The sequence below is a fragment of the Ochotona curzoniae genome, unplaced genomic scaffold (genome assembly GCF_017591425.1).
Source record: "Ochotona curzoniae isolate NIBS_2020 unplaced genomic scaffold, NIBS_Ocur_1.0 patch227, whole genome shotgun sequence".
In the NCBI taxonomy this organism is placed as follows: domain Eukaryota; kingdom Metazoa; phylum Chordata; class Mammalia; order Lagomorpha; family Ochotonidae; genus Ochotona; species Ochotona curzoniae.
The window spans coordinates 1-144,179 of NW_024466781.1; the positions used below are offsets into that span (position 1 = coordinate 1).

Consider the following 144,179-nt stretch of genomic DNA (forward strand, 5'->3'; position numbering starts at 1 on the left):
TGATCATAGTGATTCATTTCAATTTGAATATTTTATGAATTGGCATCTTTTCCTTTTTTGCTCAACATATTCCCTTTCTTCTTACCTCATAGAATACTGTCATGTTTTCATTCTGCTGCACACACAGAAGCCTATGCAGTATCTGTGATAGTGTCCTGGGGTGTTTGTGACTGAGGGTATTGGAAAAAATGTTGCTGTATTGTTTCCATTGTGACCAACCTCACACCAGAAACAAAAGTGCTACATAAGGAGGAGTCTGTTGCTCCCTAGGCAGCCTGGGTCTGTGCCCTTTGCTCCTTCTCTCCTATTCTTTTCTGAGCTGTAGTGGTTAGCTTGGTGCTTTTGAGTTTGAATGGAAGACAACTGAAAATGGTTTATCTGCAGGAAGAGATTGGGGGGGGACTCTAGACAAAGCAGATTTCTTGGGTGTTGTCATATGCCACCATGTGTCACAATATTTGTTTTGCGGAAATGCTTAAGGGTCATTAGAAAGCCAGAGCACTTCCACTTGATGTCATTTGGGCCTTTTCCATAAAACTACTTTGAAATCTATGACATTTCTCACCTGATTTAGTGACAGTTTCAAGAAAAAAACAGGGAAGTTTTAAGGAAGAAAAAAGCTAGAACAGCAGAGGATTCAGTGATGCAGATCATGAGTGATGGGAAGGAGAGAGGGACAAGAAGAGAACATAGGCTGTGTTCTGAAAACCACAAACCAGGGCCCACACCATTGGTGCAGATTGCCAAAAATAACCTTGCAATCATTTCCTCAAGAATCAAGATGGCGGAATAGGGTAAGGACATGTTTAAACAGATGGAGAAATATTAGCCAGTGTGAAGCAGAGAAGGCACATTCTGTGAAACAGAAGAGGACAGAACAACAGCGGAGAGGTACCTGGAGACTGACAGACACAGGAAAGCAGTGGACACAATGGTGTGGTGTTGCAGTGACTAATACCCCAATAGCATTCAGCAAACAGCGATCTGAACTCCGCCGGCAGCTAGAACTGTTGGAGCTGCAGAGGTGAACCCAGACAAAGAACAACCCATCCTGCTGGTCTGTTTGATTTGACCAGGAGCAGGGACAGAGTGGCAGGTCCCAGATGGGCAGTATGGGAACAGGGTGGATTTCATAGCCCAGTCTACCTCCTAGAGCCAAATTGGGCACTATTTTGTTTATGGAGGCAAAGGCTATGGGGCAGGATTGCGCATGCACTGAGCTGGGAGTGAACTCATTTCTGACTCAGTGAACTACAACGTGGAATCCTACAGGTTCCACTCAAGAGAGGTCTGGGTAGCCCTCAGACCTGATGGCAAACAGATCAAGAACTCTAGCAGTGGCACATCAGGTGCCATTTCTTACAGTGTGGCAAAGAATTTAAGACTGCAGGGGACAACACTGAGTTGTACATGCACTGAACTCAGCAAGAACTCACTGGGTTCAGTGCATTGCACTGTTCCCACAGGAAAATAGTACCAACTATGGCTTCATATGGGTCAGAATAGGTCTGTGTGGCCCCCAGACATAATGGCCAACAGGTTCTAGCAAGATCAGCACCACCAACAACTTAGCTATAGAGGACTCCTAGTGTCTCCCTAAGCCTGGGACCTGCTCCAACCAGAAGTGGGAGAAAGGCTGTAAAAACAATGGTGAAGCCTCAGCAGTGTCACAGGAGGTGGAGTGTGGTGAGCCAGCTGGGGCTATGGATACCATGGTGGAAATCTAACATAAGAACCCAGACCTGGAATTCACTGGAGAGAGTAGCACAATTGGCTACAAGCAAAGAGCCATATAAGAAGTGCAATAAGTAAAACCAAGCTGTAGACCTGTGGGTGACACACCTTAGAAATCTGCCCCAAGGAGAAGATTCTGCTAACAAGAAGTATAATGACCAAGAGCAAAAGAAGAGACAAAGGCTAAATGAATATTACTGAAGACTTCCCTGCAAAGGAGCAAAACCCTTTGCCAACCTGAGTTCACTGAGGAAGACATCAAGAAAATGAGGGATACAGAATTCAAAACAGTTGTTATAAAACTTCTTATCAACAATGAGAAGCATGTAAAGCAGGCATTCAAGGAATTCAAGGAATATGTCACACTGGAAATGAATCAAATGAAAGCTGATATATCAGAAATGAAGAATACAGTGGAGCAAATTAGAAGTACAGTGGAGAGTCTCCAAAATAGAATGAAGGAGGTAGAAGAAAGCATCTCAGAATTAGAAGATATTTCCTGCCACAAAGGGGAAACAAATGAAAAGCTGGAAGCAGAGCTGGATCAGGCTAAAAAAAAAGTATTCAAGAATTGAAACACACTATTATGACACGTAATATAAATTATGGAAGTCACTGAAAGTGCAGAAAGAGAAGCTGGGTTTAAAAATGTATTTAATGAAATCCCTACAAGGTTGACCAAAAGTGATCTTCATCATAACATGTGATAATCAAGTTCTCTTCAATCAAACATAAGGAAAAGATCCTTAAATGTGCACGTGAAAAAATCAACTGACATATAAATGAATGCTAATTAAACTCACAGGAGACCTCTCACAGGAAACTCTACAGGACAGAAGAGAATGGAGCCACACATTCCAGATTCTAAAACCAAAAAATTGTCAGCCCAGGATAACGTACCTAGGAAAATTTTCCTTTGTCTTTGAAAATGAAATAAAATTCTTCCACATTAAAGAAAATTTAAAAGAATATGCATCTTCCAAACCTGCCCTAAAAATGATACTTCAAGATGTTCTCTTGACAGAGAAAAGGAGTAGCACCCACCAAAATCAAAGGCAAATGCAAAGAACATCCCAGTAAAATAACAGAATACTAAATCAATGAACAACCCACTGCTAAAATGACAGAACCAAATTACGACCTATTTGTATTAACCCTGAATGTAAACAGCTTAAACTCATCAAGCAAACGTCATAGATTAGTAGACTGGATTAAAAAACAAAACCCCTCTATTTGTTGCCTGCAGGAGACATATCTCACCCACAAAGATCAGCGGAAACTATATCTCATGGATTTTGATATTTTTTGTTAGTTTCATCTCTTCAAAATTCTTCTGATTAAATTCTTGAATGACTCATAGATCATATAGTAGGTTCAAGGAAGTTCTTGATTTTCTTTTTCATTTCTTCAGTGACATATTAATCATTCAGTAGCATGTTATTTATCTCCATGGTCTTGTTAATTTCTCTTTCTTTTTCCCTGTTGTTTATTTTATTTTGTGACTTTTCATTTAAGAGGATGTATAGGAACTGTGTAATGGAGACTATTATATCTAGCAGCATGTAATTTAACTTCATGGCATTGTAAATTTCTATTTCTCTTCCTATTGTTGATTTTTATTGTGGCTTTTCATTTCAGGGGATATATAGTAACTGTGTAATGAAGACTATCATATCCAGATGTGAAGATACAATGCAGTATGCATCTCTACTTCCAGACAAAGATGGACTCCCAATGAAACTGTTTACTATATCTTGACAGTAGGATGCTGGACTCTGCCATTGTCCATGCCTGCAGTGATGGACATATTACTGTGTATGAAAAACTATACTATAGTAACTATATAGTGATGGAGGAGAAAATTGGGGAGAGGCCTATGGAACTGTATCATAAAATAATAATAAAAAGAAGTAAAAATTAAATAAAACAATAACCTTGCATGTTTTAGGGAACTTATCCTGATTCTGGAGTATAATGTACGCATGAATTTAAGCATCATAGGGATGTACTGAGTAATTGCCGTATTCTAGACATCAGGCTAATTACTAAGGGTAAGATGCTGAGAAAGACAGATGATATTTCCTGCCTCACTTGATCTTACATTTGAGTTAGCAGTTGCAGAGTATTATAAAAATCGTTCTGTCACTGTCCTGCAGCGATGGACTTGGGGCATGGAGTCAATAATAACATGCATGGACTACTGACTGGTGGTCAATAGCTGAAGTTTATTAACAGCACCAGACTTTTTAAAGAAGGTTGTCATGTAGGCACCCAGAGAGAAGGAGCTTGAACCATTTACATCTCCACAGCAAGGTAGAGTTGCCATAACACAACTTGTTTATACCTAAACCTGTAAACCAGGTTTCCTGTTCATTCACCTCCATATCAATTGCTCCTGGCACCTTCAGGGGAGATGCAACTGGCTATGTCTCCCACAATAGCAAAGATTCTGAATGTCCTTCTACAGTGCTCCAGTAGGTAAAGTACAAATCACCATAGGGTTCAAGTGTTCATTTATGAAGCAATAAGGGTTTGAGGGTTAGAAGTAGCTTTCAGGATTAGTCATTTGCACCTGCAGATTGGATTTGTAATTTAGGCTTTAACCTTTTGAAGAGCAGTGCTGATGTGTAGTTATTTAATCACAAAAAGGACGTAGTGTGAGGATCTGGTGGCTTTCAATTCCTGCGTATTTGGGGCTGAAATCATCAGACTTGCATCTACACTTGGGGTTGGAATTTTTCCCCCAGTATAGCTTCCTGCCTCCTTAAAAAAGCAATCATCCATGTTATTATTTTTTGCTCCATTCCCATGGGCCTGCACCTGTTAATGTGACTCTATCCAGTGTCACCTCATGCAGCTTCTGGCTCAGGACGTAATCACTATGATAATCTGTGTCCTCTGCTGTGAAATGGCAGCTGACTCACTCTCTTTGACATAGTATAAAGGACCTCTTCCCCTCAGGACTGGGAAAATCCTCTCACCCTGACAAGCAGTAAGAGAAAATCAGTTCAGGGAGAGGCAGCAATACAGAATCATAGACTTTAGGCTTTCCCTCCTATAAACTCTGGATAAATCAGAGAGTGCTAGAGTCAACTGCTATGTAAAAGGGGAGCTGGCAAACAATCCGTCATACCTTTTTCTCCCATTGTGGGATCCATCCTTCCCACCATTTTCATTTCTCTGTGGATGCTCATAAGTCCCCAGGCTGCCTGCAAACTAAAGAACATCCTTTTGTTCTTTGTAAAGTCTGGATCTGGAACTTTTAGGCTTTCTTTTCTCTTCTTTCACTTCTATTTTTGTCCTACTCCCACCAAAAAGGAGCAATGAATAAAACTCACAACACATTGGCTCAAAAGAAAGAATTGTGTCAAGTATTTTGTGAGGAGTCAGACTGGGTATTAGGCAGTTAGGGTATTCTGGGTCTGTGAATCATTTTTCTCAAATATAAAATGATATTTTCTCCACTATGTCTTAAATTCACTAGAGCACATTTCTCCCAAGAGACAAGTGCATAATGAACATATCAAGAACATGCTTCCCCCAAGAGATAAGGATGAAATCAACATATCAGTTCCCCACCTAAAGTGACCACCCAATTCCATCTCAGGGTAGTGTCAGACTGGTCTCTTTATCATTAGAATGAGAGTGAGGAAGTGAATTGGTAACACCTTTTGGGGCCTTTTGTTCCAAAGCCAGGTATCACGGAAACCACGAATTTTCCTTTGTTTTTGGAGAAACTCCTTTGAAGCAAAATTTGAAACGATGCCGACACCCCCTGTGCACAGGTCTCTCCTTTCTTGAAGCTCCTCCCGTTACTAGGATGGGAGCATCTTTTCTCCTTTCTTCTAATAAATCTTGCTTTAAAACTAAACTGTGTCCTCAAGAAAATGATTTTTTCCTGGGAGACAAGAATTGGAGTTGCTGCCGCATTTTGTGTCCAAAAGTCCTACATCAGTATAGGATTTAGAAAAAAAGAAAAAAGAAACTTCGCTCTTAAAAGGCAATACAAAGCTAGGTGATTTTTCTTCATGGATACATCAATACGAATTTATTCATAATATGCCCAAGATTAAGTATTTCCAGCTTTCCTGATCAGCTTTTTCTGTTGGTTCAGAAGTGTGGCAGGTTTGGAGGTTAAGAAAGAGTACCTGTTTTCTGTTCAGTTTGGAGAGCTTCAGGAAACTATAAGGGAAGTCCATGAGCATAAAAGTAAAAAGATGGTTGGGGGAATGAGGAATGAGGAGTGTTAGTGGGAAATGAGCACAGGGCAGTCTTCACAAGGATTCATGGTAAAACAAAAATCAAAAAGCAAACCAAGTGTGACCAGAGAGCTACAAAGAAGGAAAGAGAACCTGAAGGCGAAGATCAGAAGAAAATGGAAAATTAGATCAGATAGACAGAGACCAATAAGGAAAGCTTAGAACAGACAGGAGGCAGTCAGCTTGGACTCCCATATACCTTTATTAGGTAGGACACAAAGATTAGTTACTCCTCATTATGGTACTAAAGATTTCTCTGCACATCCCTCCTAAAATGTTTTGCTCCTCAGTTGTTAACATATGGTATGTTTGATTTATAAGCCTATTTGAACTAACCTAAAATTCATGAAGTTCAGTAGGAATCACACTTGAAAACTATAAGCTGCTAAATATAACAATGAAAATAGACACAAGATAGCTGAACAGTACCCTATATCTTTTATAAGGTGTATAGCAGCCGGTTGTATAAAAACTACAATTGAAATGTCAGTGAAGCAGCCATAGGATTCGGTTAAGAACTTGCATTTTCTAACATATTGGTCACTCTATACCATGTCAATTAACTTCATGATGTTGTAAATTGTTGTTGAAGCTGGATAGTGGCTTTTCATTGGAGGGGATGATATTCCACCAGCTCTACTTTCAGACCAGGGATGGTCTCCCAGTGAAACTGTTAAATTTATCTGGACAATAAGATGCCGGACTCTATGTGGCCCATACCCACAATGAAGGAATCATGATTGGATACAAACTGTAATACTGTAACAATATGGAGGAAATCAATTTGGGGGAGGGCTTTTTGGAGGGGCTGGGGGAACCCCAGAGCCTATGAAACTGTGTCATAAAACAAAATTTAAAAATTTTTAAAAAGGAAGAAAATGGGAAATTTGCAGTGTCTGAAGGAATTCTGAGTATGTCTGACAGTATACACTTGCTGATAAAGAGGTAAGGAAACAGGCTATTGAACTCACATTGGTAAGACTCTAATACCATAAAGTTTCTTTGAGGGTTATTTTGTCACAACTCTCTAAAAAACTCTTTAAATGCAAATGTCCTTTGATGGGATTCAACTGTAGAAATTATCTTGCATATATTTGGTCCTATAGAAACACCAGGTTTCTGTAATATTATGATGGGAATAAAACAGAAACAATCAATCTGTATCAATAGGGAATTGTTAAAATACATGAAGACAAATTTATATAATACTATGTATGCAGTGAGTGAAATACATTTTTAGTGGCAAAGTGGAAAATAAAAAAAAAATGTTGGACAAAGTAATAGAATTATATATTGACTAAGATACTTCAGAAATTTCCTAGAAAATAAAGTTTAAAATGAGTTTATGTGGGCCAATGCCATGGCACATTTTGTTTTTCCAGGTTCATAATTTATTGTACAAATTGAATCACCAGACGTTGAGTTAATTAGCTTCTCCAGGCAGGAGGGCAGATGGGAAATGATTTGTAATCCACTTATGTTGCTTTCACAGCTGGAATTTTTAGACCTTAAGCTGAAGTACATAACCAGCAAAGCAATGCCTCCATATGTGGCTAGTACACAATTCATTCTGCCTGTGAGCCTGTAAGAGTTGAACACTTTTTGATTTTAGTGAGCTGGAATTGGGCATCAGTTTCTGGACCTGCCATGATATCAATCTTCTTAGAGCTACCAACTCCTCAGCTGGTGTCCTTCAAGGCCTACCGAGAGTGAACTGGGCCCAGCCGGAAGCCATGGTACAGATTGAGCTTTCATCTGTCACGCTAGTGTCCCATGTGGGTACTGGTTCCAGTCCTAGCTTCCCCACTGCCAATCCAGCTCTTTGTGTATGGACTAGAAAAGCAGCAGAGGATGGCCCAAATCCTTGGGTCCCTGCAACAACATTGGAAACCTAGAAAAAGTTTCTGGCTGTAGATCTTTCCCTTTCTAGAAATCTGTCATTCAAAAAATAAAATTCTTTTAAACAATGAAGTTATTTTGATGCAAAAATCAAAATTCATTCAATCCTTTTTGTGTAATATGCCTTATACACAAGCTTTTTAAAAGTCCCTAGTATGAATTTCAAGCTTTACTTTTTTACTTTTTGTATATTTTATATTATTATCTTTATGCTACAGTTCCATATGTACAGGGATTCCTCCCTCCACCCCTCCATAGCTTCCCCCAGTTTTCCCTTATATTATCACAATAATACAGTCCTTCAGCTACAACCTTAACCCCTACATTCTGCTATTTCAATATATTGTGGCACTGTAGTTATAGACAATTGTATAGTCTAGTATGTTGTAAAGTTATATATCAAGTTTTCATTGGGATTCCTTTTTTTTAATAAAGGAACAGATATGTATACTGCAATATATCTTCACTTCAGATATGCTAGTCTCCATTATATAGCTCACCTATAAAAATGTTTTTACATTTATTCACTAATGTATTTTGTGAATTTTAAAGTTTATTACAGAAAAACTAATCTTTTAATTCCATTCTCATGGTGTTTTAAAGTAGCTGTATGTGTATGTGTGCATATGGAATTCTTGTAAAGGCCTGTAAGAAACTGTTAGAGACCTTGTTCTGGGAAACATAACAGAGAAAAAGGAGTAAGCAGTGTGGAGATATATTCATTGTGGAGATCTGCCCCTGAAAACCCAGATCACAATGCCTGAGGACTCTGAATCTTAACTCTTTTAGGCAGACTGAGAATGCTGCAGGGAGCAGACTCCCTGCTGAGATTGCAGATAAACCTTGGGCTGGCTAACACATCTGGGGAGGTGTGAGGCATCTTCATTAACTCCCTGTCCCTTCAGTGATTGTGGCCTAAACATATCTGAGTACAAACAGTTCTGTTGGATTGTATTTCTAGTTAGATCTGTTTGTTTACCAGTGTGGATTCCTGTAACTGATGTTTACTTATCCAGCTGCTTGGAGCCTGGTGATTGTTTCCCCTGAGCCCTTGTAACCTATTGGTGGAGTAGTTTGATTACCATTGTTCCATTAACTTGTAACTTTTACCAACCTGCTTGTTCTGCAAAAATTGGTATAAGACCAGAAAAATTCAATAAATTGTGCATTCATTCATCTCGCCTGTGTACCCTGTATCCCAAAGTTCTTCTCGGTGTGGATGTCACACTTTAAGTTCCAGTCCCCATTAGAGGGACCACCAAGAAAGAGGTACTTTTAAGCTCTCCTGCAGGATTTTATACTAAGTTAAACCTTTCCTTTGATAGACAAGGCATGCTATATGGTGGACAGATCAAATCCAATGTGCTCCACTACTAATTCATCTCCCTGTTAATGTGTGTGGGAAAACAGGGGAAGATGTACCAAGTGTTTGCATTGCTGCACTCATTTGGGCCCCTGGGACCAGTGGATAGAGGATTTCTCTCTCCTCACTTTGTAGCTCTGACATACAAATGAAAATATTTTTAAGTGATGTAAGCTTTATAAAAGTCTAAAGAGAGAAAGGGAAAGAAAGAAATTTGCTGGTTCAGTTTCCAGATGGTTCATCCAGAGCTTCATCATGGTTTGCCACAAAGGTCAATCAGTATCTTAACCAATAGGGCAAAGCTTCACTCCTCATTTTTTAGTTGAAAAATAATTTATGTCTTTACATCATTCAAATATTTTCAAGAAGTAGAGTACCTAATTATAAAAAAAAAAACCCAAAAAACAACCTGAAATCAGAAAGTGCTTCCATTTTAGATTTAAAAGTTTGAGTTCAAGAAACAAAAGTATAACTAGTGGAAACATGTATGGGAAAAACTAGCTCACTAAACTGCTACTAGCAAAGCCAAACAAGCTTTTATATCAATTAAAATTACTTAATAAAGCATAAAGTTGCATTCACATTACTCTGTCAACTTAATAAGTACACTTTCTGCAATAAAAACATAATGTTAAAGTTGAAAATATGCCCAATTGTAAGAATATGTGAAAAAACTCTTATTGTATGAATGCATATAATAGCAGATTAATAAAAACCCAATACCTTCACAATCTAGAATAAAATCAAATGCAAAAATATCTCATAAGATTTATGTTTAAATCATCTTTATTTAAAAGTTGCAAGAAGGTTCACAGTGAGCAAAAAAAGACACTTAAGTAAGAGACATTACGAAAAGAGAATAGTTGAGAGATGACAACATTATATGGGCTGAGTGATTAAAATTAGTTTGAGATTTCCTTCTTGGGTTGCAGATGTTCCGGAGCTGGTTAAAGATGGTGTACAGATGAACACACACTGGATTTCAAATTGTGTGGGTGGAAAAAAATCCAGCGAAACCAAGAGACTAACGAGGATAATCCTTTGTGCACACATTTCTCACTGCAGAAAGAAATAGGAAAAAAAGCTTACTGTTGTTGTTGTTGTTTTAATTAGAGATTGTGTAAACCACAGAATAAAAAAATAATTTCTAACAAAATCTAAATAGAATCATACCTTAATGTAAAACCTCAACAATACTAAGAAAAATATAACACCTTCAAGCAAAAAATAACATAATGTATTTGGGAAGATAAAATTTTTATTCACATTAAAACAATGAAAAAGAATTGTTATTAAGCACATAATACAGTAAATTCTATCATCTAGTGCATACGGCATGGCCAAAAAGCACATATTTATACAAAGAAATGATTATTTGAAAATTATTTCCTAATACATGCTAAAAATATTTTCAGGAAAATTGGTGTTAAACAGCAAAATGGAGAACACTAAAATAATTTAAGAAATTCATTATTCATTTTCCCAGTACCTGCAAAACACTTGTTACTACTGCATAGATACTGAACCTCAGGTTTATAATCAAATTAGTTAAAAAAAAAAAAAGTAGGTAAATATCCATATACTGAGGAGATGAAACAAACAGCTAAAGGGTAATAACTCGATGGAATAATTCCTAGAAGTAATTCATAATAGAGCTACACAAAGACTAAGAAAAGTTACAGGAGAAAAACAAAATTCAACAGGAGACAAACAAAATAATTTGATAGCATTTAAAATCAGAAAGTTGAAGAAATAAAAATTTTTTTCATGGATTAAAATGGGATGCAAGAATTATTTTAGTCAATTAATTTGGTCTGTAATTATACCTCTCTCATAAAAATGAATCTTAAAAAACAAAAAACAAAACAAAAATAACCAAACAAAAAACAACCATTACAACCCTGGTGCCTCCTGCCTGTAGCCCTGCCTTTCAGGTACAGAAAAATAAACCTTACCAAAACCCCGGCTTCCTAAACAAAGATTCCATGGCGTGTCCAACGATACAGTGTGTCAACGTGCCCACTGAGATGCCATCACCTCTTAAGCCATGCCATCGCAGCCATGTGCACACAGATCCAAGCGTCCAAGATCACCTCTGACCCTCACGCTCACTCTCATAATGCTTGTCCGTTAAATCGTACAACCCGACAACAACACCATAACCTTATGCTTCTCACGCCAATAGACACGCCAATAGACAGCAACCCACAGAATGGGAGATCTTTGCACACTACATAAGTGATAGGGGGCTAATCTCCAGAATATCCAAAGAACTTCAGAACAACCAAAACACCAAAACAAACAAATTACTCAAGAAATGGGCATATGTTTCACAAAGGAACAAACCCAGATGCCAACAATTTAACAGGCAGTCAATATCAGAAAAATTTCTGTCAAAATTGGGGGATTTGTCATAGTTTGGTTTTCCTGTCTCAATTGAAATCAAAGGGTCCAAGGTATGATCTCAGTTTCTTGAGCCTTAATAAAGGAAAAAATAATAGTAATAAGTGTTTACTTCTCTATTTATATGTACACGTATATATTTTTTAAAAATTTATGTGGGAAAAAATATTTATAATTATGGGAATTATTTTGACATTTTTTATGACCACAGAAAATATTGTGTTTTAATGTCAATCACATATTCAAAAATAAAAGCAACACAATAAATCCATGTTTGAATAAGATATAAAGATTAATATAATTTCAATTAGACAAAATGTATCTCATTTATCAAATTGTATTATCCTGAATATGTGTTTTTTGTTTGTTTTTACAACAGAAGCCTGACATTAAAATGTTCATCTATTTTAACACCTCTTTTAAGAAATCAAAATTAATTTGATCATTTTTTATTAACTTCTACAAAACAATATAAGTGTTCTTTATATAATCTGTATTAATCTGTTCAAAGCAATATATGGTTCCTGTTGTAAAGTTACGTCAATTGACTTGCATGTGAGGAGATCAACTATTCCTCATGGATGTGCTGTATTAAATGAACCACATCGTTTTTGTAAGTCATTCATTTTTTCCAGAAGAAAGCTCAAGGTACAGATTGTTTTAAAGGCACTAGAGCCTTTATAAAGAAGGTAGGAAAGAGAAAAAATAGCATCTACTGCTTACACTCCAGGTAGCTATGAAAATGCAGAGCAGACAATTTTGGTTTCCAAAATATCAAATGATTTGTCTCTAAATCCTGTCTATAAAAGGAATTCATAATTACTTAACTCTAAAAAGGTTAATTTTGTGATTTGCTATAATAAAAATATCATGATTACAATGTGGAAATTGGTTTTCTGAAATTTTATATTCTAATAATGATACATCAAATGATGATTTTATTAGATTGTTTTGATGTTCTATTATGTTTTCTCCTTAAAATTTATTACATAGTATAACAAATTGCTTTCTAATGGCAAAATTATGGATCAAAAGATTAAAAAATGTACTATAGCATAACCTCCAAGAAAACAATATATATATATGAGAAAAATAAATATGTGTATATATTTGATGTCATACAGCTCTTTTTCCAAAGGTAACTAACAAAGAGTAAGTGTAAGGAATCTGTGTTTTCCAGATGTGTATTTTAAAGATCATTTTAAGAATGAGATGAAAATACAAAGTATTCCAGCATGATGGCTCAATTGGCCCACCCTCCCCTTTGATGTGCTGGGATTCCACATAAGCACTAGTTCTTTCATAGCTTCATTTAGCTATACTACAAAGTTGGAATCCCATTTCCACAATTACCATTGAGTTATGCTATTGCCATGTTAAAGGTTAATGTATGTTCTGACCATTAACTAACTTTGTGTTACTACCAGACAGAATTGAATCAAACTTTGTTCAATAAAATAATTATTATACTGAAGTTAACTAGAGGTTAAGCAAAAATATGCTGGATATAGTTCAGAGTGGTAGGAAGTTTTAGGGGACAAGCAATTTGATTTTGTTTAGTTTTTAATGGCAGCATGCTTTTGTATGTTTTGGCATATGTAGGTTGCAACATGGAAGCACAGCCGGGCCATTTATGAAGTGCTTCTGATATGTAAAATAGAAAACACAAAATATACTCTAAGGCAACAGAAACTACTTTTGATTCATCAGTGAATAGTCAATTTATACATACTAATTAAGCAATATTTCTGTAAACAACCAAAAGGTCTACCATTTTGCAAACTACTCTGAAATAATGGTTATCCTTTCAAAGCTAAAATTCAATGATAAAAATCAAACTTAAACACCACAAAAATAACAATTCTTAAACATGCAATATTTCATGAAGTGTGACTGATATAAGTCATTTACAACAGATTGAAACATTATTTATCCCCCCCCAGGACTTTTTCATTAGATTCAGATAAAAATTTATTCAATGCAGTTTTTCCCCTTTCCAATCTTGTTGCTACTTCAAATTTGTAATAATCTGATATTTTTAAAATATAGAAAAAGACCAATTTTAATGAAGCTTGTCTCCCCAAAGTGAATTTTGTAACTTGTTAAGGTTATTAAAATGTGATTCTATATAATTATAAATTTATTTTCAATGCTGCAGAAATTGAGTTAAGTCCCATATTTTAATTACTTACTAAAATAGTCTGAGATAATTAAATATGCTAACTCAACAATGAATGGATAGAGACATAAAATACATCTTACAATAGTAACATAAAATATATCTTATAATAGTCCTCTCTTGCTTTAATTATTGCAGCCATACTCAGATTAAGCTTTTCTACCTTTTAAATAGTTAAAAGCCAACTATTTTAATTCTCATTATTAGGATAAATACTTTATGAAAATTCAAGCATCTAATTCAATATGCATGAAAATTTAATATGCATCTCATATATAAACAATCGGATGCTTTTCCATTTAAGCACTCCTTAATTCATATCCAAAAACTAGTAATACCTAACATGTCAAGCATTTGGCTTTTAAAGGTCAAAGCACTGAACATTTATCATCTTCCAAAGCCCCACTGAGAAAGGAAGGCAGAAATACTTTCCGTTAGTGTGATTGAAATAAAACCTCAAACCTTGTAGTTCTAAGAAGAGCTTAGAACAGATCTTTCATAGTTCCAGAATCTAAAATATTTCTAAATAACCACTTTTATTTCTAGTAACATAAATTGACAATCAGAATATATAAAGATCTAACATGTATTTTGTAACAGGGGTTGAGAAAAATAGTGTACCTCTGTCAAAGGGTTTACCTGGAATTTCAAGCACGTAAGAATCTTTTTGTAACGTTTCCAACTCACCGTCAGATAAACTACAAATAGAAAAAGCAGCTCTCAGTTACTTTTCCAAGAGAAACCACCCACACTTCAAGAAAATTACCACTGCCATAAAGTAGCTACTCTAACTAACTCAATATCGTTGTAGAAGCAGATCTTCTAGGATGATTCTGATCAAAACACTCTTTCATATCTCCCAGTATTTATCCTGGGAATACCAATATTTGTTGCTTAAGAATAGTGTGTTCTACTGAAGCTTGGAATTGCTTTTTCTCCACTTCAAAATGAGACTACCATGAATACTGTGACACAGAGCCAAATGACTGAAATGAAGAGCTTATCAAAGTCAACCGATCCCACTCCATCATTTTGCAACTGAGCAAGGTTTAAATGAAGTATAAAAAATGACAAGTGCCAGGATTAAAACACAAACTTTATGGGTCTGGGAAATGTAAGCTTTTCATTGTAATTTGATCACAATGGTAATTTATCTTTTAAATCAGCAATTCTGCAAAATCTTCCTACTACTTTATTACTTAAACATTTTATATTACAAATGTAACTTTTAAAACAATCTTCTTAGTTCTTGATCATCAGAGCTGAGAGTAGAAAAACAAGCAAGAATGCTGAATACTCAGCACACTATGGTAAGAAATCAATTCTGGGAAGACAAAGACCATTCTCACGGTACACTTATTTCCCCCCTTCTATTGTACATTGCATGTTTATTCTCTCATCCAGCTTAATATTGCAAAACAATGTCAATTTATGCAGAAAATGAGGACTTGAGATAATATGACTGCTCTTCACATATTTATCAAAAGATGTTGATATTTGGAGCATAACTGTGTCAGAGCTTCATCCTTTATATTTCATCCTTCTGACTCCAGCAACTCTTGCTTGAAAACCTAATTTTTTTCTATACATGTCTGTGCTGCATCTCCAGCAAGACAGTGTGAGTTTCTCTGCCACATGGGCTCCAGTGGGGGCTTGGAGGAGAGTGGTATGTGCAACTTCAGCTTCCATGTGCAGAGAGGCATCTCTACAAGGGAGTCACCTGACTGACAAGTGAACAGATCTAATCACGTCAGTGGGGAAAAATGTGGTTTCCACATCAGTAACCCGACACAAGCTGCTGATTCAGGACCACATCAATATGAAAATGTGAAAAACAAAATTTGATACAGATATATCACAAAGTTTCTTCCAAGTAATATGTCACGGAACTAAGCATTTCAGCTGGAAAAACACTAGTAGATACTTCACAATGAAATATGCCAGGTTCACTGGAAAACTTGCTACATGTCCTTATGACAGAATTATCTAATTAGTAAAATAACAATACAATAAACTTTTAAAATGTTAATACTAAAATACTCACATTGGCATATCAGAAGTCATTTCTTTCTTTAAGTCATTCAGGTTTCTGTCAGCAGTATAAGCATCCCACTTAAAAACAACAAAATATTATTAAAACATCTATGCAAATTTAAATGAAAATAAGCAGAAATATCACAGTGACAGCAGAAATATCTCAGCCAATGCACATATAATTCTAAGTAAAACACATTGAATTTAAGAAATCATTGAAAAAATAAATGAGTTTCAGGTAAGCAAATACCTGCCAAGAAATGGTGCTCTCTATGTAAGATCAAGAATAGTTTGGCCAAGTAATAAGCTAAGGGCTATATAAAAGGATGCAAGCTCCAAGCAAAGAAAAAAGACATAGAGTCCTAGAGCTTGGAAAGTTTGGTCAGTTACCTCAAGGCAATCATTTCTAGAGAAAACAAACTGCAATTCAGTGAAATCATAAAGGTCTAAAACACTTTCACAGCTTGCTGGTAAAGAACACACCTTTTTATATAGCTGATATGATCAATGTCTGTTGGACTTCAATGATGCTAACAGAATTCTGTACATCACATTACATTTGTATTGATAAAAGGCTAAAACTCAAAGTATGTTATTCTTAGGAAACTCAGATTACATGCATTTTTGTGGAAGGTAGCAATGTCCAAAAAAAATTTTACTAGCTTTTCATATAAACGTAGGTAATATAACTTGGACTATAATTTTCTACAAGTTAAAAGAACAACATTAGAAAAAGAATAACATAGTATGCAGCTTTTCACAAATTAAAAGAAATATAATATCAAAATATAATACTAAACTGATATTTATCAAAATTTAAGTACATGCTAAAAAGAGCAATGGCCAAAGAATAGGTCACATAAATATTTACAAAAATGATACCTTACTTATTTGTAGGCCTTGCTTTCAAAAAATAATGCATGTGTAAAAACTTTTCCAGTATGTAATGATGTCATCAATTTTTACTAAAAAACTATACCAAAACATATTAAGAAAATACATAATTTATTAAACTATTAACAATGTGGAAACACATTGTTTCAAAATGCTTTACTGTATTTTAACACATTTGCTTGTTAAATAGAAGACAAAATTGAATAACAGGTAATAAGCTAGTAATATTAAGGATATATATGAAAAATAATTCTATACAAACTAATGGCAAATTCTTGAGATTATTTATTTTATTATGAAAGACAAGGAGTCAGAGATTTTTTTCCATAAATTTATTCACTCCTCATCAGCCACACAGCCAGAGACAGGCCAGACTAAAGAAGAACCCAGGATTCAATCTGGGTCTCCCACATGGGTGTCAGGGACCAAGTTCTTCAACCATCAGTTGCTCCAGGAAGCTGGATAAGAAGCAGAGGAGCCTGGACTTAAATCAGGCAGCCCAACTGAGGACCAGGTATCCTAAGCAGCATCTTTACTGCCACATGAACTGCCCACCTACTTCTGAGTCTACAGCTTATTCTCAAAGGTTAAGACAAATTTCAGCCAATGACTATGTTATACTCCAAAACACTGTGTTCAAACACTGAGCACTCACATCTACAAAGCCTTCTAAGAGGTCTGCTAAGGAAACAGTGACATTCACTCACTAATGGAACTTGAAACTCTCTCAGGGTAAAGACACAAAGGATGATCACAGTAAGGGCTGTTGTTGGGCGTTGAAGGCAAGCTGTCAGTAAAGACAGCCATGTCCCACTTTAGAGAACTTGGGTTCAATTCATGGCTCCATCTCCTTGTTCTGGATTCCTGATCATGCACTCTGAAGCAGTGGTAATGGATTAATCATTTGGATCCCCAGCCATCTACATGAGAGATGTGGACTGAATTCCAACTTTCAGCTTCAGCCACAGCCCAGCCACAATCACTGTAGGTTCTAATGCAAAAGCAGTTATGCGCAGGGCTGTTTGTCTCTTTCTCCTTTTTCTTCTCTCCCTGGCAATTCTTACTCAAACAACATTTTTAAGATTCATTTATCTTTTAAAAAAAGATTTATTTATTTTTATTGAAAAGTCAGATATACAGAGAGGAAGAGAGACAGAGAGGAAGATCTTCCATCCAATGATTCACTTCCTGAGAGACCACAATGGCCGGTGCTGTGCCAGTCTGAAGCCAGGAGCCAGGAACTTCCTCCAGGTCTCCCATGTGCGTGCAGGAAGGCAAGGCTTTGGCCCATTCTAGACTTCCTTCCCAGGCCACAAGCAGTGAGCTAGATGGAAAGTAGAGCTGGAGGGATTAGGACCGGCGCACATATGGCATCCTGGCACGTTCAAGGCGAGGACTTTAGCCACTAGGCCACAGCGCCAGGCCCAAGATTCATTTATCTTTATTGGAAGGAGTGAATGAGTGGACAGAAGAGAGAAAGTTCTTCCCCAACTGTCCACACTTGCCTAAGCTGAGCTCATCCAAAGTCAGGAGTCAGGAGTCTCCTTCAGCTCTCCCACATGGGTGTATAATTCTAAGGGTTTTGGACTTATTCCCTTGTTATCCCTGGCCACAAGCAGGGAGCTAGATAAGGAGTATAAGAAGCAGGTCATTAGCCATCACCGTTATGGAATCGTGGTTCATGCAAGATGCGGATTGACTCAATGGTTATATCCCTGGGCCCTCAAATAACTTTAAAACATTTTCTTTCTCTCTCTCTCTCTCTCTCTCTCTCACACACACACACACACACACACACACACACACACATGAATACTACTCAGGCAAAAAAGTCTTAAACATCTTTCACAACAAAATGCATGCAAATGGAGAACATTCAGGTTTAACAATCAGTTTCCAAAAGCCATGTCATCACTTCATGGGGTAACTAATCTCGGGGGTCTTCTGTTCAGTAGGCCCTGAGATCACTGAAGGGTGAAGTCACAGTGATCCTCGGCAGCAGAAACAATGGAGACAAACTGATATTAGGGGATGTCGGTTTATTTGAAAGAAGTCACACGCTTAACAAAGGGTAGGAAAAGGGGCAGGCAGAAAGGTGGTCCTGACAGTACTTCCACCCAACCACGATACTGTGACACGCTGCTAGATATGTCTGTCTCTTTGAACCCTCCAATAAAGTTGAAGGTCAGGAAGCACAAAAAGCTGGCTGTGTCTCAGGGCAAACTCCTTACCTGCTGAAAAGCAGGATGAATGTAACATTTGACTTCCTAGAGTTGTTTATAAAGGAAGTCCTAGCACAGTTCATTAAAGGGGCAGAGAAGAGAGACTGGGATGCAGCTCATCATTCTTGCTGCACGTCCAGTGAACAGGAGAGCTTGGGGTCTCAGCCAAGAACATGGTGTGCCACGTGCCTATGGCCTCCAGCATGCGCTTAGCAGGCAGAGATCCAGAGGCAATATCCCACAAACAGACATAATAACAGAAGTAATAATACATTTGTGAACAAATATTTATTGTCTCTGTCTAAACTCCTCATGAACAGTAATTTTTCTACTTAATATATATTCCATTATTTATTTAAGGATAGGAAAATTTTGCCCTTTCAAAGAAAATGAAGAAAAAGTTGAAAGAAAAATAAGAAAGGGTGAACAATGTAGGAAAGAAGGTAAAGGGCAACTTTATTATGTTCTTAAAATCATATATTTGAAAAATATGAAATATGTTAACTATGTAGAAGGCTAAATTTTTGAAAACATTTTAAAATGATCCACTTCTGCCCACTCATTCAATCCCCAACTGTCCACAATTGATTAAGATGAGCTCATTCAATAAATAAAAATAAATAAATCCTTAGAAAAGGGTACCATCAGATGGAAGGTTAATTGTCTCTCTCCCTCCCTCCACCTGTCAATTTGGTATATAAACATTACAAAGTTTTCAAAAAGTGTGTGTGCATGTATATATGTGTGTATGCACATGTGTTGGTATATGTGTGTATATATGTCTAAGAGTGCTAAAAAAGTCTATCCAATGAAAGTGATATTGAGGATGACTTTATGGCACCTTTCTGCATCATCTGAACATTGGTTATTATAGCTATTTATGTGAGGACATTAAGAAATGAGCTCAAGACCTCTGCTTTATCTCCAAAATCTAACAACTGGTGTAACTGGGTCAGGACAACGTAAACAAATAGATACCACTCTCATGCTATGCTCCACTCAGAGATGCCTAACATCTACAGATCTTCACAGTAACAACAATGGTAACACCAGACTCTACGTATGCCTAATCATGCCGAGCACTTGACAAACATCCATATATTACTTAATCGTCACAATAAACCAAGAAATGAGTACTATTAGTATCTCTACTTCATAGGTAAGAAAAACAGGGGATTGTCATAAAGAGAGCATACAACCAAGACAGGCTGATTTCAGATGCAACACATTTAACTAAAGGGCATGATGCCTCCACCACCCTGTGACAGGCACTCCCAGTGGACAGCTACTGTCAACAGCTCCATCTCTGCTCTTCCTTCTAACTGCTCCAAGTTTACAGCCACTTCACTTCCTCATCATGCAGTTCCTCTGCAGCACAGACAACTAGTTCCCCAGATGACCCTTTCCTTAATTTGTACCAACACTGAGAATCACTTAATAGAACCCTCAATTTTAGAACTAGAAAGGGCTTTAGTTAGCTCCTTTTCCAATCCCATTGTTTTACAAATTAATAAAATGGTCCAGAGACCTTTCTGGCCCTTCTAGATAACAAGGGGCAATCCAATGTCCCAAAATGTAAATGCATAAACATGAGCATATGTAACCAAGTTCCTCTAACCCCCTAGGAGAATACAAGTTCTTTCTGAAGTAGCATTGTGCTGAAAATAGACTGAATGAATAACCATAATGTAACAATGTATTATTTATCAGAGCAACATAATTTTACTACCTTTTTTTTTTTAACATAGCTCTTTTTTCACCAATTTCCATGCCCAGGTTCTTGACAGAAAAGCAAAATTTAATTAAACACAGACAAAATATTTATGGCAGTCTGAAACTTACCCAATTGATATGTGCTTCTTTCTCATAAGAAAGTATCTAAAAAACAAAACAAATTAAATGTTTTTTATAATATAAGAAGATTTATCATAAACATTGGAAATAACTAAAATACTTCAAGCAACTGCGAAGTCATGAACACCTCTAATGTAAAACTCGATGGATATATTATTTATTCTGCTATACATTTAAAGGTAATTAATGATTTTAAATGGTAAACTTCTACTTTATGTATGCTCTTGTGGAATAATTGTCCACAATAACAGATATCTTTTTCACAGACAACTACCCTGCTTTATTATGAGACCCCACTGATGTTTTAAAATCTTTCTTTTGTTGAGTGCAATGTGTTTCATTTCCCAAGAAGATATAACTCTAAGATTTTTTTATCTCACATTATTTGAATCCCTGGAAATGTGAAAACATCTCTAAACAGAAAAGAAAGGCATACAACTGATCAATGTATTCCATTTCTTTTTCAATCCATATAAACACACTGATATAAAAAACCATATGAATGAATGAACGCACACACACACATACATACCAATCTTTGAGAATTACGAATGGTTCTATCTAATTCTTGTTCAAGATCTTCAACTCTCTTTCTATGAAGAAAAAGTAATTATTCTACTATTAATACATAATTATGGGAATATACTATTTTAAAATACTAATTAAAACACCAAGAGGATTTCCTGATAAAATTGAATTCATACAAGCACACTGTAAGAACTAAATGAGAGATCTGATTTATTTTTTCTTTCACTAATGTTAATATTGAGATCATTTAGGCATTCCTTTAAAAATCAAAATGAGTTTTAGACATGTTATAGCCACAACACAAAAGCCATTGAATACCTATAGATCAAGATTTCTTTTCTTCTATAGTTACGATCTTCATCCACAGGTGATACATCAGCCTTTTGATCTAGCTGGCAGTTTTCCTCGACCCTCAGGTACCTTAGCAAAAGTGAAAATTTATAATATATTCAAGGCATGTCATAAAGAATAGACTTCTATGTTTTTAACTGTACCAAAACTGGAGCCTCCCATAAAAATATCCATAATTATCACTGCAAACACAACATGAAAACTAATATGGAAGCATTTCTGATATAGAATTAACATTACACACTCAAATTTCAAAGCAACACCTCTTAAAATAATCTTGCCATTATGAAACTCTCCAGAGTTTTGTGTACAAATTTGGCACAGGAATAAGATTTAAAAGGTAAAAAAATGAAATTACATGTACATATAATATTTATCCAGACTCCTATATAAAGCAGCATTATATCTGTTACACTGGAGTCAGCCACAATAAACTGTGTTCCAGACATTTTAGATTGGTGGTTAATGATGTGGGAATCCCACATGCAGTTCCTCAGCCAGGCACAGCCCTGGCTGTTGTAGCTATCTGAAGAATCAACCAGCAGATGCAAGGTCCCCCTCTCTCTTCCTCTCTCTCTCTAATGCTGATTTTCAAATAAGTAAATGAATAAATCATTTTCAAATCAGTTTTTAAAATCTTGACAAGGCTTCCAGGTCAGACCAGAAAGAAACAAATTTATATTACATCCAAAGTAAATATTGCTAGTAGTATAATCAGTGCTGCCTATTTCTATTAGTGTGCATACTACGTGTAGTGATAAGTACTTATGGAGCCCTTAGACTGTACCAGAAAACATCTTAAAGCCTCATCTTAAGGACTGAACAGGGATACAGAGGGTTCTAAAATTCCTGTTGAGTAAAAATGTAAATGAAACAGAGAAATGAAGTCAAGCCTTGTGTCACTGAAAAACAAGGACAAATTCTGAAAATATACTTAAACTAGTATACTAATCATGTCACCAGGTAATACAAATGTTTGGGACCACCATCACATATACTGTCTGACCCAAACAACAGTATGCAATATGTGACTGTGATTTGATCCAGTTGCAAGGCTCACGGATAGTGGTTCTTTGATACTACACTATCCATCTTGATTGACGTAATATTTGAAATCCCAAACAGATGACTCTGGACCTTTATGACCTTTAGTGAATTAACCATGGAACTCAGGGGCTCAGCAAATGTTTTATGTTCCACATACTATATTAAATGCCACTTAGGAAGCATTTCACTATATCAGGTGTTGTGCAAGCATTAAGGGAAATAAAGCCACCACATTTGGAAGTACATGAAACTATAATGACCATGGACATGGGAGAGGAGAATGTTTTCAAAGACTGCATAAGGTGCAGACAATCACTAATCCTTTGACACCTGCCCTCTAGAGATGAGGCCTGGGTACGCTCTCCTTGGTTTTGAAAGGGCCTACCAAAGTACCAATGCAAAAGAAACCCTGATGATATGATCAATACATGATTGTTTCTTACTGCAAATATTTAAAGCAGCACACCTGACTATTACGTTCTTCCATTTCACTTTCTCCAATATTAAATTTGGAAATGTGTTACTAAAGCACCAAATTGGTAATGAGAAATAGCTAGCCAGCAAACAGAAAATCAATGAAGCTAAAATGTACTATATGTTTTCAAGAATTTAAAATTAACATTTTACCTATTGATTGTATTTGCACACTAAAGAATTACTAGCAGCAACATCCCTTGAATCCCATTAGGAAGCAGTTTATGGGCAAGAATGACACATTAGTATTAGTATCAATTCACAACAATCCAATATTTATTTATTTATATATATATTTATTGTGTGTGTGAAATCACACTGAAAGAACACACACAGTCAGGATCACCTTTTTAAAACAACAAAAAGCACCATTTCCTCCTTGAGATTGCATAACACCAGGATTAAATTCAATAACTTACAATATGCTTTTGCACTCTGTTCCAATGATACATTCAAAAGTATGTAGTGGGGAAACAAGATTGAGGAATGGATTAAGGGATACATTAAGGAGATGGAGAATCATTAACCAGGGTGAGGCATAGAGGCTTGGATCCCAGGAAATAGGAGAGGCCAGACCAATAGTAGAAACACACTGCAGACTTGTGGACATGGGAAAGCAGAGGAAAGACAGTGGAGCAGTGGTGCAGTGACCAGGTACCCCGGTGGCAGTTAGTGTTCAGCAATCAGAGATTCACCAACAGCCTTGTGGGAAGGGGAGTTCACCTCAAGTTCAGGAGTTGAATCCATGTATAGCACTGCCCATGCTGCTGATATGCTTGATTTTACCATGAGCAGAATGTAGTGGCAGAGCCCAATCAGTCAGGTGCAGAAAAAGGGTGGATTGCATGGATCAGACTCCCACCATTGTCACATCACGTGCCTTTCTGTGTACTTGGAAAAAGGATGTGGGGCTGTGATTGAAGATCAATGAGAGCTGCCAATGTGTGACACCTGTCTGGCCTTTGCCCCAAAGCCAGATACCAGGGGGACCAGGAACTTCCTTTTTTCCTTGGAGAGCCCCTTTGAAGTAAACCTTTAAAAGATGCTTTTGCCACCACTGATATGGGTCTCTTTTTCCATTTTTCCTCCTACCACTATGGCAGGGGACTAGGGTCTCTTTTTTCTCCACTTCTCCTGCCACTGTGGCAGGGGGGTAAGGGTCCTTTCTATCTCAGAGCCCCCTCCCGTCACTAGGACGGGAGTCTCCTTTCTCAACTTTTCTAATAAATCTTGCTTTAAAACTGAATTGTGCAGGGAGAATCCCAGTGCCTATAAATCTGTGCCACATAATGCAATGCAATCAATAAAAAAAAAAACAAACAACTAAACTGTGTCTGAATGAATATTCTTCTTTCCTGTGGGACAAGGATTGAGGAGGCTGCTGTACTTGGCATCAAAAACGCGACAACAGCAGGAGCAATCTGCCCAGGAAAGTTGAATCAATGATGTGTGTGTGTCTGTGTGTCTGTGTGTGTGTGTGTGTAATCAGAGATGCATGTAAGGAATAATGCAGTCATGCATGTCCTCCTTATTTCCCTGCCCTGGCCTCACAGTATCATTATATTTAAAGCAAAAATATACTGAATATTCACATAATAGAAATAACACTACCTTAAAAGAATAAATATTAGTTCAACAATTCCCCCCCCCAATATTTTAGGATCAAATAATATCCCAAGAGATGAATGAACAAATTCAATCAGAAACTGAGAATGTCCAGTAATTTCAAAAACTGAATGTGCAATATAGGACTAGAATTTCCAAGCTTTATTTCATTCTATTTATTGGAGTTATCAACATATTTTTTGTTATTTGTGATTTTTCATTTTCTTGATATCACTTAGACAATAATAGAAATATCTTAGAAATTTTACTTTCAAAATGCACAAATTTTAATTGCCTTTTCCACTTGGTTTGGACATTTTTGATGTGCTTTCAAAATAGTGACAATGAACGAGCTACCTAACTTCGTTCATATCAATATCAAAGATGGAAAACTTTAAAATTTTGTAGGAAAGCTGTGTTCTTTCAAATAATATTCCAGTGACCCAAGAACTTAAACAACAGCCACAAAATGAGTAGATGCTTCAAAATGAATTATGCAAGATTCACCGTATCCTTTCCTATTTATCCTTAGAAAATAATTAACTACTTCATAAAAAAGAATAAAGTAGCCAAAGTTTTCAAGAGTTATCACTGATATACTTACATTTTCCTTTTATTTTCTTGCTTCAAATCATTCAGGCTTCTTTCAGCAATACAAGCTGCCAACTTAAAGATAACAAAATATTGGTAAACATATATGCAAAATTTAATTAAAATGAGCAACAGCATCTTAGTGAGAGTGCACAAATATCATAGTCAATGCACATATCACTTTTATTAAAAATCTTATCTAAATAAAAGATTTTAATTTTCGGGATTTATTGAAAAAGGAAATGAGTTAGAGTAAGAAAATAATGTGAACATAAAAATGAAGCCTATTGTGCACTTGTAAATGAATGTTAAGCTCCCCATGTTAGATGAAGGATGTTTGATTAATCAAGAAATATTCCATGAGCTATGGCAATGGAAATAGAGACTTAGAGTCATTATCAATGGCAGCTTTGCTTATTTGCCTCAAGGGTATCATTTTTAGAAAAAAACTCACTATAGTGTAAATATTCACCCATTTATTTCACAAAAGATAAAATTCAGTATGTTACTGGCAAAACAAATTATAAAATATGGTAACTTTCAGCCATATTCAATAACCACGAAAAAATTAACATGGAAATGTTAAATGTATTCTGAGGAATACAGAGGTTAGATGCAGTAGTTACTTAGAAAATTTGACTAACCAAACTATCAAAACCCACCAGTTCATCATATAAAGGTCGATAAAATCACTTCATACATACTTTTGTAATATACAACTGAAAATCACACAGTTCAAATTTTTATGCATATAAGCACACACATGAAATTTGTTAACTTATGATTCATCAAGTTGTTGAAAGCAACTCAGCCAAAGAATAGATCAAATATTCAAATTATTTGTAGTACTTTCCATCCAAAAAGACTACATATAAAAACCTTTCCAAGACAAAATGTCATAATTTTTTCTGAAAAACTATGTCACAATGATCCTGTTATTAAAATCACCCAGTTTTTGAACGAATAATAATGTGGAAACAAAATCGTTTCTGAATGTTTTGTATAATACTGTAACATATCTACGTGATAATTATAAGGCAGAAAACTGTATAGGCAAGACACTAGCCAAAAATAAATAAATACAAAGTCACAGCCAATAGTTAAGACTTCTCTTATTCTTTTATCTGAATGGCAATGGAAGACTTTTTCCAAACACCTGTTGACTCCTCATCTGGCACACAGCCAGGCAGCCCAACTGAGGACCAGGTATCCTAAGCAGCATCTTTACTGCCACATGAACTGCCCACCTACTTCTGAGTCTACAGCTTATTCTCAAAGGTTAAGACAAATTTCAGCCAATGACTATATCAAACACTGAGCACTCACATCTACAAAGCCTTCTAAGAGGTCTGCTAAGGAAACAGTGACATTCGCTCACTAATGGAACTTGAAACTCTCTCAGGGTAAAGACACAGAGAATAATCACAGTAAGGGCTGTTGTTACGCATTGAAGGCAAGCTGCCAGTAAAGACAGCCATGTCCCACTTTAGAGAACTTGGGTTCAGTTTATGGGCCCATCTCCTGGTTCTGGCTTCTTGAACAAGCAAACACTGGAAACTAGTAGCAATGGATTAAGCATCTGGATCCCTTGCCACCTGCATGAAAGACATGGACTGAGTTCCAAACTGAGCTTCAGTAGTCTCAGAAAATTGCACAAGTAGATTAGCTTTCAGAGAACTAAACCAAATAATGACTTCACTTTTGCAAGCCATTTCTCTGTCCCTGCCTCGTTCTTTTTCCACTTCTTTCTCCTTATCTTTCTCCACCTAATTATTTCTCAAGTCTTTATACTCATTTCACACGCATGTATAATGGAACAGTATTCACACATTAAAGTAAACTTTGTCTTTCACAACAATATTATGGAATTGGTGACCATTACGCTTACTTGTTATGTCAGTTGCCAAAAGACATCTATTCTTTCCCTAATTTTGCATAAAAACATACATAGTGCAACAAATATATTAAATATTTCATTATTTCACTATCATTTATGGCTGTGGTCATTTCTGAAGAACATTAATTTTCTAATTATTATAGGTTGAATTATTCAATTAATGAAGGAAAGGTAAAGAGTATGATTGTAAAGAAAATGAAAAGCATATAATTTTAAAAACTAAAACAAAAATAACAAAGTAGGAAGGAGAGAGGGGACAAGAATAATGTAGAAAGCATATTTTAAAAATCATGCATGTGAAATATATGACACTTCTTAACTTTATGTATGTGAATAATACATTTTAAATGACCTCAGTAAAGAACAGTGTATTCACCGCAGAACATGAAAGAGACTATGCAAGTTTAAAGGAAATAAAGTTAATCCAAAAGGATGGAACAAAGAAGTGGTCAATGAAGAAAGTAACAGTTGAAATTATACAGGTAAAAAAGAGGAAACAAAGCAAGCTTCATCAAATGTGTAGATACTTCCAAAGTTTTATTTAATGTTCTAGGAAAGGCAGATTGACAGAAATGAACAGAGAACAAAAGATCTTCTATCCATGGTTTTGCTTCCTAAGAGGTACAATGACCAGAGCTGAGCTGATCTGAAGCTAGCAGCTAGGAGCTTCCTCACAGTCCTCTATGTGGGTGCAGAGTCCCAAGGCACTGGGACAACCTCCACTGCTTTTCTAGGCCACAATTAGGGAACACACTTTCTATATATTTGAACACAAAGTCACACGTACTAAACAAATATTCAGTGCAAACTAACAGAAACCGTAAAAGACGAGAATCTAAATGATCATGTGTCCTTGGGTTGTTTTCTCATCTATAAAATCTGTAATGCTAAAATCCAATTACAATTATTAAATGGATTTCATACCTATATATTCAAAATACTTTCAAGTACTTTGCCTAGCATAACAAGAATTTAAAAAAAAAGCTTCTTCATCTTTAAAAATTAACATGTATAAGTATTTAGAAAGTGGTGAGAAATGGTGAAGAAAACTGAATCTATAATGATCCTAGCTAATTCACTAATGAATCTTCACTTGAACTCTTGAAACCAAAACAAACAGAATGTCAGAAAGGGGAGGGACCTGACATTCAATATACCACTCTCTCATTCTATGCTCCTCTCAGACTGGCCTAACATCTACAAGTCTTCACTATAATAGCAATGGTAACACCAGTTAACACTGACTTCATGCTTGTCAGTGTCAAGCACTTGACAAACATCCCTGAATGCTGTCTCCACCTCCCTGTGACAGGCACTCCCAGTGGACAGCTACTGTCAACAGCTCCATCTCTGCTCTTCCTTCTAACTGCTCAAACTTACAGCCACTTCACTTCCTCATCATGCAGTTCCTCTGCAGCACAGACAACTAGTTCCCCAGATGACCCTTTCCTTAATTTGTACCAACACTGAGAATCACTTAATAGAACCCTCAATTTTAGAACTAGAAAGGGCTTTAGCTAGCTCTTTTTCCAATCCAATTTGTTTGACAATTGAGTAAAATGGTCCAGAGACCTTTCTGGCTCCTCTAGATAACAAGGGGCAATCCAATGTCCCAAAATGTAAATACATAGACATGAGCATATGCACCAAATTCTTCTAACCCTCTTATCCTCTTCTAGGCTATTTGTGAAGAAGAAAAATGCTAAAAGAAGACTGTGGGAACAATCATGATACAACTTAGAATTTAAAGCTCACAATAAACATAATTCCATTATTGATGCAAATAAAATTGGCCAAATCTTTTACACACTACCTTTCATAAACTTAACTCCCCAGTGTTAACTCTCTGAATGAAATACACAATTTAAAGAAAAGATTAAAAAGGGCAATGAAACTTACCCAATTACTGTGGGTTTCTTTCTGAACAGAAGCAATCTAAAACAATATCATTGAAACGTTATTTTCTTAAATAAAAAGCACATCTATTGATAACATAGGAAGTAACTCACATGTTAAGAAACACTCCAAGCACACTTTGTGTCAGTAAACACAATTTTATGCAACTTTCTATGTATACATCATCTATTGTGTAAGTACACTTAAACACAGCTAAAATTTATATGATAAATATCTACTTTATTCTCACTGGTCACTAATCAGCCACAACAGGAACTATCAATTAGCAGATAACAGACCTGGCTGAATATGACACCTTACCAATGATTTAAAATCTATTTTTATGTCTGCAATGTAATTCTGCTTTTCCAAAGAAACAGGAGACATGATGACTCTTAAAATTTCATATCTCATATTCTTTGAATCACTGAAATATGGAAGTGTCTGAAAACAGCATGTAACACCTGAAGAAAGATGTAAAACTAGCAAAGGAATCACTTTTCCCTTTCCATACAACATAAATTCACAGGAACAAGTAAACACGTGTACACACACATACGCACACACTTACCTCTTCCTGGTAATAACGAAATGTTCTTTGAAGTTCTTTTTCAAGATCATTGATTCTATTTCTATGAAGAACAAATAATTACTCCAATATTTATATGTAATCAAAATTATAAGTCTTTATGCCCATTTAAAAAATACTAACATTAATTCTATTATTTATGCTAGCCCAAAACAAAGCTCAAGATTTCTACTATGTGCAGTATAGTGTATGTCTGTTTTAACATGAATGATGCTCACAGATTTACCCGTATATAGATATCTATAATCTTAACATAATCATAGGATAGTAATGAAATCCCCATAAAGTTCTGGTCACCTTACAAATACTAGTAAAATGGAGCAGAACCATGAGCTGTACCTACTGCCTGTATCACAGTAATCCCATATTGGCAACTGTTCTATAGTCCAGCTGCTTCACATAAAATCCAACACCCAGACAATGTTCCTGGGAATGTGGAGGATGATAGCCTGATGCTTGGCACCCTTGTACCCATGAAGGAGAACAAGTGAAAGGTACTGGCTCCAGAATTCATGTTGGCTCAGCCAAGACTCTTACGGCCATTTAGAGAGTGAACCAGCAGATGGAAGCTTCACTGTCTCTCTTATTCTCTGTTATCATTTCGCCTTTTTCTCACACTCTAATTCTGCATTTCAAGTAAATAAATGATTCCAAAAATTTTTTGGTAAAAAGTAATGTTAACCTACCTAATATAAAAAGAAGTAACAAAACTATCCAAGGCAAAAACTAGATTTAATACAAAGAAACTTGAACTGACAAAAGTGCCCCACTTCTTTCTAGATGCTTTACCATTATTTTCTAGAAATGAGCTTTAGATATGCTTCATCCACAAGAGAAAAGGCATTGAATACCTATAGATCAAGATTTCTTTTCTTCTATAGTTACGATCTTCATCCACAGGTGACACATCAGCCTTTTGATCTAGCTGGCAGTTTTCCTCGACCCTCAGGTACCTTAGCAAAAGTGAAAATTTATAATACATTCAAGGCATGTCATAAAGAATAGACTTCTATGTGTTTAACTGTACCAAAACTGGAGCCTCCCATAAAATATCCATAATTATCACTGCAAGTACAACATGAAAACTAATATGGAAGCATTTCTGATATAGAATTAACATTACACACTCAAATTTCAAAGCAACACCTCTTAAAATAATCTTACATATACATACATATAATATTTATCCAGACTCCTATATAAAGCAGCATTATATTTGTTACACTGGAGTCAGCCACAATAAACTGTGTTCCAGACATTTTAGATTGGTGGTTAATGATGTGGGAATCCCACATGTAGCTCCTCAGCCAGGCACAGCCATGGCTGTTGTAGCTATCTGAAGAATCAACCAGCAGATACAAGGTCACTCTATCTCTCTCTCAAACAAAAGGAGAACTTAGTCAATAAACTTATCTGGAGAATAGATACAGATGTCTATATTAAAAAGCAGAATGTTGACTAGCAATTGTTGCCGAAGGACAGTACTACTGTAAAAATATGAGGGAAATTGATGGGAGGAAGACACGGAGCAAGGAAGCACAGGTGGAACAGGAAATCTGTGTCAAGAAAGTTCATAAAAATAAACACACACAGAGAAAAAAAAGAGAAAAATGAGTATAAGAAAGCTTCCAAAATTTAATTACAGAATGAATAAAAAATGCTGTGATTTGTGTCGCTGATTTCATGAAATTATACCTGAAAATTGAAAGTTAATGACCGGAGTCTAGGAAGGTAGCCGACGTTGCTAAGTGCATGCAGAAATACAGACAAAAATTGGAAGCGTAGAGAACAGCAAGAGCAGAATTGCTGGAAAAGGCATCTGAAACTCCCCGGAGCTGGCATGATCAAGGCAGGGGACAAGCAGACATCGAGAATTGCAAAAACAAAAACAAAAACAAAACTCCCAACACACCAAATGGCAACTTGAACTGGTGGAAGCAGGCACCATCTAGAGTAAACACTGTCGCAGACAAAGAAAAAAAAATAAACAGAGGAACTGGTGAGTCACTTTTCAAAGGCTCATGTGGTGGAATCTGAGCCTATCCCCACCTGAAAGCTCTCTTGGACCTAATCACCCAAAACAGAGACTTGAGGCTCCTAGGGAATAAAGTTCTCTCTCAGAGACTAAGGCTTCTCTTGGCAACCCAGAGATGGGAGGGCAGACCCCAGGAGTAAACACGTGTGGTGCTGTAACAAAGTCAACTGCCTGGCTGGTAGCAGTGGGTGTTTGAGAACAAAAGCACAAAGCCTGCTATCACTTGCCCATCACAATTGAGAGAAGACACAGTGCCTTCGGAGCGTAGAAAGGCTAGCTGCTGATTACACACTGTGTGGCAGGAGCTGGACCACTCCCACTCAAGGCACCAGTTTGGCAGGCAGAGGCCACAAAAGCACAAGGCGGTGGGGGACCCTCGCCAGCTAGAACACTCTGAATAGCCACTCCACTGTCAGAACTATCTAATCTATAGGAGCCCCATATCTGCCCCACAGCAGGAAAGGTGAGTACCCAGGAGAGTGAAAGCACCTGTCACCCACAAGGTGGCAGCAGCCAACAAACATCCTGACCACCTAAACAGCTGACAGAAAAATAAGTGTTGTTTGACAGAGAACCACAGAAACAGATTACAGGGGAAAAAAAGGGAGGGAGGGGGTCAGGCAGTTCACATGGGGTACCTGGAGACCCTCAGGACAAAGGGAAGTGGCAGCAATGCTGGAGCAGTGTTGCAGTGAACAGCAATCCCTACCAGTGGCTGGTGAACAGTACAGACCCCAGTGGCAGCCATGGCTTGACTCTTGTGGCAGCCAAGTAATACATCTTAGAAATCTGCACTAAGGAGATGAATCTGCCAACCAGAATTGCAATGTCAAGAGGTAAAAGAAGACACAGAGGCACTATGATTGTTACTGAAGACTCTCCAGCAAAGGAGGAAAAGCCTTGACCACCCTCAGAGTTAACTGAGGAAGGCCCTTTAAAAAATGGGAACATAGAATTCAGAGAACTCATTACAAAATTTCTTTTTGTTTTAAAGATTTATTTATTTTTATTACAAAGTCAGATAAACAGAGAGGAGGAGGAGAGACAGAGAGGAAGATCTTCCGTCCAATGATTCACTCCCCAAGTGACCACAACAGTGGTACTGTGCTGATCCAAAGCCGGGAACCAGGAACTTCTTCCGGGTATCCCACACTGGTGCAGGGTCCCAAAGCTCTGGGCCATCCTCCACTGCTTTCCCAGGCCACAAGCAGGGAGCTGGATGGGAAGTGGAACTGCCAGGATTAGAACCGGCGCTCATATGGGATCCAGTGTGTTCAAGGCGAGGATGTTAGCTGCTAGGCCACGCCCCCAGGCCCCATTATAAACTTTCTAAACAATGAGAAGCACAAGGAATTTAAGGAATATGTTAGAAAGTAAATAATAGCAATGAATCAAATGAAAGCAGATATATCAGAAATTAAGTACACAGTGGAGCAAATTAAAAGTACAATGAAGACTCTCAAAAAGTAGAATGAAGCAGAAGAAAGAACTTCAGAATTGGAAGATATTTCCTGTCAACAGGAGGAAACAATCAAAAAGCTGGAAGCAGAGCAAGGTCAAACTAAAAGAAAAAAAAATAAAAAAAATAAAGTATCCAAGAATTAAAAGATACGGCTAAAAGACCCAACCTAAGAGTTATGGAAGTTCCAGAAGGTGCAGAAAGAGAAGCTGGGATTAAAGATGTATTCAAAGAAATAATAAATGAGAAGTTCCCAAAGCTGGAAAAGAATTGGGAAACAATATACAGGAGGGTCATAAAACTCCCAACAGAGTTGATCAAAAGCGAACCTCACCACGACACATGTAACCAAGCTCTCTTCAGTTGGACATAAGATCCTTAAATGTGCACGTAAAAAAAAATTGAATGATCTATAGAGGAACCCCAGACTCACAGTTGACCTCTCAGAGGAAACACTAAATGCCAGAAGAGAATTGAGTGACTTATTCCAGATTCAAAAAGGGAAACATTTTCAGCCCAGAGTACCGTATCCTGAAAATCTCTCCTTTGTCTTTGAAAATGAAACAAAATTATTCCACAGCAAAGATAAATCCAAGAAACTGCTTTCTAGACTTGCCTTGCAAATGATATGAAAGATGTTCTCGTGAAAGCAAAAAGGAATAGCAACTACCAAAACCAAAGGCAAATGTGGAGAACATCCCACTAAAAGACTAGCAGAAGACTAAATCAAAGAACAACCCATTGCTAAAATGACCCCAAACTGCAACCTATCCATATTAACACTGAATGTAAATGGCTTAAACTTATCAATCAAACATTATAAATCAGAGGACTAGATCAAAAGACAAACTCCATCTATCTGTTGCTTGCAGGAGACACATCTCACCAACAAAGATCAGAGGAAACTGAAAGTGAAAGGATGGAAAAGATATTCCAAGCAAATGGTAAAGAAAAACATGTGGGTGAAGCTATTCTTACTTCAGATGATATAGACTTTTATGTGAAAAGCATTAAAAGAGATGAAGATGGACACTACATAATGATCAAAGGATCCATTCAGCAAGAAGAGATCAATATAATAAATGTACATGCACCAAATGGTAAGGCATCTGGCTATGTGAAACAAATATTGATGGATTTAAAGGGAGAGATAGACTCCGATACATTCATAGTGGAGGACCTTAGTACCCCATTAGCATCACTGGACAATTCGACATGACTGAAACTGAGCAAAGAAACAACAGAATCACCCAAACTCTAGAACAAATGGGTTTACTTGATATCTACCAAAACTTTCATCCTACAGAGAATGCACTTTTTTTTTTCATCAGTACATGGGACCTTCTCCAGAACTGACCATGTTACAGGCCACAAAACAAGCCTCAATGAATTAAAAAAAAAATTGAAATCATACCATGCATCTTCTCAGACCATCATGGAGTGAAGATAGAGACCAAAAGTCAAAACACCCAAGAAGACTTGCAAACACATGGAGACTGAATAATATGTTACTAAATGATTGATGGATTAGAGAAGAAAACAAAGGGAAGTTTTAAAAAATGCTTGAAACAAATGAAGGCATCAACACAACAAACCAAAACTTTTGGGATACAATCAAGACAGTGTTAAGAGGAAAGTTCATCTCAATCAATGCTTATGTTAAGAAACTGGAAAGGAACCAAATAAATGAGTTAACCCTACAATTGAAGGATCCAAACAACAACAGCAAAGAATTCCAAAATAAGTAGGAAAAATGAAATAATCAAAATAAGAAATGAAATTAGCTAAAGAGAGACTGAAAGATCTATATATGAGAACAATAAATTAAAGAGCTGGTTCTTTTAGAAAATCAACAAAATAGACTCCCCACTAGCCCAACTAATTAAAAATGGAATGAGAAGATAAGCATCTATAGCATCAGAGATGAGAAAAATATAACAATACATAGCTCAGACACACAGGAAAATATTAGGAACTATTACAAGCAATTATATGCAAACAAATCAGAAGACGCAGTAAAGATGGACAGATTTTTGGACACATACAGCCACAAAACTAAATCAAGAAGCAATTCACAACCTAAATAGACTTATACATTGGACTGAAATTGAATTCAAAATTAAAACCCTTCTAACCAAGAAAAGTCCTGGACCAGATGGTTTCACTGCTGAGTTCTAAAAACCTTTTCAAGAGGAACTATTCAAGAGGATTTACTCCAATTCTCCACAAGTTTTTCCAAACAACAGAAATGGAGGCAATCCTTCCAAACTCTATGAATCTAATATCACCTTAATACCAAAGCCAGATGGAAAAACAACAGAAAAAGTGAACTGTAGACCAATATCCTTGATGAACAAAGATGCAAAGATCCTCAACAAAATACTAGCCAACAGGATCCAACAGTACATCAGGCAGATCATTCACCCGGACCAGGTGGGATTCAGCCCAAGCATGCAGGAAAGGTTCAATATTCATAAATCAATAAATGTGATACATCATGTCAACAAATTGAAAAAAACTATGATCATCTCAATAGATGCAGAGAAAGCATTTGATAAGATCCACTACCACCACTATAGGATGAAAACCCTAAGCAAGATCAGTATAGAAGGAACATTCTACAGCACAATCAAAGCCAATGCCAGCATCATACTAAATAGAGAAAAACTGGAAGTCTTTCCACTAAAATCTGGAACTAGACAGGGATGTCCGTTGTCACCATTATTATCCAATATATTATTGGATGTCCGTAACAAAGCTATTAGGCAAGAAAACGAAATCAAAGGAATTCAAATTGGAAATGAGGAACTGAAAGTATCTATTTGCAGATGAAATGATCCTCTACATAGGAGAATCAAAAAACTCAGTCAGGACACTACTGGATCTCATAAGAGACTTTGGCAGGGTAGCAGGATACAAATTAATGAACATAAATCAATGGCACTAGTGTACACAAATAATTCCATGCCTGAGAAGGAAATTGTAAATACAGTCCCTAAAGCAGAGAGGAATCTTAAATATCGAGGTATTAAGCTAATCAAATATGTGGAAGACCTCTATGATGAAAAGTATAAAACATTTAAAAGGGAAACAGAAGAAGACATTGAAAAGTGGAGAAATTTACCATATTCCTGGATTGGCAGGATCAACATCATCAAAATGTCCATATTACCAAAAGTAATATATAGATTCAATGCAATCCCAATCAAAATGCCAACAGCATTCTTTCAGAAATAGAAGATACAAAAATTGTCTGGAAACACAAGAGACCACGAATACCCAAAGCTATCCTGAAGAATAAAAATCAAGCAGAGGGAATCACAGTTCCAGACCTCAAGACATACTACAGTGCAATGGTCATCAACACAGTCTGGTACTGGTACAGAAACAGAGGAGAACATCAATGGAATAAGTAGAAACATCAGAAGGGAACCCACACATGAATTACCAACTACTTTTTGACAAGAAAACAGAAAATAATCCAGGAAAAAAAATTCTTGGCAATTCAACAAATGCTGTTGGGACAACTGGATAGCAGCCTGCAGAATCAAGAAACAAGACCTGCACTTGCCACATTGTACAAAAAATCAGCTCTAAATGGTTCAAGGACCTAAATCTACACCCAGAAACCATCAAAGTATTAAAGAAAAATAGAGGGAGCTCTCTCCTAGGAATAGGAATGGAACCAGACTTCTTAGAAAAGACCCCAAAATCATAGGTAGTCAAAGACAAAATAAATAAATGGGACTAAAAATCTTCCATACAGAAAAGGAAATGATTAACAAAATGAAGAGGCAATTAACAGAATAGGAGAAAATTTTTGCAAATTACACAGGTGATAGGGGACTAATGTCCAGGATTTACAAAGAGCTTCAGAAACCCAGGGACAGAAAATAAATAAATAAATAAAGCAACCCTGTGAAAAATGGGCAAAGGATATAAACAGTGGTTTTTTTTACAAAAGAAGAGATCCAATGGCTAACAGACATATTAAAAGATACTAAGGCTCCCTAGCAGTCAGGGAGATACACATTAAAACCATGCTGAGGTACCATCTACCTTCATTCAGATTGGCCTACATTCAGAACTCAACTAACAACACCTGCTTGCAGGGGAGCGGGAAGAAAAATATCCTCCTTCACGGCTGGTGGGAGTACAGGCTAGTACGGCAATTGTGGAAATCAGCACAGATAGTACTTAGAGAATTGCAAATGAACCTGCCTCAGGAACCAGGTATCCCACTACTAGGAATATACCCAAAGGAAATGAATACTGCATATATGACAGGCAGCTATAATCCTATATTCACAGCAACACAATATACACTAGAAAATACATGGAAACAATCTGGATGCAAGTGCAAAGAGGAGTGGTTAAATAAAGAGTGGTACCTCTATTTTATGGAGTACTACTCAGCCAATAAAAAGAAGGAAATCATATCATTTGCAACTAGATGGTCAGAACTAGAGACCATCCTCTTCAGTAAAATAAGTCAAACCCAAAAGGATAAATGCCATATGTTCTCTCTAGTATAAGGAAACCATCATGAAAAGTAGACTTCTGTGTTTTCTTTTCATCACCTATGAATTGGCTATTCAATGGCATATTTGTTCAACTCTATGGTACTGTATTTTTGTTTAGTTTTGTCTTTGCTTTAACATCATATCTGTTATCAAACTTATTTGTGGCTTAAGGGAATGTATAGTGATGGAGTAAGAGACTACTTGGCTGTGTAATGAATGGCTACTCTACTGTACAGGTGCCACAACAGATCTTATCACACAGTTTTTGATGATGTGTCTCCTGTGAGGCAAAATAAATCTACGTTCCTAAGAAGTTCCTCTCAAGTGTTATAACATCACAAAAATCTTACTAATACATGTAACAGAAGAAAAGCATGGCTTTAGCAGTCAACTTGACAATAAGGCAAATGACATTTTTTCATGAAGACCAGGAATAACTGGGCAGTAGCAACTTGCATAGGAAAAAGGGAAGTGGAACCAATTATATAATGCAAAAAGCATTATGAAAGAAAATTAAACACTCAGGTGACCTAAGTATTTAAAACAATGGTCAAAACGAGTAAAATACTTCACAGTGAAAAATGCTGGATTCACTGAAATTTCATTATTTATCCCTATAATATTACCTAATTAAGAAAGTAACCAAAAAAAGAGCTAAAAGTTGTTAAGTGTTACCACTAAGAAACTTACTTTTTGCTTTTATATACATTTTCTTTCTTAAAGTTATGGAGTTCTCTCTCGGCAAACCTAGCTGCCCACTGAAAAATAACAAAAGATGGAGAGACATGAAAATGTTAGATGAAAATGAGCATGAACATCCTAGAGCATACAAATATCACTGTCAATGTATGCATCCACTTCAACGAAATGCAGATAAAACATTTTGAATTGAAGGATCTTTTAGAAAAGGAAATATTTCAGGTAAGCAGATGACATGGGCCTAAAACTGGAGATGACTTGTGCACTTGCCAATGAATGCTGCTCTCTGATGTGAGATGGAGGACTGTTTGATTAATCAAGTAAGAGGCTAAGGGCAATGTGGGAGGATGCTAGCCTCAAGCAACTGCCAACAGAGACTCAGAATCATTACATATGGCAGCTTTGCATAGTTGCCTCAAGGCGATCATCTCTACAGAAAATTCACTATGACTCTGTGAAACCATAAAGGACTAAAACAGTTCAGCAGCATGTGGCTAAATGCTATTTTTTAAAAAAATAGATGAAATTATCAATGCATGTTGCACTTGCTGTAAGTTCATGGCGCTGCATAAATCATATCCCATTTTATTCAGTAAGAGGTAAAGATAAAATCAAATGTCACAGAGAACAAAGCTTGCAAAACCTAGTGAATATCAATAGCATGCAATATTCACAAGACCTTTCTTATTCTTTTATTTGAATAGTAATGAGACATTTTTTTTTCCAACACCAGTTCTCTTCTCATTGGCCACACAGCCAGATACAGGCCAGACTAAAGAAAAACCCAGGATTCAATCTGGATCTCCCACATGGGTGTCAGGCACTATCTAATTATGTGATCTTGGGCTGTTTCTCATCATAAAATCTGAAATGGTATAATCCAATTTATACTTATTAAATGGGTTTAGTAAGGAACATGAGCAAGCTACTTTTAAGTGTCTTGCCTAAAATAGCAAGAATTTAATACACATCATCCTCATAGTTAAAAAAATAAATTCTTGCCTTGCATGCGTCAGGATTTCATATGGGTACCAGATCATGTTTCAACTGCTCCACTTCCCATCCAGCTCCCTGTTTGTGGCCTGGGGAAACCAGTAATGTATGGCACAAAGCCTTGGGAAACCACACACTCTCATGGAAGATTCAAAACAAGCTCCTGGCAACTGGCTTCATATTGGCTCAGCTCCAGCCATTGCGACCACCGGGAGTCAACCAGCTGATGGAAGATCTTTCTCTCTGTATCCCTGTTCTCTGTAAATCTGTCTTTTCATATAAAATGAATAAATTTTGAAAATAATATGCATAAGTATTTAGAAAGTGGGGAGAAATGGTGAAGAAAACTGAATCTATAATGATCCTAGCTAATTCACTAATGAATCTTCACTTGAACTCTTGAAACCAAAACAAACAGAATGTCAGAAAGGGGAGGGACCTGACATTCAATATACCACTCTCTCATTCTATGCTCCTCTCAGACTGCCCTAACATCTACAAGTCTTCACTGTCTTCACTATAATAGCAATGGTAACACCAGTTAACATTGATTTCATGTTTGTCAGTGTCAAGCACTTGACAAACATCCCTGAATGCTGTCTCCACCTCCCTGTGACAGGCACTCCCAGTGGACAGCTACTGCCAACAGCTCCATCTCTGCTCTTCCTTCCAACTGCTCAAACTTACAGCTACTTCACTTCCTCATCATGCAGTTCCTCTGCAGCAGACAACTAGTTCCCCGGATGACCCTTTCCTTAATTCCTACCAACACTGAGAATCACTTAATAGAACCCTCAATTTTAGAACTAGAAAGGGCTTTAGCTAGCTCTTTTTCCAATCCAATTTGTTTGATAATTGAGTAAAATGATCCAGAGACCTTTCTGGCTCCTCTAGATAACAAGGGGCAATCCAATGTCCCAAAATGTAAATACATAGACATGAGCATATGCACCAAGTTTCTCTAACCCTCTTACACTCTTCTAGGCTACTTTTGAGGAAGAAAAATGCTAAAAGAAGTCTGTGGGAAATAACCACCATTTGATAATGTATTATTTCTCCAAATGGAATGTAATACCACTATTGGTTTTTATATACTATCTTTTTCATAAATTTAAATCCCCAGCATTATCTTCCTGAAGGAAAAGCAGAATTTATTTTAAGAAATAGAAAAAACTTTAAGGCAATTTGAAACTTACCCAATTTTGGTGGGCTTTTTTCTTATAATGAATAACCTGAAAAACAGAATGCTTGAAAATTAGTTTTCTTAAACAAAAAGAACATCCTGTCTTTCACATAGGAAGTAACTCACAAGCTAAGAAATATTCCACACACATTTTGTGTCAGTAAAGACAACTTTATGCAAAATTTCATGGACACATCATCAATTGTGTGTAAGTACACTAAAAGCAGCTAAAATTTGTAATTCATACACTTTTAGTTTATGTTCCCTTGTCAGTAATCAGCCACAAAAGGAACTGTCAATGAACAGATAACTAGCCTGGCTGAATATGAGACCCAACTGGTGATTTAGAATCTATTTTTATTTCTGCAATGTAATTCCATTTGCCACATTCTTTGAAACACTGAAAACATGGAAATGACTGAATACCACATGTAACACTTCAAGAAAGATATAAAACTAGTAAAGGAATCACTTTTCCCTTTCCATTCTACATAAAGACACAGGTTCCAATAAATATGTACACACACACCTAAACATGCACAACACACTCACACACTGAACAAACACACACACACACACTTACCCTTCTTTGGTAATAAACAGTGGTTCTTTGCACTCTTTCTTCAGTATATTTGGCTTTTTTACTGTTTAGAAGATATAAATTTTCAATTATTCATATGTAATCACTGTAATAAAATAATATACTCTACTTTAAAATATACATTACAACATCAAGAACACTCTATTTCCTGGAACAAATAACAAAAACTGCACATGCTGAGAAATATCAAATAGAATTCTCATTTTTTCTTCATCTAATGTAAATTCTACTCATTAAACTTTCCTAAAACAATATTTCATACAGTATTGTAAGTACATGATGGAAGATTCATCCAGATATTCATAATGTTTAAGTGGCTATAGGAAATGAATTATTTCCCTCACAAAATTACATATCTTATCAGACTCCCCATATAGGACTGATGCTGTGGCACCGAGGGCAACCTACATCACCTGATAACTATATGGATACCTGATAATCCTAGCTACTACTACACATACAATCCAGCACTGTGATAATGTGCTTGAAAAAGTAAAGGATACTGGCTATCTGCTCATGCCCTTGTATCAACGGGGGAGTTCCAAAGAAAGCTTTTGGCTCCTGGTTTCAGACTGACCTAGCCTGGGGTGTTGTGACCATTTGGAGAGTTCATCAGCAAATGGAAGTGTCATTCTCTCCCATTCTGTGTGCTTGTGTGTGTATTACTCTACCCCTACCTCCAGGTTCTATCTTTGTTCTGTCTTTCAAGTGAATAAATCAAAAAGAAGACAAATCAGCTACTTCCTTCATTAAAATAAGACCCAACCCAACCTTACTCTTCCTGACATATAATGAAGTACTCCAAGTATGCAAATACAGCTGAATCTTACCCTTTGTCTTTAGGCTTTCCAGTATCCCCTTGGCCAAGTAAGGAAAGCTCCAAGGTAAAAGCTAAACTTACTCTCTTATAAACTATACAAATAATACTAAGTATGGCTCATACATTCCTTTATAACATAATTGCTGGATTCCTTCATGTCCTACACATTCTTCTCCATTGGAACTAAAGAGTAAAAACCTTGAAATAAGTGTCTATTCATAAATTCCTTGATGTAATAGGTAAGACTGGTCCATATTCAAACATGAGATTAAAAATCACATGCATAAGGGTATTGTTTTTCCTTTTAAGGTTTTGTATGGAATTTCATAGCAAGAACTTGGAATTAAAAAGTAGCAAAATATGCTACTTATATTTGGCTGCTTAAATATTTTTCTGGCTATTCTCCAGGACACAAAAGAAAAAGCATTAATACCAATATAAGTCAACTCCTCTTGTAGATTTGAAATTTGCATCAACAATTGAGATGGTTTTTTCCTCTATGTGGCAGTGTTCCTCGATCAGCAGGTTCCTTAAAGCAAAAGTGAAAATTTATAATACATTCAAGGCATGTCATAAAGACTTATAGTGTTTTAACTGTATCAAAACTGGAGTCTCCCATAAAAATATCCACAATTACAACTGCAAACACAACATGAAAAACTAATATGCAAGCATTTCTGATGTAGAATTAACATTACACACTCAAATTTCAAAGCAACACCTCTTAAAATAATCCTGCTATCACAACGGTCTCCAGAGTTTTGTGAATGAATTTGGCACAGAAGTAAGATTGAAAAGGTAAAAAAATGAATATAACAGATAACTTATACATAACAGACTCGAATCAGCATTAGACATTAGCAAAACCATAAAGACATACAGGAGGAATCAAGAGTAATCCTGACAACCTCTTAACAGGAGGTAAAATGCTCAAAGCGGGCGGGGGGCCCAAAGTGGAGCAGGTAGACAGGAGGAGGCTTGTATACCAACCCTGGAGACTCTTGGATCCTCACCAAGGACTATCAATACAGGCACCAAGAGCTATATCCCAACTGCCAAAGAGACCACGGGGAATTGGACTGCCTTCGTAGGGCAATAACTCCATCCTCACAGGCCAAGATCTCCCACATGGGATGGAAGATGCCCAGATCCTTCCTCACAGGATCTAATGTCATTGGAACAATAGCCAGGAGCCCTGAGCAGTCCGCAGAAAGAGAAGAATAGTAAATGCCCTTCAAACCTCAAGAAGGGAGCTTTCTCTGCTCCATACTTAGTTCCAGCTTTGGATCCCCATCCTCTCTTGCAATGATCATCAGGGTCGCTCTGGAGCTACTTCCCCCCAAAATTAGATTAGAGAACAACAAGGAAAGCTTAGAACCAGACAGGAAAAGGTCAGCTAGGACTCACATATACCTTACTAGGTAGGACACAAAGATAAGTTACTCCTCACTAAGGTATTGAAGATTTCTCTATACACCCCTCCTAAAACTGTTCTGTACCTCAACTGTTGACATATGCCTTGTTAGTTATAAGCCAGTTTAGACTATCTAAAATCTGCCAAGTTCAGTAAAAATTATGCTTCAACACTATAAACTGCTAAATACTAAAATGAAAATAGACACGAGACAGCTGAATAGTACCCTATAGCCATTTTAAGGTGTATAGCAGCCAGCTGTGTATAAACTAAAATAGAAATGTCAATGAAGTAATCACAGGATGTGGTTAAAAACCTGCATCTTCTAACATATTGGTTACTCAATACCATGTCAATTAACTCCATAATGTTGTAAATTATTGTTGATGTTATGTTGTGTCTTTAATTGATCGGGATGATATTCTGCCAGCTCTGCTTTTAGACCACAGATGTTCCCCCCAAGAAACTGTTGAATTTATATGGACAATAAGATGCTGGACTCTATATGCATGGTACATGCTTGCAATGAAAGAATCTTGACTGGATTTTTCTATTACTGCAACAAGGTGGAGGAATCCACCCTGGGGGGAGGGTGTTGGGGGAATCCCAGAGCCTTTGAAATTGTGTCATAAAATGAAATGCAATTTAAAAAGGTAAAATAAATGAAATAGCTCATATAAATACTATTTACCCAGACTCCTATATAAAGCAGCATTATATTTAATACATAGGAGTCAGCCACAACAAACCATGTTTAAGTCATTTCAGATTGGTGGTTAATGATGTGGGAATCCCACATGCAGATCCTCAGCAAGGCGCAACACTGGTTGCTGCAGGTATGTGCAGTATCAACCAGCAGATGCAAGGTTCCTCTCCCTCTTTCTAATGCTGATTTTCAAATAAGTAAATGAATAAATCATTTTAAATCAGTTTTAAGTCTTGAGTTGGGTTCTGGTTCAAATCAGAAAGAAGCAAAATCATACTGTAACCAAAGTAAATTTTGCTAGTAGTATAATAGGTACTGCCTGTTTCTATTAGTGTGCATACTACTTGCAATAGTATGTACTTATAGAGCCCTGAGATTTTAACATAAGCTGCTCACACACCTTGCAGATACTCATATTAATGACTAAATCAGCTCTGCAAGGAAGGTACCTGATATCTGAGATGCCTAGTACCCAAACGGGAGACCAGGATGAAGCTTGTGTGCTCTGCCCCAGCCCTGACTGTTTCAGCTATCCTAGGAGGAAAACAGTAGACAGATCTCTGTCCGGGAGAAGCTCTGTGGCCTTGCAGACTTTTGCGGAATGAACCAGCAGCTAGTTCATTTTCCTTGCTCTCTTTCGATAAATTTCTTTCTCTTTCTCTCAGTAATTCTGTGTTCCCTGGTGTCTAACTTTAGACCGTAAAAGCAATTAAGAAAATATTTTATCAGTGAAAAAATCCTGAAGTGTTAAATGGTGTATCATTACTTCTAAGGAAAACACAAGGCAACATTTCCGCTAGATTATAACAAAACACTTTCATCAGTCAAACAACACTTACTATATTCTAGGTTTGCTTTAGTTTTGATTCATTTAATATAGTATGATTGACTTATTAACATTAGGCTCAGAGTCAATAGCACTGTAATTAATGCCAAAACAAAATTTATCTGACACAAATACATTCTCTTTAAAAAAGAAAAATCATAGTATCCTGCTTACGCGTAGGACAGTGCAAGACATTTCAGTACTATGCTTGGGCATCACAGTAAGTAGCTAATTAACTAACAATCACCAAAATGTGGCACAGTACATACTGTGTATTAGACACTTGCTTATACAATGAGAACTGACATTTATTTTGCCTTGCTCAATCTCAGCTGGAAATGTATGCTTAATAAATCACTAGTTAGCACTGATGTTATATTACAAATGTTAGCAAGCAGAAATTTTTTTAAAAACAGAAAGTAAAAATTAGCCAGGAATACCCTTCATTAATTTACTAATTAATTTACTAATGAAGCATCAAATTATTGTATTTTATTGCCCTTTATGATAAAAAACATGAGCTACAGGAATATTTGAAATTTCTGAGGCTGGCACTGTGGTATATAGTATGTTAAGCCTCTGCCTCTGACACCAGCATTCCATATGGGTGCTTGTTTAAGACCTGGCTGCTCCCAGGTCTCCAACAATGCTCCCTGCTAATGCAGCCTGGAAAGTAGCACAAGAGTGCTTAGGTAGATGTGGTCCTGCACCCAACTGGGAGCTCTGAAAGCAGCTCTGGGTTTCTGATTTCAGTCTCACATGTATTCAGGCTTGCATAGCTTTAGACACGAACAGGAGAACAACATTCACTCATGATGTTTACCTTAAATGTGAAAATGCTTTTAAAAAACAATCACAGGACAATAAGGACAACAAACAAAAATGATAAGGGCTATGAAAAAATATAAAAGATAGAATAGGGAAAGGGGTTTCACATGAGGTTTTAATTAGGTAGCCAGGGAATGATTCTTTGAAGGCAACAATGAAAACAGGAAGATCTCATGAAGCTATTGGAATGACTCAGGTATAAATGGTAATGGATTACACCAGAATAATAGTGGGGAGTTTGGAGAAAAATAGTCTGTAAATCAAGCAAATGAGAAAAAAAGAAAAAAGATTCTTTGCATGATATACAACAGATAGTGGAATAACATCCAAGATTTACTGAGAGCTTCAGATACTCAAACAACAAACAAACAACTCCATTAAGAAATGGATGAAGGACATGAGCAGGAATTTGTCAAAAGGATAAATTCAAATGGCTGGCAGACATATGAAAAAGCGCTCAGGCTCCATAGCCATCAGAGAAATGCAAATACAAACCACACTGAGGTCCCACCTCACTCCAGTGAGAAAGTCATACACACAGAAATCTACTAATATCACCTCTCATAAGAATGAGGGAAAAGGCACACCTGCTCCACATTGGTGGGAAGAGTACCTTGTCCAGCCACTATGGAAATCAGTATGGAGAGTGCTTTGCCAAGTGGAAACCGATCTGCCACATGATTGAGTATCCCACTTCGGGGAACATATCCACATGAATTGAAATCTGAATATGAGAAAGTGGCCTGCATACCTATATTTACAGCAGCACAATCCACGATAGCAAAGAAATGCAAACAATCCAGATATCCTTTGAAAGTGGAATTGGTTATACAAAACAAAAACAATGTGGTGCTTCTACTTTTTGGAGTATCGCACAACAACTATAACAATGAACTTGAGCCATTTGTACCAATCTGCCATTTGTAAATATTATGATAGGTGCAATAGGCCAGTCTACCCCCAAAATAAATAATATGTTTCCTCTGATGAGAAACACACAAACAAAATACAAAAAAAATAGAAATATGGGTAAAAAGTATATACATATATTCTCATAGATGAATTTTACAATGGAGGAGAGCACACCAGTAATGTAAGATATGTTTTGGTTTGCGTCTCTACTCCCAACTGAAAGGAGGACTCCAAGTAAGGCTGTCAAGTACACCTTGACAGTCTGATACTAGATTCTATATCAATAGTTATAGCTACAATCCCATGATACACTTCAATAACAAACGATGCACTCACGACTGTTGCTAAAGAGTAATACTATTATAATATAGGAAAAAATGGAATGGGGGAGAATAAGGAGAGAGGAAGGAGGGCGGCTCTGGGAATCTCCAAATAAACACATAAAAAGAGGACAGAGACCATAAAAATGGTGAAATACATTTATAAAATGAGTAAAAATGTTATTATTTGTCTCCCTGAATTCAATCAATCTTATTTTCAAAGAAGAAAGGCTAATGATTAATGATAGCTCATTGGTGGTGGAGGCAGGATCAAATCGTATCATCTAGAAGCTAGCTGCACCTAAAGAGAGGTTGTAGGTCATGGAATAGTTGCCAAGAGGAGACAGATCTCTAGAGAGCGCAGGTTTTAGAAGCAGAGTATGTCTCCAGTCTCTCTCTGATTCCTGGCCCACTCCATGATAAATGGTCTCTATACTGTTCTCCACCCTCACCAAGCCAGAACCCATGAGGCCACTCAATTTTGGACAGTGTATTTCCATCCCATTAGGCAAAATAAATCTTCTTTAATAAGAAGTTCCTCTCTAGCATTTTAAATGTCATAAAGCGCTGATGTCAAGTATAGCTTGAGAAGTCACCCTGATCAACTAGACAAATCAATCTTTAAGACACGGAATACCTGAACAGGAGCAATCAGCACAAAGGAGAAGTGTCAGCTTTATACATATTAGAGGTGGATGCACGCAAAATTGAATGGAACTAAATCCCCTGACCCAGTCAGATAGCATCAATTATGATCTAATTTAAGGTGATCTTACACTGAGGAGTCACATGATAATGATACATGATTTGTGTAATAGCTTAGAATGTCTAATATTACTTTCAACACTTTCTTGAGGAAAGTATTTAAGAACAAATAATATTTTATAAATGAATCATGAATTGTGAATATCCAATGATCACAGAGACTGAACATGAAATATATGCTTAGGCTTTGAAGTCTAGCTTTCTTGCCATCCAGTGCAAGAATATAATCCTTGTTACTGGTGACATTTTATTTTATTTTCTTTATACATTTCAGTCATTACTGTAAGTTTTTCCCGAAGCTTCTTAATTTTTGCCTTTTTCACTGCAAAGATACTTGTTCAGTCTGGAGATTTAAGCATGATTCTCAATTAGTAATCCTAGATTAGATGACTAGTTCAGTTCATATTAAATACTGAAAAACATAAAAGCATACATAAAATCTGTGACGTTTCTTTCAAATTATATGTCAGTGGCCTAAGCATTTAAACAATGGTCAAAATGAGTAAATACTTCATAGTGAAAAATGCTGGATTCACTGAATTTTCATTATTTATCCCTATAATATTACCTAATTAAGAAAGTAACAAAAAAAGAGCTAAAAGTTGTTAAGTGTTACCACTAAGAAACTTACTTTTTGCTTTTATATACATTTTCTTTCTTAAAGTTATAGAGTTCTCTCTCGGCAAACCGAGCTGCCCACTGAAAAATAACAAAAGATGGAGAAACATGCAGACAAATGTTAGATGAAAATGAGCATGAACATCCTAGAGCATACAAATATCACTGTCAATGTATGCATCCACTTTAATGAAATGCAGATAAAAAGGAAATATTTCAGGAAAGCAGATGACATGGGCCTAAAACTGGAGATGACTTGTGCACTTGCCAATGAATGCTGCTCTCTGATGTGAGATGCAGGACTGATTAGTCAAGTAAGAGGCTAAGGGCAATGTGGGAGGATGCAAGCCTCAGGCAACTGCAACAGAGACTCAGAATCATTACACATGGCAGCTTTGCATAGTTGCCTCAAGGCGATCATCTCTACAGAAAATTCACTATGACTCTGTGAAACCATAAAGGACTAAAACAGTTCAGCAGCATGTGGCTAAATGCTATTTAAAAAAAAATAGATGAAATTATCAATGCATGTTGCACTTCCAGTAAGTTCATGGCGCTGCATAAATCATATCCCATTTTATTCAGTAAGAGGTAAAGATAAAATCAAATGTTACAGAGAACAAAGCTTGCACAACCTAGTGAATATCAACAGCATGCAATAATCACAACTATTCATGTGGAAAGGTTAACCTCATTCTGAGAGATCTCCAGATCATCTGCAATCATTTTGTGAAACTTTGGACTGGGAAAACCATATGATTCACTAGGCTTATCACATAGGTAAAGTCACTTAATTTATAATTTATTACAAATAAAAAGAAGTTAGTCTGCATTTTTAAAAAATAAAAGTAATTACTCTGATATTTATTAAAAACTGAACTGCATGGTAGAAATAGCTTGGACAAAGAGTAAACCACATAAATATTTACAAAATGAATCACTTATTTGCAAACCTTGCCATCATAAAAAAATTGTGTGTGAATATTATTCCTACATATAACAAATTTTTACTAAGAAATTATGCCAAAGATAATTACTAAAATAAACTATTGAACTATTGATATGTGGAACCAAAATTATTTGAAATTACAAGGGAAAGAATGAAAAAACAAACAGGCTAATTAAACATGACTTTTTAAAATAAATTATAAAATATTTGTTTCAAAAAATACCTGTAACACATTAAGAAATAAGGCTACAAAGTTGGGCTCTTTGCCATGGTCCATGCCCACAATGATGGACATATGGCTGTTTATGTATTATGTATTATGGTAATAATATAGGGGAACCCAGTAGGGAAGGTAACTTGGGGAAGGGGTAAGGAAAATCCCAGGGCCTATTTAATTGTAGCATAAAATGATAATAATAATAATGAAAACGGTTTTAGAAAGGCAAATATAAACCTGTAACACATTAAGAAATAAGGCTACAAAAATAGGATATAATGTACTCCACTTTTTGTGAAATGCTCATATGAGCTTTTGGTAATCTTCATGGCACCACAGGACTAGAGACAACATCCCATATCAGAGTGCTTGGTTCAAGTCACAGTTACTCTAAGTTTCATACAGAGCTTCCTGCCAACATGATCTAGAGGCAAGGAATGATGGCTCATTGCAACCACATAGGAGATTGCATGGGGAGTTCCTAGATCCTGGATACAATCAGATCTAGACACATTTTGTGGCCATTTTGGACAGTTAACCAGCCGATGGAAGAATGTTCAATGTCTGTCTCTGCATCCCCCTCTATCATTCAAAAAAGTAAACAAATCTTAGAAATATTTTCAAAATGTGTGTAAATGCATGCTTTGTACATCATCTGAATTTGGGTTGCCATATTCATTTACGTGAGGAGGCAGATCGATGGAATAAACTCCTTATACTCTGCTTCACTTCCCCAATCCAACATTAGCTGGAACTGGGCCAGGGCAAAGATGGAAGTAAGGAAATTGAAGGAGCTGGATGCAGTTAGAGCAGTTCAACCGAAATACCCTGTGTGTGATGGAGGCATTCTAACTGGCACCCAAAATGCTAGGTCAGACAACTGCCCTGGTCTGAACTTTCAGGAAGTACATGCTACTTCTATTGGATGTGACAAATACTGCTTCATTGAGATCTAGATGCCACACTTTCTATGTCTTTTAACATAAAGTCACACACACCAAATAATAAAATCAATGTAAAGTGATAGAAAATATACAAGACTTAGGCTCAGAAAGATCAGGATTGCAATCTCTACTTTTCACTTCCTAATAACGTGACCTTGGGCTGTTGTCATATCTATAAAATCTGTAATAATAAAATCTACTTCACAGTTGTTAAGTAGACTTAATGGATGTTATTTCACAGTATTTTCAAGTATAGTGCCTAGAACATCAAAAGGCTCAAAAGTAGCCTCCTCCATCTCTCTGTGTCAGGGACTCCCCAAAAGACATCTCATAACCTCATGCAGTTTCTCTGCAGCACAGACCAGTGTTCACAATCACCCACTTCTTAATACGTAGTGAGTAATTCAATAAATATTTAAAGAACTCTGAATTTTAGAAGTAGAAGGGGCTTCGTTAGCACTTTATCCACCCTTTTGTTTACAAATGATTAAAATGACTCAGAGAACTTTTTTTCTTCATAAATAACAAGGGGCAATCCAATGCCCCAACAATGTGAATCTGTGACCATGATATTTGTATATGCACATCACATCCTTCTGACCCTTGCGGACAGTATAGGTTCCTTTCGAAATAGCAATGCGCTAAAACCAGACTGTATGGATTGGTCAATGTGTTCATTCTCACAAGAAGGGTAATTCCACTTTTGGTGCAATTAAAATAAAGTGATTCTTTTACATAGCAATTTATTTTCTTCAATTTAGTTGCTCAGTATTATCTTCTAGAAGTAAAATCATAACTTGATTTATAAAAGTTAAAAAGCTTTAAGGGAATTTGAAACTTACCCAAGTAACATTTGCATTTTTCTTCAAATAAATAATCTGAAAAACAGAATATTTTAAATGTATACTTTTTTATATAAAAACGTACCTATCATTTGCTTAGGAAATAACTCAAAAAGTCAAAACTATTTCAAACATCACTAACATCACTAACAACAACATTGATGCAAATTTTCATGTACACATCACGTATTATAGGAATATGTGAAGACAATTAAAATATAATTAATAAACTTCCACTTTAGGTTCTTCGGTCAATAATTTTCATTTGTGAAATCTAATGTACTTTTACAACAAGGCAGGACACATGATACCTAAGAAGTCTTGTGTCAAGCTCTTTGAAATCCTGAAACTGTTGAAACGTCTTTGCCACATACAAAACTGTGCAACTGATGGAGAAATTCATTTTCTCTTTCAATTCAATTTCAACACTCAGGTGCTAGGACCTACATCTATGCATGTGCTTGCACACACACACACACACACACACACACACATACCTAAACATGATTATAATGAGTGGTACATGCATACACGTGTGCACAAACACATACCTGTACTTGGTAATAAAGAATGGTGCTTGTATGCATGTGTGCATGCACACACACACACACACACACACACACACACACACACACACACACACACACAGACACAGACCCCTGTACCTAATAAAGAGTGGTACACACATGCACATACGCACACACATATGTATACCTGGTAATACTGAATGTTACAGACACACACACACCCCTCTACCTGTTAATAATGAATGGTACATGCATTCATGTACACACACACACAGACACCCACACCTGCACCTGGTAATAATGAATGGTACACACATGTGCATGCACACATCACACACACCTGTATTTGAAAGTAATCGATTGTTCTTTCCAATTCTTGTTCAAGGACTTTGATTCTCCAGCTAGGAAGAAAAATTATTTTGACATTAATGTATAAGCACAATACACAGGACACGCATAAAACATTATTTACATCAAGAGTTTTCTATTCTAGGGGGAAAAACTCCCCAAACTATACATATTGAGAAATAAACATGAGGAACTATCACGTTCTTTATAAAACATGATCTGATGTTAATATTCTAGTATTTAGGCACTCCTGAAACAAAGGTCATCCCAAGATTTAGACTGTGTGTGTATCTGCTTTAAGTATGATCACGGGAGGCTTATTCAGTCATCTGAAATCTTAATGTAATCATAGGAAATCAATGTCCTCTATTTGGCAAATGTTATTCATTACCTTTGCAAGATTAAAATGATGGGGGCAGCACTGTGACAAGGTGGTCAAAGGCTGCTGTTGCATCACCCACATCTCTCATGGGCACTCATTTAAGTTCCAGCTGCCCCACATTATCAAGCTCCCTGCTAATGTGCCTGGGAACGCAGAGAAAAATGGCCTGCGTGTTTGGGCCCATGTAGGAGACCCACAGCAAGCTACTGGCTCCTTGTTTCATACTGTCCCACCCACAGCTGTGGTCATTGAGAATGAGTCAGCAGATAAAAGGTTCATTCATTCATTTTCTCTAATTGTTCCTTGCTCCATGTTTCTCCTCTTTCTGTTTGCTGCCTTTCAAACACATGAATCAATTAAAAAGACTAACAAGCTAAATCAGATAAAGTCCAACTTTGCTTTTTGTGTGATGCACAACTATTCATGTACAGCTGAACCTTGCCTTTTGTCTATAGCTTTTACATTATTTCCTTGGGTCAACTGAAGGAGGATCCAAGGTTAAAGCTGGACTTAAAGTCTTGTAAACAAAGCTGGCTCAGTGGCAAAATGGGATAAGTCTATGTTTGAGGCACCATAATCTCATATAGGCACCCCATTCACATTACAGGAGCTCTACTTCTGGTCATGTGGCCAAGCTAATCTCTTTTATCTGTCTTTCTGTACCTCTAACTTTCAAATAAAATAAATAAATGAAAAGAGACTTTTAAACAGCCTAGTGTGATGGCTAAATCTTCACCTTGCAAATCATAGGGATCCTATATGGGCACCAGTTCCTATCTCAGCTGCTCCACTTCCGATCCAGCTTTCTACTTGTGGCCTGGAAAAGGAAGGTGGCTCAAATCCTTGGGACCCTACAACCATGTGGAAGACTCAGAAAGCTCTTGGATTTGGATCAGCTCAGCTCTGGCTATTGCAGCCACTTGCGTGATCCAGCCAATGAAAGATCTTTTCTCCTTCTATCTCCTCTCTGTAAATCTGCCTTTCCAAGAAAATGGAATAAATTTAAAAAAAAATCTCATATATCTATCCAAATAATATTAACTGTGCATTTTCTGATTTTTTCTCGCAGTGAGCTTTTAGCTACTCTCCAACCCACAAAAGAAAAAGCATTTAATACCGATAGATGTTGATCGCTTCTGTTTCACAGTTAAGAGTATCATCCACTTTGAAAAGATGATCTTCTTTCTTTAGTTGGCAATTTTCCTCTGTCATTAATTCCCTTAAGCAAAATAGTACATATTTCCCTTAATACACATGATAAAACAATGAACTTTATTGCTTAACTATATCAAAATTGGTGATTCCCAAAAGTATTTTCATACTTATCATTACAAACACAACATAAAGCGGCTATAAAAACATTCCTGATATAGTATTTAACATTATAAATTCAAATTTTAATGCAAACCATCTAAAATACTATTGCTATCACAACAGATGCCAAAGTTTTATGTAGGAATTTTATGTAGAAATTAGATTTAAAAGGTAAAAAAATGAAATTATGAGAATACATAACATTTATCCAGACTTCCTATATAAAGCAGCATTATATTTGTTACACAGGAGTCAGCCACAACAAACCATGTTTCAGTCATTTTAGATTGGTGGTTAATGATGTGGGAATCCCACATGCAGATCCTCAGCCAGGCACAGCACTGGCTGCTGCAGGAATGTGCAGTATCAACCAGCAGATGCAAGGTCCCTCTCCCTCTCTCTAATGCCGATTTTCAAATAAGAAAATGAATCATTTTAAATCAGTTTTAAGTCTTGAGTTGGCTTTTGGGTCTGATCAGAAAGTAACAAAATCATACTACACCTGAAGTAAATTATGTTAGTAGTATAATCAGTACTATTTTTATTAGTGTGCATACTTCTTGCAATGATAAGTGGCTTTTGAAGCCCTGAGATTGTACCAGAATCTATACTTAGGACTGACATGTAATGATCTTGCTTAAAGACTGAGACAGCACGTGGGAGTGGAGTGACACCCATACTCTCAACTGCTCAGTACCTGGGGATAGGGAATGGCCCTCCAATGGATAAAGAAACTGGGCTTGTCTGGACAATAGGATGCTGGAATCTATGCTGGGTATATGCTTGCAATGAAGGAATCTCAACTGAACTTGAACTGTGGTTATGCAGCAAGGTGGAGGAATCCACCATGGATGGAGGGTTGTGGGAGGGGTGGGGGGAATCCCAGTACCTATAAAACTGCTTCACATAATACAATGTTACTAACAATAAAAAAATAAAATAAATGGTAGCAGATCTACTACATGGAATAATACTTTGACATCGAAATCAATCAAATTCTACCATTTGCTGCAAAATGGTCCCAGCTAGAGACCATTATTCTCAGTGAAATAAGTCAATCCCCAAAGAACAAACATCACATATTCTCTCTGATATGTCAACCTGCATGCAAAATCCCAGATCAATATTTAGGCAAACATGCACATACATATATTTAGCATTAAAGATAATTTCCAATATGCACCTCTTCTCCCTAGTAAGAGGACTCACAATGAAAATGTTAAATACATTTTGACCATAGCATATGAGATTTTCTAGCATTGTCTATACCTACAAAGCCAAGATATACTTAAATAGAAGAGTCATAGACTTGTGATTGTTGCTATAGGACACTGCTGTTATAATACAGTAGTTCAGAATGAGGTATGAAGCGGGAATCTCTGTGCCTATGGAACAGCATTATGAAAATACACTTAATTGGACATAGGTATCATGTCACCAGGTAATTTAAACCTTTGGGACCACCCCTATATATACTGTCTGACCCAAACAACAGTGTGCAGTGCATGGCTGTGATTGGATCCAGATGCAGGGCTCACAGGTAGTGATTCTCTGATACTACACTATCCATCTTGATTGAATTTTAGTGATTTAACTGTGGAAGAAATGCTGTGGGAGATTCATAAAATGTATTACATTCCATACACAGTAAACACTGCTTAGAAAGAGTTACTATATATCAGGCATCACACAAGTATAACAAAATGAAATCGCCTCATTAGGAAACAACTTATAATGAATATGGATATGGGAGAAAAGAGTGTTTTTTAAAACTCTGCAGGTGCAGATGGTCATTAATTGACACCTGTTCCACTGAGACATGAGATCTATGTACTTGCTTCCTGATTTTGAAAGGGGCTATTAGAGTATCAATGCAAAAGAAACCCTGATGATATGACCAATATGTGGTCATATCTTATTTCAAATATTTAAAGCAGCACACTTAACTACTAGGCTCTAGCCTTTCAGTCTCTCCAATAATAAATTTGGAAAAGCGCCAGTAATACATTAGTGACACTACCAAAACAGTAGTAAGAAATATCAATCCAGCATAGAGAACAGTAGTGAGGCTAAATTATACCATATGTATGCAACAATTTAACATTTTGTCAGCACTACCAACTCTCCATTTTTGCTCCAGAAAACTGTCAGCAGCAACATCCATCGAATCTCAGTAGTAAACAGCTGAGGGCAAGAATGACGTATACTATTTTGGGAAATTCAAAACATTCCAATATGATTAAGTGAAATCACACTCTAAAAACCACACATAGCCAGAATCCACTTTTTACAATCTACAAAAAACACCTTTCTCTTTGAAATTTTAAAACATCATCTTTAGATTCAGTAATCAACAGCATACATTGTGCTCATTCCAGTGGTGCCTACATAAGTATTTTTTTTGCACCTCTCATAATCCAACATCCAAATCATTTAGTTATATTTCATGCACATAAAATGAAGGACCTGTTCCAGATTTTCCTAATTGAAACAGGGCAGCTATACTACAACTAATTCATTTAGTCAAGGTCATTTTTTTTTTCATATCCTGAAGAATCCCATATGGAAGAGGTACATGATGAATTGCAGGGATTTTTACATGCTGAATTGAATCCAAAGCTGGTGTTGAGGTATTACAACTTGACAGTGAATGAACCTAACTAGCCACTAACCATCCTAGTTTACTCCCTACAATTTTCCGGATATATACAGCAGACACCTTCTTATTTGTGACAGTTACATTCTACAAAGTCAATGAAGACCTTAAGTTAGGGAGATGACATTGTGATGTAGCACATAAAGGTACACCTGTAAAGCCAGCATCTCATATGAATGCTGGCTCATGTCCCAGCTGCTTGAGATCCAGCCCCCTTCCAATGGACTGGGAAAAGCAGAGTGAAGGCAGCAATGTTTTCACTTCTTTCACTCACAGGGGAGACCCAGCTGATACTCCTGGCTTTGGCCTGCAATCAGTTCTCCCTATTTTAGCTACCCTAGAAATACAACAGCAGATATTCAGTCTCTTTCTTTGGGACCAACGAGTTGGCCTACAGGGTTTGGGGGAAGTAGGATGGAAAATACAACAACTCTCATTCTCATTCTCTCTTCCTTTCTTTCTCCCTCCATCACTAATTCTGCCATCAAATATATAAACCTTACAAAAAGGTCCCTATCTCACCCCATATTAAAACTAGAGTTTTAATAAATTAATAAATCTGTTCTGAAGTAAAATTCTTAAGTGTCAAATATTATACCCTTCCTCATAAGGAAAATACAGGCAAATTTCTTCACTTGATCTTAGTCAAAAGGCTGAGAAGCGATACAGGCAAATTTCTTGATAGTTTCTGACAGAATACGTTCATCAGTCAACCAATTTCTACCAACGTTTTATGTTTACTTCACTATCAATACATTAATATCACATTACTGACTTATTAACATTGAGCTCACACTCAACAGATCTGCAACTAAGGCCTAAATAAAAATGTGTGTGACACATATACTATCTCTAAAAAACAAACCAAACAAAAAACATATCCTTCGTATGCTTAGGAACACTAAACATCATTTCAGCACTATGACTGGGATCATTATAAACAGCTAAATGACTAACACACACCAAACGTGGCACTACACATACTATGAAAAACATACTTGCTTATACAATGAGGATTGAAACAAGGCTGCCTTACGCATTCTCAGGTGGAATTACATATGTGCACTAAATAGCACTAATTTATTGTAGTTATCAGCAGTACATAAAAGCTCAGTTGATACTAACAATGCTGAATTACAAACAAATTTTAGCAAGCAGGCAGTTTTATAAAACAGAACCTAAAAATAATGACACACAGGAATGACTTTTAGTAAGTAACAAGTGAGGTCTCAAAATGTTGCAATTTGTGATGCAAAACATGGGCTGATGGAGATATTTGCAAATCACAAGTCTTTGGGCCTGGCACTGTGGCCTGTGACACCAACATCCCATATCAGTGCTGGTTGGAGACCTGGCTGCTCCACTTGCAAATTCAGCTCCCTGCTAATGCACCTGGGAAAGCATCAGAAGATGGTATGAGTGGTTGGGCCCCTGAAGTCACATGGGAAACCTGAAAAAAATCTGAGTTCCTGGCCATTGTCACCCCTTGGAGAGTAAACTAGATGATGGAAGATTTATTCTCACTCTCCCTCTCTATAATTCTAGCTTCGAAATCGGTTATGCAATGGAAAATAGGAACCCCAGCGCCTATAAAACTGCACCACAATGTAAACAACAATAAAATTAAAAAAAAAATAGAAAATATGATTCTCCAAATACATTATCTCAAAGGAATTCTCTGTACTTTTACATTCAGGCATCAATATACACACACTCACACACACACACTCTCTCTCTCTCTCTAATATATAAATGTACTAAGTATATTTATTTATACAATCAGAAATATTCATTGAATATCTACAATGTGTCTTACACACATTAGACACTGAGAATACATAATAAAAGAATTCTATCATGAAACTTACCTTACATGTGGAAACATTTATTTAAAGCCATTAATATAATCAATCAATTTAATCATGTAATCTAGGAGTAAGTTGAACATGAGAGGCCTAAGGTCACCCTAGGAAGGCTATTCTCTAGAGAGGATGGGGGATAAAAGCAGAGGCTGCGTCCCATCTCTGTTTCATGATCCACTGTTTCATGAATAGCCCTCCACTGTTCTCTATCTTCACCAGATTCTGAACCCATGAGGCTACTTAATTTGGATGCTATACCTACAGCATATTAGCCAAAAATAATTCTTCCTAAGAAGTTCCTTTCCAGTGTTTTAAATAAAGCCATAAAATACCTACCAATACAGGATATAACAAAACAGAAGTCGGGCCCAGCAGTGTGGCCTAATGGCTAAAGTCCTCGCCTTGAATGCACCTGCATCCCATATGGGCGCCAGTTCTATCCTGGCAGCTCCACTTCCCATCCAGCTCCCAACTTGTGGCCTGGGAAAGCAGTCGAGGATGGCCCAGAGCTTTGAGACTCTGCACCCGCATGGGAGACCTGGAAGAGGTTCCTGGTTCCTGGCTTCGGATTGGTGCAGCACCGGCTGTTGTGGCTCACTTGGGGAGTGAATCATCAGACGGAAGATCTTCCTCTCTGTCTCTCCTCCTCTCTGTATATCTGACTTTGTAATAAAACAAATACATAAATAAATCTTAAAAAAAAAAAAAACAGAATTCAGCAATGGCTTAGGAAGTCACCCTGATCAATTAGGCAAATTAACTCCTCTTAGTTAATAAGATAAGGAATACTTCCATAGGAGCAATTTGCACAGGGTACGGGAATCAGTTTTCCATATACTGGAGTTGTGTATAAGGGATTTAACATTTAACTGACACTTAAAGTTTTCTAAATGAGATACTCTATACATTGGAGATGTATATAAAAGATGCTGAAACCAGACAAGCTCAGATTCCCTGACGTAGTCTCAAGTATCATTTAGTTTAAGGCAATCACATACTGAATAGCCACTTCCTGGAAATTACACAAGATTTGGTGAACTAGTTCAAAGCTTCCAATCGTACTTTCAACACTTTCTTTTGTTATCTGCCCCAGTTTCTTTCTTAAAGTAACTATTTTAAGGTCAAATAATATTTTTTAAATTGATTATATATGTGTGTGTATACACCCACATACATACGTATGTTTTATTTTTATGGTTTCATAGACACATGCTTTCCACCCTCTGACTACCCAATCTCCCTCCCCACCATTTTCCCCCATGTTATTACAACAGTATGGCCCTTCAGCAACAATCACACCTCCAACATTTTGCAATTTAAATGTATCATGCATTAGAGGTACAGACAATGGCAGAAAGTCCAGCATCCTATTATCAAGGTATATTTAACTGTTTTCATTGAGAGTTCTTTTATTCAGGAGTAGAGACACACAGAGCAATGGATCTTCACTTCCCACTATGCTACTCTCCATTCCACAGTTCATCAGAGGGAATGTATGTATATACATGTTTACCTATATATCTATTTAACTTCTATGTTGCATGAAAGTTTCTTTATATCAGAAAAAGCACATGTTCTTTTGGTACTGGCTTTTTTTCAGTGAGCATAATGGTCAATGGTTTGGGACCATTTTGTTGCAGATGGTAGAATTTCAGCCTTTCCAATGGGTGAATAGTATTCCACCCTAAAAAAAAAATAAATGAGCAAATCTAATCACAAATTAGAAACATTCAGTAATCACAGAAATTTGAACATGTAATACATGACTCTGCTTTCAAAGGCTATTTTACTTTTCATCCAATGGAGCTCACAATATGATTTTTATTACCTGCAAGTCGTCATGTCATTTCCTTGATATACTTCAGTCCTTATTGGGACTTCCTGTGGATGTGTCCCAATTTCATTTCCAAATTGTGTCCCTTCTGACTTCATAGGTATTTGTTCAGTCTGATGATTTTCAATATGTTCTAAAGGAAATTTTAGGTCATAACAAAAGGAATATTTTAAGTTACATACTAACATCTGAGGACAAAAGTTACCAAATTAATAAGTTAATAACAAAATTAACAAAATTAAAATGGCTCCAACGATAGAACATCTAATGCTTTTCAATAGTTTAAAGATCTAGGTCTACTATTTTAAATATTGTCTCATATTTTTGTGTACAATCCTCAAAAACTTCCATTCAATCTAGCATCTATTATTCAACTTAGAAGCTAAAATCCACGAAGAAATAAAGGCTTTTAAAAGTATTTTATTTCAATAGTCCCTTAAACAATTTCCATAACAATCAGTAATTTCCATTTCATCTAGTAAAGAATTTGCCTCTCAATAGTATTATAGTTCTATTCAGCACTAACATTTAGGCATAAACGTGATATGGGTTATAAATCATACAAGAAATTTAGACCTTTTGGCTAATAAATACTCAGATGTCCTCCAGACTTAAACAAAACTATGCCTGAGAGAAAAGTATAAATTTTAACCTACCTTCAACTGCTAATTCATCTACAGTAATCTATAAAAATGAAAACTAACAATTCTAAATAATGTGAATGCTTCAAAAATAGGTGTATTATTTGATAATGTAGGAAAGATATATTTTTCCAAATGTGGCACCTATCATTATCCCAAACTTAATGAAAAGAGAAAATACAAAATCGTATTAATAAGTAAAAAATTTTAATAATTACATGTAATGGGTATATAACTATTCTAAAATATTCATTATTTAAATGAAAATGCAAGGATATTTTAAGTAAATATCTTAAAAATAAACGACTGAATTCACACAAAACTATGTGTATCTGTACTTTTAAAAAACTTCTGCAACCCATTTTAAAAGTTAAACTACTTATGCCACTGCTAAAAAAATTATTTATTAAATTGATGTTGAGTATTATTTCTTTTTTTAAGATTTATTTATTTTTATTGCAAAGTCAGATATATAGAGAGGAGGAGAGACAGAGAGGAAGATCTTCTGTCTGATGATTCACTCCACAAGTGACTGCAACAGTCAGAGCTGAGCCAATCTGAACCCAAGAGCCAGGAAATTCCTCCAGGTCTCCCATGCGGGTGCAGATTCCAAGGCTCTGGGCCACCCTCCACTGTTTTCCAGCCCACAAGTTGGGAGCTGGATTGGAAGTGGAGCTGCCAGGATAGAACTGGCACCCATATGGGATGCAGGTGTGTTCAAGATTAGGACTGTAGCCATTAGGCCACCATACCAGGCCCAAGTATTATTTATAAAATAGTGTTTCATTATTACAGATATGGCTCATGTATTGTAGAATTTTGAAAATACACATTAGATTATAAACTGCCCATGTTTCTCTATTCAAACATGATTACTAACATTCAAATATTTCCTTCTATACTTTACTAATGTAAATATAAATTCTGTGATTTAATTTTTTTAAATAAGATGCTTTTTTAAACCCAACTTAAAACTGCAAACTGACTATAAAAGAAATGTTATACATATTGCTTTATTTTTAGTTTCTTTGTTATCCTCTTACTTTGTCTCACCCATAAATTCAGCTTTTTTTATAAGTTGTACATTTACAGAAAAAAAGGACATAATCAATGTGATTAAGAACAAGTCAGTTTCAAGCCTAAAATCTTGCACTATTCCCCTTACTAAATAAGCCTACTATGAGAAGCAATTTTCTCTTGCCATAATACTGCTGTATCACACACACAGATTTTAAGTACACCTTTCACTTCCAGTCAGGTTTCCTGTTAATGTACCAGGGAATTAACAGATGAAAGTTCAAATTCTTGGGTTCTGGTCAACCACTTAGGAGACCTCGATGAATTCCTGGTCTTCTGTCTGGTCCAACCCCAGCAGATATGGGCATTTGGGGACTGAATCAGTAATAAAGGATCTTTCAATATCCATCTCTTGTCTGTCATTGTTCATTTTCAGTAAATGAATAAATACATAAATCCTTCACAATTTAAAAATCACATCTTTCTTCATGAATGTATTTATTATTTGTGCTGTAGTTGCGGGGCAGAAAGCATAACATTTGGAAGAACCACCAAGGAAGGAAACGGGTAGTAAGGAACATGAGATCTGTCTATATTACTTTTAAACTTCCTGTAAATCTGTAACAATTTCAAAATAAAATATTTTCTGAGATTTATTTGTTTGAGTGGCTGAGTTACAGAGAGTGAGGGAGAGTAAAGGAGAACCAGAGACAGAGACCAAACTTTCTTCTGCTGTTTCACATCCCTAACACATCAACAGTCAGGGCTGGGACAAATAGCATCCAGGAACGCAGAGCTCTTTCCAGGTCTCCCTTGTGGGCATCAGGGACACAGGTACTTTCATCTTCCATTTCCCACTGTCTTTCTAGCTACATTAGCGGGAAGCTGGAAAGGAAGTGTAGCAGGCAGGACTCAAGCAAGTATTCATATTGATGCCAGCATTGCAGGTGGCACCTTAAAACACTGTGCCACAATGCCAGCCCCTCAATGTCACTTAAAGAAAAATAACAAAGTCATCATAACTGGTTTGAGAACACAGTGAATGGCTTCTGCTAACCCAATTTTTGGCAGGCTGACTGCAATGGGTAATGATAAAAATTACTGTGATGATCCAAAGCAGTGTAACAATTTAACTTAATAAAAATGCTGAGCTATGAATTAGTGCTTTATGTAGCACTCCTATTTTGAACATGTCACCTATCCATCTGTTTAGCCTACAATGGAGAGAAAAACAAGCACTGAAATGATTATGGCATTAATTTTTTTAAACAGCTATAAGGAGGACATGTATCAGCTGCGAGGAGAACAGCAGGGAAGGAGACTACAAGTCTATCTATGGAGCTGAAGGGATTGACTGAAGGTGTTCCAGCTGAAGGTAAATGTAAAGGGAGACAATGACGCTGTGTTACAGACAAGCCAACACACAGTGTATCAAAAACAAGGACTGGAGGAGAAACAACCAAAAAAAGTAGCCATCATTTCATCAAAAGATGAATCCTGACTTAATATCTAAGGGAGTACCGTTTTCTGAGTCACTCTTCATGTCTTGTTCCAAACAGTCATCATTGGTGATCTCATCTCCAAGATTGGCAGAGCACATTTCCGTCTTTAGAACATGTTCAGAGATTAAAAAAAAAAAAAAAAAAGACAGAGGGTAATGACTTACACTAGTGCATTTATTATTTCTTTCCTCTTAAGATTGATTTACTTCTTTATTTGAAATTCAACAGAGAGGAGAAGACAAACGCTCTTCCGTTCATAGGTTTGCTACTCAAATTACCACAACATTCTGAAGCCAGGAGCCAGGACCTCCATCTGCATCTCCCACATTTGTGCAGAAGTCCAAGTAACTGGCCCATTTTTCTGTTGCCTTTCAAGTACATTACCAAGCAGCTATGAGATGCTAATGCATGTGGTAGCTTCATCCACAGTACCACAATACCAGCCCAAATGTATATATCTTGTTGATGTACAATTACAGTTTTAAATAAATCTACCAAGAGTAGGTATTTGGCACAGTAGTTAAGATGCCCATTGAGATGCCCATATTCTCATCTGAATGCCAGGGTTCCCATCCGGACTCAATCTCCTGATTCCAACTTCTTCTTAGTTCTCCTCCATAACCATATTCACTCCTAAACCCCACACCGACAGGTGGTGCAAGTAGATGCATCCCTGCCACCTTGATTGGACATTCAGATGGAGGTCCTGGCTGCTGGCTACAACAAGGTCCAGGCAAGGTTGTTGTGGCTATTAAGCTCTATAAGATAAAACCAAAACTAGTGAATCTTAATGAAACATCTTATAATGGTTCATTCTTGCTAAATTCATATTTTAAAATGGCAAAATGTTTGAGATGTTTATCTGCTACAAATAATAGTGAACATTAACATAAAGGATATATTTTATATAATGACCAATCTGTGATATAAAGATTACAAATTTCAATCTATTAAAAAGAAAACATAATTAAGTGAGGAGTTCAACTGAGACAAAATACATTCTTAAGAAGTATTCAAATTAGAACATGAGAAGTTTCCCAGCATTGGGTAGTATTTTCTTGTAATGCAGGAAAATTTTCTAGCACTGTAACAAAAATATCATATAACTGTGTCATATATTGCTCTGGAAAGTCCCAGTTAAATCTATTCTGGTCTACAATTTCCATCCTTCAGTTGCCTCAAACTTTTAAGAATTTGAGGCACCAAACAAAAAGGTCTACAGCTTTGCACACAGTGCGAGAATAGTATCTCATTATTGTTCTATTTAGCAGGTATTTCAAGGTCTTTCAATCTTTGAGCTTAGAGAAAAAGTTAAACAATACATTTGTCACATGGCATCCACAAAAGGAAGGGTTCAAGGACCGGCCACCTAACTCACAAATGCAAAAATCCACACATGCTCAAGTCTCTCATGCACATTAGTGCAGCATTCACATACAGTCCATAAACACCTTTATTTTAACTCAGTTCTATTCTGCAAATGATACTTAGCAGCTCTGTTAGGGAAATAGTGATAGCATTATATAATTAGAGAATAAGCACAATAAGAAGAAACTGTCAGAAACAATACTTTTTTTTTCATATAGATCTGATGCAGTTTGTTGAATCCATAGCTGTGGAATTTGTGGGTGCAGAGGGCAAGCTATATGATACTAAGAATATTGTCAAGTTTCCAGCCTACCAATTTAATTCATAATTTGCCATGGCAATGATTTGCTTCATTTTATTTTGTTTGGAAAACAAAATCTTGTAAGTTTACAAGTTAAGACACAATTCTGTCCAACTCAGTCACACACATCAGTAGAGCCATTTACCTCAATGTGATTTGCATTGTCATTGATAGGTTGTTCTGCCAGTATTTCACTGTACAAAAATGTCATTTTCTGTTTAAGTTCATCCACCTCTTGTTTCGATATTTCAGCTTCTCGAGCAAGCTGAAATTGCAACATAAAATGCAATTCGTCATACATGTTTGTAAACAGATGCATTTACAAGGCTGGTATGTCAATAACAGACATCAAAAAGACAGGAAAGAAGATGACTCCTATTGCAAAGAACTTTCAAATTGGGGTAGTACAAAATAATAAGCTTAAATATTCTTCAACGGATTTACATATGTATATAAAATCAAACGTTTTCTGAGACAAAAACACAGCTACTTTATAAAGTTCATGTAAAATGACTAGGGATAAGTTGTCACTAAAATTTCTTTAAAATGCATGCAAATATTTAATAGCATGAATGGTTGGACACACTCATCTCTCTCCATTTCCCTCAAACCCTTTGCAATTCTGTTACTTTGCATGTCCTAGAAAGAAAATTTTTTATTTAAAAGTAACAATCTTAGGCTGAAAAAAAGACACTATGTAGATAAGTTAAAAAAAAAATTATAAATTCATGAAAGAAATTGTCCATATATATGAGAGAAATATCTATTTACACTTCATAACTATGTTATCAAACAATAAACATTAAATTTCTCTGTCAAACTCGCCCTTCATTGGAGCATATCCTACACAATCACACCCCCAAAATTTTTTATATAAAAGTACAAAAAAATTAGATGATGGACAAGGAGCAAAATAAAATGAAACACCCAAAATAAAATAAAAAAACCATTTGGGGAGTCAACCAGACAGGGGAAGATCTCTCTTTCTATCACTACATGTCTCTCTTGTAAATATGCCTTTCAAATAAACGTAAGTTCTAAAAAAAATGAATTTAACCAGCCTGGGGTGATAGCCTAGTAATTAAAGTCCGTGCTTTGCATGCACCTGGATCCAATATGGGCACTGGTTCTAATCCTGGCAGGCTTGTTTTCCATCCAGCTCCCTGCTTGTGGCCTGGAAAAGCAGTTGAGGATGGCCCAAAGCCTTGGACCCTGCATGTGTGTGAGACCTAGAAGAGGCTCCTGGCTCTTGGCTTCTGATCAGCTCAGCTCCACTGGGGGAGTGAATCAATGGACGGAGGATGCCCTGTCTCCCTTCCTCTCAAAGTAACTGACTTTGCAAAAAAATAATAAAACTGAAACTAAGGAAAAACCATTAAATTTAGTGACTAGATGCCATCTAATAATATACTGCTAAAAAGTGAAGTAAACATGCAGTCATAAAAGGTTAGTGAATGATCATTAAAAAAAAAAAAAGCCAGCCAGAGCATCAGAGTGACAAAAAAAAAAAAAAAAAAAAAAAAAGCAGCATTGACCTGAGCCTCTCATGTAACAAGGCACCACTCGACAGCCACATCCAGTTTCTCTGATAACGGAGTGGCTCAAGCCTCAGTCCATCCAGTTTCCTGCTTCCAATAAATATGACCCTGAAGAGTCAGTAGGTGACGGTTTGTGTAGCTGGATCCCTGCTGCCTACATGGCAGACCAAGTCTGAGCTCCCAGCTCTGAGTGTTGGCCTGGCCCAGCCCTACAAATTACAACCATTTGGGGAGTAACCCAGAAGATATGAACTTTATCTCAACCTCCTAAATAAATGCATTTTTATAAGACTGACATCTCTTGAATACAGTGTATTGATGAATTATGAATAGGTATATGGGAAACAAAATCATTATTTTAACATAAGGAAAATGTTGGGTGAGACAGAAAATGTAATCCTTTTCCATGACCCGGATATAGCACTTAGACAATCATAATATTGCAAAGTGTCCCACTGAAAGACTGTCAAGTTACTGGGAAAAGAAAAGAAAAAAGAAATACAGGTGAATGAGTGTATCCTACCTATATAAGTGGGGAAGATAAGGATAAACATGTCCTCATTTTATCTACCTCCAGAATCACCTCTGCCTTTAAACCTTGGATAAGGTGTGGGTGTAACTGCTATCTGCTGTGATGGCCAAGGTATAAAATACGCTGCTTTACATTCACTCCCAGGAAAGAGTAGCTGAGGAATATACACTTGTGTATCCCTCCCCAAAATATACACTTGCAAGTGGGCAGAGAAAGTGTCTTACCCTGATAATAACAAGAAAAAAATATCTACTCTGGCTCTTAATATGTTGTGGCTCACAAGTATGCCCAAAGTGCTTCTAATGACATAGTTGAAACCTAGAGTCTCTACAGAGTACAAACCTGTTTCAATCTTTCCTGAAGTTGCGAATATTCATGCAATTGCTTAGGTAAATCCAAATTTATCTGAAAGCTATCGGTGGTTATTTCAGCCTAAGTATAAAACACATTAAGTCAGTAACAATTAACATAACACAATAGATCATCTTCACGGACTCCCTAGAATATCCACGTGGACAACAGCTAAAGCATCCTAAAGCATGGCAACAACGTGCCAACAGAGGCAACCCAGAGGAGCAGGAAGAAAGAACCTAGAGTCAGAATATAGTTCTGTCACCAATTTGCCACGTGACCTTGGACAAATAACATAACCTCTTATCAATGTCCATGTATGGCATAGCAAATTTTCTGAACTATGTATTCTGTATCTCCTCCACTAAAAGCTAACTTTATGAGAGTTTTTCTGCCTTAATATGATAAACACCAAGCAACCTCAACAGGACTCAGTATATAGCAATAGCTTTTTCAAATATGTGTATAGTGTTACAATAATAAACTTTCCTCAAATGCCTTATGTGTGTATATGTGTGTGTATGTAAACTGAAGCTCGTCTACCTCTGAAACCCTAACATCAAATAATATTCCTGAATAATAAAAGCAACAACCAAATTTTATTTATGTGCGAAAGCAACAGACCTACAAATGTTAGACAAATTCAACTTACTTCAGTAATTTGTGATTGGCGGGATTTTTTGTCATTCTCCATGGTGTGTACGCTTTGTTTCGTCTGGAAAGAAAGTATCAGTTAGTAGAGAAGTATTTACCAAACCCCTCCAATTTTCAACATGCCATATCTCAACTTTGATACTTCACAACACTTAAGGTACATAATGTACATTACACCTTACACACATCATGATTTTAACTGCTCATATTTATAATTTTTAATTAATAAAAACTACACAGTGTGCATGTGGTCATTCAACTTAAATGACTTATATAGGATACATCAGTAGTGAATGTAGAAAGTTTTTGGAAAAAAATAATCAAATGTTTCAAATGTAAAGCCGGCAAAAATAAAAATTTTTTAAAAAGCTCTATTGTGCTGCTAATAAAAACACTTAATATTCCTAGCTCTCTAAATTTGGCTATTTTTATAGCAATTCTCTGACCTGAGAGAAACAACAAAGTATTAGCAATTCTAGCAGGTGCCAACAAGCTTCTTCATAGTCAGAGAACAAACATTTCAGGCTTGCAGGCCACACAATCTCTATCACAGTTATTCACACATAATATGTTAATGAGAAACAAAGACAATTAATTCTAACTAAATGAGCAGCATTGTGCCCTAGAACTTTTTTTTTTAAACTGAAAAACAGGTGGGGTGAGAGGGAAAATCCTTGAGTCTATGAACTATATCATGAAAAATAAAACAGAAAAGAGAAACTGGTGGACAATCCAGTTTGTAGTTTGCCAACCTTTACTCTTAAGCATTATAAAACAAAAGGATGAAACAACCTAATTCACTACATTGTAATAATATCAAAATTAAATAAAAATAAAGATTTCCTCATGATATTTGATATTGAATTACTCTGCAATTGGGCCCAACCGCGTGGCCTAGTGGCTAAAGTCCCAGCCTTGAATGCACAGGCATCCCATACGGGCGCCAGTTCTAATCCCAGCACTTCCACTTCCCATCCAGCTTCTGCTTGTGGCCTGGGAAAGCAGTGGAGGATGGCCCAAAGCTTTGTGACTTTGCACCTGCGTGAAAGACCCAGAAGAGGTTCCTGGTTCCTGGCTTCAGATTGGCACAGTACCAGCCATTGCACCTCACTTGGGAAGTGAATCATTGGACGGACGATCTTTCTCTCTGTCTCTCCTTCTCTCTGTATATCTGACTTTGCAATAAAAATGAATAAATCTGTAAAAAAAAATAATTGTGCAATTAAAAAATACTAAAATGAAAATTATTCCTATTGGGTTTTAAATACAATAATATGCCTCTGCCATTCTCGAGCCTTCAACAGATTTGTTTAAAATTGAAAAAAACAAAATGAAAAGATTCAAATATAAAGCAGGCAAAAATAAAATTTTTTTTTTACAAAGCTCTATTGTACTGCAAAAAGACACTTAATATTCCTAGCTCTCTAAATTTGGCTATTTTTATAGCAATTCTCTGACCTGAATCAGAAATACTCTACTGCTCTACTGGTTTAACTTTTTCTCTAGATTCAACTACTAAATTTGCGAAAATTCTATCACAGTTTGTATTCAATTATGACTACTACCCCTGAAAATAAATGCTATGTCTTCTTAAATAGTAATATAAGAAAAAAACATTCCAAAATATCCAATTAGCTAACTTTTCTGGTATGTTACATAACGGAAATGCCTTCACAACAGGCTGCCATATCCCATTATTTCATTTTGTCTACACATATACTCCAGGTTGAGTAAATGTGTTTGCTATTGAGTTTTCCTGTTCTGTTAGCAAGCCAAATGCCTTCTAAAATTCTTCTAATTTGTCAAACCATTAGTCAATTGCTACAAGGAATGCTGTTTTAATGGGTCACCAAATTAAAGAGGTTACCAATATGTTTTTCATATTATTATTATAGAAGAAAGCATTAATAGATATACCATATTTGCAACACAATTTATACCATCCTTTGCACTGCACAAAGGAAATTCTTAATGATAAACAGATGTTCTGATGATGAAAGACATCAGTGATTGAAACTGTCACATGGAATTGAACTCCTACACCTAACTGAAATGACTACCACCTTCTAACTTCACGTTGGTGGAAGCAGACCTCTCCCGTACTGAGTTATTTCTCCATGATTTTTACATCCTGATCTTTAAGAGGTAGTGACATATTCTAATCACTTAACCTAATCCATCTTCATTAAATTAAGTGTAATATATTTTCCTTACAAGGAGTTGAATCACACCAGGCTCAGGAAAGCTGAATCATGAGAATACTCCTCATTCAGTAACCTCAGCTTGGGAACTTGAGACCAGCCTTGGGGGAACATGTTTCGTTTTGTTTTATTTTCCAGAACACAGCAATGATTTTTGGCGAGCCGGTTCTGAAACACTTAGCAGCATATCAATATTTACAATGTAGATCCCTGATCTGATTCTGAATAATTCCCAATGTTCTGAGGATTACATAAAGGTAAATACCACTACACAGTTTAGGTAATTTATTGCTGACAACTACTCCTGACATTGTTTGAATGAATCCTTCATCTCCCTGTGGAGATGTGGACCATTCCAAAAAAGGAAAGGTCACTCAGGAATTTTCCTGGAAGGAAGAACAAAGAGCTTCTACTGAGCTCTACCGTGAACTGAATATGTCTCACTCAAAACATGTGCTAACTACCAATGACCTATTTCTAATATTTAACCATTTTTAAGTTATAAAAGCTAAATGATTCTTTCACACAGCTTTGCAACTTACTTTACTGACAATGTATTATCTATAAAGTCTATGTCAGTCATCAGCAACAATCTTAGCCCCAACTTTCAGAAGGAGGCCATTTGGTTTCTTTACCTTCAAAGCTTGTGCTTCATTTGACTCCTCAAAGCTGGAATCTTTCAAAGACGCCTCTAAATTCTCATTCTGAAACAAACCAACACTGTGAGCACAAACTATAAATTATCCTAATAAAGACTTACTTATTGGTTTGGAAGGCAGGGCTTCACACAGAGAGAACTTGTGAAAACACCTGTTTGCAATAGCCACATTAAAAAATATACTTGAAATAAACATAATGAAAAAATGACTTCCTTATAAAATGTAGGAAAATTATTAAAGGAAAATATGAATATGCTTTTTAAAATGAAAAAGCAAGTTCCTAAAAAGAATATTCAAGTGGTTCAAAGATATATAAAGAAAGTCATTAGGACAACACAGGGTAAAACCAGAATGAGACAACATCACTCCTAACACAATGACCAAAATTAGTAAGAACTGTTAAGTGTTGAAGTGAAGAACAGCATAATGCTGTATTACACTCTAAATAAACTATTTACACAAAACTATGTACATAGAAATTACAGTTTCTTGGCTCTTTTTCATTTTGAAAACTGTCTTACCTCTTTATCCGCAAAGCTATGTTTGTCAAGTAGTTCACATTTTTCTTTTATTCGTCCACAAAGTTCTACAGCAAGCTTTTTCTTATTCACTAAAAAATACAGTCAACTGTAAGTTTTCAGATTATGCACAAAAACTAGGAGATCTAAAATACAGCAACAAAAAAGGCTTACCTGTAAAAATATGTTTCTTCACCTGAAACAAATTTTGAACAAATGATGTTAAAGCAAATATACATTTAGGTAAATCTAAGTTAACATCTGCCAATGTAAATGTTATAAATAATTTCTGCATGACAAATGCTCTACTTCCAATGAGAAAATCTACACATGAAAGTCTTCCTATCAAAAACTTAAATTAAGTATTATAGAAACAGCTCTGAAATAGTTTTTTTTTTTTTTTTTGGTAAAGATTCCTTCTTCATTTCACTCATTTATTTTCCCTAAACAAATCTGGCACTAAAAGGAATATTTTCAGAAAATTATTATCACATCCCTTAATGCTAACACTCAAAATGCATATGATAAATATTACCAATTGGACACATCTGAACTGATTGTAAAGAAAATAGTAAAGCAAACCTGACTTTTCTTTGATCTTTATCAAATAATAAAGTAAAAAAATCCATTCTCAACAGCCCCATTAGGTTTGAGGAAGAAAAGAAAACTTAATTCAGCTACAAAATATGGATTCAAATAAAATTAAGCAAGGAAAAATGGGGTATAATAGAATGCTACAATGGTAAACTAGTGAACCAAAACATTATTTGAGAAAGTCCCTCAAGCTTAAAGGAAACAAATCAGCCCAACTGCTTAATCCTCTGCCTGCCTGCCTGCCAGCACTCAGTGTCCCAAATGGATGCCAGATCTCAGCATGGATGCTCAGCTTCCCATCCAGCTCTCTACTTGTGGCCTGGGAAAGAACTGAAGGATGGTCCAAAACCTTGGCACCTGTACCCATGTGGGAAACCCAGAAGAAGAGCTTGGATTCTGGCTTCTGATCCACTCCATTCCTGCCATGGCTACACTTTGAGGAGTGAACTAGCAAATGGAAGATCACCCTCTTCTCTCCTTGTCTCTGTAAATCTGCCTTTCCAATAAAAATAAATAAATCTTCAAAAATTAAATAAATGAAAAATAAAAGGAAAAGCAATAACTGAAAAACATTAGTTCACAAAGAGAAAATAATTTTTTAAATGAAGAAAAAGTATCTCCGTGTTTACAAAAAAACAATCCTAACTCTGAGTCTGCAGAAGTCAAAAAGATACAGAAAAGGAATTTTATGGCTAGACACATTATATTCCAAGCAGAATAACAAGTTAAAAGACCCTTAAAGAGCCCTTATAATGCCATAGTATGTTACGATATCATCTGTGATACCAGCATCTCATATGGACACAATACATTTTTTTTCCAAATAGATCTGAGGCACAGTTTGTTGAATCCATAACTGTGAAATTTGTGGGTACAGAGGGCAAGCTATATGATACTAAGAATATTGTCAAGTTTCCAGCCTACCAATTTAATTCATAATTTGCCATGGCAATGATTTGCTTCATTTTATTTTGTTTGGAAAACAAAATCTTGTAAGTTTCCAAGTTAAGACACAATTCTATCCAACTCAGTCACACACATCAGTAGAGCCATTTACCTCAATGTGATTTGCACTGTCATTGATAGGTTGTTCTGCCAGTATTTCAGTGTACATAAATGTCATTTTCTGTTTAAATTCTTTCACCTCTTGTTTCGATATTTTAGCTTCTCGAGCAAGCTGAAATTGCAACAAAAAATGCAATTCGTCATACATGTTTGTAAACAGATGCATTTACAAGGCTGGTATGTCAATAACAGACATCAAAAAGACAGGAAAGAAGATGACTCCTATTGCAAAGAACTTTCACATTGGGGTAGTACAAAATAATAGGCTTAAGTATTCTTCAACGAATTTACATATGTATATAAAATCAAAAGTTTTCTGAGACAAAAACACAGGTACTTTATCGATCCCACCACCTCTTGCATGCTAAGTGAGCGCTCTACCACCTGAGCTAATTCCCCAACCAACACAGGTACTTTCTAAAGTTCATGTAAAATGACTAGGGATAAGTTTGTCACTAAAAATTCTTTCAAATGCATGCAAATATTTAATAGTGTGAATTCTCTTTCCTATAAAATGGTTGGCAACACTCATCTTTCTCCATTTCCCTCTATCCCTCTGCCATTCTGTTACTTTGCATGTCCTAGAAAGAAAATCCTTTATTTAAAAGTAACAAACTAAGCCTGAAGAAAAGAGACTATGTAGGTAAGTAAAAAAAAAAAAAAAGGTATAAATTCATGAAAGAAATTGTCCATATATATGAAAGAAACATTTACTTATACTTCATAACTTTATTATCAAACAATAAACATTAAATTTCTCTGTCAAACTCGCCCTTCATTGGAGCATATCCTACACAATCACACCCCAAAAATCCTTTTATATAAAATTACAAAAGAATCAGATGATGCCTAATAGGCAAAATAAAATGAATACTGGGGCCCGTGCTGAGGCACAGCCAGTCAGGCCTCCACCTGAAAGACCTGCATCCCCTGGGGGTATCCAATCAAGTACTGGTGGCTCCACTTCTGATTCACCTCCCAGCTTATATCCTGGGAAATCAGTCTGAGATTGCTTAAATTCTTGGGCCACTGGGCCCAGCGCGATGGCGCAGTGGTTAAGGCCCTTGCCTTGCATGCCCGGGATCTCATATGGGCGCAGATTCTAATCTTGGCAGCTCCGCTTCCCATCAAGCTCCCTGCCTGTTGCCCGGGAAAGCAGTCCAGGACCGCCCAAAGCTTTGGGACCCTGCACCCACGTGGGAGGCCAGGAAGAGGCTCCTGGCTTCAGATGGGCATAGCATCGGCCATTACACTCACTTGGGGAGTGAATCATTGCACGGAAGATCTTCCTCTCTGTCTCTCCTCTCTGTATATCTGCCTTTCCAATAAAAATAAAATAAATCTTTAAAAAAAAAAAATCTTGGGCCATTGAAGCCATACGGGAGACCCAGAAGAAGCTCCAGCTATTGCATGCATTTGGGCAGTCAACCAGACAGGGGAAGATCTTTCTCTCTCTCTATTTCTACATGTCTCTCTTGTAAATATGCCTTTCAAATAAAAGTAAGTTCTAAAAAAAATGAAATTAAAGGGCCTGGTGTGATAGCCTAGTATTTAAAGTCCTTGCTTTGCATGCGCCTGGATCCAATATGGGCACTGGTTCTAATCCTGGCAGGCTTGTTTTCCATCCAGCTCCCTGCTTGTGGCCTGGAAAAGCAGTTGAGGATGGCCCAAAGCCTTGGACCGTGCAACTGTGTATGAGACCTAGAAGAGGCTCCTGGCTCTTGGCTTCTAATCAGCTTAGCTCCACTGGGGGAGTGAATCAATGGATGGAGGATGCCCTGTCTCCCTTCCTCTCAAAGTAACTGACTTTGCAAAAACATAATAATAAAACTGAAAGTAAGCAAAAACCATTGAATTTTGTGACTACTTTTGATTCTATCACAACCTTAACACTGGGTTGACCATCACTTGCTCTTGACATGACAAAAGATTGCTGCTTTTTCTGTTATTTTAGAGGCATAAACCCTTTGCTTCTAAAATAGGTAAAATAGGAAATGCGTCAAAGATGACTGTAAAAACAAAAAATGGAAAGTGACAGAAAAGTAGTAATAAACTCAGCAGACCTCAGAAGGCTAAGACACAAAAATGGGAAGGCCTAAAGGCAGATTGATTTGACAACACATCCCAAAAATTACATAGTCTCAAGACAAAATAAAAAAAAAAAGCCAGCAAGAGCATCAGAGTGAAAAAAAGAGGAAGAAGAAGAAGAATTGACCTGAGCCTCTCATGTAACAAGGCACCACTCGACAGCCACATCCAGTTTCTCTGATAATGGAGTGGCTCAAGCCTCAGTCCATCCAGTTTCCTGCTTCCAATAAATATGACCCTGAAGAGTCAGTAGGTGACGGTTTGTGTAGCTGGATCCCTGCTGCCTACATGGCAGACCAAGTCTGAGCTCCCAGCTCTAACTGTTGGCCTGGCCCAGCCCTAAAATTACAACTATTTGGGGAGTAACCCAGAAGATATGAACTTTATCTCCACCTCTCAAATAAATGCATTTTTATAAGATTGACATCTCTTGAACACAGTGTATTGATGAATTATGAATAGTGATATAGGAAACAAAATAATTATGTTAAAGAAAATGTTGGGTGAGACAGAAAATGTAATCCTTTTACATGACCCAGATATAGCACTTAGAGAATCATAACAATGCAAAGTGTCCCACTGAAAGACTGTCAAGTTACTGGGAAAAGAAAAGAAAAAAGAAATGCAGGTGAATGAGTGTATCCTACCTATATAAGTGGGGAAGATAAGGATAAACATGTCCTCATTTTATCTACCTCCAGAATCACCTCTGCCTTTAAACCTCAGATAAGGTGTGGGTGTAACTGCTATCTGCTGTGATGGCCAAGGTATAAAATACGCTGCTTTACATTCACTCCCAGGAAAGAGTAGCTGAGGAATATACACTTGTGTATCCCTCCCCAAAATATACACTTGCAAGTGGGCAGAGAAAGTGTCTTACTCTGATAATAACAAGAAAAAAATATCTACTCTGGCTCTTAATATGTTGTTGCTCACAAGTATGCCCAAAGTGCTTCTAATGACATAGTTGAAAGCTAGAGTCTCTACAGAGTACAAACCTGTTTCAATCTTTCCTGAAGTTGCGAATATTCATGCAATTGCTTAGGTAAATCCAAATTTATCTGAAAGCTATCGGTGGTTATTTCAGCCTAAGTATAAAACACATTAAGTCAGTAACAATTAACATAACACAATAGATCATCTTCACGAACTCCCTAGAATAACCACGTGGACAACAGCTAAAGCATCCTAAAGTATGGCAACAACGTGCCAACAGAGGCAGCCCAGAGGAGCAGGAAGAAAGAACCTAGAGTCAGAATATAGTTCTGCCACCAATTTGCCACGTGACCTTGGACAAATGACATAACCTCTTATCAATGTCCATGTATGGCATTGCAAATTTTGTGAACTATGTATTCTGTATCTCCTCCACTAAAAGCTAACTTTATGAGAGTTTTTCTGCCTTAATATGGTAAACACCAAGCATCCTCAACAGGACTCAGTATATAGCAACAGCTTTTTCAAATATGTGTATAGTGTTACAATAATAAACTTTCATCAAGTGCCTTATGTGTGTATATGTGTGTGTATGTAAACTGAAGATCATCTACCTCTGAAACCCTAACATCAAATAATATTCCTGAATAATAAAAGCAACAACCAAATTTTATTTATGCACAAAAGCAATAGACCTACAAATGTTAGACAAATTCAACTTACTTCAGTAATTTGTGATTGGCGGGATTTTTTGTCATTCTCCATGGTGTGTACGCTTTGTTTCGTCTGGAAAGAAAGTATCAGTTAGTAGAGAAGTATTTACCAAACCCCACCAATTTTCAACATGCCATATCTCAACTTTGATACTTCACAACACTTAAGGTACACAATGTACATTCCTCTTACACACATCATGATTTTAACTGCTCATATTTATAATTTTTAATTAATAAAAACTACACAGTGTGCATGTGGTCATTCAACTTAAATGACTTATATAGGATACATCAGTAGTGAATGTAGAAAGTTTTTGGAAAAAAATAATCAAATGTTTCAAATGTGAAGCCGGCAAAAGTAAAAATTTTTTAAAAAGCTCTATTGTGCTGCAGAAAAAGACACTTAATATTCCTAGCTCTCTAAATTTGGCTATTTTTATAGCAATTCTCTGACCTGAGAGAAACAACAAAGTATTAGCAATTCTAGCAGGTGCCAACTAGCTTCTTCATAGTCAGAGAACAAACATTTCAGGCTTGCAGGCCACACAATCTCTATCACAGTTATTCACGCATAATATGTTAATGAGAAACAAAGACAATTAATTCTAACTAAATGAGCAGCATTGTGCCCTAGAACTTTTTTTTTTTTAAACTGAAAAACAGGTGGGGTGAGAGGGAAAATCCTTGAGTCTATGGAACTGTATCATGAAAAATAAAACAGAAAAGAGAAACTGGTGGACAATCCAGTGTGTAGTTTGCCAACCTTTACTCTTAAGCATTATAAAACAAAAGGATGAAACAACCTAATTCACTACATTGTAATAATATCAAAATTAAATAAAAATAAAGATTTCCTCATGATATTTGATATTGAATTACTCTGCAATTGGGCCCAACCGCGTGGCCTAGTGGCTAAAGTCCCAGCCTTGAATGCACAGGCATCCCATACGGGCGCCAGTTCTAATCCCAGCACTTCCACTTCCCATCCAGCTTCTGCTTGTGGCCTGGGAAAGCAGTGGAGGATGGCCCAAAGCTTTGTGACTTTGCACCTGCGTGAAAGACCCAAGAGGTTCCTGGTTCCTGGCTTCAGATTGGCACAGAACCAGCCATTGCACCTCTCTTGGGAAGTGAATCATTGGACGGACGATCTTTCTCTCTGTCTCTCCTTCTCTCTGTATATCTGACTTTGCAATAAAAATGAATAAATCTGTAAAAAAAATAATTGTGCAATTAAAAAATACTAAAATGAAAATTATTCCTATTGGGTTTTAAATACAATAATAAGCCTCTGCCATTCTCGAGCCTTCAACAGACTTTGTTTAAAATTGAAAAAAACAAAATGAAAAGATTCAAATATAAAGCAGGCAAAAATAAATTTTTTTTTTAAAAGCTCTATTGTACTGCAAAAAAACACTTAATATTCCTAGCTCTCTAAATTTGGCTAGTTTTATAGCAATTCTCTGACCTGAATCAGAAATACTCTACTGCTCTACTGGTTTAACATTTTCTGTAGATTTAACTACTAAATTTGCGAAAATTCTATCACAGTTTGTATTCAATTATGACTACTACCCCTGAAAATAAATGCTATGTCTTCTTAAATAGTAATATAAGAAAAAAACATTCCAAAATATCCAATTAGCTAACTTTTCTGGTATGTTACATAACGGAAATGCCTTCACAACAGGCTGCCATATCCCATTATTTCATTTTGTCTACACTTATACTCCAGGTTGAGTAAATATGTTTGCTATTGAGTTTTCCTATTCTGTTAGCAAGCCAAATGCCTTCTAAAATTCTTCTAATTTGTCAAACCATTAGTCAATTGCTACAAGGAATGCTGTTTTAATGGGTCACCAAATTAAAGAGGTTACCAATATGTTTTTCATATTATTATTATACAAGAAAGCATTAATAGATATACCATATTTGCAACACAATTTATACCATCCTTTGCACTGCACAAAGGAATTTCTTAATGATAAACAGATGTTCTGATGAAGAAAGACATCAGTGACTGAAACTGTCACATGGAATTGAACTCCTACACCTAATTGAAATGACTACCACCTTCTAACTTCACGGTGGTGGAAGCAGACCTCTCCCGTACTGAGTTATTTCTCCATGATTTTTACATCCTGATCTTTAAGAGGTAGTGACATATTCTAATCACTTAACCTAATCCATCTTCATTAAACTAAAGTGTAATATATTTTCCTTACAAGGAGTTGAATCACACCAGGCTCAGGAAAGCTGAATCATGACAATACTCCTCATTCAGTAACCTCAGCTTGGGAACTTGAGACCAGCCTTGGGGGAACATGTTTCGTTTTGTTTATTTTCCAGAACACAGCAATGATTTTTGGCGAGCCGGTTCTGAAACACTTAGCAGCATATCAATATTTACAATGTAGATCCCTGATCTGATTCTGAATAATTCCCAATGTTCTGAGGATTACATAAAGGTAAATACCACTACACAGTTTAGGTAATTCATTGCTGACAACTGTTCCTGAAATTGTTTGAACGAATCCTTCATCTCCCTGTGGAGATGTGGACCTTTCCAAAAAAGGAAAGGTCACTCAGGAATTTTCCTGGAAGGAAGAACAAAGAGCTTCTACTGAGCTCTACCGTGAACTGAATATGTCTCACTCAAAACATGTGCTAACTACCAATGACCTATTTCTAATATTTAACCATTTTTAAGTTATAAAAGCTAAATGATTCTTTCACACTTCTTTGTAACTTACTTTACTGACAATATATTATCTATAAAGTCTATGTTAGTCATCAGCAACAATCTTAGCCCCAACTTTCAGAAGGAGGCCATTTGGTTTCTTTACCTTCAAAGCTTGTGCTTCATTTGACTCCTCAAAGCTGGAATCTTTCAAAGATGCCTCTAAATTCTCATTCTGAAACAAACCAACACTGTGAGCACAAACTATAAATTATTCTAATAAAGATTTACTTATTGGTTTGGAAGGCAGGGCTTCACACAGAGACAACTTGTGAAAACACCTGTTTGCAGTAGCCACATTAAAAAATATACTTGAAATAAACATAATGAAAAAATGACTTCCTTATAAAATGTAGGAAAATTATTAAAGGAAAATATGAATATGCTTTTTAAAATGAAAAAGCAAGTTCCTAAAAACAATATTCAAGTGGTTCAAAGATATATAAAGAAAGTCATTAGGACAACACAGGGTAAAACCAGAATGAGACAACATCACTCCTAACACAATGACCAAAATTAGTAAGACCTGTTAAGTGTTGAAGTGAAGAACAGCATAATGCTGTATTACACTCCAAATAAACTATTTACACAAAACTATGTACATAGAAATTATAGTTTCTTGGCTCTTTTTCATTTTGAAAACTGTCTTACCTCTTTATCCGCAAAGCTATGTTTGTCAAGTAGTTCACATTTTTCTTTTATTCGTCCACAAAGTTCTACAGCAAGCTTTTTCTTATTCACTAAAAAATACAGTTACCTGTAAGTTTTCAGATTATACACAAAAACTAGGAGATCTAAAATACAGCAACAAAAAAGGCTTACCTGTAAAAATATGTTTCTTCACCTGAAACAAATTTTGAACAAATGATGTTAAAGCAAATATACATTTAGGTAAATCTAAGTTAACGTCTGCCAATGTAAATGTTATAAATAATTTCTGCATGACAAATGCTCTATTTCCAATGAGAAAATCTACACGTGAAAGTCTTCCTATCAAAAACTTAAATTAAGTATTATAGAAACAGCTCTGAAATAGTTTTTTTTTTTTTTGGTAAAGATTCCTTCTTCATTTCACTCATTTATTTTCCCTAAACAAATCTGGCACTAAAACGAATATTTTCAGAAAATTATTATCACATCCCTTAATGCTAACACTCAAAATGCATATGATAAATATCATCAATTGGACACATCTGAACTGATTGTAAAGAAAATAGTAAAGCAAACCTGACTTTTCTTTGATGTTTATCAAATAATAAAGTTAAAAAAATCCATTCTCAACAGCCCCATTAGGTTTGAGGAAGAAAAGAAAACTTAATTCAGCTACAAAATATGGATTCAAATAAAATTAAGCAAGGAAAAATGGGGTATAATAGAATGCTACAATGGTAAACTAGTGAACCAAAACATTATTTTGAGAAACTCCCTCAAGCTTAAAGGAAACAAATCAGCCTAACTGCTTAATCCTCTGCCTGCCTGCCAGCACTCAGTGTCCCAAATGGATGCCAGATCTCACCATGGATGCTCAGCTTCCCATCCAGCTCTCTACTTGTGGCCTGGGAAAGAACTGAAGGATGGTCCAAAACCTTGGCACCTGTACCCATGTGGGAAACCTAGAAGAAGAGCTTGGATTCTGGCTTCTGATCCACTCCATTCCTGCCATGGCTACACTTTGGGGAGTGAACTAGCAGATGGAAGATCACCCTCTTCTCTCCTTGTCTCTGTAAATCTGCCTTTCCAATAAAAATAAATAAATCTTCAAAAACTAAATAAATGAAAAATAAAAGGAAAAGCAATAACTGAAAAACATTAGTTCACAAAGAGAAAATAATTTTTTTAAATGAAGAAAAAGTATCTCCGTGTTTACAAAAAAACAATCCTAACTCTGAGTCTGCAGAAGTCAAAAAGATACAGAAAAGGAATTTTATGGCTAGACACATTATATTCCAAGCAGAATAACAAGTTAAAAGATCCTTAAAGAGCCCTTATAATGACATAGTATGTTACGGTATCATCTGTGATACCAGCATCTCATATGGACACAATACATTTTTTTTTCCAAATAGATCTGAGGCACAGTTTGTTGAATCCATAACTGTGAAATTTGTGGGTACAGACGGCAAGCTATATGATACTAAGAATATTGTCAAGTTTCCAGCCTACCAATTTAATTCATAATTTGCCATGGCAATGATTTGCTTCATTTTATTTTGTTTGGAAAACAAAATACTTGTAAGTTTCCAAGTTAAGACACAATTCTATCCAACTCAGTCACACACATCAGTAGAGCCAGTTACCTCAATGTGATTTGCACTGTCATTGATAGGTTGTTCTGCCAGTATTTTAGTGTGCATAAATGTCATTTTCTGTTTAAATTCTTTCACCTCTTGTTTCGATATTTTAGCTTCTCGAGCAAGCTGAAATTGCAACAAAAAATGCAATTCGTCATACATGTTTGTAAACAGATGCATTTACAAGGCTGGTATGTCAATAACAGACATCAAAAAGACAGGAAAGAAGATGACTCCTATTGCAAAGAACTTTCACATTGGGGTAGTACAAAATAATAGGCTTAAGTATTCTTCAACGAATTTACATATGTATATAAAATCAAAAGTTTTCTGAGACAAAAACACAGGTACTTTATCGATCCCACCACCTCTTGCATGCTAAGTGAGTGCTCTACCACCTGAGCTAATTCCCCAACCAACACAGGTACTTTCTAAAGTTCATGTAAAATGACTAGGGATAAGTTTGTCACTAAAAATTCTTTCAAATGCATGCAAATATTTAATAGTGTGAATTCTCTTTCCTATAAAATGGTTGGCAACACTCATCTTTCTCCATTTCCCTCTATCCCTCTGCCATTCTGTTACTTTGCATGTCCTAGAAAGAAAATCCTTTATTTAAAAGTAACAAACTAAGCCTGAAGAAAAGAGATTATGTAGGTAAGTAAAAAAGAAAAAAAAAAGGTATAAATTCATGAAAGAAATTGTCCATATATATGAAAGAAACATTTACTTCATAACTTTATTATCAAACAATAAACATTAAATTTCTCTGTCAAACTCGCCCTTCATTGGAGCATATCCTACACAATCACACCCCAAAAATCCTTTTATATACAATTACAAAAGAATCAGATGATGCCTAATAAACAAAATACAATGAATACTGGGGCCCATGCTGAGGCACACCAGTCAGGCCTGAAAGACCTGCATCCCCTGGGGGTATCCAATCAAGTACTGGTGGCTCCACTTCTGATTCTCCTCCCAGCTTAAATCCTGGGAAATCAGTCTGAGATTGCTTAAATTCTTGGGCCACTGGGCCCAGCGCTATGGCGCAGTGGTTAAGGCCCTTGCCTTGCATGCCCGGGAACTCATATGGGCGCAGATTCTAATCTTGGCAGCTCCACTTCCCTTCCAGCTCCCTGCCTGTTGTCCGGGAAAGCAGTCCAAGACCGCCCAAAGCTTTGGGACCCTGCACCCACGTGGGAGGCCAGGAAGAGGCTCCTGGCTTCAGATGGGAATAGCGTCGGCCATTACACTCACTTGGGGAGTGAATCATTGGACGGAAGATCTTCCTCTCTGTCTCTCCTCTCTGTATATCTGCCTTTCCAATAAAAATAAAATAAGTCTTTAAAAAAAAAATCTTGGGCCATTGAAGCCATACGGGAGACCCAGAAGAAGCTCCAGCTATTGCATGCATTTGGGGAGTCAACCAGACAGGGGAAGATCTCTCTTTCTCTCTATTTCTAAATGACTCTCTTGTAAACATGCCTTTCAAATGAAATTAAGTTCTAAAAAAAATGAAATTAAAGGGCCTGGTGTAATAGCCTAGTATTTAAAGTCCTTGCTTTGCATGCGCCTGGATCCAATATGGGCACTGGTTCTAATCCTGGCAGGCTTGTTTTCCATCCAGCTCCCTGCTTGTGGCCTGGAAAAGCAGTTGAGGATGGCCCAAAGCCTTGGACCCTGCAACTGTGTGTGAGACCTAGAAGAGGCTCCTGGCTCTTGGCTTCTGATCAGCTTAGCTCCACTGGGGGAGTGAATCAATGGACGGAGGATGCCCTGTCTCCCTTCCTCTCAAAGTAACTGACTTTGCAAAAACATAATAATAAAACTGAAAGTAAGCAAAAACCATTGAATTTTGTGACTACTTTTGATTCTATCACAACCTTAACACTGGGTTGACCATCACTTGCTCTTGACATGACAAAAGATTGCTGCTTTTTCTGTTATTTTAGAGGCATAAACCCTTTGCTTCTAAAATAGGTAAAATAGGAAATGCGTCAAAGATGACTGTAAAAACAAAAAATGCAAAGTGACAGAAAAGTAGTAATAAACTCAGCAGACCTCAGAAGGCTAAGACACAAAAATGGGAAGGCCTAAAGGCAGATTGATTTGACAACACATCCCAAAAATTACATAGTCTCAAGACAAAATAAAAAAAAAAAAGCCAGCAAGAGCATCAGAGTGAAAAAAAGAGGAAGAAGAAGAAGAATTGACCTGAGCCTCTCATGTAACAAGGCACCACTCGACAGCCACATCCAGTTTCTCTGATAATGGAGTGGCTCAAGCCTCAGTCCATCCAGTTTCCTGCTTCCAATAAGTATGACCTTGAAGAGTCAGTAGGTGACGGTTTGTGTAGCTGGATCCCTGCTGCCTACATGGCAGACCAAGTCTGAGCTCCCAGCTTTGAGTGTTGGCCTGGCCCAGCCCTAAAATTACAACTATTTGGGGAGTAACCCAGAAGATATGAACTTTATCTCCACCTCTCAAATAAATGCATTTTTATAAGATTGACATCTCTTGAACACAGTGTATTGATGAATTATGAATAGTGATATAGGAAACAAAACAATTATGTTAAGGAAAATGTTGGGTGAGACAGAAAATGTAATCCTTTTCCATGACCCGGATATAGCACTTAGACAATCATAACATTGCAAAGTGTCCCACTGAAAGACTGTTAAGTTACTGGGAAAAGAAAAGAAAAAAGAAATGCAGGTGAATGAGTGTATCCCACCTATATAAATGGGGAAGATAAGGATAAACATGTCCTCATTTTATCTACCTCCAGAATCACCTCTGCGTTTAAACCTTGGATAAGGTGTGGGTGTAACTGCTATCTGCTGTGATGGCCAAGGTATAAAATACGCTGCTTTACATTCACTCCAGGAAAGAGTAGCTGAGGAATATACACTTGTGTATCCCTCCCCAAAATATTCACTTGCAAGTGGGCAGAGAAAGTGTCTTACTCTGATAATAACAAGAAAAAAATATCTACTCTGGCTCTTAATATGTTGTTGCTCACAAGTATGCCCAAAGTGCTTCTAATGACATAGTTGAAAGCTAGAGTCTCTACAGAGTACAAACCTGTTTCAATCTTTCCTGAAGTTGCGAATATTCATGCAATTGCTTAGGTAAATCCAAATTTATCTGAAAGCTATCGGTGGTTATTTCAGCCTAAGTATAAAACACATTAAGTCAGTAACAATTAACATAACACAATAGATCATCTTCACGGACTCCCTAGAATATCCACGTGGACAACAGCTAAAGCAGCCTAAAGCATGGCAACAACGTGCCAACAGAGGCAGCCCAGAGGAGCAGGAAGAAAGAACCTAGAGTCAGAATATAGTTCTGCCACCAATTTGCCACGTGACCTTGGACAAATGACATAACCTCTTATCAATGTCCATGTATGGCATAGCAAATTTTCTGAACTATGTATTCTGTATGTCCTCCACTAAAAGCTAACTTTATGAGAGTTTTTCTGCCTTAATATGATAAACACCAAGCAACCTCAACAGGACTCAGTATATAGCAATAGCTTTTTCAAATATGTGTATAGTGTTACAATAATAAACTTTCATCAAGTGCCTTATGTGTGTATATGTGTGTGTATGTAAACTGAAGCTCGTCTACCTCTGAAACCCTAACATCAAATAATATTCCTGAATAATAAAAGCAACAACCAAATTTTATTTATGTACAAAAGCAATAGACCTACAAATGTTAGACAAATTCAACTTACTTCAGTAATTTGTGATTGGCGGGATTTTTTGTCATTCTCCATGGTGTGTACGCTTTGTTTCGTCTGGAAAGAAAGTATCAGTTAGTAGAGAAGTATTTACCAAACCCCTCCAATTTTCAACATGCCATATCTCAACTTTGATACTTCACAACACTTAAGGTACACAATGTACATTCCTCTTACACACATCATGATTTTAACTGCTCATATTTATAATTTTTAATTAATAAAAACTACACAGTGTGCATGTGGTCATTCAACTTAAATGACTTATATAGGATACATCAGTAGTGAATGTAGAAAGTTTTTGGAAAAAAATAATCAAATGTTTCAAATGTGAAGCCGGCAAAAGTAAAAATTTTTTAAAAAGCTCTATTGTGCTGCAGAAAAAGACACTTAATATTCCTAGCTCTCTAAATTTGGCTATTTTTATAGCAATTCTCTGACCTGAGAGAAACAACAAAGTATTAGCAATTCTAGCAGGTGCCAACTAGCTTCTTCATAGTCAGAGAACAAACATTTCAGGCTTGCAGGCCACACAATCTCTATCACCGTTATTCACACATAATATGTTAATGAGAAACAAAGACAATTAATTCTAACTAAATGAGCAGCATTGTGCCCTAGAACTTTTTTTTTTTAAACTGAAAAACAGATGGAGTGAGAGGGAAAATCCTTGAGTCTACGGAACTGTATCATGAAAAATAAAACAGAAAAGAGAAACTGGTGGACAATCCAGTGTGTAGTTTGCCAACCTTTACTCTTAAGCATTATAAAACAAAAGGATGAAACAACCTAATTCACTACATTGTAATAATATCAAAATTAAATAAAAATAAAGATTTCCTCATGATATTTGATATTGAATTACTCTGCAATTGGGCCCAACCGCGTGGCCTAGTGGCTAAAGTCCCAGCCTTGAATGCACAGGCATCCCATACGGGCGCCAGTTCTAATCCCAGCACTTCCACTTCCCATCCAGCTTCTGCTTGTGGCCTGGGAAAGCAGTGGAGGATGGCCCAAAGCTTTGTGACTTTGCACCTGCGTGAAAGACCCAAGAGGTTCCTGGTTCCTGGCTTCAGATTGGCACAGAACCAGCCATTGCACCTCTCTTGGGAAGTGAATCATTGGACGGACGATCTTTCTCTCTGTCTCTCCTTCTCTCTGTACATCTGACTTTGCAATAAAAATGAATAAATCTGTAAAAAAAATAATTGTGCAATTAAAAAATACTAAAATGAAAATTATTCCTATTGGGTGTTAAATACAATAATATGCCTCTGCCATTCTCGAGCCTTCAACAGACTTTGTTTAAAATTGAAAAAAACAAAATGAAAAGATTCAAATATAAAGCAGGCAAAAATAAATTTTTTTTTTAAAAGCTCTATTGTACTGCAAAAAAACACTTAATATTCCTAGCTCTCTAAATTTGGCTAGTTTTATAGCAATTCTCTGACCTGAATCAGAAATACTCTACTGCTCTACTGGTTTAACATTTTCTGTAGATTTAACTACTAAATTTGCGAAAATTCTATCACAGTTTGTATTCAATTATGACTACTACCCCTGAAAATAAATGCTATGTCTTCTTAAATAGTAATATAAGAAAAAAACATTCCAAAATATCCAATTAGCTAACTTTTCTGGTATGTTACATAACGGAAATGCCTTCACAACAGGCTGCCATATCCCATTATTTCATTTTGTCTACACTTATACTCCAGGTTGAGTAAATATGTTTGCTATTGAGTTTTCCTATTCTGTTAGCAAGCCAAATGCCTTCTAAAATTCTTCTAATTTGTCAAACCATTAGTCAATTGCTACAAGGAATGCTGTTTTAATGGGTCACCAAATTAAAGAGGTTACCAATATGTTTTTCATATTATTATTATACAAGAAAGCATTAATAGATATACCATATTTGCAACACAATTTATACCATCCTTTGCACTGCACAAAGGAATTTCTTAATGATAAACAGATGTTCTGATGAAGAAAGACATCAGTGACTGAAACTGTCACATGGAATTGAACTCCTACACCTAATTGAAATGACTACCACCTTCTAACTTCACGGTGGTGGAAGCAGACCTCTCCCGTACTGAGTTATTTCTCCATGATTTTTACATCCTGATCTTTAAGAGGTAGTGACATATTCTAATCACTTAACCTAATCCATCTTCATTAAACTAAAGTGTAATATATTTTCCTTACAAGGAGTTGAATCACACCAGGCTCAGGAAAGCTGAATCATGACAATACTCCTCATTCAGTAACCTCAGCTTGGGAACTTGAGACCAGCCTTGGGGGAACATGTTTCGTTTTGTTTATTTTCCAGAACACAGCAATGATTTTTGGCGAGCCGGTTCTGAAACACTTAGCAGCATATCAATATTTACAATGTAGATCCCTGATCTGATTCTGAATAATTCCCAATGTTCTGAGGATTACATAAAGGTAAATACCACTACACAGTTTAGGTAATTCATTGCTGACAACTGTTCCTGAAATTGTTTGAACGAATCCTTCATCTCCCTGTGGAGATGTGGACCTTTCCAAAAAAGGAAAGGTCACTCAGGAATTTTCCTGGAAGGAAGAACAAAGAGCTTCTACTGAGCTCTACCGTGAACTGAATATGTCTCACTCAAAACATGTGCTAACTACCAATGACCTATTTCTAATATTTAACCATTTTTAAGTTATAAAAGCTAAATGATTCTTTCACACTTCTTTGTAACTTACTTTACTGACAATATATTATCTATAAAGTCTATGTTAGTCATCAGCAACAATCTTAGCCCCAACTTTCAGAAGGAGGCCATTTGGTTTCTTTACCTTCAAAGCTTGTGCTTCATTTGACTCCTCAAAGCTGGAATCTTTCAAAGATGCCTCTAAATTCTCATTCTGAAACAAACCAACACTGTGAGCACAAACTATAAATTATTCTAATAAAGATTTACTTATTGGTTTGGAAGGCAGGGCTTCACACAGAGACAACTTGTGAAAACACCTGTTTGCAGTAGCCACATTAAAAAATATACTTGAAATAAACATAATGAAAAAATGACTTCCTTATAAAATGTAGGAAAATTATTAAAGGAAAATATGAATATGCTTTTTAAAATGAAAAAGCAAGTTCCTAAAAACAATATTCAAGTGGTTCAAAGATATATAAAGAAAGTCATTAGGACAACACAGGGTAAAACCAGAATGAGACAACATCACTCCTAACACAATGACCAAAATTAGTAAGACCTGTTAAGTGTTGAAGTGAAGAACAGCATAATGCTGTATTACACTCCAAATAAACTATTTACACAAAACTATGTACATAGAAATTATAGTTTCTTGGCTCTTTTTCATTTTGAAAACTGTCTTACCTCTTTATCCGCAAAGCTATGTTTGTCAAGTAGTTCACATTTTTCTTTTATTCGTCCACAAAGTTCTACAGCAAGCTTTTTCTTATTCACTAAAAAATACAGTTACCTGTAAGTTTTCAGATTATACACAAAAACTAGGAGATCTAAAATACAGCAACAAAAAAGGCTTACCTGTAAAAATATGTTTCTTCACCTGAAACAAATTTTGAACAAATGATGTTAAAGCAAATATACATTTAGGTAAATCTAAGTTAACGTCTGCCAATGTAAATGTTATAAATAATTTCTGCATGACAAATGCTCTATTTCCAATGAGAAAATCTACACGTGAAAGTCTTCCTATCAAAAACTTAAATTAAGTATTATAGAAACAGCTCTGAAATAGTTTTTTTTTTTTTGGTAAAGATTCCTTCTTCATTTCACTCATTTATTTTCCCTAAACAAATCTGGCACTAAAAGGAATATTTTCAGAAAATTATTATCACATCCCTTAATGCTAACACTCAAAATGCATATGATAAATATCATCAATTGGACACATCTGAACTGATTGTAAAGAAAATAGTAAAGCAAACCTGACTTTTCTTTGATGTTTATCAAATAATAAAGTTAAAAAAATCCATTCTCAACAGCCCCATTAGGTTTGAGGAAGAAAAGAAAACTTAATTCAGCTACAAAATATGGATTCAAATAAAATTAAGCAAGGAAAAATGGGGTATAATAGAATGCTACAATGGTAAACTAGTGAACCAAAACATTATTTTGAGAAACTCCCTCAAGCTTAAAGGAAACAAATCAGCCTAACTGCTTAATCCTCTGCCTGCCTGCCAGCACTCAGTGTCCCAAATGGATGCCAGATCTCACCATGGATGCTCAGCTTCCCATCCAGCTCTCTACTTGTGGCCTGGGAAAGAACTGAAGGATGGTCCAAAACCTTGGCACCTGTACCCATGTGGGAAACCCAGAAGAAGAGCTTGGATTCTGGCTTCTGATCCACTCCATTCCTGCCATGGCTACACTTTGGGGAGTGAACTAGCAGATGGAAGATCACCCTCTTCTCTCCTTGTCTCTGTAAATCTGCCTTTCCAATAAAAATAAATAAATCTTCAAAAACTAAATAAATGAAAAATAAAAGGAAAAGCAATAACTGAAAAACATTAGTTCACAAAGAGAAAATAATTTTTTTAAATGAAGAAAAAGTATCTCCGTGTTTACAAAAAAACAATCCTAACTCTGAGTCTGCAGAAGTCAAAAAGATACAGAAAAGGAATTTTATGGCTAGACACATTATATTCCAAGCAGAATAACAAGTTAAAAGATCCTTAAAGAGCCCTTATAATGACATAGTATGTTACGGTATCATCTGTGATACCAGCATCTCATATGGACACAATACATTTTTTTTTCCAAATAGATCTGAGGCACAGTTTGTTGAATCCATAACTGTGAAATTTGTGGGTACAGACGGCAAGCTATATGATACTAAGAATATTGTCAAGTTTCCAGCCTACCAATTTAATTCATAATTTGCCATGGCAATGATTTGCTTCATTTTATTTTGTTTGGAAAACAAAATACTTGTAAGTTTCCAAGTTAAGACACAATTCTATCCAACTCAGTCACACACATCAGTAGAGCCATTTACCTCAATGTGATTTGCATTGTCATTGATAGGTTGTTCTGCCAGTATTTTAGTGTGCATAAATGTCATTTTCTGTTTAAATTCTTTCACCTCTTGTTTCGATATTTTAGCTTCTCGAGCAAGCTGAAATTGCAACAAAAAATGCAATTCGTCATACATGTTTGTAAACAGATGCATTTACAAGGCTGGTATGTCAATAACAGACATCAAAAAGACAGGAAAGAAGATGACTCCTATTGCAAAGAACTTTCACATTGGGGTAGTACAAAATAATAGGCTTAAGTATTCTTCAACGAATTTACATATGTATATAAAATCAAAAGTTTTCTGAGACAAAAACACAGGTACTTTATCGATCCCACCACCTCTTGCATGCTAAGTGAGTGCTCTACCACCTGAGCTAATTCCCCAACCAACACAGGTACTTTCTAAAGTTCATGTAAAATGACTAGGGATAAGTTTGTCACTAAAAATTCTTTCAAATGCATGCAAATATTTAATAGTGTGAATTCTCTTTCCTATAAAATGGTTGGCAACACTCATCTTTCTCCATTTCCCTCTATCCCTCTGCCATTCTGTTACTTTGCATGTCCTAGAAAGAAAATCCTTTATTTAAAAGTAACAAACTAAGCCTGAAGAAAAGAGATTATGTAGGTAAGTAAAAAAAAAAAGGTATAAATTCATGAAAGAAATTGTCCATATATATGAAAGAAACATTTACTTCATAACTTTATTATCAAACAATAAACATTAAATTTCTCTGTCAAACTCGCCCTTCATTGGAGCATATCCTACACAATCACACCCCAAAAATCCTTTTATATACAATTACAAAAGAATCAGATGATGCCTAATAAACAAAATACAATGAATACTGGGGCCCATGCTGAGGCACACCAGTCAGGCCTGAAAGACCTGCATCCCCTGGGGGTATCCAATCAAGTACTGGTGGCTCCACTTCTGATTCTCCTCCCAGCTTAAATCCTGGGAAATCAGTCTGAGATTGCTTAAATTCTTGGGCCACTGGGCCCAGCGCTATGGCGCAGTGGTTAAGGCCCTTGCCTTGCATGCCCGGGAACTCATATGGGCGCAGATTCTAATCTTGGCAGCTCCACTTCCCTTCCAGCTCCCTGCCTGTTGTCCGGGAAAGCAGTCCAAGACCGCCCAAAGCTTTGGGACCCTGCACCCACGTGGGAGGCCAGGAAGAGGCTCCTGGCTTCAGATGGGAATAGCGTCGGCCATTACACTCACTTGGGGAGTGAATCATTGGACGGAAGATCTTCCTCTCTGTCTCTCCTCTCTGTATATCTGCCTTTCCAATAAAAATAAAATAAGTCTTTAAAAAAAAAATCTTGGGCCATTGAAGCCATACGGGAGACCCAGAAGAAGCTCCAGCTATTGCATGCATTTGGGGAGTCAACCAGACAGGGGAAGATCTCTCTTTCTCTCTATTTCTAAATGACTCTCTTGTAAACATGCCTTTCAAATGAAATTAAGTTCTAAAAAAAATGAAATTAAAGGGCCTGGTGTAATAGCCTAGTATTTAAAGTCCTTGCTTTGCATGCGCCTGGATCCAATATGGGCACTGGTTCTAATCCTGGCAGGCTTGTTTTCCATCCAGCTCCCTGCTTGTGGCCTGGAAAAGCAGTTGAGGATGGCCCAAAGCCTTGGACCCTGCAACTGTGTGTGAGACCTAGAAGAGGCTCCTGGCTCTTGGCTTCTGATCAGCTTAGCTCCACTGGGGGAGTGAATCAATGGACGGAGGATGCCCTGTCTCCCTTCCTCTCAAAGTAACTGACTTTGCAAAAACATAATAATAAAACTGAAAGTAAGCAAAAACCATTGAATTTTGTGACTACTTTTGATTCTATCACAACCTTAACACTGGGTTGACCATCACTTGCTCTTGACATGACAAAAGATTGCTGCTTTTTCTGTTATTTTAGAGGCATAAACCCTTTGCTTCTAAAATAGGTAAAATAGGAAATGCGTCAAAGATGACTGTAAAAACAAAAAATGGAAAGTGACAGAAAAGTAGTAATAAACTCAGCAGACCTCAGAAGGCTAAGACACAAAAATGGGAAGGCCTAAAGGCAGATTGATTTGACAACACATCCCAAAAATTACATAGTCTCAAGACAAAATAAAAAAAAAAAGCCAGCAAGAGCATCAGAGTGAAAAAAAGAGGAAGAAGAAGAAGAATTGACCTGAGCCTCTCATGTAACAAGGCACCACTCGACAGCCACATCCAGTTTCTCTGATAATGGAGTGGCTCAAGCCTCAGTCCATCCAGTTTCCTGCTTCCAATAAGTATGACCTTGAAGAGTCAGTAGGTGACGGTTTGTGTAGCTGGATCCCTGCTGCCTACATGGCAGACCAAGTCTGAGCTCCCAGCTTTGAGTGTTGGCCTGGCCCAGCCCTAAAATTACAACTATTTGGGGAGTAACCCAGAAGATATGAACTTTATCTCCACCTCTCAAATAAATGCATTTTTATAAGATTGACATCTCTTGAACACAGTGTATTGATGAATTATGAATAGTGATATAGGAAACAAAACAATTATGTTAAGGAAAATGTTGGGTGAGACAGAAAATGTAATCCTTTTCCATGACCCGGATATAGCACTTAGACAATCATAACATTGCAAAGTGTCCCACTGAAAGACTGTTAAGTTACTGGGAAAAGAAAAGAAAAAAGAAATGCAGGTGAATGAGTGTATCCCACCTATATAAATGGGGAAGATAAGGATAAACATGTCCTCATTTTATCTACCTCCAGAATCACCTCTGCGTTTAAACCTTGGATAAGGTGTGGGTGTAACTGCTATCTGCTGTGATGGCCAAGGTATAAAATACGCTGCTTTACATTCACTCCAGGAAAGAGTAGCTGAGGAATATACACTTGTGTATCCCTCCCCAAAATATTCACTTGCAAGTGGGCAGAGAAAGTGTCTTACTCTGATAATAACAAGAAAAAAATATCTACTCTGGCTCTTAATATGTTGTTGCTCACAAGTATGCCCAAAGTGCTTCTAATGACATAGTTGAAAGCTAGAGTCTCTACAGAGTACAAACCTGTTTCAATCTTTCCTGAAGTTGCGAATATTCATGCAATTGCTTAGGTAAATCCAAATTTATCTGAAAGCTATCGGTGGTTATTTCAGCCTAAGTATAAAACACATTAAGTCAGTAACAATTAACATAACACAATAGATCATCTTCACGGACTCCCTAGAATATCCACGTGGACAACAGCTAAAGCAGCCTAAAGCATGGCAACAACGTGCCAACAGAGGCAGCCCAGAGGAGCAGGAAGAAAGAACCTAGAGTCAGAATATAGTTCTGCCACCAATTTGCCACGTGACCTTGGACAAATGACATAACCTCTTATCAATGTCCATGTATGGCATAGCAAATTTTCTGAACTATGTATTCTGTATGTCCTCCACTAAAAGCTAACTTTATGAGAGTTTTTCTGCCTTAATATGATAAACACCAAGCAACCTCAACAGGACTCAGTATATAGCAATAGCTTTTTCAAATATGTGTATAATGTTACAATAATAAACTTTCATCAAGTGCCTTATGTGTGTATATGTGTGTGTATGTAAACTGAAGCTCGTCTACCTCTGAAACCCTAACATCAAATAATATTCCTGAATAATAAAAGCAACAACCAAATTTTATTTATGTACAAAAGCAATAGACCTACAAATGTTAGACAAATTCAACTTACTTCAGTAATTTGTGATTGGCGGGATTTTTTGTCATTCTCCATGGTGTGTACGCTTTGTTTCGTCTGGAAAGAAAGTATCAGTTAGTAGAGAAGTATTTACCAAACCCCTCCAATTTTCAACATGCCATATCTCAACTTTGATACTTCACAACACTTAAGGTACACAATGTACATTCCTCTTACACACATCATGATTTTAACTGCTCATATTTATAATTTTTAATTAATAAAAACTACACAGTGTGCATGTGGTCATTCAACTTAAATGACTTATATAGGATACATCAGTAGTGAATGTAGAAAGTTTTTGGAAAAAAATAATCAAATGTTTCAAATGTGAAGCCGGCAAAAGTAAAAATTTTTTAAAAAGCTCTATTGTGCTGCAGAAAAAGACACTTAATATTCCTAGCTCTCTAAATTTGGCTATTTTTATAGCAATTCTCTGACCTGAGAGAAACAACAAAGTATTAGCAATTCTAGCAGGTGCCAACTAGCTTCTTCATAGTCAGAGAACAAACATTTCAGGCTTGCAGGCCACACAATCTCTATCACCGTTATTCACACATAATATGTTAATGAGAAACAAAGACAATTAATTCTAACTAAATGAGCAGCATTGTGCCCTAGAACTTTTTTTTTTTAAACTGAAAAACAGATGGAGTGAGAGGGAAAATCCTTGAGTCTACGGAACTGTATCATGAAAAATAAAACAGAAAAGAGAAACTGGTGGACAATCCAGTGTGTAGTTTGCCAACCTTTACTCTTAAGCATTATAAAACAAAAGGATGAAACAACCTAATTCACTACATTGTAATAATATCAAAATTAAATAAAAATAAAGATTTCCTCATGATATTTGATATTGAATTACTCTGCAATTGGGCCCAACCGCGTGGCCTAGTGGCTAAAGTCCCAGCCTTGAATGCACAGGCATCCCATACGGGCGCCAGTTCTAATCCCAGCACTTCCACTTCCCATCCAGCTTCTGCTTGTGGCCTGGGAAAGCAGTGGAGGATGGCCCAAAGCTTTGTGACTTTGCACCTGCGTGAAAGACCCAAGAGGTTCCTGGTTCCTGGCTTCAGATTGGCACAGAACCAGCCATTGCACCTCTCTTGGGAAGTGAATCATTGGACGGACGATCTTTCTCTCTGTCTCTCCTTCTCTCTGTACATCTGACTTTGCAATAAAAATGAATAAATCTGTAAAAAAAATAATTGTGCAATTAAAAAATACTAAAATGAAAATTATTCCTATTGGGTGTTAAATACAATAATAAGCCTCTGCCATTCTCGAGCCTTCAACAGACTTTGTTTAAAATTGAAAAAAACAAAATGAAAAGATTCAAATATAAAGCAGGCAAAAATAAATTTTTTTTTTAAAAGCTCTATTGTACTGCAAAAAAACACTTAATATTCCTAGCTCTCTAAATTTGGCTAGTTTTATAGCAATTCTCTGACCTGAATCAGAAATACTCTACTGCTCTACTGGTTTAACATTTTCTGTAGATTTAACTACTAAATTTGCGAAAATTCTATCACAGTTTGTATTCAATTATGACTACTACCCCTGAAAATAAATGCTATGTCTTCTTAAATAGTAATATAAGAAAAAAACATTCCAAAATATCCAATTAGCTAACTTTTCTGGTATGTTACATAACGGAAATGCCTTCACAACAGGCTGCCATATCCCATTATTTCATTTTGTCTACACTTATACTCCAGGTTGAGTAAATATGTTTGCTATTGAGTTTTCCTATTCTGTTAGCAAGCCAAATGCCTTCTAAAATTCTTCTAATTTGTCAAACCATTAGTCAATTGCTACAAGGAATGCTGTTTTAATGGGTCACCAAATTAAAGAGGTTACCAATATGTTTTTCATATTATTATTATACAAGAAAGCATTAATAGATATACCATATTTGCAACACAATTTATACCATCCTTTGCACTGCACAAAGGAATTTCTTAATGATAAACAGATGTTCTGATGAAGAAAGACATCAGTGACTGAAACTGTCACATGGAATTGAACTCCTACACCTAATTGAAATGACTACCACCTTCTAACTTCACGGTGGTGGAAGCAGACCTCTCCCGTACTGAGTTATTTCTCCATGATTTTTACATCCTGATCTTTAAGAGGTAGTGACATATTCTAATCACTTAACCTAATCCATCTTCATTAAACTAAAGTGTAATATATTTTCCTTACAAGGAGTTGAATCACACCAGGCTCAGGAAAGCTGAATCATGAGAATACTCCTCATTCAGTAACCTCAGCTTGGGAACTTGAGACCAGCCTTGGGGGAACATGTTTCGTTTTGTTTTATTTTCCAGAACACAGCAATGATTTTTGGCGAGCCGGTTCTGAAACACTTAGCAGCATATCAATATTTACAATGTAGATCCCTGATCTGATTCTGAATAATTCCCAATGTTCTGAGGATTACATAAAGGTAAATACCACTACACAGTTTAGGTAATTCATTGCTGACAACTGTTCCTGAAATTGTTTGAACGAATCCTTCATCTCCCTGTGGAGATGTGGACCTTTCCAAAAAAGGAAAGGTCACTCAGGAATTTTCCTGGAAGGAAGAACAAAGAGCTTCTACTGAGCTCTACCGTGAACTGAATATGTCTCACTCAAAACATGTGCTAACTACCAATGACCTATTTCTAATATTTAACCATTTTTAAGTTATAAAAGCTAAATGATTCTTTCACACTTCTTTGTAACTTACTTTACTGACAATATATTATCTATAAAGTCTATGTCAGTCATCAGCAACAATCTTAGCCCCAACTTTCAGAAGGAGGCCATTTGGTTTCTTTACCTTCAAAGCTTGTGCTTCATTTGACTCCTCAAAGCTGGAATCTTTCAAAGATGCCTCTAAATTCTCATTCTGAAACAAACCAACACCGTGAGCACAAACTATAAATTATTCTAATAAAGATTTACTTATTGGTTTGGAAGGCAGGGCTTCACACAGAGAGAACTTGTGAAAACACCTGTTTGCAATAGCCAGATTAAAAAATATACTTGAAATAAACATAATGAAAAAAGGACTCCCTTATAAAATGTAGGAAAATTATTAAAGGAAAATATGAATATGCTTTTTAAAATGAAAAAGCAAGTTCATAAAAACAATATTCAAGTGGTTCAAAGATATATAAAGAAAGTCATTAGGACAACACAGGGTAAAACCAGAATGAGACAACATCACTCCTAACACAATGACCAAAATTAGTAAGACCTGTTAAGTGTTGAAGTGAAGAACAGCATAATGCTGTATTACACTCCAAATAAACTATTTACACAAAACTATGTACATAGAAATTACAGTTTCTTGGCTCTTTTTCATTTTGAAAACTGTCTTACCTCTTTATCCACAAAGCTATGTTTGTCAAGTAGTTCACATTTTTCTTTTATTCGTCCACAAAGTTCTACAGCAAGCTTTTTCTTATTCACTAAAAAATACAGTAAACTGTAAGTTTTCAGATTATACACAAAAACTAGGAGATCTAAAATACAGCAACAAAAAAGGCTTACCTGTAAAAATATGTTTCTTCACCTGAAACAAATTTTGAACAAAAGATGTTAAAGCAAATATACATTTAGGTAAATCTAAGTTAACGTCTGCCAATGTAAATGTTATAAATAATTTCTGCATGACAAATGCTCTATTTCCAATGAGAAAATCTACACGTGAAAGTCTTCCTATCAAAAACTTAAATTAAGTATTATAGAAACAGCTCTGAAATAGGTTTTTTTTTTTTTTTGTAAAGATTCCTTCTTCATTTCACTCATTTATTTTCCCTAAACAAATCTGGCACTAAAAGGAATATTTTCAGAAAATTATTATCACATCCCTTAATGCTAACACTCAAAATGCATATGATAAATATCATCAATTGGACACATCTGAACTGATTGTAAAGAAAATAGTAAAGCAAACCTGACTTTTCTTTGATGTTTATCAAATAATAAAGTTAAAAAAATCCATTCTCAACAGCCCCATTAGGTTTGAGGAAGAAAAGAAAACTTAATTCAGCTACAAAATATGGATTCAAATAAAATTAAGCAAGGAAAAATGGGGTATAATAGAATGCTACAATGGTAAACTAGTGAACCAAAACATTATTTTGAGAAACTCCCTCAAGCTTAAAGGAAACAAATCAGCCTAACTGCTTAATCCTCTGCCTGCCTGCCAGCACTCAGTGTCCCAAATGGATGCCAGATCTCACCATGGATGTTCAGCTTCCCATCCAGCTCTCTACTTGTGGCCTGGGAAAGAACTGAAGGATGGTCCAAAACCTTGGCACCTGTACCCATGTGGGAAACCCAGAAGAAGAGCTTGGATTCTGGCTTCTGATCCACTCCATTCCTGCCATGGCTACACTTTGGGGAGTGAACTAGCAGATGGAAGATCACCCTCTTCTCTCCTTGTCTCTGTAAATCTGCCTTTCCAATAAAAATAAATAAATCTTCAAAAACTAAATAAATGAAAAATAAAAGGAAAAGCAATAACTGAAAAACATTAGTTCACAAAGAGAAAATAATTTTTTTAAATGAAGAAAAAGTATCTCCGTGTTTACAAAAAAACAATCCTAACTCTGAGTCTGCAGAAGTCAAAAAGATACAGAAAAGGAATTTTATGGCTAGACACATTATATTCCAAGCAGAATAACAAGTTAAAAGATCCTTAAAGAGCCCTTATAATGACATAGTATGTTACGGTATCATCTGTGATACCAGCATCTCATATGGACACAATACATTTTTTTTTCCAAATAGATCTGAGGCACAGTTTGTTGAATCCATAACTGTGAAATTTGTGGGTACAGACGGCAAGCTATATGATACTAAGAATATTGTCAAGTTTCCAGCCTACCAATTTAATTCATAATTTGCCATGGCAATGATTTGCTTCATTTTATTTTGTTTGGAAAACAAAATACTTGTAAGTTTCCAAGTTAAGACACAATTCTATCCAACTCAGTCACACACATCAGTAGAGCCATTTACCTCAATGTGATTTGCATTGTCATTGATAGGTTGTTCTGCCAGTATTTTAGTGTGCATAAATGTCATTTTCTGTTTAAATTCTTTCACCTCTTGTTTCGATATTTTAGCTTCTCGAGCAAGCTGAAATTGCAACAAAAAATGCAATTCGTCATACATGTTTGTAAACAGATGCATTTACAAGGCTGGTATGTCAATAACAGACATCAAAAAGACAGGAAAGAAGATGACTCCTATTGCAAAGAACTTTCACATTGGGGTAGTACAAAATAATAGGCTTAAGTATTCTTCAACGAATTTACATATGTATATAAAATCAAAAGTTTTCTGAGACAAAAACACAGGTACTTTATCGATCCCACCACCTCTTGCATGCTAAGTGAGTGCTCTACCACCTGAGCTAATTCCCCAACCAACACAGGTACTTTCTAAAGTTCATGTAAAATGACTAGGGATAAGTTGTCACTAAAAATTCTTTAAAATGCATGCAAATATTTAATAGTGTGAATTCTCTTTTCTATAAAATGGTTGGTAACACTCATCTTTCTCCATTTCCCTCTATCCCTCTGCCATTCTGTTACTTTGCATGTCCTAGAAAGAAAATCCTTTATTTAAAAGTAACAAACTAAGCCTGAAGAAAAGAGATTATGTAGGTAAGTAAAAAAGAAAAAAAAAAAGGTATAAATTCATGAAAGAAATTGTCCATATATATGAAAGAAACATTTACTTCATAACTTTATTATCAAACAATAAACATTAAATTTCTCTGTCAAACTCGCCCTTCATTGGAGCATATCCTACACAATCACACCCCAAAAATCCTTTTATATACAATTACAAAAGAATCAGATGATGCCTAATGAACAAAATACAATGAATACTGGAGCCCGTGCTGAGGCACACCAGTCAGGCCTCCACCTGAAAGACCTGTATCCCCTTGGGGTATCCAATCAAGTACTGGTGGCTCCATTTCTGATTCTCCTCCCAGCTTATATCCTGGGAAATCAGTTTGAGATTGCTTAAATTCTTGGGCCACTGAGCCCGGTGCTATGGCGCAGTGGTTAAGGCCCTTGCCTTGCATGCCCGGGATCTCATATGGGCGCAGATTCTAATCTTGGCAGCTCTGCTTCCCATCAAGCTCCCTGCCTGTTGCCCGGGAAAGCAGTCCAGGACCGCCCAAAGCTTTGGGACCCTGCACCCACGTGGGAGGCCAGGAAGAGGCTCCTGGCTTCAGATGGGAATAGCGTCGGCCATTACACTCACTTGGGGAGTGAATCATTGGACGGAAGATCTTCCTCTCTGTCTCTCCTCTCTGTATATCTGCCTTTCCAATAAAAATAAAATAAGTCTTTAAAAAAAAAAAATCTTGGGCCATTGAAGCCATACGGGAGACCCAGAAGAAGCTCCAGCTATTGCATGCATTTGGGGAGTCAACCAGACAGGGGAAGATCTCTCTCTCTCTATTTCTACATGTCTCTCTTGTAAATATGCCTTTCAAATAAAAGTAAGTCCTAAAAAAATGAAACTAAAGGGCCTGCTGTGATAGCCTAGTATTTAAAGTCCTTCTTTTGCATGTGCCTGGATCCAATATGGGCACTGGTTCTAATCCTGGCAGGCTTGTTTTCCATCCAGCTCCCTGCTTGTGGCCTGGAAAAGCAGTTGAGGATGGCCCAAAGCCTTGGACCCTGCACCTGTGTGGGAGACCTAGAAGAGGCTCCTGGATCTTGGCTTCTGATCAGCTCAGCTCCACAGATTGCGGCCACTTGGGGAGTGAATCAATGAATGGATGATCTTCCTGTCTCCCCTCCTGTCCAAGTATCTGGACTTTGCATTAAAAATAAGAAAAAATCGAAACCAAGGAAAAACCATTGAATTTTGTGACTAGATGCCATCCAATACACTGCTAAAAAGTGAAGTAAACATGCAGTCATAAAAGGTTAGTTATTGATCATTATTAAAATATTTTCTTTCAGGAATGCTAATAATAAAAACCGCATAAAAGTAGTTGTAACAAGTAATGTCATCTAAGTGATTTTTTTATATGAAAGTCTACTTTTGATTCTATCACAAGCTTAACACTGGGTTGACCATCACTTGCTCTTGACATGAGAAAGATTGCTGCTTTTTTTGTTATTTTAGAAACATAAACCCTTTGCTTCTAAAATAGGTAAAATAGGAAATGCGTCAAAGATGACTGTAAAAACAAAAAAAGGAAAGTGACAAAAAAGAAGCAATAAACTCAGCAGACCTCAGAAGGCTAAGACACAAAAATGGGAAGGCCTAAAGGCAGATTGATTTGACAACACTTCCCAAAAATTACATAGTCTCAAGACAAACAAAAATAAGCCAGCAAGAGCATCAGAGTGAAAAAAAAAAAAAAAAAAAAGAAAGCAGCATTGACCTGAGCCTCTCATGTAACAAGGCACCACTCGACAGCCACATCCAGTTTCTCTGATAATGGAGTGGCTCAAGCCTCAGTCCATCCAGTTTCCTGCTTCCAATAAATATGACCCTGAAGAGTCAGTAGGTGACGGTTTGTGTAGCTGGATCCCTGCTGCCTACATGGCAGACCAGGTCTGAGCTCCCAGCTCTGACTGTTGGCCTGGCCCAGTCCTAAAAATTACAACCATTTGGGGAGTAACCCAGAAGATATGAACTTTATCTCCACCTCCTAAATAAATGCATTTTTATAAGACTGACATCTCTTGAAGACAGTGTATTGATGAATTATGAATAGGTATATGGGAAACAAAACAATTATGTTAAGGAAAATGTTGGGTGAGACAGAAAATGTAATCCTATTACATGACCCAGATATAGCACTTAGAGAGTTATAATAATGCAATTATTGATCATATCTAAAGTGTCCCACTGAAAAAATATCAAGTTACAGCGAAAACAAAAGGAAAAGAAATACAAGTGAATGAGTGTATCTTACCTATATAATTGGGGAGGAAAAGGTTAAATATTAAGTCCTCATTTTATCTACCTCCAGAATCACTTCTGCCTTTAAACCTCAGATAAGGTGTGGGTGTAACTGCTATCTGCTGTGATGGCCAAGGTATAAAATACGCTGGTTTACTTTCACTCCCAGGAAAGAGTAGCAGAAGAATATATACACTTGTGTATCCCTCCCCAAAATATACACTTGCAAGTGGGCAGAGAAAGTGTCCTACTCTGATAATAACAAGAAAAAAATATCTACTCTCTTAATATGTTGTTGCTCACAAGTATGCCCAAAGTGCTTCTAATGACATAGTTGAAACCTAGAGTCTCTACAGAGTACAAACCTGTTTCATGCTTTGCTGAAGCTTCACGTTTTCATTCAATAGCTTAAGTAAATCCAAATTCAGCTGAAAACTATTGGTGATTCTTTCAGCCTAAGTATAAAACACATTAAGTCAGTAACAATTAACATAACACAATAGATCATCTTCACGGACTCCCTAGAATATCCACGTGGACAACAGCTAAAGCATCCTAAAGCACGGCAACAACGTGCCAACAGAGGCAGCCCAGAGGAGCAGGAAGAAAGAACCTAGAGTCAGAATATAGTTCTGCCACCAATTTGCCATGTGACCTTGGACAAATGACATAACCTCTTATCAATGTCCATGTATGCATAGCAAATTTTGTGAACTATGTATTCTGTATGTCCTCCACTAAAAGCTAACTTTATGGGAGTTTTCTGTCTTAATATGTTAAACTCCAAGCATCTTCAACAGAACTCAGTATATAGCAACAGCTTTTCAAATATGTGTATAGTGCTATAATGAATTTGTATCAAGTGCCTTATGTGTGTATATGTGTGTGTATGTAAACTGAAGCTCGTCTACCTCTGAAACCCTAACATCAAATAATATTCCTGAATAATAAAAGCAACAACCAAATTTTATTTATGTACAAAAGCAACAGACCTACAAGTGTTAGACAAATTCAACTTACTTCAGTAATTTGTGATTGGCGGGATTTTTTGTCATTGTCCAGGGTCCGTACGCTTTGTTTCGTCTGGAAAGAAAGTATCAGTTAGTAGAGAAGTATTTACCAAACCCCTCCAATTTTCAACATGCCATATCTCAACTTTGATACTTCACAACACTTAAGGTACACAATGTACATTCCTCTTACACACATCATGATTTTAACTGCTCATATTAATAATTTTTAATTAATAAAAACTACACAGTGTGCATGTGGTCATTCAACTTAAATGACTTATATGGGATACATCAGTAGTGAATGTAGAAAGTTTTGTAAGAAAATATGCAAAACAACCACCTACTTTACATATGGCATCTAAGGAAGGGAAAATAGAGGATCTGGAAAATGGTACTCTCCATTTTTTGGCCTCTATATTCTTTACCTTTTTTTTAGTACATGTTATACTTTGGTCAATTACATTACATTTTGAAAGCCCATTAGCATTTTATAGCATTTTCATCGAATACAAAAAGTCTCTTTTTTCTAATTGCTTTTCTAAAAAGAAAACATCATCCTGTACTTTGAATTTGCAACTCTCCAGCTTGTCATGGGTTTCCTAAGAGAAAAGTCAACTTTGTAAGACATATGTGGGAATTTGTAGCTAGGGAAATCAGGTGACTACATCCAAACATGTGGAGTATAAGTTAAGTCTAGTTCATAGATCCTAATGATTTTCAGAACAACAAAGTATTAGCAATTCTAGCAGGTGCCAACAAGCTTCTTCATAGTCAGAAAACAGGCATTTCAGGCTTGCAGGCCACACAATACCTATCACAGTTATTCATGCACACTATGTTAGTGAGAAACAAAGACAATTAATTCTAACTGAATAGCATCACTGTGCCATAGACCTTTTTTTTTAAACTGAAAAACAGGTGGGGTAAGAGGGAAAACCCTTGAGTTTATGGAACTATATCATGAAAAATAAAACAGAAAAAAGAAACTGGTCGACAATCCAGTATGTAGTTTGCCAACCTTTACTCTTAAGAATTATAAAACAAAAAGGATGAAATAACCTAATTCACCACATGGTAATAATATCAAAATTAAATAAAAATGAAGATTTCTTCATGATATGTGATATTGAATTAAGAATAACTGTGCAATTGGGCCCGACCACATGGCCTAGTGGCTAAAGTCCTAGCCTTGAATGCATAGGCATCCTATATGGGCGCCAGTTCTAATCCCGGCAGCTACACTTCCCATCCAGGTCCCTGCTTGTGGCCTGGGAAATCAGTGGAGGACGGCCCAAAGCTTTGGGACTCTGCACCCACATGAAAGACCCAGAAGAGGTCCCTGGTGCCTAGCTTCAGATTGGCACAGTACCAGACATTGGGGCTCACTTGGGAAGTGAATCATTGGATGGAAGATCTTCCTCTCTGTCTCTCCTTTTTCTGTATATCTGACTTTGTAATAAAAATGAATAAATCTGTAAAAAAAATTGTGCAATTAAAAATTTTTAAAGTGATAATTATTCCTATTGGATTTTAAAAACTGTAATAATTATGCCTTTGCCATTCATGAGCCTTCAACAGAATCGTTTAAAATTGAAAAAGAAATGAAAAGATTCAAATATAAAGCAGGCACAAATTTTTTTTTTTTTTTACAAAGCTCTATTGTACTGCAGAAAAACACTTATTTTTCCTAGCTCTCCAAAATTGGCTATTTTTATAGCACTTCTCTGACCTGAATCAGAAATACTCTACTGCTCTACTGGTTTAACTTTTTCTCTAGATTCAACTACTTGAAATAAACACAATGAAAAAAGGATTCCCTTATAAAATGTAGGAAAATTATTAAAAGGAAAATATGAATATGCCTTTTAAAATGTGAAAAGCAAGTTCATAAAAAGAAAATTCAAGTGGTTAAAAGACATATCAACTCATTAGGACAACACAGGGTAAAACCAGAATGAGACAACATCACTCCTAACACAATGACTATAATTCACCAGCTGTAGCACATTGAGATAGGGAGGAAGGAAGCAACAGGAGGTACAAGTAGAAAGAGCAGAGAGAAAAGGAAGGGAGTGGAGAGAGATGAACAGACAACAAAGAGACACAGTAAGAAATCAAGGAAATCATCAGGCATCCTGCTGAAAGCCAGAGTCACTGTCTTCCAAATTTCAGGATTGAAAACAAAAGGAACAGAATGTTATGTTAACAGTAAGAACTGCTAAATGTTGAAGTGAAGAACAGCATAATGCTGTATTACACTCCAAATAAACTATTTACACAAAACTATGTACATAGAAATTACAGTTTCTTGGCTCTTTTTATTTTGAAAACTGTCTTACCTCTTTATCCACAAAGCTATGTTTGTCAAGTAGTTCACATTTTTCTTTTATTCGTCCACAAAGTTCTACAGCAAGCTTTTTCTTATTCACTAAAAAATACAGTAAACTGTAAGTTTTCAGATTATACACAAAAACTAGGAGATCTAAAATACAGCAACAACAAAGGCTTACCTGTAAAAATACGTCTCTTAACCTGAAACAAATTTTGAACAAAAGATGTTAAAGCAAATATACATGTAGGTAAATCTAAGTTAACCTCTGCCAATGTAAATGTTATAAATAATTTCTGCATGACAAATGCTCTACTTCCAATGAGAAAATCTACACGTGAAAGTCTTCCTATCAAAAACTTAAATTAAGTATTATAGAAACAACTCTGAAATAGGTTTTTTTTTTTGTAAAGATTCCTTCTTCATTTCACTCATTTATTTTCCCTAAACAAATCTGGCACTAAAAGGAATATTTTCAGAAAACTATTATCACATCCACTAATGCTAACACTCAAAATGCATATGATAAATATTACCAATTGGACACATCTGAACTGACTGTAAAGAAAACAGTAAAGCAAACCTGACTTTTCTCTGATCCTTATCAAATAATAAAGTCAAAAAAATCCATTCTCAACAGCCCCATTAGGTTTGAGGAAGAAAAGAAAACTTAATTCAGCCACAAAATATGGATTCAAATAAAATTAAATAAGGAAAAATATCATATAATAGAATGCTACAATGGTAAACTAGTGAACCAAAACATTATTTTGAGAAACTCCCTCAAGTTTAAAGGAAAAAATTCAGCCCAACTGCTTAATCCTCTGCCTGCCTGCCAGCACTCAGTGTCCCAAATGGGTGCCAGATCTCACCATGGATGCTCAGGTCCCCATCCAGCTCTCTACTTGTGGCCTGGGAAAGAACTGAAGGATGGTCCAAAAGCTTAGCACCTGTACCCATGTGGGAAACCTAGAAGAAGAGCTTGGATTCTGGCTTCTGATCCACTCCATTCCTGCCATGGCTACACTTTGGGGAGTGAACTAGCAGATGGAAGATCACCCTCTTCTCTCCTTGTCTCTGTAAACCTGCCTTTCCAATAAAAATAAATAAATCTTCAAAAATTTTAAAAAAATAAAAACTAAAAGGAAAAGCAATAACTGAAAAACATTAGTTCACAAAGAGAAAATAATTTTTTAAATGAATAAAAAGTATCTCCACGTTTACAAAATCAATCTTAACTCTGAATCTGCAGAAGTCAAAAAGATATAGAAAAGGAATTTTATGGCTAGACACATTATATTTAAAGCAGACTAACAAGTTAAAAGGCCTTTAAAGAGCCCTTATAATGCCATAGTATCTTATGCTATCATCTCTGATACCAGCATCTCATATGGAAACTGGTTGTTGTATTTCAAATCCAGCTCCTTGTGAATGCAGAAGGAAAGCAGTAATGGGTGGCCCGTGTTATTGGGCCCATGCCACCCACTTAGGACACTGGAAAAAGCTCCTGGCTCCTGTCATCTTTTGGCCTGTCATCTTAGAGCCTCATTTTTTGTAGCCAAAATTTTGGGAGTGAAACAGTAGATGAAAAATAACTCCCCTCCCTCTGTTCCCATCTCCCCCTCCAACTTTGCCTTTCAAAGAAAACTTTCTTTCTTTCACCACATCTTTTAAAATTATTTTCTGTAATGTTATGTAAATGATGAAGAAATCACAGGCACATTCAGGGATAGATGTGCAGAATGAGCAAAGTGAGAGAAAGAGAAGATTGTATGTTTATCTCTGTTCATCAGGAGAGCGTGCACCCCTTCCTGTTGCATGGCTCTCTTGACCCAGGAAATGGAGTGGCTGCATGATGTCACCCTCAAGTTCCACATGAAAGGAGCATATGTTGGAAATGGGATCATTTTCTCCAAGAGATCAGCAGCTCCATTTGCAGTCCAACTCCATTATTGACTTGGGAAACAGCAAATGGTGGCTCAAGAGTTTGAATTGCTGGCACATATGAGGGAAGAACCAGATGCAATTTCTGGGCTGCATTCTGGCCCAGGTTTTAGTTATTACAGCCACTTGAAGAATGAACCAGTCATTAGAAGATTAATTGCTTATTCCCTCTACTTCTCTTGCTACTTTTCAAATACATAATGTTCTATTTGTTTGTTTGTTTTTGTTAAGTGGAAGAAGTTAATAAACTAAGCTTGAAGGAACTAAGTACATCAATTATCAGTAATCGTAACAAACTTCTGAACTTGACCTACTGATGCAAAACAGCATGGTAAGATGGTCACAATCCAAAGGAGAGGGCTTGGGTTCAATCTCCAGCTCTACCTCTTGTCTCCATGGTCCTGCAAATACAAACCAACCACAGGAGGCACCAACAACAGTTCACATATTCAGGCCATGCCACTCATGCAGGAGGCTCTGATTGGGTTCTCAACTCCCAAGCACAGCTGGACCAGCACTAGCTGTTGGAGGCATCTGAGCAGTGAAATAGCAGATTGGACATTTCTTTTGGTCTGTATGTTTCTCTGTGCTTCTTTATCTAGCTCTCTGATAAAATTTTAAAAATAGAGAAAAAAAGAAATGAAAGAATTTTGGTATTTTAATACTACAGAAAACCTCTACGGGAAATTTTTTCAAAATTTTGTACTTACAAAATTGTTGTGAATGCCTTTGTTTTTTATATTAGACATAGAACATAAGTGATTGTCTTTCCTTAAAGCAATACACATTTCTTATATTAGTTGTTCTGCTTAAAGACAGGATGAACTTCTTTTAGTATAGCATTGTTTACTTACATATCGAAAAATTCTCCACAAAAACATGAAAATTAGAAAATATGCAACAACAGTTGCATAGATCGTCCAGTCCAATGGAAAACCACGAGAATTGTGACTTTTTCCAATATTTTCAGGTAGCGTAATCAAAACCTTAAAGACAAAGGAAATTAAGTTCTTAACATGCAATTTAGGCAATAAGTACTGATTACAACCACAGTTACAACTCTATATAGCCAATTCCCTCATTTTCTTTTGAGGAAATGAAAACACCAAACAGAAGGCACCACAGGACACTTTTCTGCAAACTTCTAGCTACTATCACTCAATGATAAAGAAGTGCAATAGAGGGAAAGGCAATGATTTCTTAAACTGGAAGCATACAGATGTGCTCCCATAGCTTCCAAAGGAAAGAACAGAAACAAAGAAGGCCAAAGAAAGAAGCTCACCAACCTAAGTTCCGATACTTTTTTTTTTTTAACACCAATTGGGTTTTATATATAAAGCATACTGTATTTTACACAAAATATATTCCTACTGGAAAGAAAACATTTATCTGAAGCTTGCAAATGGACGTTGAGGAGTGGATATTTTTGTTTAATGATTAAGATACTCACATTCCACAGAATTACCTTGTTCAATTCCCAGTTCCAGGTACTGACTCCAGCTTGCTGCTAATGCAGACTATGGGAGGCAGCAGTCATGGCTCAAGTAACTGAGTTCCTGACCCCACATGGGAAACCTAAGTTGTATGCATGATTCCCAGCTTTAGCCTCAGACACAGCAGACACTCAGGGAGCAGACAAGCAGGTGAAAGCACGCTCATTCTCTGACTCGATCTCCACAACTCTTAAATATCTCAATTTCAAAGTTTAAAAGCCAATGACAAGCTAGGGTTTAAAGTTCTGTTTTAAAGGACTCATTTTATTTACTTCAGAAGTAGAGTGAAACAGGCAGAGATAATTCTTCTATCCACTTCCCCCAATCACAAAAGCAGAAGAAGCTAGGTCTGGCCAAAGTCAGATATCTACAACAACATCTGGGTCTCCCACATGGGCTGCAGTTGTTCAAGCACATGGGCCAGCTTCTGCTGCTTTCCCATGTACATCAAAGTAAGTAGATCAGAAGTGGAACAGCCAATATTTCGGCATGGGATGGCAATGTCATGATTCTGGTCCCTGTATTTAGATTCTGAACCCCTGCATCCAAACTCTATAGGTTTCTCTGATTATCTATGATGGGAACGAAACATTTGGAACACCCAAGTAATTGAGAGGGTGAACATTTTTTTTGCCCCATGCATAGTAGTCATGCCATAACTGTGACCTTGCAAATCATTTCTTCCCCCCACTGCCACCATAGGTCTTGAGCACAACTCAGCTCAAGACTTTCAATCTTGTTTCTGTGCGTCAACTTTCTCTGGGTCAGCTCATCACTCATCATTGCTCAGTAAGATTTTTCTGTTGTTTCTTTGCCAAGCCCCAGATGCTACTCTACCAAAAACAAAGGAGGCAGGGAGGAGAAAGAAGGAGAATAAAAATACATTTTAAAGAGTCTTCTGAAGCACAAGTTTAGTTCTTTCCAGGTTTCAATCCAAAATCTCTACAGCTAATGTTCACTTGCTAGGAACTTTCTGCCTAAAAAAAAAACACCCTTTAATAAGTATTCTCCCCTCCAAAATCATTTTTCTAACTCTAATCCCCATACCCAGGTTGCTGTCTATAGTTCATTAACCTATACCAAATAAATAAACCTAATAGCTTTATCTTTTTATTTATTTGGAGAGGCAGAAAAAGAACAACAACAACAAAAAAAAGCCAAACTAGTTTTCACCTAGCTTTTCACTCTCCAAATGCCTTTTTCTCCCTCATCCCTAATTAAAGCAATACTAATTTTAATTTCCAATGCTTAAACATGTCCTCACTCATTGTCCCCTCTCACTGCAGCTCTATCTTCAGTTTCGCTTCTCTGACATCTACCTTCCATCTTACCTAGGCTCAGGAAGGCCCAGGTCTAACTCCTGAAAAGGCTTCAAACAGCTCCCCAATGCCAGCAAGCATGCCAACGTATCATCAGTCCCTGAGCCCACTCTCCGCTAACACAGCTGCTTTTCACCTTAATGCACCGTTGTGCTTCAGGCCTGCACTGCTTAAGACATTTCCTCAGCCTAAAGACTTCCATAATCAAGAGAATGTCATCAGTCCAGCCCATAAATCTCCCTAGCAGGTGTGTGTATGCTTCAGTAAGCATGTGATTTTTTAATACTGGTGATCTGTTCTAACTGTTGTCTTCTCTTCCTTGACACCTTGATACTGGTGGCCAAAACTTTATGTTACTTCACTCAGAATACACACACACACCCCTCCCTCACACTACAGTGCAATAAGTGAAAGAACAGCATAATTACATCTGCCTCAATATTTAAATAGTCTTTTAAAAATATTAGTTTTTTTTAAAAACTTGGCAATATACAACAAAGACAACGATACACACTGAAAGGCAGGAGGTCTCTGTTACCTAATAATGAACTGAACAAAAAAAAAAAAAAAACCAAAAAAAAAAAAAAAGGTAACTCTGGGAATTGACATTCACTAAGCTTTAACAATCTCCTCTCTGTTAACAAGACAAAGATGAAAGAGGGTGAACAATCTCACTGAAAAGCATCTCAGGGGCACTCTTCATTGAAGATAATGAGAAATAATCCCAAACTTTCAACTGAGTTCAAGTGTCCTTTCAATACAAGAGGTTTCATCACTAAATGGATTTGGGGAGATTTGTCCTCAAATTTGTCACAGTTGGAACAATCACGGGTCATGGATCCCTGCCCCAAATTTAAAACAAACAAAACAAAAAGGCCACTTCATTTGGTACTCAGAAAACATTCTCTTACTTTGTAATATCCAATAAACCAAGCTCCCTCTTCACATTCCTGATACCCAGGTCCTGCTATACCATAAGAACAAACCATCCAATACACCTGGCCATAGGTGAGGGCTGGCCTCAAACCCTGTGACAACAGTGGCTCAAATCACAAAACCCTCATGGTACCCAGACTCACATTGTGTAGCTCATCCAGGAACCACCCCCCATATGAATGAGGGGTAGCCCCTGGCGGCTCCATGAAGCAAGTCAGCTTCAGTGGTCACCACCACATCCACGGCCTCGCAGCAAAGAACACCAACTTCGTTCTGAACTCTACACCTGGCAACTGGAGCATACCACTCCAGAGCCAGCTATGGGGGACCAGGGAGAGCCACGGGAAATGGATCCCACAAGCCTGTGATGTTACACCACAAAACTGTTAGGGTGTCATGGCCCCTTTATTAAACTTTCTATTTCAGGATAATGCAGGTCTGAATCCATCCCACTAGAGCCTGTGACATACCCCCTCTTCACCACCCCACCCCACCCCTCTACGTAAATGGAATTATCCAACTGCCACTCTGAGGTACAGAGGCACAGGCTGGCCCCTCCATCTTGGTGGGAGGCTCTCTTAAACGGGCAGATGCCATACATGGGTATTTCACTCCCCACCCCCCCAAATCCAGGAAGATAAAATATTTGGGCCTGGAATGTAATTGGGCCTCAGGTCCCGAGCTGTAGTGTATGCTACACAGCCAGAAAGATTGGTGCTGTGGCTCAGAAACTCAGGCCTTGGGAAGCTGTGGTGCTGGCTGCCAAACTACTACTGAGTATCTATTGGTGCAGCTCCATTGGGTGATAACAGTGTGCTCCCTTGACCCAGCAGCCCAAGCCAGCCCAGGCCTGAGCCTCAGCAGCTGGTCATCAGTAACAGGTACAATGCAGGGACAGCCTGTAAATGTCCAAGTGTTATCAGGCAGCTGGTCAATCATGGCATTCAGGGGATGGGAGGAATCTGTGAGCTCCATTCTGCATGATCCTTTGAATGAACTTGCATCCTCACCAGAGGGAGGCACCTTGCTTTTTCCTTTCCATGTAGTGGATGATGACTTCTGAATCCTGTTACTAATTGGCCCTGGCATCCAATCTGGGAAACGGGATCCTTGGTAGTCTAAGTACAATCACCTATTTCATCCTCCATAAGGGGAACAATCTTACGAATGTAATGAGTGTGGAAAAGCTTTTTGCCATATGTCATCTTTTATAAGACTTTGGCAAACACACACCAGGGAGAAATCTTATGAATTCCATGACTGGAAAAGCCTTTATCTAGAAATCACAACTCAGAATGCATCAAGGAACAAACATAGGGGAGAGACCTTATGAATATATGACTGGAAATGCTTTCTGTATAAACCACATCTTACAGACATCAGTGAAGTCAAACAAGGGGGACAGATATGACAGTAATGACTTTTAAAAATGCCTTTTTATGAAAATCTGTTCTCATGAAATAGAAAATTCACCAGTGATAGAAACTTTATGAATGTTCAGAGTGGGACAGTCCTTTGCCAAAATCAAATGTCAGAACAGAACATTCATGATGGATGAAATCTTACGATTGTAATGCACATGGAATAGTTTTTTTTTTTTTTTCCAGCTGTAGTACCTCAGTAAATCAGGGAATTAAACAGAGCTGCTGTGAAGGCTATGGCTGCTGAGAGTGCACACTGCTTCTCTCCTCCACTGACAAGTGCCACTGTACCTTGTGGACAAGGTCTGTGCCGATAACCAACTCACAGGAAGGGCCAGCAGAGAGAGCCCTGCAGGTGGCTGTTTTCCTCAAGGAGGGCAAAGGGAATGGGTTTCAAAGAGAACGTGGAGGAACAACTCACTAAAATAAGGTGGGAAATGGATCTTGCCAGTGAGACTATCTCATCTTTAGAGCTGGTGACATCTTCATTTTGTGGAGAAAGGGCTTCTGCTGGAATTACATCTCAGATGGGAGACTGAAGCTTCCTGGAACTTCCAACATGCTTCTGGGTGAAGATGAGCTTATAGTGTGGATAGCAGGAATCATGGCTCCTTGCATGCTCCATGCGTGAGGCCATCACTCTGGGTTGGGGAGGCACAGCCTGGACTTCTGGCTCAGGATACAGGTTTGCTCCCAGACAGCAGCTGCCTCTGTTTCAACAAGGATTGGGGAGGAGATCACTAAGCTCCAAGAGGCTGGAATGATTGCATTAGGGCCCCACAGCCAACGGGTCCTCTAACAGGGGGTCAGGATCTCTGATCTGCCCACTGCTCATCTTGCCAGACCCCAGGAGGGTGAGCAAGGGAAGGAAAGGCAGGACCTAGGGAAGGGACACAGAACACAGAGCACACACCCTGAGGTGCTCAGGAGGTCTCTGTCCAGGGCTGGACCAATGGAAGGCTGGAAGTGGGGGCTGACAGACATCTGCTCCCAAGCCACAGAGCCTGCAGCCTCTCAGCCACCTGGGGAAGCCTGGGCAGCCTGTGTCTGAGAATCCTGGGACCAGCTCTGCCTTATAATACAGAACCTTAGGGTCAGCAGAAACCACACTGTATGTCCCTGACAGCACACTTGCAGCAGCACCTGGGGCATCACTGTCACCACTCAGGGCACTGTTGCTACAACAAACAAGAAATGCCTTCTTGTTGATTCAGGTCAGATGCAGCTGCCCACTTGGGAAACATACCATCAGCACCGTGGAGGCGCAGATATGGGGTCACAGATCAGAACAGCACGGTCCTTCCTTCTCATCCGGGGACTCTGAGGCTCAGCTGGGTCTGTCCTGCAGCATGGCCCTTGCCCAGGACCCCAGGGCTTGGGGCAGAGGTGGAGAGAGGCACAGTCTGCACTTACCTGCTGATATCTCATCCATGGGGACTTGGGAACCTGTATGCGACATCCACTACCCTTCTGCAGCCAGGGGCTCCTGGAGGTCAGCCCTCACCATGGTGTCCTGGAGAGTTCCTAAGAGTAGCCAGAAAATCAGCTGTAGCACAGCCCAGCGCTCTGCCCCTGAGGGGTTCTGAACCCACAGATATAACCACCTATGCATCAGTTCTTCTTGGGGAAGAACGATGCCTGTGCTGAACTAATGCAGCCTGGTCTTTGTTCTCATTCCCACTGCAATGCTAAACAACTGCTCACACAGCACATATGTTGGTCAGGAGTTACAGGGGACTGCAGATGACTTAGAGTTCCCCAGGAAAATGCATACAGCTTGTAGGCAGACACAAGACTATGCTAAGATATGAGGGGCTGGCATGCCCACAGACTCAGGCAGCCACATGGGCAGCAAGCAGTCCTGGCACCAACCCCTGAGGACACCTGAGGGCTGCCTGGGTCTGGCATTTCCAAGGGGGCAAGATGCAAGGCCAGGGTAAGTCTTGTGGGGTAGACCAGAAGAGCTGGGCATGGCCCCCTGTCCCACCTGTCCATAGGGGCTCACCTTCGCAGGGGGGCAGGCTGCAGACTTGAACGGTGTCCAGCTTATCTGCCTCGCGCTGTCCGACGCTGTTGGCGCTGGCACTGCACACAACCTGCCGCTGTTGGATATCCCTCCCACAGGTGACAGAGCACTGCCAGGGGTAAGGAATAGGGTAAGGTTATGGTAGTCATGAGGGAGAGACAGAGGACAGGCCAGTGAGCTCTTGGGCCAGCCCATGCAAAGGCAGAGCCTACACCAAGTATGAAACCACATCTCTACTGGCCCAGAGGGACACACAGGGACAGTCCTTAAGTAGCCCCAGCAGGACCCCATTCCAGGGCTAAGAACTACTGCTTCTGCTCAGACTCCCTGGTACGTAGCAGCTTTGGAAGGCAACCTCCTGAACCCCCCTGCAGCTGCCATGCCTGCATCCACAGTGTCTGTTCCATGCCAGTCTTCTTGGAGACTCCATGGCTCCCATGGGTCTAGTGCACCTGGTCTGAGGCACCACATGGCAAGCCCAAGCCAGGCCCTCTCCTTAAGGACATCTCAACAGGGTACACAAGGCTGCCTCACTGCACACTAATTTTGGAGATCAGACACCTGGACACAGGGCTTCTAGCTGGGACAATTAGGGACCCCATATCAGCCTGCAGAGCAGGTTCCCTAGGGCCTTCTTCCCTGAGAAGGGAATGGAGTGGACTCTGCCACACACAGCCTGTCCCCTGGCCTGTGGCATACCTTACTCTAAGCAGGCACTGGAGTGGAGACTGAAGGTCGCCCCACATGCCCAGTAGGTATTGTTAAATGCCTGTGTCAGAAGAACCTGGGACAGACAACATCCTGAGACAACATCCTGGGCACAGCAGCACAGCATCAGGCAGCCTGGACCACCAGGATGAGTCTTGACAGTGGAGACTGGCATTGGATGGCTCCGTTGCTCTCATGGGGGATACCCTTTCCATCCACCCCTTCCAAGTCCTAGATGGTGTCTGCTGACAAGCATGGCTCAAGTGACTCCAGCTCCAAGCTAGTGGCAGGATACACACACCATGGCAGCCTCCAATCCCCACGAGACAAACACCTCAGCTATTTCCTAATGGCTGCTAGAACAATTGGCAGCATCGTACTTCCCTCCATGAACAAAAGAGGTTTTAAAAATTGGGATAAATTCCCCCTCACCACATTAACTGTAAACACGCAGGCACGTTAGACTCAATGGGAAATGCAGACCCATGTGCTCCACCATCACCACTGCCCTCATTTCTATAGCTTTCTTTTCATCTCAAAGAACTCCATACCTATCAGAGATCCTGCCCCCCAGGCCGATCTTCACCAAGACATGTGATCATCAAGCTCTCTTCAATTGAACATAAGCAAGATTCTTAAATATGCACGTGAAAAAAAATCAACTGAAATATAAAGGACTGCCAATTAAACTAACAGAAGACATCTCACAGGAAACTCTACAGGCCAGAAGAGAATCGAGTGACATATACACATTCTGCTCACCAGCACACAGAACCTTTTCTATGATAGATCAGGTAATAGGGCACAAATCAAGTCTCAGCAAATAAAAGATGGAAGAAATACTATGTACCTACTTAGACCAGCAAGAAATAAAGCTTGACATCAACAAGAACTGGACAATCACAAATACCTGACAGTCAAATGATATGCTACTAAATGAGCAACTGGTCATTGAACAAATTGAAAGGACATGAAAAACTTTCTTGAAATAAATGAAAATGAAAAAACACAGCAAAATCAGCAGGATACAGCTAAGTCAGAATTAAGAAGGAGACTGATGGTATTAACTGGGAACACAGAAAGAGCAATATCTCAAATTCAGAGGTACAACTACGCACCTCCAAGATGTAGAAAAGGAACAAACCAAAGCCCAAATCAAGAGGAAGAAAAATAAGAGACATTACCTGTTTGGTGTTAGCCTGTAGTAAGTTAAGCCATGCCAGCATCCCATATGGGCAAGAGTTAAACACTCAGCTGCCCGACCTCTGATCCAGCTCCCTGCTTAAAACACCAAGGAACTCAGCGGGTGATGGCTCAGCAGGGCCTGGGCCTTACCTCTGTTTCCCTCTCTCAGCAACTCTTCCTTTCAAACACAGAAATAATCACTACATAAAATATAAAAGGGGAGATTAAAACAGACATCATTGAAATACAAAGGGTCATAGGAAAATGGAATGAAGAAAATGGAAAATCCTCGAGAAATGGATACATTCCTAAATATATATACATACACACATATGTATACACACACTCACACATATATGCACATACATATACACATGTATATTTATATATGCACATGGAAAAAACCAAGATTAAATCAAGAAGACCCAAAAAATATAAACAGGCCCTTCAAATGCTCTGTCCCCGCAAAATTCTCCTTTCCTGCCACTTTGCCTAAGGTTTGCCCCCGATTCCATGGCAAGGCTAACACTCCTGAACCTTCACTGCTCTAACAACCACACCCTTCACCTGTTACAACCTTTTCTCTCTCCCCTCAGGAGACACACACATTACCTGCTCTCAGCTTCCAATTCCCAAGCATCTCCTGTGTCCCAGGCTCTTCCATGGCACCCAATCCCCCAAGGGTTCCCTCCAAAACCTTCAACTGAGCACTGCATGCCAAACCCACTCTTTCTCCCCCAAACTCTAAATCCAGACCATCTGTTTTTCCCTCAGCCAACAACACATTTTTCCTCCCAGGTCTACCCACCAGGTTTTGACACACAATCCACTCCCTGGCTCTTAACTACCTGCAGCCAGCTCTAGGTACCAGCCCCATGGCTGCACTGTTTGCCCCATAACTCACAGGAGGGCGAATCCCTTCACTGCCTTCCCAATCCCCTGACTTCCCCTCCAAGGAGGTAGATCTACTAATATATTAGATCTATTACTTCTACTAATACTTACATATACTAATGTATATTCATAGATTATATTGTATATATATATATATATATATATTACTAATACTAGTATACAGTAGATCTAATATCCACTAATAGTAGATATGACCAAAAGAAGCCAGTATCAGTAGATATACTTGGAATGAATAGCATCATCTATTGTTTCTTCATTGACAGCGCATTATCATTTTCAGACTGATCTCTTCCTCTCCATCTTCTCACCCTGACAGTTCACCCTCAACAGACTGCTCACCCAGTGAGCTCTGTAGGGCTGGGTCTGTTCTCATGGCCACTTGCAGCACCAGCCCACACTAACTGAATTCCCCACCCCAGAGCATGCACACACTGCCTTGCCTGCAGTTCCAGGGCCAAAAGAGATCTTGTGAGAAGTCGTCATACAGCAAAACTAGGACTTGAGATAATATGATGGTTCTTCATAGAGTCATCAAAAGATGCTGTTACTTGGAAGCGTAACTGTGTCAGAGCTTCATCTGTTCACATTCCATCCTTCTGACTCCGGCAACTCTGGCTTGAAAACCCTATGCTTTTCCCACATTTCTGTGCTGCATCTCTTGCAAGACTGTGCATTTCTCTTCAGCCTGGGCTCTAAGGGGGCATGAAGGAGAGTGGTACGTGACAGAGTGCCACTTCAGGTTCCACGTGCAGAGAGTCATCCCTGGAAAAGAGTTATTTGACAAGTGAGCAGATAACATTACATAAGAAGGCAAAGTGTGGCATCTCTATGTCCAAACCAATGATGGACTCCCAATCAAACTTTTGGCCATATCTGGACAATGATATGCTGAATTGTCTGACATTGTATGTACCGATGATGTTGGGACACACTTCACTAACAGACTAAGGGACTTATGACTGCTAATGAAGGGCTATACTATTGTAATAAAATGAGGAAAATCAGTGAGTGGGTAGGAATTTGAGAAGGGGGAAGGGAAATCCCAAACCCTACAGAATTATACTATGAAACTTAAAATTTTTTAAAAAGCTCAACTCCATTTTATATACTAAGTTTCTGCACAAGATATTCTTTTTTTAATGTTTATTTTCATTGGAAAGTCAGATACAGAAAGGAGGAGAGGCTGAGAAGATCTTCTGTCTGTTAATTAACTCCCCAAGCAGCGGCAACAGCCAGAGCTGCGCCAATCTGAAGCCAGGAGCAGCTTCTGGGCCTCCCACACATGTGCAGGGTCCCAAGGCTTTGGGCTGCCTTCCACTGCTTTCTCAGGCCACAAGCAGGGAGCTGGATGGAAAGCAGGGCTGCCTGGATCAGAACCAGTGCCCATAAGGAATCCTGGTGTATGCAAGGTGAGGATTTTACTCACTAGGCTACTACACTGGGCCCAAGATATTCTTTTAACAAAATCATATACAGCATTTTTAAAAGTCTGCAAATCCATTTGCAGGGTTAAATCTAAAGTATTAAAATGATCTTTATATCTAACTCTAACCAATACCATGCCATTAACAGCCCAACGTCAGGCTGGTGCCATAGCCTAGCAGCTAAAATCCTCATCTTGTACACGCTGCGATCCCGCACGGGTGCTGGTTCCAATCCCAGCAGCCCTGTTTTCCATCCAGCTCCCTGCTTGTGAACTGGGAAAGCAGTTGAGGACGGCCTAAAATCTTGGGATACTGTACCCATGTGGGAGACCCGGAAGAAGCTCCTGCCTACTGGCTTCGGATGATTTCAGCTCCAGCTGTTGCAGCTGCTTGGGGAATGAATCAGTGGATGGAAGACTTTCCTGTCTCTCTTCCTCTCTGTATATCTGACTTTACAAAAAATAAATCTTAAAAAATAAAAACAGACTAATGTATTTATCCATCTTCTTCCATCCATCTTCCAAGTAAACTCCAGAACTAGCTGACATTCCCTCTTACCTCTGGCAAGTTGCCACTCAAGCTGCTAGCTCCTCCTGATAAACCCCCTCAGCAACAACTCCCTTTCCCAAGTCTATCCACCTGTCAGTTGGGACCCAGCACTCTTAGCTCTGCTGAACCCAGAGACCTTCTCGGACTCCCACCCCTCTGACAGGATTAACTGTTTCTGCCACTGTAGACATTAACGGGAGATGTGCTGAGTTCAAAGACTTACACAGAGAGGGAGAAGCAGAGTTGGTTCACTCCCCATTACTTCACCTAGGTCTCCCACAGGGTAGAAGGGGCCCAGGTCCTCAGGCTAGCTCACCAGTAGCAAGGAGCTGGATCAGAAGTAGACTTATGGGAGGTGAATGGGCACCATGTGGACTGCCAACATCACGGCCACATCTGTACCTGCTAGGTCACAATGCCAGCTTCTTCCTTCCAATTGTAGTTCCATAAAATAAAACACTCACAATAAAAAGTGCTTGGATACTTGGAGTGCAAATTTTCACAAAGCAGAATACTCATACTTGGAAAAATACAAGCAGTATTCAGAGAAATAAATGTTTCAGGCACTGGTTTTGTGATGTAGCAGGTAAAACTGCAGCCCACAAATACTGGTTTGAATTCCAGATTTTTGATTCAACTTCCTGCCAATGCACTTGGGAAAACAGAAGGATGTGCCCACGTCCTTGGGTCCCAGCATCCGAGTGGAAGATAGGAAATTCCTGGCTCCTGCCTTCAGCCTTGTCACTGCAGCCACTTGGGGCATGAACCAGCAGCCGGAAGACCTCTCTAGCTCTGCCTTTCAGATAAATCAAGTAAATCTTAGGGGAAAAAGAAATAAAAAACCTCTAAATAAATTAAAAAATTGTCCCACAGATAGGCCGACTTAAGATGGCACTATGCCCTAAGCCAATCTACAAATTCAAAACCAATTTCTATAAAAGTCCCCATTTGTAGAGATCAACACTCTGATGTTAAAGCTACCCATGATATGGTCTAGGCAGACAGCCTGTTGAGGGTCAGTTGAAGCCACACATCCCCCACCTGCATAATACCACTTGCCCCCTTGAGCGTCTCAGCCTCTCATATACCCACTGCTCTCTCACTTCACACGGACAAACCCCGAGAAGCAATCTCTCCCTGACCTTTCACGTTCTGGCTCACTCACCCTGAACATGACACTCATTTGTCTGTGTTCCTCACCATCTGAATAAACGTTACCACTTGTCCAAGCCGTGTTGGTACTTGTGCTTAAAATGCTTTTAAAGTAAGGGGCAAGAACTTAGAAAATAAATATTTGGCAGAAACCTAGACCACAACATCCAGAATAGCCCCTCCCACATCCCGAAAAACAGCAACACAGGAGAAGAATTCACAATTCCCCATTTCAAAACTCACTCACAGCAATGTGACTCAGACTGTGCAGTACTGGCACAAGGAGAGACAAGAACATGAGCAGAGCAGGATTCAGAATCTAGACATGATGCCACAAAGCTAAAGTCAAATGATTTTTGATCGGGTTCGTATGGTGACACAATGGGTTACGCATGCGAGCATTCCCATATAGTGCCAGTTTGAATTTGAGTCTCCACTGCTCAACTTCAAAACAACAGAAGATGGCCCATGTTCTTGAAGCACTGCACCCACATGGGAAACCTGGCTCCTGGCTTCAGCCAGGCCCTGACATGGCGGCTGTGGCCATTTGAGGAGTGAATCAGAGAATGGAAGACCTCTCTCAGTCTCTCCCCATCTTTCTTGGAATTCATTAAAATAAATCCTTTTTTAAAAATGATTTCTAACAAGGTGTTACTAGATTGTTCAGGGGAACAAAAATTCTCCAACATTGTTTCTGTGACAATTATATCACCATCTGTGGTAAAAATAATGTTGACTCTTTACGTCAAACTAAAAGCAAAAAGTAATGCAACATGAACAAAGACCAAAACATACACTAGGTATTATAAAAGTGTTAGAAGTATAGCAGCATACCTTCATAAGTACTCTTTTTTTTTAAGATTTACTTATTTTTATTGGAAACAGATTTACAGAGAGAAGAGACAGAGAAAGATCTTCCACCTATTGGTTCACTCCCCAAAGAGCTGCAGTGGCCAGAACCTAGCCAAGCCAGGGGCTTCTTCCCGGTCTCCACAAGGGTCCAGGGGCCCAAGGCTTTAGACAGTCCTCTACTGCTAGAGCTGGATGGGAAGTGGAGCAGCCAGGATAAGAACCAATGACCACACGGGATCCTGGTGCATGCAAGGTGAGTACTTCAGCCACAAGGCTACCGCACCAGACAGTTTTCTAAGAAAAATACACAAATGGCTAATAAGCACAAGAAAAGATGCTCAGTATTAACAGTCATCAGGGAAGTGTAAACCAAGATCACATTCAGATGCCACTAACTCCTTAGGACAGCTGCAATCAGAAAGACAGACAGCAAGTGTCGGCAGGGAAGGAGACAAACTGGAGCCCTCATTTACTGCTGGAAGGAACGAATGGAAAAACCCTGTGGTCACTTTTAGAAATGGGCATTTCCTTAAATAATCAGATACAATGACTAGATGCTCCAGTAATTCCACTCTGATAACAGGTTCACAAAAACACAGGGCTGGGGCCACAGCATGTTAGGCTAAGCTTCTACCTGCAGTGCTGGCATCTCGTTGGGTTGCCAGTTCCAGTCTTGGCTGGTCCACATTTACTAAGCCAGCTCCCTGCTGTGGCCTGGGAAAACAGCAAAAAATGGTCCAAAGCCTGGGCCGCTCCACCCACATGAGACCTGGAAGAAGCTTCTGGCGACTAGCTTCAGATCAGCTCAGCTCCAGCCATGATAGCGTCTTGTGAACAGGTGACCCAGCAGACAGAAAATTCTTACTTTTTCTCTCTGATTTTCCGATTGAAACATTTTTTTTAAAACTACACAAATTGAAGCAGTATTCATAAGAGTCAAACTGTGAAAACACCTAATGATTTTATCAATTAATAAAATATAATCTTCAACATGTTATTGGTTATAAGAAGGAATTACTTCCTGTATTTATACAACATAGATGAACTTTATAATATGCTGCTGAGCATTTCTCCATTCTTGAGAAAAGTCCAGAGCAGAGAAATTTAAAATAGAAGAAAAAGAGAAGGGCTTGTTTTGTAAAAGAACAATTGGTCCTGGCACAGTGGCTCAATTGGTTAATCCTTCCCTGACAAGCACTACAATACCATATGTGCTGTGGCAGTTCCCGGCTGCTTCACCTCCCATCCAGCTCCCTGCTTGCAACCTGGGAAAGCAGCAGAGGATGGTCCAAAGGCTTGGGATCCTGCACCCACCTGGGAAACGGGGCTCCTGTTGGGCTCTGCTACGGCAGTTGTGGCCATTTGGGAAGTGAATCAGTGGATGGAAGATCTTTTTGTCTCTCTGTAAATCTGATCTGCCATTTTAAAAAAGGAGAAGCAGCAGCAAAAGTATTGACTTTGCTAAATGTGAGCACACTACCATGGTCATATTGTGGTGGTCATTTATGTTTGGTGCATGTCAAAGTACTAAGGGATAAAGTGTTACATTACCAACTTACTTTCAAATGTGTCAACAAAAAAGAAAACTAAGCCAATATGACAGACACTAATTAATAATTAGTGAATTAAAAGGATACTAGGTTGGCTTTGTGGCTTAGCAAGTAAAGCCTGCCTATTAGGCCTGTATCCCATGTGGTGCCAGCTGATGTCCTAACTGCTCTACTTCCCATCCAATTCCCCATAAGTGGCTTGAGAAAAACAGCAGGGGATGCCTCAGGTGTTTCAGTCCCCCACTCATGTGGGAAACCCGGAAGAGGCCCCTGACCTGAGACCAGCCCACCTCTGGATGCTGTGGCCATATGGAGAGCAAACCAGGAGGCAGAAGATTTCTCTCCCTATTCACCTCATTTTCAAATAAACAAGTAAATAAATAACTAAACTTTAAAAATAGACTTTCTGAATATAGTTATACCAGATTCATATGTTTGAAATGAGTTTTCCAAAATTCTTTCATAAATTAATACACTTAGGGGTTAGAAAAAAACCTTTTGCTCAAACACGTAAAATCTTTGAATGAAAAATGAATGCAAACTAATAAAAGGAATCACAGCATTTGAAAACAACTACCTAGGAACCAGCGTTGTGGTGCACTGGGTTAAGCTGTCATCTGCAGGACTGGCATCTTACAGGCTCCAGTTCAAATCCCACTTGCCTCGCTTGTAATCTAGCTCCCTTGTCATTACCAAGGCAGCTCATTGCCCAGGAAAGCACCCATGGGGAGCACCCAGCTAGAGGTCCTGGCCTGGGGTCCAACTGTCAAAGCCATTTGGGGAGTAAACCATGAAACCAAAGACTTCTCTCTTTCTCTTCATTCTAAGTCTTTAGAAAATAAAACATCACTTGTCATTTCCTATGTATTTAGGCAAACTATATACTTACAAATATGTGAATTCAAATGAAAAATGAATTCTTACACAATAACTCCAAGAATAATTTCTTTAAAGATTTATTTTTTATTATTTTTTATTGGAAAGGCGGATATACAGAGAGGAGATACAGAGAGGAAGATCTTCCGTCCGATGATTCACTCCCCAAGTGAGCCGCAACGGGCCGATACTATGCCGATCCGAAGCCAGGAGCCTCTTCCGGGTCTCCCACGCGGGTGCAGGGTCCCAAAGCTTTGGGCCGTCCTCGACTGCTTTCCCGGGCCACAGGCAGGGAGCTGGAAGGGAAGCAGGGCTGCCGGGATTAGAACCGGCGCCCATATGGGATCCCGGGCGTGCAAGGCGAGGACTTAACCACTTGCGCCACCGCGCCGGGCCCAAGAATAATTTCTTATAAGTGAAAAATGGTAAACTTGCAATGGAAGAGCCGTGGTAGATAGTATCTTTGATTTCTTGGTTAAGGTGCTAACAACCAGCAATCAGCGGTCTAATCGGTACCAGATAATTTCTGACATTATGCACCAAAATGTTTTTGTAGAATTAATGAGACAAACAAACGAGGTGGTGATGACTCAATTGACTATCCTCCCCTTGCAAGTGCTAGTATCCCCATATTGCACTGGTTTGTGTCCCAGCTGCTGCACTTCCCATCCAGCTCCCTGCTTGTGGCCTGGGAAAGCAGTAGGATGGCCCAAAGCCTTAGAACCCTGCCCCACGTGTGGGAGACATGGAAGAAGCTCAGCTCTGGCCATTGCAGCCACTTCTGGAGTGACCCAGTGGACAGAAGATCTTCTTCTCTGTCTCTCCTCTCTGTAAATCTGCCTTTCCAGTAAAAATAACTCTTAGCAACAAAAAGGTGGAAGAGGCAGAGGAGGACAACAAGGAGGAGGAAGAAGCTGGAGGCAGGAGAGCTAGATGTTAAATTCAAATAACCGCACCTGTGGCATTACACCTACATTAACATTCCAAACACTACTTCAAACACATTATCATGGACTGATTTCACCTTTCTAAAACTGCTCTAACACATGGGGCCAGGGCTGTGGTGTTGTAGGCTGGACCTCTGCCTCTGGTGCTGGCATCCTCTGCCTCTGGTGCTGGTCCAAGTCCTGACTGCTGCACTCTGCATCCATGCTCACACTTCCCATCCAGCTCCCTGCTTATGGCCTGGGGAAGTAGTAGAGGATGACCCAAAGCCTTGGGCCCCTACATCAGAAACGCTCCTGGCGCCTGGCTTCAGGTAGGCTCAGCCCTGGCCATTATAGAGTGAACTCTACAATGCAGAGTGGAAACACTCTGTCTCTCCTTTTCTCTGTAGATCTGCATTTCCAACAAAAGCAAATAAATAGATAAATCTTAAAAAAAAAAAAACAGTATTCCAAATACCTTAACTACAGGAAGGGTAAATCCAAAATTGCAATGACGGAAGCATACATTTCTGGGTCTAGATTTTTTTACTTCCACTTCACTCAATAGGAAGTTAAAAATATTGAGCAACCAACAATTTAAGGATAACCACTCCCTAGCAATCAGAACAGAAAGAGGGTTTAAGGTACAAAACATGGAAAACCTGGAAATAAGGTGGTGTTCCTTAAAGGGGGGGGGGGCTGCGATCACTGATCATTTCAGTGCAGTAACAAAACGCTATGTGTGCAGCTTTCGGACTAATTTGAATTTATTATAACTATGTCTAAAATCAAAAGCTCTTCCTTTTTCACCATGCTCATTTCCTCAGAGTTCTTTTTCTCTTCCAGGAAAATGCACTTGTACCACTAGCCTTTCCCTTTCCTCTTTTTTTTTTTTTTTAATTGAGAAGTAGCTATTTTTTTCCTTAAGATTTATTTATTCTATTGGAAAGACAGACCAGATTTACAGGAAGAAGGAGAGACAGAAAGATCTTCCAGCCACTGGTCCAATCCAAAGCCTGGAGCCTCTTCTGGTCTCCCAAGCAGGTGCAACGTCCCAAGCACCTGGGCCACATCTACTGCTTTCTCACTCAAGTAGCCAGGACAGGAACCAGCATCTAAACAGGATCCTAACATCCACAAGGGGAGGATTTAGCCAGTGAGATTGCACCCGGTCCAAAATAAGTCTTTTTTTAAAAAATATTTACTTATTTATTTGAAAAACAAAGTTACAGAGGCACACAGAGAAAGGGAGATCTTCCATCTGTTGTTGCATTCCCAAAATGGCCATGGTTGGATCAGGCTCAAGTTGGGAACCAAAGGCTTTCTCTGGGTTTTCCATGTGCGTGCAGCCCCCTTTGCTGTCTTCCCTGGCACATTAACAAGGAGCTCAGCTGGACTGGAAGTAGAGCAGCTCAGACACGAACCAGTACACAGATCTGGATATCGTACTGCAGGTGGCAGCATCATTATCTATGCCACAACGCTGGTCCCTCCAGCGTGCTTTCCAATTGCGATTCTCCTAATAATCTTTCTCTTACTTAACACGCAGACCTTGGCGCTGCAAGACCTACTCTGTGCTCAGAGTAGTTAATAGCATCCAGCACTGAGCTGTCAAACTTGCCAGAAGCCACCTTCCTTCAGCTTCCCACTGCACGAATCAGTTGCAGTCTTCAATCACCATTACTCTATCTGCAACCACAAACACTCTAGCAGATGCAAGCTTCTTCATGTATTCTTACACTGGTCATTGCTCAGTCCTTTCCTCAATCATGCTGACAAACTTTCTTCCCTATTACCACTAGGTTTGGAATTTTATATCCATTCCACTTTGTAAATGAGTCTTCTTCCTTCACTCAATTCGAGCCTAGCTACCAATACAAGGCTTAAATCTTTTAAATTTTATTTTTATTGGAAAGTCAGATATATAGAGAAGAGGAGATTCAGAGAGAAAGATCTTCCATCTGGTGATTCACTCTCCCAAGTTGCCACAAGGGCTGGAGCTGTGCCAATACAAGGGACTTCTTCCAAGTCTCCCAAGTGGATGCAGAGTTCCAGGGCTTTGGGCCATCCTCCACCACTTTCCCAGGCCACAAGCAGGAAGCTGGTTGGGAAGCAGGGCTGCCAGGATTAGAACTGGTGTCCATATGGGATCCCAGCATGTGTAAGGCGAGGACTTCAGCCACTAGGCTACCATGCCAGTCCCCAGACTTAAATCTTAATCCAGTCCTAGCAATTCCACCCCCAGCACCATAGTGGACAGGCTAAGCCTCCACCTGTGGCATCACCTGGAGTCCTGGCTGCTCCAATGGAGCCTGGGAAAAGCAGCAGAGGGTGGCCCAAGACCTAGAAGAAGCTCCTGGTCCCACTGTCAGACCAGCCCAACTCTGCATGTTGACATCTGGAAAGTGAACTACTGGATGGAAGATCTTTGTCTCTCTCTGTCTCTCCTCCTCTCTGGTAATTCTGCCTTTCAAACAATGAATAAATCTTATATAAAAAAGATTTATTTATTTTTGTTGGAAAGTCAGATATACGAAGAAATGGAGAGACAAAGAGAAAGGTCTTGTGTTTGCTGGCTCACTTCCCAAGTGGCGCAATTCCCAGAAATGAGCTGATCTCAAGCCAGGAGACTTCTCTGGGTCTCCCACATTGGTCAGGGTTCCAAAACTTTGGGCTGTACAGAACTGCTTCCCCAGACCACAGCCAGGATGCTGGATCGGAATCAGGGCTGCCAGGACACAAACTGATTCAAATATGGGATCCCGGCACCTTCAAGCAAGGACTTTAGACACTAGGCTACTGCACTGGACCCAAATAAATAAAAATTTTTCAATTTTATTTTTTAATAATGATTACAGGTTGATCATGGTGTGAAGGAGCTAGGTTTGGGGGAAATTGGGTGAATTCACTGATTCCAAATTTGTTATTTCTTCTTGTTCCTGGTGGAAGGGGAGAGGCAAATGGGGGAACCACGCATGCCTTTCCACACATCCCAGTACCCAGGGATGAGGAACTGCCACCTTACATCACCCCCGAGTCTCCATGTGTACATATTCTGAGGGTTCTGGCCAACTGGTTTGGATAGTTCTGAAACGCTGCCCTTTTCACCGATCCAAGGATGCCGCCACTCTCCCCATGTCCATTAAAAACAACAACAAAATAAACTACCACTTCTTCCTCCAAAACCGTTTCCCCACTGTCTAAGGAAAAAAGATCAACACCAGTGAGCCTGGCTTCTGTCGCCCAGGTGGTGCGTCTTCCAGGTTTTGCACCATCATCGCTCCTAATAGACTAATTGCTCAGGGCAGTGGAAAATATTGACTTTATCACATCTTTCTGCAATCTTAACAGTGATGACAGTAACAGAAGGGAAACTGCTAACTGGGAGATTTTATGTTCCTTTTCAGAAAGATTGCAGAGGGCCCAGTTTTGTGGTACAGCCAGTCCAGTTACCACTCAGGACACTCAGCAGTCCATATGGGAGTGCCACTTTGACTCCTTCCATGCTCTTCTTGCTTCCCACCCAGTTTTCTTCTACTGTTTCTGGGAAGACAGCACCCACATACCTGGGTCCCTGCCACACACCAGGGTGATCCCGCTGGAGTTCCTGGCTCCTGGCTTCAACCTGACCCGGCCCTGGCTTTCACAGCCATTTGGGAATAAATCAGTGGATGGAAGGTTCCTCTTTCTGTCATTTATTTACCGTGTTGCTCTGCTTCTCAAGTAATAAAATTCCTTTAAAAACAAACATTCCTCTTTCACTCCTGGGCAGGCATTTGCTTAGTGTAGCCACAGTGTTTGGAAACCTGAATCCCATGAGGTGTCTGGGTTTAACCTCCTGGGAGGGAAGAGCTGGTAGCGCAAGTATTTGGAGTGCTGGCTGCTTGCTGCTCCAGCCCTGGTTGCTGCAGACATAGAGGGAACTGAACCAGTGGATCATCTAGATGGCTGCCTATCTCTCTACCTTTCCAATAAATATAGTGTTTTAAACATTTGCTTTGGGCCCAGTGCCGTAGGCCTAGCAGATCAAGTCCTCACCTTACAAGTACCAGGATCCTACATGGCCACTGGTTCTAATCCTGGTAGCCCCGCTTCCCATCCAGCTCCCTGCTTGTGGTCTGGGAAACTGGTGGAGGACAGTCTAAAGCCCTGGGACACTGTGCCTGAATGGGAGACCTGGAAGAGGCTCCTGGCTCCTGGCTTCAGATCGGCGCAGCTCTGGCTGTTGGGGCCATCTGGGCCCAAACAGTAAGTGAACCAAATGTAAGTCTCTGTAAGTCCTGTGCACCTGATCTGCTTTCTCCCGTCCCCTAGCAAAAGGACAAAAGGTAAGTCGTTGAGGAAAAAATACAGATACTACCGCAAAGAATTGAGTTCGTGAGTTCATGCCAGTAAATCCTTTAAGGAGCAAGGTGAGATTTTTCTTTAAATCACCTTGCTTCAGTTTTTGCTCCCCAAAGAACTCCAGAACACTGCTACAAATAATCCCCCATAAAATTTCTTTCACAAAAAGGAAACACACAGAAAATGAAGGAGATGAAGGATTTACTGAAGATCTATTAATTTAACACATTTTCTGTCAAGCAAAGCAAGTGGCCTTAGAACTATTGTTAAGGAAACAATAAACACTTAAAGAAGAGGTTTTGCTTACAAGAAGAAACTGACCAGAGGAAAGCACCATGGCAGTAAACAACACTGCTTCACAGCTTCTCAACCATGCAGGAAGTGTTCATGAAAGGTTGTTTAAAAGTTCAACACTGCAAACTGGACAAGGCTGGGTAATGGCGGCCCCAGGGCTTGCTCTAGTGCCCTTTACTTTGAAGGTTAGTAGGTGGGGTGGGAGCACTCACAAAGCAAGCACATCTACTCTGCTGTGACAACAACTGACTTAGGTGGTCACTTGCTGGGGACGTCCTGCCAAGCCAGCCAGCACTCCAGCAAACCTACCTGGACAAGGGGAGAGCCAACTCCAAGCCTCAACAGTGTGGACTGCAGCCTCCACTAAGAACTGATCATGCTCCTGTGAGACTTAAACAACAGGACACCACTTAACCCCGCCCAGCATCTTTACAAAGGCCATATAAGGTCAGGCGCTTTCAATAAGGGAATAAAGTACTTTTCTATACATTATTGAAACCATGTTACACTTCACACAAGCCTTCTCCCTTAATACCCCCCCTTTAAACATGAAGGAAACAGTAAGGAAAAAATAATAGTTACCCACTTTTCTGAAAACAAATATTTTAAAACATAGTGGTGTTGTCATTCCCTTAGAATGAGTTCCCACAAGTCATGGTGCCAACACATTAACTTAGAAATGTTTACTTTGGCAAGACAAAGAGTAGTATTTCAGAATTCTTTTACTCAAAAATATTAAAGAAACAATTCTGCATAAACCTCTCCAGTCCCACTATCTGCACACAATTATGCTTTTCCAAGTTCCTCAACTGGGATGCCACAAGTCCACGTACCACAGAACAATCTCCAGTCACATGCTAAGTATATCAAATTTAAAAGGGAAAATGGGTGAGGAGTGGGAACAGACAAAAGGGAAAAACTAAAGATGAAAAATTTAGGGAATTATAAGCAACATGTTCATTTGTGTGTTATATAGGGTACTTCACGGTCTATATTAAACCAATGTTCAAAATCCAGCTTCTAGGCATCCAAATCTTAAAAAACAAAATCCACAAAACCATTTCCAGATTGTGGCATAAAAATGAAGTATATTTCAAATAGAGTTCTACAGAACAGATCACAAGCCCAATCAAAGAAGTACACAGGGACCATGCTCGGGATTACCTGTCCTGGGTCAGCCGAGTCCAGGTGCCAGAGTAATGGGAGCACCTGACCAGAAAGAGAGGGAGTGAGCCCCCGCTTCACGGGCCTTTTAAAGGGGCTTGTGAGGGGAGTGGTTACACAACCATGCAATACTGTCCCCTCTCAGTTGATACATGAGTCACAGGTGGGCAGGAGCGAATACCTACCTGTGGTGGGTTAAGGAGTTAACTAGCACTCATCGGGATGGAACAGAAGCTGGGCTTGTAGCTAAAAAGATTAATTGGACCCATCTGCATCCAACCTCCTGGTCGAATCCGGACGTGGGGGGAAGAGGATACAGGAGAGGTGAAGGAGCCATCACTGGCTGCACTCCACAACAGTTTGATGTGGCCTACATTTAACCGCAGACGTAGCAGTCAGAAACTGCACCCCACCTTGGATATTGAAGAAACAGCCAGACTAAAGTTCACTTATTTCGAGTAATGTCACAAAAAGTGTACCATTGGTCTTTTCAAAACAATAAAAACATGTAACTGAACAGCACTGAAGTGAACCTCTAACTGGATAAACACAACACAGATGAAACTACAGTTTAGGAAAAACCTCAGCGCTTCACACCTGGTCCACAGGAGCTGATCTGGAGAGGAAGAGTCAAGGGATGGCTCCTAAGAGCATGCTAACCAGGTCCTCACAGACTTGCTCATCCTTTGCAAGTCAAACTCAGCAAATAGGAACCGAAACCCCACAGAGGTGCTAAACCAGCTCCTCCCTGTCCTCTCTCTGCCTGTCTTGGACTCTGCTAATGCAGGGTACTGGCTAGAAAAGATTCCCAAATTCCCACAGACAGAAGCTGACTGCACTCCTTTACAGAGCCCTATGGGGTCTGAACTTGAATGAGCCTTCCCTGGTACAGCAGCATCATTTGAAAGCACTGGTACCAGGGGCAAGAAAAACACTTTTGACCTTGAGCAAGTAACTCAACCTTGTTGACCATTATCCACCACCCGACAAGGAGTAAAAGAATCTAATTCCCTTACCTTAAGAATTAGGGACATGTGTAAAAAAGATTACAACTACAATTAACTTTGAAAAACCCAGTTACTCTGCAATCATTCCAATTCTGAAACCTGCCATCCTTTGTTTCTTATACAAGGAATTCAATGGTGTGTTTTTCATTTCATTTTTGAATAACACTTCCTAAACTATAATAAGCTCATAGATAGATAAAACTTTAACACTGGGGATCCTTTTCTTGTCCCAGGGAAGAATCCTTCGGGTGGCAGCAGTGGGGCAGACACCATCCTGAGGGGAAAAGCTGCAGCTCAGCCTTCCACCGAAGCCTGGCCTGGGGGGACAGGCCAGCACGTCCACCAGCTCGCACTGCATACAAACACCACCCTGTACCCCACCAACACGTACCAGCATTATGAGAGGAACGAAGGACGGATGGACGGACGGAAGGAAGGCAGACAGGAAGACCACCAGCCCCGAGGACAGAAGTGGAACAGGCCTTGCAGGGCAGCGTGAATCGAGGCACCTGTGCCCACTATACCCAGAGACCACACTGAGTGCCAGGCATCAGGCTTTCCTCTCGTCCCTGCACCAAGGACTCCAGCCTTCCTAGACAACACAAAGGCCCAAGACATGGCCTGCCCTCGTGGCTCCCAGGCCCAGGGCAAGCCACCACCTGCACTTCCCCATCCCAAACAGAGCACCAAGCCGCCACCTGCGCTCCTGAAACCCGTGCCTAGGGCCAAGCTATTTCATGCCTTTCAAGGACCACGCCAATCACCAAGCTGCCACCAGCTCTCCCAAGCAAAGCACAAAGGGTCAAGACACGGCCTCACCTCGTGGCTCCCAGGCCGAGGGCAAAGCCACCACCTGTACTTCCCCATCCCAAACAGAGGACCAAGCCGCCACCTGCTTCCTGGACCCTGCACTTTGGGAAAAGCCCTAGGTGCAGGACAAGCACTGCCTGCCCTCCTAGACCCCGTGCAGATGGCCAAGCCGCAACCTTGCCTCCTGCAACCCAAACTGAGTGGTAAGCCACGGCCCGCCCTCCTAAACCCCGCAGGAAGGCAAGCAGCCACCTCCCCTCCTGCACCCCTGCGATGGCCAAGCTACTGCTTACCCTTGGGACCTCAAGAACATGGCAAGCCGCCAGCTGCCCTTAACAACCCTAATGGAGGCCCAAGGTGAGGCCTGTGCTCACAGACACCACCAAGGACCAAGACACCACCTGCCCTCAAGGACCCCGTGCCAATGACCACTCCGCTGGAGGCCTTCCCGTACCACACGCCGAGGGCCAAGCCGAGGCCAGCCATCCTGGACCCCCGTACCCAAGGCCAAACCGAAGCCAGCCTTCCCGGACTCCGCACCTTGGGCCAAACCGAGACCAGCCTTCCTGGAAAACGCACCAAAACCAAACCGCCGCCTCCCCACCTGGACAGACACAGTGCTGATGTCTAAGCCGCTGCCTAACCTTCCAACACCTCGCCGCCTGGCCTCCAGGAACCCACACTCAGGGTAAGCCGCGGCCCATCCTCCTAAACACCGCACCAAGGCAAGCGGCCACCTCCCCCTGCACGCCTGCTGAAGGCCAAGCCGCCACCTCCCCAGCTGGACCCGCACCCAAGGCCAAACTGCCGTCCCCTCCCCAGTTGGACCCGCACCCAAGGACAAGCCGCCCCCTCCCCCAGCTGGACCCGCACCCACAGACAAGCCTCCCCCTCCCCAGCTGTACCCGCACCCACGGACAAGCCGCCCCCTCCCCAGCTGGACCCGCACCCACGGACAAGGTACCACCTGCACTCCTGGACACACACTAGGGCCAAGCCGCCGCCTCCCCTTCCCGCACCCCTGTACCTCGGGGGTCTTACCTTGTAGATGTCCCTTTGGGTTGTGGACTCCTCCAGTGGCGCCCAAAGACCAGGCACTCTGGGGGCGGCACCAACTCCACCTAGTGCACGCAGGGCCCACGTCCACCATGGCGCCCATCACGAGGCCCTCCCCCGGCGGGGTGCAGGTGGACAGCGGGTGGGATGAGGGCTAGCCGGAGTCCATGAGCCCTGTCACGTCCACTCATGGGGCCCACAGCGTGTCTTTCAGCAGAACTGCTCCCCACGGAGAGTCCAGCGACACAACCTCTTCCTCTGCTGCTTCTTCGCTGAGGGTGCGGGGCCACAGCACCTCACAGGAAGTGACCATGCGGCCAATCCCTCCGCGTCAGCACCACGCAGGATTCCTCCGCTGTTGGGACCCTTTTCTTCCTCCTCCTGGACCCCATGGCGCTATGCCTGCCCTCCTCGCCAGGGTGAGTTCTGCTGGACGGGGCCTGGGGCTATTTGCAGCACTGGGGCCTGGGGGCGCGAGGGAGGAGATGCAAGTGCTTCCCCAGCAAGGAGGACCATGGAGGGCCCCAGGGGGCAGAGGTGATGCTTCTGGAGAGGAGGGCTCCCCCTCACCTCCACTAGCACCACCTCCCCTGGGTAACTTGATGGACATCCGAGCTGCTCCACCTATTGTGGGGAAAAAAAAAAAACACAGATTGATTGACTGATTGATTTTTTGCAAAGCAGATTGGAATATAGGATGGTGGAGATAGATGTTTGTATTCACTCTTTCACTCTCCAAATAGCCAAAATGAACCAGGAGGTTTTCTTGGTCCCCCAAGCGAGTGCAGCTCCCTGCCTGTGGCCTGGGAAAGCTGTTGAGGACAGCCCAAAGCCACCTGCGTAGGAGACCTCAAAGAATCTCCTGGCTCCTGGCTTTGGATTGGCTCAGTTCCTTCCATTGCAATCACTGGAGGAGTAAATCAGCAGACCGAAATCCCCTTCTCTGTCCTTCCTCTTCTCTGTAATCTGACTTTCCAATAAAAATAAATAAAATCTTTTTAAAATAAAAAAACAGATGCACCGTCTTTTACTCTCTCATAGATCTCCAGCTAATGTGAAGATATAATTATTCTCTCTCATGGTGTTAGCTTGAATCAATGGAGACCATACACGATATTTAAAATGTGTGGACAGTCCTCTTAATATAGCCCTTTTAATGCCATTGTTAGCTGCTGGCAACAATGAAATATATACTTCATTAGTATGTCAAAAACATACTTATGAATGTAATATATTCATGAATACATAATGAAGCAGATTTATTTTGATTGCCCCTATGATGCTAACAGTGCTACACCCGTGGCCTAGTGTGGCAGCATGCCACAGGTATGGACTACCCAGAGCCCACAAGCTCCTGGCCTGTGTTCCATGATGGATGCAGTATCGTGCCCCAGTCTTCCTAGAATGTGTCAGAGACGTGGGCTACCAAAGGCATCAGTTGGGTCACTCTGGCCTCAGGTCTCTGGACTAGTATAATGGCATGCTGGACCCCACCTGGAGCCCCTGGGATGCCTGCTCTGAGCCCAGCAATGTGGGAGGCCACAAGAGCAGACCCATAGGATCCCTGCAGTGGGGATTCTAGCAGCCCGTTCCCAATAGCACATGGTAGCAGGCCTTGGTTGTTACCTGTTTTAGAATCCAATGTAGGAGCTCCAGAACTGCCTGCTCCCAGCCTGGCACTGCATACCTCTGGGAATATCCTGCTTTGGGACCCTGGAGTGAAGCACCTGATCTGCCAGTAGAGACTACAGGAGTGGCCTGCCTTAGGTCCATGCCTGGGGTCCCAGGCTTGCTTCCACCCTGCCTGGGAGTAGCCTGCCCTAGAGGCCATGCATGTGCTGGTGTGGAACCCCAGGGCAGCCTATGCCAACCCAGCAGCAGGAGCAGCTCGCCTTAGGGGCCATTTGTAGGGGCCCAGCCCACATGTCCACAGCCCTGCCTGCCCACTGTGTACTCTCTGAAGTGGCCATCACAAGGGCCCAAGTGTGAGCCCAAGGCTTGCTTGCCACCAGTACTGCCTGCCCTCAGTCCAGTCACAAGAGCTGCCAGCCTTAGGGTCGGTGTGTGGAACAACAGGCTGGCCTGTCCTCAGCTTAAAACAAGAGTTTGGGCTGGCCCCTGTGTGTTGGCAAATCCAGCAGGACCCAGCCCTGCTTGAAACAGTGTGGAAGAGGCATTTTAGGGACTTCATGTGGGCTCTCTAATCACACATCCACCAGGCCCAGCCTATGGAATGGTTCAACCTGGGGGCCCATGACTGGGGTTAGGGTTAGACCTGGGGAGTGGTCAAATTTGGGGCATGTTGGTGAGTGCTGTAAGATCAGCTGTGGGAATTGCAGCCCACACATGGGGCTCCTAGAAGTTCCTCTAGTTTGTCCAGCATGGGAATGCCCAACTTAGTGAGCCTGTGCGGGAACAAAGGAGGGCCTGCCCCAGTACAACTGTGAGTCTGAACCCCTTCGTAGTGCCCCTAGCACTTCTTCCCTTGGACCTGAACTATGGCTGATCCCCTTTAGGGCTCCTGTGTGGATGCCCAGTCAGGTCAATCCCATCTGAATTATTCGAGTGTAGGGCCCTTTCCTGACGTCCCTAGCAATACCTCCACTTGGCCCAGACTAGGGAGCTTTTCAGCTTAGGACCCCTCCTAGGAAGCAGAGGAAGGACCATCATCAAACCACCCTGAGAGTTCGGGCCCTAACATAAGGCCTTCCCTCGGCTTGTCCTGGAGAGAGGTCCACCTTTTTGGATGCCCAGGCAGGAGTGTCCCATGCTGACCGAGGGAGTAAGGATCCCTCTTTTGGTGTCACTGACAATTTCCCCCCTCAGCACAAGCCTGGATGAGGCCCACTTAGGGATCTGGTGTGGGGGTACAAGCAGACCAGCTAGAATCAGCTAGGGTCAGCAGGACAGCTAGAGGAGCTTGGAGTCCATTTTTGAGTTCCTGGCAAATCCTCTCCTCAACAAGGCCTGCGGGAATGCCCCTTTAGAGACCCTTTGTGGGTACCCAGGTAGGCCTGTGCCTTACACAGCCAGGGGAGCTTGGTGCCCTGTTTCAGAGCCACAAGCCATCCTGCTCTTGGGCTGGTCTGAAGAGAGGCTCCTTTACACCACATTTTTGGAGTGCCCAGGCAGATCTGTCCCAGGCTGGTCAAGGGAGAGTTTGGGTCCCTCTTGTAGGGCTCCTAGAAATTGCTTCTCTCTGCCTGGCAGGAGAAAGGACCTACCTAAGACCCTGTTTGGGGTGCCCAAGCAGGTCTGCCTCTAGCACAGCTGGAGAGGTTTGGGGTCCTCTTTTTGGGCTGCTAGCAATTCCTTCCGCCGGCCTGGCCTGGAGAGAGGCCCTCTGGGGCTGTTTGAATGCCAAACCAGGCCTGTCTAATGCTGGTCAAGGGAGTTTAGGGCCCACTTGCAGGGCCACCTAGCAATTCCTTCCCCCGGCCTGGACTGGGGTGAGCCCTGCCTAAGTCCACTTTCAGGGTGCCCAGGCAAACCTGTCCCAGGCTGGCCAAGGCAGTTTCGGGCCTACTTACAGAGCCCCCTAGCAGTTCCTCACCTCAGCCATGCCAGATAATCCCAGCTTAAGGCTCATTTGGGGTGCCCAGGCAGGTCTACCCCTAGTATAGCCAGGAGAGTTTGGGGCACATTGACAGGGCCCTTAGCAATATCTGCCCTTGGTAAGGCCTAGGGTAAGACTCATTTTAAGGCCCCTTTTGGGGTGCAGAGACAGGCCTGTCCCTAGAACAGCTGGGAGGGTCTGGGGTCCTTTTGTAATACATCTAGAAATTCCTCCCCTCAACCTGTCCTAGGGGGATGCATATTTAGGGCCCTTAGGTGTACAAGTGGGCCTGCCCCTAGCAGTTAGGACAGTTTGGGCTCTCTTTTGGGGCTCCTAGCAATTCCTCCCCTGTCTGACCTGGGGTGAGTACCATGTGGGCCCTACTTTGGGTGCCCAGGCAGGCCTACCCCAACCTGACCATGAGCATTTGGGGACCTCTATTTTTGCCCAAGCTATTCCTCCACTCAGACTGGCCTGGTATGAAGCCCACAGAGTGTCTTTTCTGGTGGTGCACAGATATGCCAATCCCATGCTGGCCAACAGATTCTGGGGCCTTCTTGCAGACACTCCTAGCAATTATTCCTGTGGACCTGGCCTGGTATAAGCCCTGCCTAGGGCTCCTCTGGGTGCTGAAGCAGGCCTGTTGCTAGCACAGAGGAGTAAGTTTGGGGCCCTTTTTTGAATTTGCTATTCCTCCACTTGGCCAAACACATCTTTAGGCCAATGTTGGGGTACCGTGGCAGACTTGCCTCTACCAAGCTGGAGGAGTTTGGAGCCCTTTGGGGGGGCCCATACTAACTGCTCCCCTTGGCATAGCCTGGTGTGAGGTCTGCATCGGGCCCTGGGTGGGTGCTAAAGCAGGCCTTCCCCTAGTACAGCTGAGGGAGTTCAGGGCTTTCATTTATGGTCCCTAGCAATGGCTCTCCTAGGGAGAGGCACCTTTAGGGCCTCTTTTGGGGTGTCCAAGCAGGCCTGCAGCCAAGTCACTTCTGGCTCATCTTCTGATATAAACCACTGTAATGCATTTTGGACACTCCCGTGGAGTTCCAGGCTCTGGCCTAGCCTGACCTAGGCCTATTGCACTTTGAGGGAGTAAACCAGCAGCTGGCTGATCTCTCTTTTTTGGTGTCTCCATCTTTATTTACCTCCTTTTCATTTTATTCTAAGTTAATGAACAAACACATAATCTGTCCTCTGTAACCCTAGTGCTATGTCACCCGTTATGACCTTATTTTGTGGCTGGTGTCATTGTAGTACCGGACTCACCTGTCCATGTTCTTTTCATCATGGAGACTCGATCCATTTGGATGCTGCCAGCAAAGGCATCTTGTACATGGCAGACTCAGGATACAGGGCCAAGTTACTAGGTCTGCACACACTGGGATCCCATACTGGCACCAGTTCATGTCCTGGCAGTCCCACTTCCCATCCAGCTCGCTGCTTGTGGCCTGGGAAAGCAGTCAAGGATGACTGCACCCACATCAGAGACCTGGAAGAGGCTTCAGCTCCTGGCTTTGGATCAGCGCAGCTCTAGCCATTGCAGCTGCTTGGGGAGTGAATCTAAGGACAGAAGATCTTCCTCTCTGTCTCTCCTTTCTGTATATATGAATTTATAATAAATAAACAAATCTTTTTTTTAAAAGGAAGAAGTCAGTAGCTACTCCTACGTTGTTGAAAGCATAGAATCATTATTTTTCTTACTCCATTACAGATAGTGTACTCCATATATTTCATACATGAGCAATGATTCAGATCAATGTAGTTACTGTAATAACACAGAATAATCTTGTTCCTACTTCTCTGTAGAAGGACATTGTGACCCTAGAAGGTCAGCAAGCACAGGATTACAAGTGATAGGATAATACTGGTATGCGAACAACTAGATGGATACCTTTTATATAACTGATTGGACATCATTTGTATGAGGACAACTGAGTGGATGGCATGTGAATGAGTTCCAAACAAGGGTATAGAGACAATGGATATGTTCCGTAGATAAGCTCAATACCTCCCCCCTTATCCTATGTGACCTCGGTCTATAAAGTCTGATTCCCCTAATAAATGGTGACCATTGAGCATCAGTCAGAGTCCACGTGTGGCATCATAGGCTCTGTGCATCAAGTCCATCACTGAGGGACAGCGACACTTTCCCTAATCTAAATAACACGATGATGTCACACACTAGTGAGTCATTTTTTAAATTCTTATTTGGGATAAAGCACAAGTTAAAATTCCACACCTTAAGTCATTTTGAGGATGGTTGAATGGTTAAATATACTCTTACTGTATGCAGTCTCCAGAACTTCTCACTAAGTAGTAGCTTATTTTTCATTCCCCCTTGCTTGTAAGATCCTGGCAATCAGCATTTTATTTCCTGTTTCTGCACCCTAATAATGGCAGCACAACTACACATTACCAAAACCTAATGAAGAGTGTATTTGAGCCATGGCAGACAATGACATCACTGTTCAGCAGCTAAGCAGTGATTTTTTTGTCTCTAATTCATGCCTGCTGCTTTTCTGGAATTACAAGGAGATTGAAGTTCTTACAGGAGTCATAATATGGGCAGTGCTCCTGTCAACAATGTGTATATCTGAGATGATTGGCAAGCAGTCTGGGAACTCTGTACTATGTAACAATTTGGAGATTTTTAAAAAGGAATACTACATATATATATACATTTACAAATATAATGATCTTGTATTTGGCATGGAGGTTGCTTTATATCTGAGAGAACATGTGATATTTGAGCTTTTGGAATTGGCTTATTTACTGAGCATAATGGTCTCTAGCTGGGACCATTTAATTGCAAATGGTAGAATTTCGTTCTTTTTAGTGGCTGAGTAGTATTCCATGGAGTTCATATAGCAATATATTCTCATAGATGAACTATATAATGGAGACTAGCATACAAGGAAGCAAAGATACGCTGCAGTATGCATCTCTAGCCCTGAATGAAGGGAGACCTCCCAATGAAACTAGCGTATCTCGACAATGGGATACCATTATCTATACCTACAATGCGTGATACACTTAAGTGTTGAATGTTGAAATCGTGACTGTTGTTGCAAGACCAAATTACTGCTATAGCATAGGAGGCAGCAGTTGGGAGAGGATTGGGGAGGGGAGGGGAGAAATATTTGTGCCTGTGGAACCATACCATGAAAATTCAAAAAAAAAAAAAAACCAAAAAAGCAACAATGGAATTTAAACATATCCGGATCAGATCAGCTATAATCAACCAATAAAACCCCAAACCAATAAGGACCACACAAATCCCCATCTGCCTTCACTGAGATTGTCATAGTTGTGTGTGGGTTTTCAGGGCTCATCATTTCTGGAATCACTTTAGCCCAGGACAGACCAACAAGACTTGCCCTTTGGAGAACAGAGGACACAATCCCACCTCTTCATCTTCTCTATTACCAGTTGAGTTTTGCTTTGTTACAGTGAAGTTTTAGGGCAGAGTCTGATGCAGGCACACTGACCAGGCAGAAGCAGAACCTAATTGCACGCCTGGAGAAAAGAAAATTGCTAAAGGTATTCTAGCATAGGAAGACAGCGAACAAGATGGGACAGAGACAACATATAGAGCCTGTAGAAACATCTCCAGGATTTGCTCCATGGAAAGGGGTCCTGGGACGAACCAAGTATCATTTGAGCTTAGGGGTGATTCGGTATCATCCCACACTCCCTATACTCACCATCCGATTGGAGTGCTTCACCAGAACTGTCCCAGTAGAAGGACATTCCTGATTTTATTTGTGAATCATGAAGTGTGGAGGGGGTACCTGGATTACACGTGGATGGATGGATGGATGGATGAAAATGTAGACGACTATGAAGTAGCACTGTCAGGAGCAGTTGAATACAAGACAGAGGCGGGACAGAAAAAGCTAGGACAGCACAGGGCAATGAGTAGGTGGTCTGATGAGAACAGAAGAACCAGTCCTGGGTGGAATTAAGATGAGGTAGTGGGGAAGGGCTTTCTTCATCGGTACAGGAAAAAGGTGGGGCAGACAGACCTGAAGGAGGTTGATTCAGGGCTAATAAAGTAGGAGGAAGCTGGATTACAACCCGTTGTGTTTGAAGGAGTGAAAGACTTTGGGGATGGGTGATAAGGAGTGAAAACTTTGTGGAGGATCATCCTGGTCTGGGAGACAAGCGGGGACCAGGATATAGCAACAGAGGTTGAGGTTACTGTGGAAGTCTAGGAGGATGAGGCTGGGATGAAAGACCAGAAGGAAGGTGGGGCTAGAGTGGGGAACCACACAGAAGGTTAGGCTGGGGTAGATGAGCAGAAGAAGGCTGGGACCAGGGACAAGGGACAGGATGAAGGAAAGGGCGACACAGAGTTGGAGGAAGATAATGATGATGATGTTAGGATGGAGAATGAGGGTGAGGCTACAATGAAGGACGGAGCGTAAATCAGACTGGAGTGCAGGAACAGAGGGATGTTGAGGCACAGGAACAGATAGAGAAAAACAAGACAGCAAGGAGAACTACAGGAGGGTGAGGTAAGGGGGAGGACTCGGATGAGGGAGAGCCTGCAACAGAGGAGCAGGAGGAGGCTGAGTCTTGGGTAGAGGGCCAGGAGGAGGCTGAGGTTGAAGCTGGGACAGGGATACCTGAGGAGGCTGAGGTTAGGCAGCTGTTCAGAATGAAGCTGAGCCTGGGAGAGAGGAGCAGAAGCAGGAGCAGGCTGAAACTGAGGAACAAAAATAGCAAAGGGAGAGCAAAGAGAGCAAAACAGAGGGTGAGGCTTAGGAGGAGGACCAGCAGGACACTGAAGCTGGTACAGAGGTGCAGGGGCTGAGGCTATGACAGAGGTGCAGGGAGAGGCTGAGGCTGGGGCGGAGAAGGAGGCTGAGGGTGGGAGAGAGGAGCAGGAGAAGGCTGGAGCAGGGGTGAAGGAGGAGGAGGGGGCTGGGGCAGAGGAGGAGGCTGAGGCTGGGGCAGGGGCGCAGCAGGAGGAGGCTGGGGCAGAGGAGGAGGAGGCTGAGGCTCCAGAAGAGGAGGAGGCTGGGGCAGAGGAGGAGGAGGCTGAGGGTGGGAGAGAGGAGAAGGAAGAGGCTGAATCAGGGGTGCAGGAGGAGGAGGGGGCTGGGGCAGGGGTGCAGGAGAAGGCTGGGAGAGGGACAGAGGAGGAGGAGGCTGAGGTTGGGGCAGAGGATGAAGCTGAGGCTCAGGCAGAGGAGGAGGAGCCTGGGGCAGGGGCAGGGGTACAGGCAGAGGAGGCTGAGGGTAGGGCAGAGGAGGAGGAGGCTGGGGCTGGGGCAGAGCTGCAGGAGGAGATTGAGGCTGGAGCAAAGGAGGAGGCTGAGGGTGGGAGAGATGAGCAGAAAGAGGCTGAAGCAGGGGTGCAGGAGGAGGAAGGGGCTGGGGCAGGGGTGCAGGAGAAGGCTGGGAGAGGGACAGAGGAGAAGGAGGCTGGGGCAGGGGCAGGGCTGCAGGAGGAGACTGAGGCATGAGTGCAGCACTAGAGGGATATTGAGGTCTGAGTCGGGGACTAGGAAGGGGTGGGTCAGGCTCGAGCAGATGAGCAGGAAAGCAATGCTGTGAACAAGGAATAGGAGCATTAAGCTTGCGCAGAATAGCAGAAAAGTGAGGTCTATAGCTAGGGTTGGTAATGAGGTGAGGCTGTTTGGCAAGAAATGCTAGGAGGCACTCTCGGTATTCATGGCCACAAGGGAAGTGAAGTTGGAGTGGAGGGTTGGGAGGAGGGTGGGGTTTGTGTTTAGGACCAGGAGGAGAGTGGGGTTTGTGTTTGGGACCAGGAGGAGGGTGGGGCTTACGTGTAGGAGAAGGAGGGGGTTCGTGTTTGGGACCAGGAGGGGGGTGAGGCTGGTGTTTAGGACCAGGAGGAGGATGAGGTTTTTCTCCGGGAACAGGAGATGGGCAAGGTTTGTGCTTAAGATGTGAAAGTGGACGTAGACTGAGTGAGGAACTGTTTCGGTGAGGCTTGTGGGGAGGAACAGGAGAGTGAGGCTGGAATGGAGGAGCAGCTGCCAGGTCAGGCTGGGTTGGAGAGGCAGGTAGAGACTGAGGTAAGTATGGAGGAGCAGAAAGAAGGAAAGACTTAAATGCAGGACCAGAAGGAGTCTCGGGGCAGGGTGGAAGACCAGGAAGGTGGGACTGCAGGAGGGTACTAGAAGGATGGTGGGTCACAGCCGTAGGATTTGCACTTGGCGGTGGGTGTGCAGTGACAGAAGGAAAGTAACATTGGTGGGGCTGGGCTGAAGGGCCACGAGGAGGGTGAGGTCGGGGCAGAGCGGGATGATAAGGCTCAGATATGGCAACAGGAGGGCCAGCTTGGAGGAGAGGTTCGGAGGGATGAGGCTGGGGCTTAGGATTAGGAGGGTAAGGCTGGCATGATGTTTGAGAGTAAGGGAGCAGGTGGCGTTGAAAAGCGAATAAAATATAGGGCTTATCTGACATTTTCAGCTGAATATTCTAGCTGTCAAATGTTGTGACTGGCATGTGCCTGGACCTACTGCTGCTCTCAAAGCCTATATCAACCTGACAATGTTCACTATGACATGGACACACACCCCTCTGGGCAGTGAGTAGGCCACGCCCACCAGGGCAATGGTTCTGTGGTGTAGCTTTACGGGTAATCAGGGGAGATAGGACATAGCATGTATGGGTCTGCAATAATAGTCCTTGTTCTTGAGGGAGAAATAAAGTTGTGCCTATCTACTGACAGGCAGAGTGGGCAAAGCTCAAGCATAGCACTAGAAGGCTGGAACCTAAGACAGTTCTGGTGT

The 144,179-nt window shown here is 39.2% G+C and overlaps 2 protein-coding genes, 3 long non-coding RNA genes and 1 pseudogene across 5 annotated transcripts; all 6 read right to left on the reverse strand.

Moving 5' to 3' along the window:
- Positions 1 to 7,468: 7,468 nt before the first annotated feature.
- LOC121166781 lies at positions 7,469 to 7,936 on the reverse strand (annotated as a pseudogene).
- A 5,521-nt stretch (positions 7,937 to 13,457) lies between these two features.
- Positions 13,458 to 32,602, reverse strand: LOC121166780 (melanoma inhibitory activity protein 2-like). Its single transcript, XM_040996062.1, has 11 exons — positions 32,493 to 32,602; positions 30,671 to 30,772; positions 29,802 to 29,862; positions 29,234 to 29,269; positions 25,451 to 25,512; positions 21,688 to 21,789; positions 21,374 to 21,434; positions 20,830 to 20,865; positions 15,882 to 15,949; positions 14,477 to 14,535; positions 13,458 to 13,471 (listed from the first exon to the last, which is right to left on the reverse strand). Exons 1-11 carry the CDS (start codon positions 32,600 to 32,602, stop codon positions 13,458 to 13,460), a joined length of 711 nt encoding a protein of 236 aa, XP_040851996.1.
- An 8,699-nt stretch (positions 32,603 to 41,301) lies between these two features.
- On the reverse strand, positions 41,302 to 48,654 carry LOC121166777. The gene is made up of 3 exons (XR_005885477.1): positions 48,535 to 48,654; positions 42,566 to 42,661; positions 41,302 to 41,355 (listed from the first exon to the last, which is right to left on the reverse strand). It is a non-coding gene; the product is annotated as an uncharacterized LOC121166777 (long non-coding RNA).
- A 16,802-nt stretch (positions 48,655 to 65,456) lies between these two features.
- Positions 65,457 to 71,769, reverse strand: LOC121166778. The gene is made up of 2 exons (XR_005885478.1): positions 71,682 to 71,769; positions 65,457 to 65,490 (listed from the first exon to the last, which is right to left on the reverse strand). It is a non-coding gene; the product is annotated as an uncharacterized LOC121166778 (long non-coding RNA).
- A 1,625-nt stretch (positions 71,770 to 73,394) lies between these two features.
- LOC121166779 lies at positions 73,395 to 77,117 on the reverse strand. The gene is made up of 3 exons (XR_005885479.1): positions 77,085 to 77,117; positions 76,424 to 76,513; positions 73,395 to 73,449 (listed from the first exon to the last, which is right to left on the reverse strand). It is a non-coding gene; the product is annotated as an uncharacterized LOC121166779 (long non-coding RNA).
- A 3,437-nt stretch (positions 77,118 to 80,554) lies between these two features.
- On the reverse strand, positions 80,555 to 85,895 carry LOC121166783 (putative cTAGE family member 3). Its single transcript, XM_040996063.1, has 5 exons — positions 85,854 to 85,895; positions 85,193 to 85,282; positions 82,112 to 82,231; positions 80,637 to 80,658; positions 80,555 to 80,571 (listed from the first exon to the last, which is right to left on the reverse strand). The coding sequence occupies exons 1-5, from the start codon at positions 85,893 to 85,895 to the stop codon at positions 80,555 to 80,557; spliced, it is 291 nt and encodes a 96-aa protein (XP_040851997.1).
- Positions 85,896 to 144,179: the final 58,284 nt, after the last annotated feature.

Excerpts from the sequence above, each read along its gene's own strand:
- LOC121166780 (XM_040996062.1), bottom strand. The coding sequence starts at position 32,602 with ATGGCTGCCACTGGGGTCTGTACTGTTCACCAGCCACTGGTAGGGATT. Across the intron at positions 21,435-21,687 it reads AAAGAAATCTTGATCTATAG|AAAGAGAGTTGAAGATCTTG; the intron begins GTATTCAATGGC and ends TTTTCTTCATAG. Across the intron at positions 14,536-15,881 it reads ATGACTTCTGATATGCCAAT|TTTATCTGACGGTGAGTTGG; the intron begins GTGAGTATTTTA and ends TTCTATTTGTAG.
- LOC121166783 (XM_040996063.1), bottom strand. The coding sequence starts at position 85,895 with ATGGAGAATGACAAAAAATCCCGCCAATCACAAATTACTGAA. Across the intron at positions 85,283-85,853 it reads GCCAATCACAAATTACTGAA|GCTGAAATAACCACCGATAG; the intron begins GTAAGTTGAATT and ends TTTTATACTTAG. Across the intron at positions 80,659-82,111 it reads ACAGTGCAAATCACATTGAG|GTGAAGAAACATATTTTTAC; the intron begins GTAACTGGCTCT and ends AATTTGTTTCAG.